The sequence below is a fragment of the Myodes glareolus genome, chromosome X (assembly GCF_982192425.1).
Source record: "Myodes glareolus chromosome X, mMyoGla1.1, whole genome shotgun sequence".
Lineage (NCBI taxonomy): Eukaryota > Metazoa > Chordata > Mammalia > Rodentia > Cricetidae > Myodes > Myodes glareolus.
In genome coordinates this window covers 111,166,191-111,310,369 of record NC_142053.1, presented here as the reverse complement: position 1 = coordinate 111,310,369, position 144,179 = coordinate 111,166,191, and the positions used below count along the sequence as shown (strand labels likewise).

The window sequence follows — 144,179 nt, the reverse complement described above, 5'->3', positions numbered from 1 at the left end:
AAAAGGTAATATCAATTTTTCCTAATCTGTCTCTATTTTGCCAAGTTAGGCTATCATTTTTAATTTTTTTTACTTTTTAAAGATTATCTATGTGTTTGTGATTTAGTTACAGAGAACTAGAGAGAAGAGTAAAAAAAATCTGTGATAAAGGAGGGGATTTATTTGGACAATTTCTAAGGCTCATATCTGTTTTTTTTTTAAAAAAAAAAAAAACAGCAAATGGCACTGTCCCAAGAAACTAAGACTTGATTACTGAATCATCTAATGTCCAACCACCCAGGGTAATTGCATCCTAATGTCATTGTTCCTTTAGTTGAAAGACAAAGCCCCTGGCCTTGGGTCTTTGTGTTTTATCTCCTCAGTGCTTCCTCCTTAGTCTGTCAGTTCTTCTATCCTTTCTCACAGACAAAAAGAGGGTTTAAAAATTAAATCAATCACGCATTCTGGAGGTGCAAAGTTGAAATTATTCAGAAAAGTAGAAATTATTTAAATCCCTTCATATTTGTAAGCAAACAGCTATTTGTGTGTATGCTAGTACACCCCTTTGCATGGAAGCCAAAGACCACATCAGCTATTTGGTATTGCTCTCCACCTTGCTTTTTGAGACAGGCTCTCACATTAGACCTATAGTTTACCAATTTTGGCTAGATTAGTTAGTGAACCCCCAGGATCTACCTGTCTCTGCCTCAATCCCCAGTGTTGGGGTTATGGATACATAGTCATCACACCTGCCATCTATGTGGATGCTGGGAAACCAAGTTCAGATCCTTATGTTTGGATGACAAACATTTAACCCACTGAGTCATCTCCCCAACACCAACGCTGTTTTGGTACTAGCATTTAAGGGGTTTCATTATCAGTTTTTACTAATCACTTTTGCAAGTGAAATTGGAAGTACGTACCCAGACAGTCATGGTTAATCTTGATTGTTAACTGAACTAAATTTAAAATCACCATGGAAACACACCTCAAGGTATATCAATGAGGGGGATTCCAGAAATGTTTCACAGAACAAGGATGACCTACCCTGAATGTGTTCATCTCCATTCTATGGGCTGAGGTTCAGGACAAATAAAAACAAGAAAATGCATTGAGCACCATCCCTCCGTCTCTCTTTCTCCTATTCCCCTTTCTATATCCTTCCCTCCTTCAGTCTCTGCTTCCTGAATGGAAACAACTGCCTCGTATCTAGCAACTTATGCAATCCCTGCCATGAAGGACTATATACCCTCAAATTGTGAATCAAAATAGACTCCTCCTTCTGTAAGTGGCTTTTGACAAGTATCCTGTCACATCAATGTAAAAAGTAACAGAGATAAGCTGAAATTTTATGATAGAAAAACTCTAGTAATAAAGTCAGTGAAAATGTATATATTTTTCATTAAAGATAAAAGTTAACCAAAACCAAGATTATTTTAAAATCAATTACTTACTCTCTTCCTAGACTATGGCAAACAGTTTCTCAGCCTTGAAATTTTGGAACATTCCTCATTTAAGTATGTGCCTTCATCAGATGTAATGTATCTAGGTAAAATAGCATTAATTAGCATTAATAGATATTCTCTTGTAGTGATTTGGGTAAGAATATGTCGTATTTTATATCAGATTTAACATCAATTGAATTGGCCTTTTTCAGTTGCCTAGGAAAATAATCATTCTTAATATAAGTATACTATATGTAAAATAAATGCAACACTAATTCATGGTAAAATAAATAAAAGCATTATTTCTGAATTTTCCCTAAACTCTGTTTCCTGTTTACAGTTGTGTTCCTGTGCCTTTGCAACATTCGTCTCACTCTGCAGTGCTACACCTAATGTTTGGTTTCAGACTCTGGAGACATAGGGAAGCACTGGCTGTCTTTAGTCCAACGTCTTCATAACTCTCCATGAACGGATTCTTGGTTACATTTAAGAGAGATACGCATCACATACAACATAAGTTCTCTGACCAGAATCAGTCAGATTCAAGCTTAACTTCAAGGGAGTATGGTATTGGGTTCACGGTGGGGGGCGGGGGCTGCTGTGCAAAGATGAGGACAGACCACCGAAGTCTAGTAAACCAGAAGCAAAATTTAGTCCAGGAAAAAAAAAATTAAATAAATCTCCATGGGGCACAAAAACCTGATCAGCTAGCTGAGACCACAGGCAGAGACTGATTTGTAAGGCTGTGGCAAAAGCCAGTTTTTGAACTCCTTCTTTTTATAGCAAGAAGCAAGCATTATACATGAACAATGGAATTTTTAAAATCTTGAGGTAAATCTAAGATACAAATTGCCTTTTTACAATTTCCATTAACACGTTTTTTTTTCAGTTAAGCTAGTGTTTGTTTTTAGCCCATGTGTCTGTCTGTACATGCTGATGGTGTTACGGAAGCTCTGCACTCTCTTGATACTGTCACTTTTGCATAGCAGCAAAGGGTATGGGACAATGCAAAACCAAAAAGTCAAAAGTCACGTACATCCCATCATTTAAAAGTTAACTCAACTCACATCAATTGCTGGTCATGAGTGGCCAGGGGGTCTATCTTAGGGCTAACTGTCAGTTTGTAGAGCTGACTCTCAGTTTGCAGAGGGATGCTTCGGTCTTGTAAACAGAGCAGCCTGTTGTAAAGCAGAGCAACCCACTGTTACTAGTTAATCCTTAAGGTGCTGAGAAAGCTTCTGACAGCCTACTCTCGTTCTCCTAGGCTTACAACTTCTATTTCTTTATTTCTTCATTCTTATTTCTGGAATCTACATTTCTCTATTCTTACCTTGGATTCTTCATAAGGGAAAAGTAGAGCTGTGCATGTCCGTTTAGGAAGCGTGATAGTCTGTTTAAATAAGCACAACATAAAGCTACGGGAACAAGAGTAGAATTGATGCTCACTAAAGGAGATAAGTGGCGTATACTCAATATTCATTCTCACTACCTTACCCAGATCCCTAAGCCTAAGGCTAAACTCATGTGGCTGCTGCAATTACAAGCATAACAGAACACTGCTGTCCCTACAATAGTTTATGGGCAGAATCATGGAGCTCTTAACAAAACAGGGCATCTCTTCAAAAATAGTGGCTTTGAGGTGAAAAGCATCACATAACAGAAGACATAGGAAGAGAAAGAGGTCAAGTTCCTGCTGAAACACTTGTGTTCAAGCTTACATTGTCACTAGAGGCTCCGGAGTTTTAGTTTTCAACAGTGAAGCACAGTGCTGCTCTTTGAAGACAGAAAATACCTATAAGAATTGTACTCAGACATTGAAAGGGGCACATTAAAGAAGACTCTAGAAGATGGACAGGCCTCCCAAGCTCAAAGATTGGCAGATTAATGGATTAATATTGTGGAAAGTGCTACATTACCGAAAGTGATCTACCCATTCAGTGCAATCTCCATTAAAGTCTGCTGTGACATTCTTTGCAGAATCTTAAAAATATGATGCCAAAATTAAAAAAAATACAGCCAAATTAATCTCTGGAAAAAAGAGAGTAAGGCTGGAGAAATGACAAAGCGTGACTGCAAATTATGTTGCAGTAACAAACTGATATGATCCTGTAAACAGGTACATAAAACCGTGGAGCAAAACAGAGAACCCAAAAGCAGAACAACACAGTTACAACCACCAACTTTTTATCAAAGCTGTAACAATCATAAACTGGGAAGAAGACAGCATCTTTAGCAAATGCGGAGACTGGGTACCCACATGTAGGAGAATGAATGATGAATGAAGAATCTCTCTCATGCTACACACAAATCAATTCAAAACAAGTCAAAGACCTGAAACTTCAAAGATGCCAGAGGGAGAGATTTCAAGATAAAGGCATAGGCAAGGATTTTCTGAAAATTTCTCCAAACCGCACATGAAATAATCCCAAGAATGAATAATTGGGATGACATGAAATTAAAAAGACTCTACACAGCAAAGGAAACAATCACTGGAGTGCAAAGAGCCTATGAAATAGTGCGTTGGTGAGGGATCTTTAGCTACTGCACATCAGAGGGTTCACATTTAGAATACATAAGTGCTGAAATTAAATGGCAAAAAATAAATCATATAATCAGTAAGTGTGATAATGAACTGAAAAGACACTTCTCAAAAGAAGAAATAGAAGCAACTAGCAAATACTTCAAAGAGTGCTCGACATCCTGCATCATCAGGGAAATACAAATTACAACTACTCTAGGTGCCTCTTACCCCAATCAGAATGACCATCATCACGAAGACAATGATAATAAATGCTGACAAGGATGTGGGGGAAGAATCCTTACTTGCTGCTGGTAAGAGCATAAGCTGGTACAGTCACTCTGGAAGTCAGCATGGGGGCTCTTTAAAAAAAAAACTCAAACTAGAGCTACAATATGACTCAGCTAATTCCCTCCTCAGCATATACCCAAAGGACTTCAAGTCAACACAGCACAGAGATACTTTCACAGCCCTGTTCATTTCTGCATCATTCCCAGTAGCCAGGAAATGGAACCAGTCTAGATGTCCATCAGCAGAAAATGCAATAAAGAAAATTTGGTGCATATTGCTGTGCAACTGTTTCCTACAAATTGAAACATTTTCTTTGGCAGAAAGGAGACTCATAAAACTGAGGAAGTAACTAGAACATAAAAGGTCTAGGAAGTAGATTGAACATAGACAGTCCAGGAAGTAAACAGAACATACAAGGTCCAGGAAGTAAACAGAACATACAAGGTCCAGGAAGTAAATAGAACATAGAAGGTCCAGGAAGTAAATAGAACACAGAAGGCCCAGGAAGTAAACTGAATATAGAGAATCGGGGAAGTAAATAGAACATAGAAGGTCCAGGAAGTAAATAAAACTTACAAGACTTAGGAAGCGCTTGAAACTTACAAAGGCCCCCTCACCTAACTTACGTAAATAGTAGTAACTGTTGGAGAAAGAGACTCTGATCAGTTGAGTTGCCTGTGAGTTGTGCAGGTAGCTCATGAAAGCAGATTTTTAGCTGTCACCCACCCATGTGACAACGACTGTTCATTAGCACAGGGTGGAATTACCTGTGCTCCTATAAGCAACTCCAATAAGCTCACTGGGTCACTAAGCTACACATGGAGGGAATTGTTTCTTTAGTGTTTCGTCAATGCCCTATGCTTAGACATTTTTTCAGATCTTCCCAGGAAAAGTCACACAACATTCACGTAAAATATAATCTTATGCAGCCATAAAAAATAAAATCATGACATTTGCAGGAAAACAAATAGAACTGGCAGTCATTGCTAAGCACAATGAGCCAAACTCAGAAAGACAAACACCCTGTGTGTTTCTCTCATATGTTGTGATTGTTAAGCTCGATTGTCAACTTGATAGGATTTAGAATGAGCTTGGAAATAAATGTCTGGCCATGTCTGACGGGATTTCTCTATGCTAAGTTAATCAAGGTAATGGATATATGCCATACGACTTCAACTATAGGTAACTAGGCAGCAAGAGGTACCGCTGCCTACATTAAAAGGAAGGCAACAGCACCAAACATGAACTGCCCGAGACTCGTACAGCCTTCTGTGTACAGTTTTCTGAGTTGCAAGCTTTCTGCTGTGGTCCAGTTGCTAGACAATTTCCCAGGATATCTTCTGGCATTGCTAACCAAAACATCCAGAGCAGAATCACTCATGGTTTTCCGTGATCTCTGGCAGGCATCAGCTCTGATTGCCCCTAAACTGTTTCTACATGCACTGGGATTTGCCAAGGGGAGAGGCATCCTGTAAAGCTTAAGCCATCCAAACCAGCCCATTTTTCCAAGAGAAAATGAACTAAAAGAATAATATATTTGCCTTTAGAGATAGAAAAATAGTTTAATAGCATAAAGCTCCCAAGCAGCTTTAAATACCAAGTGGGAACACTTAATTGGCTTAATAGGAGATAGACTTTTTTCTTACCTAGAGCAATGTGTCCTTATCTCTCCCCATTCCAACCCATCATTCCTAAGGTACAATAGTTCTCTGCTTAAATAGTCATGTAGGCAACACAGACAGGAGATAAAGTTCAATAGAAACCTCATGAGGTTCCTTGTAGTTCTAGTTTCAACCTCCATTTTCTATCTTTTCATTTCTATATACAGAACAAAAATTTTAAAAAATAAAACGTTCACATTTTAATTGAAATATTTCATAGCTAGTAAACACGCAATAAGAGCAAGTTTTACAATTTGAAGAGGAAACTCTAAATGCAATTTAGTCCGCGAGGTAAGGAAAGCAGGCAGTTATCGCAATGCAGCACGGTGCCCCAATTTCTCAAGTATCTCTACTTCATTTCATAATAGAATAAGTGATAAATTATATGGTCATCCAAAGGTCTTAGGAAGAGTCAGCTTCTTAAAGACGATCAATCATGTGATGGGGCTGGCTCTGTTTGAACCCTTGCTTCAGGGTCAACGAGAAAATCTCAGCCTCTGTGAAGATGCTGTTGACAGACTTTTATTATAAGAAATTAGCCAGAACACAGGCTGTTGCTCACATTCCCAGCCCCTTCTGACTTTTTGGAAAATCACATCTAGCAGTTCCTCAGATGAGAGAGGGAATTGATGGAACAGCTGTTACCTTTTGTGACAAAGGAGCTACTCTGAGTAGCTTGTTCAATGTCATTGCAATCTTACCCAATTTTGAGACCACAATATTCCTTTCAGTCTTTGTCTCCAAGAAAGAACGATTGGGTTAAATGTGGCTTTGCAAAATTTAACTGAAACTACCCTCTAGTCCCCAAAGGCACAAAGGAGTTTCCTTAGCCACGTGCCTAACCCCTTTACCTCCCCCGCAGTCTTATTAGTTTGAGCTAATTCTATGCCCCCCTTGACAGGGCCCAATTTTACCAAAACCATGTACTAAAGTTTGATTACACTATGTTGCACTTGCTCTTGGTTAAACAGCTTTGTCAACATTGTGATTAACTTCAATAATTTTCATGATTTCTAGGTCACACTGAGTGTAGTTAGACAAACTACTAATTCATATTCCATAGAAGCATAGAAGTGCTGCAGCTGTAACATATTACCTGGACTGAAGAGACAGCTGTATGGTTAAGAGGGCTTACTGCTCTTAGTTCCTAGCACCAACATGGTAGCTCACAGCCATCTGAAACTCCAGTTCTAGGGAATTCATCACTCTTTCCTGGCCTCCTTGGGCACCCGGCATACACTTGGTACAGATACATACATGCAGCAAACACTCAAACACATAAAATAAAAATAAATAAACCTTTTTTAAATAAAAGAGTATTAGCTACATTGAGAGTCAGTGAGATTTCTCAGCCAGTAAAGGTGCTTGCCACACAAACCTGGAGACTTGAGTTTGAACTTCAAAATCTACATAAAAGGGAAAAGAGAAAAATCAACTTCATAAAACAGTCTGCTAAGCCTCACATGAGCAGCACGACAGGGCACCCATCACACAGAAACATTATGAGGCCATACACAATACTAATAAATAAAAATTTTTAGAATCATATTAGCTATAGTAAGAAGGGGATATACATATATATATAATATAATATATAATAATAATAATAATAATAATATATAATTATTTTGCGAGAGAATCTTACTATGTAGTCCTAAAAGGACTAGACCTCACAGAGATCCTCCTGACATTGCCTCCCAAGTACTAGAATTAAAGACTTGTACCAAAACATCACATCCAAGAAAATATTAGGTCCATTGAAGGAGGAAAGTCTCTTTTCTTATATTTGTTTATCTTCTTTTATGTGTGTGAGTCTTTTCTTTGTAAGTATGTGTGTGTCACATGCAGTCTGGAGCTGAAGTTACAGAGTTCTGAGCTACTGTGCTGGCACTGGGAATCGAACCCACGTCCTCTGCACTGCACTCTCACTTCTTCCCAAGAAAGAGAATTAAAACTTTTCCTCCTTCACCCCTACTGTCTGAGAACTCGAGATGTTGTGATGATTCTCTTTATCTAATAGCAGCTAAATGGGGAAGAGTCGGAACTCGATGGATAAAATGACACAAATGACATATGGAACCCCAAAAGATCCTGTACACTGAATTTATTGGGTCATTACATTTGTCCCTAAGATAACCAGCTTATAAAATCTGATTTTTATGAGACTCATGGGCTGTCTCACTATTTTGATTACATTTGGTTTCGTGACCGAATTAATAATGAATGATGTTTATGGTTTGAGAAAAATTATAAATACGAGATGTGATATTTTCAACAAGTCACTACATTTTAACTGCTATGTGTAATTATTCTCATTTTCACAGATGAATCATAGGGCCCACAAAATGGCAGGCCCAAATGAGAATAACGTGCATAGAAAAACATTTTTCCTTAAAAATGTGACCACTAGTGTAATATATTTGGAAGATGGCATTCCACGGGGCATAACCTCTACCCAAAGACATTTCTTTCCTCGCTGACATTAAAATATGGTCTTGCAAAAGAATGTTTCAGAGTCAGGCACACATATCCGTGGTAAAGCCCTAACTTAGGATGTACAGGTCCCTGAGTCTTGTCCCCAGCATCAAAGGACGTAAACATTTCATGTCCCATAGAACATGCACATAGAAATTCAGTAACATTACTAGCAATGAAAATTTCAGAGATGAGGATTGAAAAATTTTTATAAGACCTATCATAATACTTTTTCATTACTTCAGAAATATTTTCATCCACCTAAAGCAGTGGTTCTCAGCCTTCCTAATGTTGCAACCCTTTAATACAGTTCCTCATGTGGTGACCCCAACCATAAAATTATTTTCATTGCTACTTTTTAACTATAATTTTGCTACTTTTATGAATCATAATCCAAGTATCTGATATACAGGATATCTGATATGCAACTTCTGTGAAGCAGCCATTCAACCCCTAGGACTTGTGACCCACACACATTGAGAACTGCAGATCTAAAGGAACCTCTTGTGAGCCAAGTGCTATCTGATATTTTGTCATAAACCTTTGCCTTGAAAACTGCCTCCATCTTCTGCCCATACCCTATATCAATATGCTAATTAAATCTGTCTGCCTTTAACTACCATTTCCTGACTTTATTGATTAACATACACTCTCCCACTACCTTCTCTAAAATCACCTCTAAGATTCCAATGCCAAGTTCAGAAGGTAACATCCTGAAAGTTTTCCACCCTAAGCCCACCTAGTGCAGTCACCTCCTATTTTATGTGCCCCTAAGCACATTCCTCTTTCCTTTGATTTGCAAGGTTTGCATTCACAATGAGTAAAATGAACCCCCTTTCTTAATATCAGTTTAAGAAAGGTTCTCTTTCTCTGCACTCTGGCCATTCATTTCACCACATACATCACAAGTAATATTGGCTGCTTATGTTTTCATTTGTTTACTTGGTTTAATAATGCCCAACACTTTGCACAGTACCTAGTATGCAGTAAACACATGAGTATGAATAAATGAGTCTATTGTCTGAAATGCATTCCCTTTATAGTTCATTGGTTCCAAAATGCTTAATGGCCAATATATTACCTCCTGAATATATGCAGCTTCCTCCCATTACCACACATAACCAAGTATTCAATAAGTGATGAGGAAGGCACCTGGTGAGGAGGAGCAGTTACTGCTGCAGTGGAACACTGAACAGTGAGCTCCCAAGGTTCCAAACACGGTCCTGATAAAAAGTCAATGGGTCACACAACAGGATTAAAAGGTCATGGATGTAAAAAAAAATGGGGCTTTCAGGGAGATGGGGGAATGATAGCAGGGGAAGGAGATAAAAGAGGATAGGGTAAAAGTAAACAGAATGCACTGGATAGATAGATAGATAGATAGATAGATAGATAGATAGATAGATAGATAGAGATACACACACACACACACACGTGTGTGTGCGTTTGTATGAAGCTATCAAGAAATATTTTTAATAAGACACGTTACAAGAAAAAAGAAAACACCTATATTCAAACTGTGACAGTATTGATAGCCCTTACTGCATACCAAGGAGAAAAGAGAATCTTTAAAAGTTTTGTGTTGGAAGTCCTTATACTACCATTATAGGATCCCCCTTAAACATATTAAATGTTCACAAAGGCTGAGAGATTTTTTTTAATTTTATATTGTGATTTAATTCATCCAAAAAGTTTAATATGGCACACTGTGACTCATCAGAGTGTTATCGCTAAACTATAAGCTGTCTCTTCTTTTCATATCTATCTTTTTCTGTTGTGGTGGTATTTTTTTATTTTTCAATCATTTTGGTTTCCAAGCGATTTCCCAGAGTGACAGTGATTAACTCAGTGTGGTGCTAAGCATATCTGACTTCCTCCCAGGGACATGCCCTAATGTTCAAAGGACAGCAGTTAACCCACCTGTGCCTTCAAAGTCCTCCTGCATTTTTGTACTGTGTATAAAGGCAAAACTTAAATTATAATAATAATTTGTGCTGAGAATATGTGCTGGTGGAAGAAGTGCGTGTTTTCTAATGTATTGCTTTTCTGAACCTGAGATTTTATTGGCCATAATCTTCATAGCATGATATAACTAAGTGCTGGATTCATTGTTAAGGGTTAACAGAAAATCAGAAGATGATGCCTCAGGCCTTCATCAACAAAAGCAAGCCAGCCTTGTTGGACACTGTAGAAGCAAACTTTATAAAGCAATTTAAAGCAGGAAATTGGTAAGAGTGCAGAGAGGGAAACGAATAACAGGTTTACACTAAGAAGTGATACACTGAGTTCTCTTTATGGCCATGCCAACTTACAATATTTCACATTATATGAAATCAAAATACATGATAGACTTTTGTTTAATAGTTTTTCTAATTTTCACTTTTATATTTTGAAGTCCATCCCAAACTGATTACGCCATCAAAATGGCAGATTAGTGATTAAGATGCTCATTTAATACGGGAAACAATGACAATAAGAAGAAATTATGACCTGAATGATGGTCTATTATTCTTTAATTATAAGGTAGCAAATAAGTAACACATGGCATTAATGTCTTTCAAATGTTAGAGAGAAGATGGATAAAAGGTACATTAGTTTCAGCAAAACTGTATATTTAGTTATATAAAATTACTAATTTGAATTCTATTGATCTATACAAACTTGTTTTACTCTACACCTGTACAAATTAAGGGAAGCCCTATAAAAGCTAATGTTTGTGTGATTTAGACCAGAGCTTTGCCACATTCAGAGAAGCACAATGTAAATAACAATGGCAGTCTTTGCTCAAGGCCCTTAAAAAACTTCAAAGATCTCCATTACGAACTTCGCTATGCATATTTTTAAACTATTTTACTTTACTTGTCAACTAATATCTCAAAAACTGTGAGTTTTTCGTGTTCTCACCTAGAGGAAATTTCTTTCTTCAATTCACACTCTAACTCCAACCATCTTCAGCTGCCTCTCTTGCCTTACATTTCATACTTAGCCTTTCACTTAACCTAAACATTTTTCAGCTAAGCTTATCCTCCACCACAAGAATTCTAGATTCCTGAAATGAATGTTGAACACAGTTTCTTCTACTCTGAAAACATGTTCCATATTTTGCTAAGTGAGGCAGTAGAAGACAGGGTGTGTGTTTCTCCCCTGCCTGTTCAACTTAATTGGCAGGCAAATAAATTTTTGTACGTTTTTATGGAGTGAAGTGTATTTGCATGGGGATAGTGCACACACCCATGAGTATGCATTATGGAAGATGTCGGGTGTCTTCCTCTATAACTGCCCACTTTGTTTTTGAATCAGAATCCTTTGATTACTCTGAAGCAAACCTTAAAGGCTAAGCTGACTGGCCAGCAAGGTCCTCCTGTCTTCCCTGAACCCTATGACTGGGTTACAGTGGTGGTTCTCAACCTTCCTAACACTGTGACCCTTTAATACAGCTTCCCGGTTTGTGGTGACTCCTAACCATAAAATTATTTTCATTGCTACTTCATAATAAACTGTAAGGTCGTTACTGTTATAAACTGTAATATAAATATCTGATATTTCCAATAGTATTAAGCAATCCCTCTGAAAGAATCATTTGATACTTTGGGGTCATGACCCAATGGTTGAGAACGACTGTGTTTCAGGTACACCCAGTCATGCATAGCTTTTACACAAGTGCTAGGGACTTTAACTTACATATTCTCATTTTCACAGCAAGTGTTCTAACCCCCAAGTCATCCCTTTAACCTCCAATGTTTTTTTTTTACTTTTAAAAGACATCTATAAAATCTCCAAGATGTATGGTTAACTTTAAAAATGCAAACTGCTAAGCAATATGAGTATTGTATCAGAGGATAAGAGCACTTGCTGTGAAAATGAGAATATCCAAGTCAAAATCCTAGCAGTTGTGTAAAAGCTAAGTGTGGCTGAGTGTGCCTGAAACCCAGTGGTTCTCAACCTGTGGGGTCAAATGATCTTTTCACAAGGGTCACCTATGACCATTGGAACTACCAGTAGAGTATCTTACTATGTGTGTTTCTAATGTGTACATGCTTTCATTAGGTAGAATAGTTTAATATATATTTCTGAAGACAGTAGGATTATTGACTCTAGGGAGGCAAGTTTTGGGAGTTGCAATTTGATCTTGGACTGACCAGTTTCCTTGACTATGTTACTTATTAGTTATAAACTACTCAGGCTATGTGTTAAGAAAATTTTTATGAAAGGCATGAGAGGCAAAAAGATGCCTCAACTAAGAAAGGCACTTGCTGTCCAACCTGATGACTTGGGCACAATCCCCAATTGCAGTATGAAGAGTGAAAATTCTGAAAAAAAAAGAAAACCAAATGTGGAAACATACATCCTGTCTATAAGATTTACTATAAAGTTATAGCAATCAACATTGTATAATGAAAGAAGCAACTCTCAAAATTTACTCTCTGACTTCCACATGAGTATCTTGGTGTGTACAAAATGCACACACACACGTACGCAGGCACGCACACACTAAAGAAATCTAATTTTATATAAAAATAGCTCTAATAATATTGAACCATACAGAATATTATTTCAGTATGAATGGTGGCACTAGAAATAAAAGCTTAACAATAAAACTCTTAGAAAAGATAAACTATTTCATTGTAACTCACACCCTCCAAGAGCTGTGCTGGCTGATATGACGAGGACCAGGCTCTAGGCTCACTTCATCATTTTGGCCTGAAGGTATGAAGCCAGATTCAACATAAACCTGTTGATTTGATGATGAATACAAAAACCCAGCCAACATCAGGTAGTATTATCTTATCCATTTAACTAATGAATCCTCAAGGATTTACAAGAAAACAGAGCTCAGGCATGTGGTTAACTCTTAAAAACATATAATCCCTAAATGTTATTAATTAAAACTTCTTACTGATACATAAACACACAAAAAATAAAAGTAAGAGATAGACCATTAAAAATGAACATTCACCTAGGCAATGAATATTCACCTAGTTGGAGTGGATTCAGACCGGGGACATTGGCAGAGGCAGGACTGAGCCAGCAACCTGGGCTGGAACAGACCTGAGACAGCAAACTCCACAGGAGCAGGTACAGGGGAGCAACCACTGAGCAAGTCAGAGACTGCTATGGGTCCGGGCATGAATCTGGGACCTTCAATCAAGGGAGTAGACCTGAGCAATGACCACTGCAGGTCGGGGCATGAGTCTGGAACCTCCGAGAAACTAGGCCTAAACAAAAAACTCTGTGGGTCTGGGCAAAAGTCTGGGATCTCTGCGGGTCCAGGCGTTGGTCTGGGACCTCCGAGGGAGTAGGCAGGAACCAGAAATCTCTGCTGGTCCTGGTGTGAGTCTGGACCTCTGAGGGAGTAGGCCTGAGTCAAGTCCTGTGCAGATCAGGGCACACCTGAGTCAGAGCCAGAGATCTTTACAAGGCCAACTCCAAGCTAGGGACCTCCGCAGGAGCAGATCCAGACCAGGGACATTTACAGAAACAGGTCCGGGCAAGCAACCCAGAGCAGGTCTGAGACAACAAACTCCATGGGGAGCAGAGCAAACCCTGCAGCACTGAAAGACCTCCAGGAACATAGACTGAGCAACAGAGTAACTAGAACCTTGGCACTAACTGTACCACAAGGAGCAACCGTCTGAGCCTTGGATCCACTGGCACCTAGAAGATTAATCACCAGAGTCACAGCAGCCCCAACCACACCAATTAGAGGAAAAGATGAGTAGACAAGGTAAGAACACATGCAACACTACAAAGAGCAGCACAACAATAATACAATCTAGAGACCCTACAACAGCAAGACTTGAGCAACTAGATATAGATGAAGCAAAAGAAAATGACCTAAAAAATAACATCAGAAGAATGTTTGAGATCATTAGAGGAAATGAGAAATTTCTTCAAAGAAATAGAGAAAAAGACAAACAAAAAATTGGAAGACATCAGCAAATTCCTTTAAAAAGAACCAAGAAAAAGAAATCAAACATGTGAAAGAAACTCTTCAAGACATTAAGACTGAAATAGAGACAATAAAGAAAACACAAGCTGAGGGAATTATAGAAGCAGAAATCATGAGAAAACGACCAGGAACCACAAATGCAAGCATAAACAGCAGAATACAAGAGATGGAAGAGAGAATCTCAAGTACTGAAAATATAATAGAGGAAATAGACTCATTGGTCAAAGAAAACATTGTATCTAACAAAAGCTTAACCCAAAATATCAAGGAAATATGGGACACCATGAAAAGACCAAACCTAAGAATAATAGGTATAGAAGAAGGAGAAGTTCAACTCAAAAGCACAGAAAATATATTTAATAAAATCATAGAAAAAAAACTTTCCCAACCTAAGGAAAGATATGTCTATGAAGATACAAGAAGCATACAGAACACCAAACAGACTGGATCAAAAATAAAGTCCCCTCACCACATAATAATCAAAATACTAAACATACAGAATTAAGAAAGAATATTAAGAGCTGCAAAGAAAAAAGGCCAAGTAACATATAATGGCAGACCTATCAGAATTACACCTGATTACTCATTGTAGACGATGAAAGTCAGAAATTCCTGGTCAAGCATTATGCAGACATTAAGAGACCGCAGATGCCAACCCAGACTACTATATCCAGCAATACTTTCATTCACCATAGAAGGACAAAACAAGATATTCCATAACAAAACCAGATGAAACCAATACCTAGCCACATACCCAGACATACACAAAGTACTAGAAGGAAAATTCCAACCCAAGGAAACTGGCTACAACAACAAAAACACAGACAATTGATGGTATGATAGGAGCAAATCCCAAAGAAGGGGAAAACGCACAAATTAACATCACCAACAATGAAAACTAAATTAACAGGAGATAGCAATCACTGGCCATTAATATCCCTTAATGTAAATGAACTCAACTCACCTATAAAAAGGCACAGGCTAACAGATTGGATACGAAAACAGAATCCATCCCTTTTCTGCATACAAGAAACACACCTCAACCTCAAAGACAGACATCGCCTCAGAGTAAAGGGTTGGAAAAAATTTCCAATCAAGTGGACCTAAGAAACAAGTTGGTGTAACTATGCTAATATCTACCAAAATAGACTTCAAACTAAAATCAATCAAAAGAGACAAAAAAGGACATTTCATATTAGTCACATGAAAAACCCACCAAGAGGAAATCTCAATAATAAACATCTATGACCTAAATACAAGGGTACCCTCATATGTAAAAGAAATACTTTGAAAGCTTAAATCATACATTAAACTCCACACACTAAAAGTAGGAAACATCAACACTTCTGTCTCACCACTGGACAGGTCAGTCAGACAAAAAATGAACAGAGAAATAAGAGAACTAACAGATGTTATGACTCAAATGAACTTAACAGACATCTATAGAATATTTCATCCAAACAGTAAAGAATATACCTTCTTCTCGACAACTCATGGAGCCTTCTCAAAAATTGACAACATACTCGGTAACAAAGCAAACCTCAACAGATACCAAAACAACAACAACAAAAAAACCATGGAATAACCCCATGCTTCTTATCAGATTACCATGGCTTAAAACTAGAATTCAACAGCAGTACTAATTCCAGAAATCCCACAAACACATGAAAATTAAACAATGCTCACTTGAAGTATTGATGGGTCAAGGGATAAATAAAGGGAGATATTAAAGACTTCCTAAAATTCAATGAAAATAATCATACAACGTACCCAAATTTATGGGACACAATGAAAGCAGTGTTAAGAGGAAAGTTCATGACACTAAATGCCTACATAAAGAAGTTGGAAAAATCCCACAGAATTGAATTAACAGAACATTTGAAAACGTTAGAACAAAAAGAATCAAACTCACCCAAGAGAACTAGAAGGCAGGAAATAATCAAAGTGAGAGCTGAAGTCAACAAAATAGAAACAAAGAAAATAAAACAAAGAATCAATGAGACAAAGAGTTAGTTCTTCGAGGAACTCAACAAAATAGACAAACCTTTATCCAAACTAACTAAAAGGCACAGAGAGAATATCTAAAGTAACAAAATCAGAAATGAAAAGGGGGGCATAACAACAGACACAGAGGAAATACAGAGAATCATCAGGTCATATTTTGAAAACTTGTACTCCACAAAATTGAAAAACTTAAAGGAAATAGACAACTTTCTGGATAAATATCACTTACCAAAAGTAAATCAAGACCAGATAAGCAAATTAAACAGACCTATAACTTCTGAAGAAATAGAAACAGTCATCAAAAGGCTCCCAACAAAAAAAAAAAAAAACAAAAAAAACCCAGGACCAGATGGTTTCAGCTCAGAATTCTACAAGATTTTCAAAAAAGAACTAATACCAATACTCCTCAAATTGTTCCACACAATAGAAACAGAAAGAACATTGCCAAACCCTTTTTATGAGGCTACAATTACTCTGATACCCAAGCCACATAAGGGCATTACTAAAAAAGACATCAATCTCACTTATGAACATTGATGCAAAAATACTAAATAAAATATTGGCAAATCAAATCCAAGAACACATCAGTACCATCATCCATCATGATCATGTAAGTTTCATTCCAGAGATGCAGGGATGGTTCAACATACGAAAATTTGTCAACATAATCTACCTTATAAACAAACTCAATAATAAAAACCACATGACCATCTCATTAGATGCTGAAAAGGCTTTGTACAAATATAGCATCCATTAATGATAAAGGTCTTGGAGACATCAGGGATACAAGGAACGTACCTAAACATAATAAGGCAATATACAGCAAGCCAAAAGCCAACATCAAACTAAATGGAGAGACTCACAGTGATCCCACTGAAATCATGAACAAGACAAGGTAGTCCACTCTCTCCATATCTATCAAATGTAGTTCTTGAGGTCCTAGCTAGAGCAATAAGACACGAAATGGAGATCAAGGGGACACAAGTTGGAAAAGAAGTCAAACTCTCACTATTTGCTGATGGTATGATAGTTTACATAAGCGACCCAAAAAATTCTACCAAGAAACTTCTATAACTCATAAACACTTTCAGTATTGTAGCAAGATAGAAGATTAACTAAAAAAAAAACAAGAGAAAAATAGTAGCCCTATTGTACACAGATGATAAATGGGCTGAGAAAAAAATCAGAGAAACATCATCTTTCAGAATAGCCACAAGTAGCATAAAATATCTCAGAGTAACTCTAACCAAACAAGTGGAAGACTTGCATGACAAGAACTTTAAATCTTTGAGGAAATAAATTGGAGAAGACATCAGAAAGTGGAAAGAACTCCCATGTTCTTGGGTAGGTATAATTAACATAGTAAAAATGGCAATCTTACCAAAATCAATCTACAGATTTAATGCAATCCCCGTCAAAATCCCAACAAAATTCTTCACAGACCTCCAAAGAATGGTACTCAACTTCATATGGAAAAGCAAAAAACTCAGGATAGTCAAAACAATCCTGTACAATAAATGAACTTCTGGAGGCATCACAATCCCTGACTTCAAACTCTAATAGAGAGTTACAGTACTGAAAACAACCTGGTATTGGCATAAGAACAGACAGGGCCAATGGAACCAAATGGAAGACCCGGATATCAATCCACACACCTTTGAACACCTTATTTTGGACAAAGAAGGAAAAAATATCAAATGGAAAAAAGAAAGCATATTTAACAAGTTGTACTGGCATAACTGGAACATGTAGAAGAATGAAAATCGACCCATATCTATCACCATGCACAAAACTCAAGTCCAAATGGATCAAAGACCTCAACATAAAGCCAGCCACACTCAACCTCATAAAAGAGAAAGTGGGAAGTACACTTGAACTCATTGGCACAGGAGACCATTTCCTAAATAGAACCCCAGTAGCACAGACACTGAGAGAAACAATTAATAAATGGGACCTCCTGAAACTGAGAAGCTTCTGTAAAGCAAAGGACACGGTCAACAAGACAAAATGACAGCCTATAGAATGGGAAAAGATCTTCACTAACCCCACATCAGACAGAGGTCTGATCTCCAAAATATGCAAAGAACTCAAGAAATTGGTCATCAAAACAACAAATAATCCAATAAAAAAAAGGAATACAAACCTAAACACAGAACTCTCAACAGAGGGAACTAAAATGGCTGAAAGACACTTAAGGAAATGCTCAATATCCTTAGTCATCAGAGAAATGCAAATTGAAACAACTCTGAGGTTCCATCTTACACCTATAAGAATGGCCAAGGTCAAAAACACTGATGATAACTTATGATGGAGAGGTTGTGGGATAAAGGAAACATTCCTGCATTGCTGGTAGGAGTGAAAGCTGGTAGAGCCCCTTTGGATATTTGTATGGCAATTTCTCAGAAAATTAGGAATCAACCTTCCTCAAGACCCAGTAATACCACTTTTGGGTATATATCCAAAGGATGCTCAATCATGCCTCAAGGACATGTGCTCAACTATGTTCATAGCAGCATTATTTGTCATATCCAGAACCTGGAAACAATCTGATTACACCTTGACTGAAGAATGAGTAAGGAAAATGTGGTACATTTACACAATGGAGTACTACACAGCAGAAAAAATAATGACATATTGAAATTTGTAGTCAAATGGATGGAGCTAGAAAACATCATTTTGAGTAAGGTAACCCAGACCCAGGAAGACAAGTATCACATGTACTCACTCATAAGTGGTTTTTAAACATAAAGCAATAAAACCAGCCTACAATTCACAATCCCAGAAAACCTAGACAACAATGAGAACACTAAGAGAGACATACATGGATCTAACCTACATGGGAAGTAGAAAAAACAAGATCTCCTGAGTAAATATGGAGCATGGGGACCTTGAGAAAAGGTTGAAGGGGGGAGGGGAGAAGCAGGGAGGGAAGCAGAGAAAAATGTAGAGCTCAATAAAAATCAATAAAAAAAGGAACAAAATGAGCATTCTGCACGTGACTCACTGAGCCATCAAGAAGGGACAGAGTGAGAACACTGCTTTTGGGTGAAGTAGCAGCATGTTGTGTTGTTTGCTTCAATTGGTGTTTTGACAAGAAAAGAAAATGAGCTTTCATGCTCTGACTAGGAATGAAAACAGAAATAGCTAATTTGTATCCAGAATGTGTAAATAACTCCTATGAATCAAATTTTTAAAAAGACAACCCCACAAAAAATGAGTAAAAACCTTGAACAAACACAACAAATGGAACATATACCAATGATCAATAAATGTATGAAAAGATGGTCACATAACATAGAAATACAAATGAAAACTATCACATACTCAGTAAAATGGCTAAATTTTTAATACAAAGTTATATTTTTAAAGGTAACTATATCAATGGCAAGAATGCAGAGAAATGGGATCTTTCATTTTTTATGGGAATCTGAAATGATAAATCATATGGAAATTTCTTAATAAAATTGAACCTAAAACTAATTGTGATTCATTTCTTTCCTTCCCTGGAACTGAAAATATGAGAAATTAAAACACAGGCCCTCAAAAACATTTGAGAAGAGAATTTTTGTTGCAACTTTATTCAAAGTAGCTAAAAACTACAAATATACTAGGTGCCCATCAATAAAAGAATGGAAAACGAATTGTGGTACATATGTGTAATGAAATTCTACCAAGAAATAGACAGAAATGAGCTAGGGAAGTGTATCATTGTATTGAGTGGAAAATATCAGTCATATGGGACTCCATGTATATGAAGTGCTACAACAGACAAAATTCATCTACGGTGATGGAAACCAGGGCAGTAAGGTGTCTGGTGAAATAAAATGACTGGATAAAGATGAAAACAAACTTTCTGAAATAACAGAAATCTAATACATTAGAGTACCAGCTACAAGGGTATATATATTGTGAAAACTCATTAAATTGCACACAGAAGAATCGAGAATTTTAGAGTTTGTAGTTATATTTCACTGAAATTTAAAAAAAAAAAACAGAAAGCAGAAGCAGGAGGAACAGCTGGTAAAGCACGTTGATGACACTGTTCCATGTGCGCTTATTTTCCTTCAACTGGGATAGCACTCTGGAGTGCTAATTTTAGAATGCAAAGTTCTAATTTTAGAATGCAAAGAGGTAGGACCTACATCTCTTTGAGTTGCTTCACACAATGCCAATCCCATTGCCAATTATTAGTCAGGTTGGAAGAGGAGGAAGACGATAGCTGATGATTAAAGAACAAAAGCTTAAATTTTAGTGTGGAAAAGAATACCAGAAGCAGAGATGATAGGATGTCAGAGCATTTCAATTTAAGGCATATCGTTTGGGAAGCAATTTGTCCCACTGGAGTGTGCAGAACATCAGTTAAACAATTGCTACCTCTCAGAGCAAGTTTAGGTTTGTTTCAGTTCTTCCTTGTTGTAGAGTTCAAATCATGCCATCTGTTATATGCATTTAAAACAGATGCTTCTCCACTGCTGGTGTTTTATTTTGTCTGTCAAAACGAGGGAAGGTAGGGCAATAGGTGATATACAGATGATATTTCAGTGTTGTCTGAGGAGTAATAAAACATGTAGACCCATGACCTGCTCATCTCTTTTTAAAAACTGACATAATTAAATGAAAGCATTTAATTATAGTTAGAAATCCTATTTCATGACCAACAATACCTAAAAATAGAAGAGTGCTTGACTGGGTCAGTCAAGATTGATTAGAAAAACAGGGGGAACTATTCTGTAGTTAATTTATGTCCATGGGACCAATTTCATCTTGGGAGAACAAAGTCAAAGCTTACTCAGTAATCTCAAAAGGTGACAGACAGCAAAGAGCCAAGCAATGCAGAACTAGCTGAATATTTGTAACAGAGAAAGGTATCTTTCAGTCAGAGGCATGGCTCTGTGGGTAAGGGTGCTTTCTACCAAGCCTGATGGCCTGAGTTCAATCCCTGAGCCCCACATGCCGGAAGGATAATGCAGTCTCCCAAAACACCATAGACTACACACACACACACACACACACACACACACACACACACACACACACACATGCATACACACAGACACTTTTGCAGGCACAGATAAAAATATCACAGTAAAACCTGAGTTTTCAACTCCAAAGAAGTTGGTGGAAAAAAATAGATGAGAGACGTGCTTGGAAATTTTACCTCTAAATACCAATGAAAACTTTCGTTAGAGATATAGTATAAACATGAGACATATGGCTTTTAGGAACGTCAATGACCAGCGGGATGCTCTAGTTTTTCTCTTAGATTTCCACTATGTGGGCATGAACGAACAGCTGTTTAGGTGATCTTCCCAGAGAGCTAGAAAAACAAAGTAAGAAATTACTCATCGGTCCATTACACCAAAAGACTTTAAAGTTATTCTTTGAAGTACCAAATAAATAGAGATAAATGAAATTCACTGCTATAATTTCCAGTAATCCTGTCAAACTCATCTTAAAGGATCTTTTCAGCTATCACAGGCATTTGGGTACCTTTACATTTTCAAGTTGTGATAAATGAATGATCACGTGCCCTTATGATAAGTTATCAGTAAAATATGGGAAAGAAAACAACACTTTGCAAATTATATTCAGATCTCCCTTTGCAAGGTTTACCCGCGATAGGGATTACAATACACCTGAATCCAAATGTCTGCTGCCAAATTTCATATCTAAAGTCATGTGTATCAAGATCAATAGTGAATCCTATGTATTTTATCATTAATCATCTACCCTTCAACAAAATGTTGTCTCTTGCCCTTGCTATCTGGTATAGTCTTAGCTATTTTATACCATGAAATACTATGAGTGAAGCTTATTGCAAGTTAGAAGTTGCCGTTTTATACATATCTCTGTTTCCATTTCCTTGTTCCTCCATGCATAGACATGATAATTTCAGCAGATGGGCTAGTCTAGATATGTGCCATGGAGTGCCTTATCTCTGCCAGGATTCCCTCATCTATCTTGGAGTCATATCATTTCATTACTGGGCCAAAAAAGAACAGAATTTTAGGCATGAATATAGATCCCATTCATCATGACCAAGGTTCTAACCTGTCAAACCATCCTGGTCTAAGTGTTGACCTGCACACAGTTGTATGCAGCTGAAGTATGTAATTTTTCCCAGAATACCCAGGGGACTTCTTATCAAGTCTTAAACTAGTTGTGGCAAATATTCAAAATGCTGCTTATTGAAAAGTCTTTTCTGTTAGTTTGAGAGGGAGTAATGTTATTTCTAATATCAAACCACATTTTGGAATCTAACATAAGAAGGAAGAATCAGGAAACTGGTTGAATCTAATTTTAAGAAAGACTAAAGTGGGGCAGGAGAGAAGGCTCAGGGATTAAGAGCTCTGGCAGCTCTTCCAGAGGATCCAGCTTTGATTCCCAGCTCCTACATAATGACTCACAACTGTCTGCAATTCCAGTTCCAAGGGATCCAATGGTCTCTTTTGGTCCCTTAAGACACTGCACACATGTGATGCACAAAACACTCAGGCACATAAAATTAATAAAATTAAATTTAAAATAGTAATAATATTTTTAAAGAAAAAATAAATCTATTTAACCTAAATGTCTACCACCAAAGAAGTAGTCAAACAAATTATGCAATGTCCATCCAGAAGGATCAGAAACATTAAATACAAATGATACTTTCAGGGTGTATAAAGGACATTTCAAAGAATAACCTATGATATTTAAAGTGTTTATGACACCATAAGTTCAACAGAAATCTTTCAAAGCTGCATAGATAATTACATATTCTTTCTTGAATGCAGTATGAAAGATAGAATGGGTTGGATAGATAGATAGATAGATAGATAGATAGATAGATAGATAGATAGATAGATAGATAGATGATAATACACTGTGTGTAAATGGATCAAAGTACATCATATATATGTATAAATGTAAATGAACAGTATGTTTTTTACATTTTAATTGTTTTTCAGGTTTAGCTCTTTATTAAACCAATCAGGTATTTTAGGCAGGCAAAATAGTACAGCTTTACAAAGATAAAAAAAATACAACATAAAAGGATGGGACACATCTATGTATCATTAACCAAAAGTTTTACAATGTAAGAGAATGTAACACATCTTAAAGTAGTATTCCACAGCAAATGGGGGCAAAGAGTGAGGAGAGGCCACACAGGTAGTCTTCTACAAAGATGGGGATGAGGCTGGGGTTTTGGATATGGAGGAGAGGAGGGAGAGTAAAGATCTGATGCTGCCCTGCTTCACTGGCCTACTTACTTCTCTAGCGAGGATGCCTTCTGGAGCTGAGGGCTGGAATAACAAGATGAGTGGGGAGGAAGGTTGGAGGACAAGATCTGCATGGTCCAGTGAAGATGGGGGCAGAAAGAAGGGGGGGCCTCAGCAGACGTTTGGAGGTGAAACTGGGGGACTGGATACAGAGGCAAACAGAAGTTTGTTCATGAGTGAGATTGGTCTGTAATTCTTTTTCTTGGTTGAGTCTTTGGGTGGTTTTGGTATCAGGGTAACTGTAGTTTCATAAAAAGAGTTTGGCAATGACTCTTCTGTTTCTATTATGTGAAACACATTAAGGAGTATAGGTATCAGCTCCTCTTGGACGTTCTGGTAGAATTCTGCATTGAACCCATCTGGTCCTGGCCTTTTTTTTGGTTGGGAGGTTTTTTATGACAGCTTCTATTTCCTTACGACTTATAGGTCTATTTAAATTGTTCACCTGGTCTTGATTTAATTTTGGTATATGGTATTTATCTAAAAACAAGTCCATTTCTTTTATATTTTCCAACTTTGTGGCTTACAGGCTTTTGTAGTAAGACCTAATGATTCTCTGAATTTCCTCAGTATCTGTTGTTATGTCCCCCTTTTCATTTCTGATCTTGTTAATTTGTGTGTTCTCTCTCTGCCTTTTGATTAGTTTGGGTAGGGGTTTGTCAATCTTGTTAACTTTCTCAAAGAACCAGCTCTTTGTTTCATTGATTCTTTGGATTGTTTTCTCTGTTTCTATTTTTGTTGATTTCAACCCTCAGTTTGATTATTTCCAGTCTTCTACTCCTCCTGGGTGAGTCTGCTTCTTTTTTTTCTAGAACTTTCAGCTGTGCTGTTAAGTCTCTATAATTTCTTTCTTTATTCCTTCTCTGGCCCAGGGGTGGTTCAGTAGTTGACTGTTCAGTTTCCATGAGTTTGTAGGCTTTCTGGGGGTAGAATTGTTGCTAAATTCTAACTTTCTTCCATGGTGATCCGATAAGACACAGGTGGTTACTAAAATTTTTTTGTATCCGTGGAAGTTTGCTTTGTTACCGAGTATGTGATCAATTTTTGAGAAGGTTCCATTAGATGCTGAGAAGAAAGTATATTCTTTCCTATTTGGTTGGAATGTTCTATAGACGTCTGTTAAGTCCATTTGATTCATTACCTCTGTTAGTTCTCTTATTTCTCTGTTAGGTTTCTGTCTGGTTGACCTGCCCATTGGTGAGAGAGGAGTGTTGAAGTCTCCTATTATTAGTGTGTGGGGTTTGATGTGTGCTTTGAGTTCTAGTAATGTTCAGAAAGTTTAGGGGATTGGAGGGTGCCTGTGCTCCCTTTCCATGGCATTCAGCCAGCCGGTTGAGTAAACACTCACCTCTCCGGATGGCTCTTCTGATACAGGATCTGGGCCACTTGTTGTCCAGGGACCTCACTCTAACATGGATGGGTCCTGCTTGTTGGATTTCTGTTTCTGTCCTGCCCTGTTCCCACAGCTGTTTAGCCCCAAAGAAAATCACACAGAGATCTCTATAAGTTATAAAGCTGATTGGCCTATTAGGTCAGGCTACTTATTAGCTCTTGTGACTTATATTAACCCATTATTTGATCTATTTTAGCCATGTGGCTCAGTACCTATTTCAGTGAGGCAGATCAGATTCTGCTGCTTCAGTGATCTGGGCAGGAGTGGGAGGAATCAGCTTCCTTCTTCCCAGAATTCTGTTCTCATTGCATCACCTCTACTTCCTGCCTAGTTTTCCCACCTATATTTCCTGCCTGGCCAGTCAGCATTTATTTAAAACATGATTGACAGAATACAGACAATTCTCCCGCACCACCTCACAGACCTTTAATTGTTTTTATGTATTTAGTGTAGGTGAGTACACACATGCCACAGTGCTCAGACCGATGTTAAAGGATAACTTCTAGGAGTTAGCTCTTTCATTATATCATACAGGTCCTAGAGACTGAACTCAGGCCATCTTCTGAGTCCTAAATTTTTATTTATGGTTACTTGTTCGTGTGTATGCATGCATGCATGCACGATGTGCATGTGAATAAACATGGCATGCATGTGTGGAGGTCAGAGGAGAACTTTCTGTGGTTGGTTCTCTCCCTCTATCATGTAGTTGTCCTGAGGACTGAATTCAGATCAATAGGCCTGGTGTCAGGCACCTTCACCTGCTGAGACCATTCTACATTTTTTATTCTTACCATGTATAAGAACCCCTGGAAGCTCTTAGACTCAGATTCTGTCTCAAACAAGAGGACTGACACCCATGGTTGTCCTCTGACCTCCAAATGAGTTGGGTGGCATGTGTGTGCCCCCCTCACACACATGAACACACATATACTTTATACATACACAAAAATATCTTTTAAAAATACATATTTAATTAATACAGCCAACCTACCCAATACCATGGCTTAACCCACTAATGTAATAGCCTATTATATTAGGGTTCTCTACAGGGACAGAACTAATAAAATGAATATGTATATACAATAAATTTCATACATGTGAGTGAGTGTATAATGTGGGAATATACATGTCATGCCTCGCATATGGAGTTCAGAAACAACTTAGAAGAGTAGATTCTCTCCTTCCACCTTTCTGTAAATTCTGGGGATTGAACTCATGTCATCAGAGTTATACAGCAAGTCCCTTTACCCACTGTGCCATCTTACCAGCCTGAGTATTCTTAATTTTATTTTTATTTTTATTCTACAATAAATATAATCTGAGAGCGAAAGACAAAGCAGTCGTCTTTCAAAGGATGTTCTATGTTTTACAATGACAAACATTTTGTCTTTCATTTATCTTTGTATTTATTTACAATATATGTCACTGCAATATAAAGTTCCCTCATTCTACTGGAAGAAAACATCACAAACATCAAAATGTTAATGTCACATTTCTGGAGACTAGAAGTCAGAAATCAATGTGTCACAGAGCAGAAGCTATGTTCCCTTAAAAGTCTCTGGGAGAATGTAGTCTGAGTTTCTGTCCTGCCCAGTTCCCACAATCATTAAGTCCCAAAGAAATCACACAGAGGTTCTATATTAGTTATGAAACTGATTGGCCCATTAGCTCAGGCTTCTTATTAACTCTTCTAACTTATATTAGCCCATTATTCTTGTCTATGTTAGCCGTGTGGCTCAGTACCTTTTTCAGTGAGGCTATCACATCTTGATTCTTCTGTGGTTGGGCCAGGACTGCAGAGGAATGGGCTTCCTTCTTCCCAGAATTCTCCTGTTCTCATTGACCCACCTCTACTTCCTGTCTGGTTGTCCTGCATATACTTCCTGCCTGGCTACTGGCCAATCAGCATTTATTTAAAATATAACCAACAGAATACAGACCATTCTCCCACACCAGGAAGAATATCTATCATAATTTCTAGCTTTCAATGTTTGACAGCAATCTTTACCATTACTTTACTTGTCTGTGCATTAATCCAGTCTCTGTCTACATCATTACATGGCTCTCTTCTGTGTCTTGTCTAAATTTCTTTAATCTCATAAGGATATTGGTCTTTTGGATAGAATTCATGTTAATCTAATATGAATTCATCTGAACTTGTAAAGATTCTATTTCCAAATATCACATTCACGGGGTATGTGGGTTAGGATAGTAACACATTAGTAAAGAAGATTCAATTCAGTCCACTTCTTGGACCCCCAAAACTTATGTCCTTCCCACATTCAAAATATGCTCATCCCACGCCAACATCCAAGAAAGTTTTCCTCTTGTCTCACTGTCCTTAACTGTCATGTCTCCTGTCTATCCCACTCCACTCTGAATCCTTGTCATTGAATCTGTGAATTAATTTCAAGTGTGACTTTGCCCAACATTACTGGACAACCAATAGACGTATTACCAGGTCTTTTTAGAACAAAAATGAAAGCACAATAGCTCAATCAAAATCTTGCTTTCACAATTTCTACTGGTGAAATGAAGCAAAGGGAGAAATCTTTGCTTGACTGAACACCCCCTCCCACCACACAACAATTTTATCAAGTGTGTTCTGGACCATAGTAAATAATATGACTTTTCTGCCATCTAGGCTGGTGCATTCTACTATGGTTATTTGGCCAAGCAGTGCTCTCTGGTTTTAAAATCATACTGTTAGGCCAAATGTTTCTATGTCTGCAGAAAAATTAATATCATCCCATCAGGAGGGCAGTTATAATTCACAGTTCAGCCCTGATAACAGCATGAACCAATTAACCAACCTTGGGAGCAAAACAGAGCAGTTTTTCTTTTCCTTTAAACTTGTTTAATAAATAGGATATGCATAGCTGCCGAGGCAACAGCCACCACTAGGAAATTTTCTAATATAAATTAGCAAAGCAGTTTGTCTAGCCCACAGGTAAGCAAGTTTTCCAATTGATTTGTTTTTAAAACAGAAATCAAAGTTGACCAGGCAAAAAAAATTCCACACAGAAATACTAGGACATTGACAGGGAGCCAGGAAAAGCACAGATCTGCAAATTAACAGAGCAGACTACACTGCTGGATTCAAGTCAAAATAGTCATATAGAAGAAGGCTCAGAAAAGTCCAACTCAAGAAGCACCAACATCCTGTTGTCTCCTCAAATCTCATCTGTGTACTCTTTGTACACAAGCATAACTCTTCTAGAAGCCCAACTTTGTTTTTGTTTTTGTTTTGTTTTTTGGCTTTTTGAGACCAGGCTGACCTCGAACTCACAGAGATCCTCCTGCCTCTGCCTCCTAAGTGCAGGGGTTAAAGATGTGCTTCATCTGCTTGGCTCTAAATTCTTAGTCTCAGGGACCCTGGTGCAAAATTAACATGTAGAGCCTTGAGCTCATAAACATCATAGACTGCAAGAGATCTGGGGTGTAGTAGTTGGTAAAGGGCTTGTCTAGCTCACATGAAGCCTTGGGTTCAATCTACAAAATTATATAAACCAGGCATGGCAATATTTACCTGCAATCCTAACAGTTTGGAGGGAGAGGAAAGAAGAACAGACATTCAGATTAATCCTCTGCTACACAGAAAACTTTTTTTTTTAAGTAATTTTATTAAATTATAAAAGTTTCCATTTACGCCCCTCTTCCCAACACCCTCCCACTCCCCCCCTCCCTCTCCTCCTCCCTCTTTGTCCCTAAGGGCAGTCAGTGTTTCCTGCCCTGTGGGAAGTTCAAGTTCCTCCCCCCTCCCTCCAGGTCCAGGAAGGTGAGTATCCAAACAGACTGGATCCCAAAAATCCAGTATATGCAGAGGAAACTAGTCCCAGTGTCATTGTCAATGGCTTCTCAGAAAGACTCCGGGCCAGCCACATTCAGAGAATCCGGCCACAGAGAATCTGTTTGGATCACGTGCTCGTTCAGTCGCAGTCCAACTGCCCTTGGTAAACTCTCATTAGATTCAACCCCTTGTATCAGTGGGTGATAGCATCCCTCTCAGTCCTTCGTCATTTTCTTCGTCCTTCTGCTCCTCATTTGGACCTTGGGGGGCTCAGTCCTGTGCTCCAATGTGGGTCTCCGTCTGTATCGCCATCCATCGCCAGATGAAGGATCTATGGTGATAAGCAAAATCTTCATCAGTATGGTTATGGGCCAAGGCCGGTTCAGGCACCCTCTCCTCTGTCCAGAGAACAATCTGGGGATCTCTCCTTGGACCTGGGATCCCATATATAATCAAGTTTCCTGTAAACCCTAAAATGACTCCCTTAGTTGAAATATATTCTTCCCTGCTCCCATATTCATCCTTCCTCACTTCCCCTCATCCCGGTCAACCGAGCTTTCTCCACTCCTCCCCTACTCCCTTCTCTCTAACCCTCTCCCCTTCCAACAACCCTCCCACCCCCCCCATGCACCCAAGGCTACCTGGGACTCTTGACTATTTCCTACCTCCTGGCAGATAGCTAAATAATCTTCATCAGGTTCATCTTCTTATTTAGCTTCTCTAGGATCACGAATAATAGGCTCAAAGACCTTTAATTATGGTTAGAATCCACTTATGAGTAAATACATACCGTGTTCCTCTTTTTGGGTCTGGCTTACCTCACTCAGTAAAGCATTTTCTATGTCCATCCATTTGCATGCAAAATTCAAGATGTCATTATTTTTTACCGCTGAGTAAAACTCTAATGTGTATATGTTCCACACCTTTTTTAACCATTCTTCTATTGAGGGGCACCTAGGCTGTTTCCAGGTTCTGGCTATTACAAATAGTGCTGCTATGAACATAGTTGAACAAATGCTTTTGCAGTATGTTAGGGAATCTCTAGCGTATATTCCCAAGAGTGGAATTGCTGGGTCCTGAGGGAGGTTGACTCCCAGTTTCCTGAGAAACCGCCACACTGATTTCCACAGTGGCTGCACAAGTTTACATTCCCACCAACAATGGATGAGTGTTCCCCTCATTCCACATCCTCTCCAGCATAGGCTATCATTGGTGTTTTTGAGTTTGGCTATTCTGACAGGTGTAAGATGGTATCTCAAAGTGGTTTTGATTTGCATTTCCCTGATCGCTAAGGAGGTTGAGCATGACCTTAAGTGTCTTCTGGCCATTCGAAGTTCATCTGTTGTGAATTCTCTGTTCAGATGAGTACCCCATTTTTTAATTGGGTTAATTAGAGTTTTAGTGCCTAGTTTCTTGAGTTCTTTGTATATTTTGGAGATCAGACCTTTGTCTGATGAGGGGTTGGTGAAGATCTTCTCCCAGTCAGAAGGCAGCCTTTTTGTCTTACTGACAGTGTCCTTTGCTTTACAGAAGCTTCTCAGTTTCAGTAGATCCCATTTATTCATTGTTTCTCTTATTGTCTGTGCTGCTGGGGTCCTACTTAGGAAGAGGCCTCCTGTGCCTATATCTTGTAGACTACTTCCCACTTTCTCTTCTATCAGGTTCAAAGTGGACGGATTAAGGAGGATACCAGAAAATGGAAAGATCTCCCTTGTTCTTGGATTGGGAGGATCAACATAGTAAAAATGGCAATTCTACCAAAAGCAATCTATAGATTCAATGCAATCCCCATCAAAATCCCATCAAACTTCTTCACAGACCTTGAGAAAACAATAATCAAGTTTATATGGCAAAACAAAAAACCCAGGATAGCCAAAACAATCTTATACATTAAAGGAACTTCAGGAGGCATTACCATCCCTGACTTCAAACTCTATTACAGAGCTACAGTATTGAAAACAGCTTGGTATTGGCATAAGAACAGAGAAATCGACCTTTGGAATAGAATAAAAGACCCGGATATTAACCCACAAACCTATGAGCACCTAATTTTTGACAAGGGAGCTAAAGGCATACAATGGAAGAAGGAAAGCATCTTTAACAAATGGTGCTGGCATAACTGGATGTCAACTTGTAGAAGGATGAAAGTAGATCCATACCTATCACCATGCACAAAACTCAGGTCCAAATGGATTAAAGACATACACAGAAAACTTAAGGTCAACCTGGACTACATGAGACCATATGTAAATAGATAGATAGATAGATAGATAGATAGATAGATAGATAGATAGATAGATAGATAGATAGATACAGAAATTTGTCCTATAAGTTGCTTAAAATTGCATGTACTGGCACAGACTGTGGCTGCATAGAGCACACCAAGAGGTGAGTGATCAGCTCCCCAGTTGGACAGGCCAGTCTCTAAGCCCTAGGCCACAGGGGCAAAACCCGAGGGCCCTCCCCTAACTACTTCAGCTTCACTACCTACTTCAGCTTCACTAGCCAGGCAGCAGGCAAGCCTTTTGCAGCTAGGCTGCTCCAACCCACCTCATTGATTAGATCCTATAATACACAAGTCCCACTTCGCCCCCCCAAAACACCCACCCCCAGAGACCTCAGCAGCTCCCTGAGGCACAGACAGCAACAGCACAGAGCTGACCAAGAGCAGATCCCAAAGATTCAGACACCAACTGCAATGACTGATCCAAGGGAAGATCTCTGAGACAGACACACCAACTGCAAGGATTGAACCAACAGGCAAAGACATACACGAAATGGAGGAAGATATTGGTAGTCACCAATGCAAGAATATATTCAACAACCTGAAAAGCAACACGGCAAACCAGAACCCAGTCATCATACAAAAAGACCTGAACATCCTAACCCAGAAGAAGCAAAAGAAAACAACTTTAATATATAACATTATGAAAATGATAGAGACTCTTTTTTTTGAAAGTAATTTTATTAAATTATAAAAGTTTCCATTTACGCCCCTCTTCCCAACACCCTCCCACTCCCCCTCCTCCCTTTCCTCCTCCCTCTTTGTCCCTAAGGGCAGTCAGGGTTTCCTGCCCTGTGGGAAGTTCAAGTTCCTCCCCCCTCCCTCCAGGTCCAGGAAGGTGAGTATCCAAACAGACTGGATCCCAAAAATCCAGTATATGCAGAGGAAACTAGTCCCAGTGTCATTGTCAATGGCTTCTCAGAAAGACTCCAGGCCAGCCACATTCAGAGAATCCGGCCACATTCAGAGAATCTGATTGTGCTTATCACCATAGATCCTTCATCTGGCGTTGGATGGCGATACAGACGGAGACCCACATTGGAGCACCGGACTGAGCCCCCCAAGGTCCAAATGAGGAGCAGAAGGACGAAGAAAATGACGAAGGACTGCGAGGGATGCTATCACCCACTGATACAAGGGGTCGGATCTAATGAGAGTTTACCAAGGCCAGTTGGACTGCGACTGAACAAGCACGTGATCCAACCAGATAGAGACTCTTAAAGAAGGGATGAAACATTCATTAAAGAAATGGAGGCAAAGACAAACAAAAAATTGGAAGAAATCAATAAATCTCTTAAAGAAACCTGAGAAAACCAAGAAAAACAATCAATCAGATGAAGCAAACAATTCAAGATATGAAAACTGAAATAGAGGGAATAAAGAAAACATAAATTGAGGAAATTCTGGGAATGGAAAATCTGAGTAAATAATCAGGAGCTACAGAAGCAAGCTTAGTCAACAGAATACAAGAGATGGGAAAGAGATCTCAGGCACTGAAGACATGATAGAGGAAATAGATTCATTTGTCAAAGAAAATGTTAAAGCCAACAAATTATTAACACAAAACATCCCGAAAATATAAGAAACCATGAAAAGACAAAACTTAAAGAGTAATAAGGTTAGAAAAAGAAGTCCAACAGATTCAACGCAATGCCCATCAATATCCCAGCAAAATTCTTCACAGACCTCGAAAATATGGTACTCAACTTCATATGGAAAAGCAAAAAACACAGGATAGCCAAAACAATCCTGTGCAATAAAAGAACTTCTGAAGGCATCACAATCCCTGACTTTAAACTCTACTACAGAGCTACAGTACTAAAACAGCCTGGTATTGGCATAAAAACAGACAGGAGGACCAATGGAACAGAATTGAAGACCTGGATATTAATCCAAACAACTTCGAACACCTGATTTTTGACAAAAAAGCAAAAATATATCAAATGGAAAAAGAAAACATATTTAGTAAATGGTGTTGGTATAACTTAGTATCAACATGTAGAATAATGAAAATAGACCCATATCTATCACCATGCACAAAATTCAAGTCCAAATGGATCAAAGACCTCAACATAAAGCCAGTCATACTGAATCTTATAGAAGAAAAAGTGGGAAGTACACTTGAACACATTGGCACAGGGAATCACTTCCTAAATTTAACCCCAGCAGCACAGACACTGAAAAAAAACATTAATAAATAGGACCTCCTGAAACCGAAAAGCTTCTGTAAAGCAAAGGACGCAAACAGCAAGATAAAACGACAACCTACAGAAAGGGAAAATATCTTCACCAACCCCACATCAGACAGAGGTCTGATCTCCAAAATACACAAAGAACTCAAGAAACTTGACATCAAAAGAACAAACAATCCAATTTTTTTTAAGTGGGGTATAGGTCTAAATGGAGAATTCTTAACAGAAGATTCTCAAATGGTGGAAAGACACTTAAGGAAATGTTCGACATCTTTAGTCATCAGGGAAATGCAAATCAAAATAACTCTGAGATACCATCTTATACCAGTCAAAGTGACTAAGATCAGAAACATGAATAATATGAAAAAAAGAGGAACACTCCTCCACTGCTGATTAGAGTGCACACTTGTACAGTCACTTTGGAAATCAGTATAGAAGATTGTCAGAAAATTGGGAATCAATCTACCTCAAGACCCAACAATACTACTCTTTGGCATATACCCAAAGGATACTCAATCATACCCCAAGGACATTTGCTCCTCTGTGTTCATAGCAGCATTTGTAATAGCCAGAACCTGGAAACAACTTAGATGCCCCTCATCTGAAGAATGAATAAAGGAAATGTGGTACATTTGCACAATGGAGTACTACTGAGTGGTAAAAAACAATGACATTTTGAAATTTGCATGCAAATGGATGAAACTAGAAAAAAAACATCCTGAGTGAGGTAACCTAGACCCAGAAAGGAACATGTTTTATACTCACTCATAACAGATGACAGACATAAAGCGAAGGATAATCAACCTATAGTTCACGACCCCAGAGAAGCTAGGTAACAAGGAGAACCCTAAGAGAAATATACATGAATCCCACTAGAAAGAAGAAATAGACAAGATTTCCTGAGAAAACTGAGAGTGTGAGAGAGAAGGGAGGACGGAAGTGGAGGAGGTAGGAAGAAGAGAAGGGAGGAGGAGAATGTGAGCTAATGAGATGGTCGAGATGGGGGAAGGACAGAGCGAGAGAACAAGGAAAGAGATATCTTGAGTAAGAGAGTCATTATGAGGCTAGAAAGAAACCTGACACTAGGAAAATTCCCAGGAATCCACAAGATGATCCAAGCTAAGACGCTAAGCAATAGTGGAGAGGATTCCTGAACTGTCCTTCCCCTGTAATCAGATTGATGACTACCTTAATTGTCATCATAGAACCTTCATCATCCAGCAACTAATGAAAGCAGATGCAGAGATCCACAGTGAAGCACTGGGCTGAGTTCCCAAAGTTCGGGCAAACAGAGGGAGGAGCGATTAGTATGAGCAAAGGCATCAAAACCTTGATGGGGATACCCACTGAAACAGCTTACCTGAGGTAATGGGAGCTCACAGACTCCAGACTGACAATGGAGGAACCAGCATGGGACCAAATAAGGCCCTCTAATTGTGAGTGATGGTTGTATGGCTGGGGCAGTCTGTGGGGTCACTGGTAGTGGGACAAGGATTTATCCCTACTGCTTATACTGACTTGTTGGAACCCATTTTCTTTGGAGTGATACCTTGTTTAGCCTAGATGGAGTGGGAAGAGCCTTGGTCCTGCTTCAACTGATGTGCTAGACTTTGTTGACTTCCCATGGAAGCCTTACCCTCTCTGAGGAGTGGTGGTTTAGGGGGAAGGTCAGGAAGCAGGAGGAAGGGTGGGAGGGAGAACTGGGATTGGTACGTAAAATGAGAAAAGACTACTTTTTAAGAAATATTAATTTAAAAAATAAAAATAAATAAATTACATGTACCTAAAAATCTGGATATATATATGAATATATCGAAATAGAAAGGTAGAAGACAGATTACAAATTACAATTCTTCTTTTAAGAGACATCACTATATATTCCTTCCTAATGAACATTTTTTTAGAATTGAAGGATTAATTCATGCCTGTTCTAGAAAATATTGAAACATACAACCCTAAGATGTTATCTGTTATTGATTAATGAGAAGTCATGTTCACATTAGTTCATTTTCTCTCACATTCTTTGGTACGTATTATACATAAGATATACTTAAAGTAACAAGTAGTTCTCTATTATATCCTTGTGAAATCATGCTTCATGGGTCATTGGGTTCCATGGGCAAAGAACATGAAAACAGAGCATGCCACATTCTCCTCATTTTTAGGGATTCATTCATACTACAAAATAGCACAGTAAAAACCCTAAGCAGTCTTGTAAAGTGTATGTGTGTGCCTGCGTAATAAGTCAGTATGTTTGTGCACACATGTGGAGTTGTTTTTAGGTACATGTATCCATGAATGTATGAATGTGTATGTTCAGGTCAGAGGTCAATAGAAGTCAACATCAAGTATCTTCACCTGTTGAAATGCATGATGTATGGACAGGACAAGCAGGATACAAGAAAAAAAGACTGTTCCTCCTATATTGACAGTTTGTAAGTCACTTTCTTCTGTGTCTTGCGGAATGTCAGGCAAACTCTTTCATGAAACAGGAATCATGAAGGACCATCTCACCTTTAGGAAAGTTGAGCAGTCATCTCTTCATGGGTCCTGCATGTCCAGTTCATACAGCATAGGATCAAATAGTCCAAGCAAGAGCAATCTCTTGCCCAAATGACTAGCAAACTCTATAAGGAGATTCTTCGATGCCCATCTTCTTCTTGAAGTAGATTGGTGCTGCCAGGAGCAGATGTGCCTCACTGTCATTAAAAGTCCTAAGTTACTAAAACATTTTAAATGTCATATTCTGAATGTCTCTGAAAGATTTGAAGAATACTTATCTAACTGAAATATACCTCTATATATCTCAAAAACCTAACTAACATGACTAGAAGCTTAACTATTACAGATGATTATCTATTGATGTATACTTCTTAAATGTAGATTACATTCTTAAATGAGCTGTACAAACACAATGCCTTAATCAAGAGCAGAAATATACATATAACAAAATTGACCTAAAATATGTATCAATAAACCAAGATCCATACCAATGCAAATTATTCATCTCTGTAGCATATCCCTCTTTAAATGTAAACAAATATTTATAAACAATCATTTAAGTAATTTGGATGTAGTTCTCTCCAAACATCTCACAGCTTTATGTTAGGTGAAGTATTTTGGAGGGGTTTTCATGGAGACCTTTCTGGTTGTCTTGGTCCATCAAATCAAGTTAGTCTGGAAGGATTCCACAGATTCTCATCCTCTGTGAAAACAAAACAGAACCTCCTTTCCAAAACAACATATCCTTAGACTCAAATTTTGGAATCAAGATACCTTTATGTTGGTTTAACTTAGCAGTCCATACAATGAAATATCTCTCTGTACTTAGCTCTTTCACAGTCAGAAAATTCAAAGAAAACACAATAATATACATAAATCAGACTCTCTATGTATTTTCCATCTTTGTGTGGTTTATTTTTCTTTATTTCTTTAATCTATGACTGTCTATCTCTTTAAAGACTTTGTTTTTTAAAACTATTTACTTCTTTTCCACCTCTCTATACTCTTTTCTTCTTTCTTCCAAGCCTACATATATTTATCCAACACAGTGACCCATTTAGAGGTTTTTTTCATCTGAATCTGTCTTTATTGTGTGTCTGTAATACTTTTCTGACCAGGATAGCTTCTTAAAATGCTAAGTGCATCTTAAAAACCTAAGTGGCCGTTCTTACAGGTGTAAAAAGGAATCTCAGAGTTGTTTTGATTTACATTTCTCTGATGACTAAGGATGCTGAGCATTTCCTTAAGTGTCTTTCAGCTATTTTAGATTTCTCTGTTGAGATTTCTCTGTTTAGGTCTGTACTCCGATGACTAAGGATGTTGAGCATTTCCTTAAGTGTCTTTCAGCCATTTTAGATTTCTCTGTTGAGAGTTCTCTGTTTAGGTCTGTAATCCATTTTTATTGGGTTATTTGTTCTTTGGATGATCAATTTCTTGAGTTATTTATATATTTTGAAGATCAGACCTCTGTCTGATGTGGGATTGGCAAGATTAAAAACACTGATGACAACTTACGCTGGAGAAGTTGTGGGGTAAAAGGAACACTCCTGCATTGCTGGTGGGAATGCAAGCTTGTGCAGCCCCTTTGGACATGTGTATGGTGATTTCTCAGAATATTAGGAATCAACCTTCCTCAAGACCCAGCAATACCACTTTTGGGTATATATCCAAAGGATGCTCAATTTTGTCACAAGAAAATGTGCTCTTATGTCCATCACTCTGTCTTTTTGTTGTTGTTGCTCATAGCAGGATTGTTTGTCATAGCCAGAACCTGGAAACAATCTAAATGCCCCTCAACCAAAGAATGGATAAGGAAAATGTGGTACATTTACACAATGGAGTACTACACAGCAGAAAAAATAGACACCTTGAAATTTGCAGGCAAATTGATGGAACTAGAAAGCATCATATTGAATGAGGTAACCCAGACCCAGAAAGAAAAGTATCATATGTACTCACTCATAAATAGTTTTTAAACATAACGCAAAGAAAATCAGCCTACAAATCACAATCCCAGAGAACCTAGACAACAGTGAGGACCCTAAGATCTAATCTACATGGGAAGTAGAAAAAGACAAGATCTCCTGAGTAAATTGGGAGCATGGGGACCATTTGAGAGGGTTGAAGGGGAGGGGAGAAGGAGGGAGGGGAGCAGAAAAAAATCTAGAGCTCAATAAAATCAATAAAAAAAACCTATGCAGCAGCATTGCTAGGGCAAATAAGGCCCTTACTGCTTGCTCCAAAAAGTCCAACATGATGGAGCTGTTCGCTGCCTCTGAGAGCCATGTACATTGCCCCATTTTTAGGCACACAACAGGTCTATGTTGCCATTAAGCAAGTTGTAGCGCTTTGCTCACAGAACCCATTTAAATGCTCCATAACCAGATCTCCTGAAGCCAGAGTTTGCATTGGCAGCATGGTCCAGAAAGTTGCCCTTTCAAAACTTTGCAGTTTTTGTTTCTGCTGCCTCTGAATGAAGAAAAACTCTCTTAAAGGAGCAGCGGTGTTGAGCCTTACTTAACTCTGGGTTTTCTCCAAATTCAATTTCCCACTCCTATTATTACAAAATATATCACTTCATTTTTGTAAATACTGGTGTTTAAATATGGATACAAATGGCATGCAATGTTGGGGTGTTGGAGGTGTATCTCGAAGCCATCCCACTTACACAATTATGCTTACTTGCAGTGTTCCCGTATTGTCATTTCAGCATGTGCTTGAACATTTACTAGTGTTAAAATGAATGCTGAAAATCCACTCTTCTTAAATACAACTTTCTCCCAGGAAAAAAATTAAATGTCATCACGGGTATATTTACATTAGAAAAACCTTCCCAGGACATTAATAAATAAGCCATGGCCAAAAGAACCTGCACAGATGATTGACTTCAAGTTTATTCAGAAATGAACCAATTCTTTGCTACGAATAAGAATAGGGGACACACACTATCTTGAGGAAAACTGTGACCCCATTTACTTTAGGCCTATACATAATAGTTTTGAATTTTTTCCAGTTAACTCTTACAAAATAATGGATCCTCCTCCTGTAATATTCAGGCATCTGTCCTGGCCTGCCCTTGGGTTTCTAACAGGATATGTCCTCAGTTCCAGCCACTAAAAGCACCCCTTGTCCACATTCACTACATTCCCTTTTAAAATGTGGGCCTGCCCACCTCTTTCTCTCCCTCCCTCTCTCTCTTTCTCTTTCTACTCCTCTCCTGCACTTTCTTTCCCTTTCTCTCTTTCTCTCTCGACCCCTCTCTCGCTCTTTCCCTCTCCCTCTCCCTCTCTCTTTCTCTCTCTACCTCTCCCTCACACTTTCTCTTCCCCGACTCTTGTCCCCAGGGATCAGTCTCTTCTCCTTTCTCCCTCCTCTTCCAATAAACCTCCCATGCAAGCCCTGTGGCAATGATGTGACTTCTCAAGTTTTTTTAATTACAATATTGGTTCCCTGACCGGGAAAGACTCTCCTAGCACTTCCCCCTGTCTGGACATTTTCCACAAGGCAGGACTCTCTCTCCAATGTGGTTTCTCGCCCTTTGGCCTCACTAAACCCTAGTACCAGGCAACCACAGCTCTTTCAGGCTAGGAGCCCTTGGTTTTTAATCTGTGTTTGACGAGTCACTGATGCAGCCTATGTATTCTCGAAATCAACCCTCTCTAAATTCCTAGGAGGCTAGGAATTATAGACTTTTGGATCTCACTTATCTGCCTCACTCATGTGAACTTTGCCATCATCTGTAACCTCCAACCTTTGCACTCAGTGCTCAATTTAAGGGCTTCTAAACTCATCTTTGCAATCATATCTGGCCCGAATATCCCTTAGATACTGCCTTCTGACCCACTCTCTTCCACTTGCAACAAATCTGCTTTCTCATTCACTGAGGGCTTTGCCTCCCATTCAATACCAACAACTGGATCTCTGATGGGGTGATCTGCCTCTGACTATTCCCCTAAATGTGAGGCTTCCTTTCTTGAACACAGTCCTCTCTCGCCTGCTGGCTTTTCTCAAAGTTCTGGTACCAGGTGACTGTGTCTCTCTCAGGCTCAGAGCCCTTAGCCCCTGTTCTTGCAGGATGGCATACTAAAACAGCATTGACCACTCAGTCTGACCCTTGCTGGATTCCCTGGGTTGACAGCATATTCAGGCTTTGGATCTTCTTTCTCTTTCTTCTTCTGCCTCATCCTTGGGAAGTCTGCCATACACCTCCTCACTCCCATAGGGATGTCTTTTGGAGACCTACTGACCACTTTTTTTAAAATCAAATCTGGCCTCAGTATTCCTTGGTCAGAGAACAGCCAAAGATTTCCTCATTTTCTTTTATTTCCATTGTTTCAAAACCTGATTTCCACAGGGTTAGGAACACCTATGGAAGAAGATGCTACCCTTCCTGACCCTTCTCCTTGTTCTCCTATCTTTAACAACCACACCCTGCTTCATCAATTTCTTTTCTATGTATCTCCAACAATACATTAAAAAAATCTCTGATCAAACAACTGGTCAGCTGTTGTTACAGGACTATCAACTGTTAACCACAGAGCTGGGGGCACAAGACTACCAAACACGTCAAGGTGGTGAGAACTAGCAGCACCCCAGAGGTATTCACTTTCCTCCAGATTCAGAAAAGACACTTACAGAACATATTTTAATGTAACTCTTCACTATTCCTTTATCTAAAACGTACTAACTCTACGATGACTGCCCTCAGTAATCAACCACGTCTTGATTACTGTTGATTACCTGTTTCCTGAGAAATTGGATGGTAACACGGTGTCCAGGTGATGCTGTGGTGATGGGAAAGGATCAGGTGCTTTAAGATCCAGGCAGTTGACTTGGGTCCACCTTGAACAGTGTTTTGCCAGGTCCAGGTGACACCTGACAATTCCACAGAGCCTGGACAGTGAAGTAAAACAGTCAGATACCCCAAGGTGTGGCCAGCACCCCCAGCTTTCTCAGGTCCCTCAAAGATTGCAATGCCCCCAGGTCACCATGAGGCAATCTTGAGAACACCTCATCCCTGCCTCACCTGCTACCCCTGCACTGGCCTGCCCTTGGGGTCCTGACAGGATACATTCTCAGCTGTAGCCACTAAGAGCACCCCCTGTGCATATTTACTACATTTCTTTTTTAAAGGGGGGACCTGCCCACCCCCTGTCTCTCTTCATTTCTCTCTTTTTTCCTCTCTTTTTCTTCTGCCACTCTTGTTCCCATAGACTGGTCTTGCTCCCCTCTCTTCCTCCTTCTCTTCCCCCTTCTCTCTCCTTTTCCAATAAACCTCCCATGTTACATGGCATGACTTCTCTTCATGGCGTTTTTTTTTTTTTAAATTACACCTCCATGGCTCATCAATTCTGTTCGAGCTATAACTTTAACTTTGTACCAAACCAAAGGCCTTAGCAAAGTCTTAACATTCTCTTTCTTTCCTGGACACCTTCAGAAAGGCTGAAGACACAGAAATCTTCACACGTGCACCACCATGAGGAAAGGACAGCAGACTGGACTGTGTAGATCTGATGCTATGATTTGGCTGAGTGTGTCCCAAATGGGCATTAAATAAATGTTTGGTCCTCAAAATGATAATATTGGGAGATACCATGGATCTTGAAAAAAAATGTGGCCTAGGGAAGATGTCCTTGAGTCACTGAGTATATACCTTGAAGGGGACACCCTCCAGTACACCCCCAGTCTTTTCCTCACTGTCTCGATTGTGATTACAGCGTTACTGCATGAATTCTTGCTGTGATATTTTAACACTACCAGAGATTCAAAGCAATGGGGTCACTCAAGCTTGCACTTGAAACTCTAGAACTGTGATCCAAAATAAATGTCTCCTTAGTTCATAAGTCGAATGCCAGGTATTTCCTCATATTAATGTGAAGCAGACTCACACGCTCATTTGGGGAAGAAACGTTATAGTTTATTTTTGCACTTAAAGTCTACTGGAGCACAGCCATGCCCTTTCATTTACTATTGTCTATGACTTCTCACAAAATGCATTGACAGAGTTGAATAATAGCAACGGAAGTCTGGTCTGCACACTTGGAAAAATATCCCATTGGATTCTTTACAGAAACGTTAGCTGACTGTGGCGTGCACATCTGCCTCTTCACTCCTCACTAAGCAGAGGCTCTCACAAATGTGCTCTGCTGATGATAAAGACAGATTCTTATTTCTCTTTTACTTTCACTTGGGCGATTCCTGTCTGCATTTAATTAGAATCAAATCTAGAGCTCAGCCGTTCACACAGAAGACCAAAGGGTAATGCAGTCACCACTTTTAATTTCCCTCCACTATGCTGCAATCAGCCCACAAATTAAATCTGATTGTCAAAGTTTGAGAAGCGCTCAAGCTGTGGCCAAAAATAATAAAGGTAATTCTGTTAAGAAAAGGGCAAGGCACCTCTTTCCTTGAGCTATTTCTGATGTGTAAGCAAAGTCTAAACTAAGGAGAGAATAGCAATGTGAATATGTCCATGTTCCTGAATCTCTAAAATAGATACATTATTTTTAAGCACATTTCTTCTGTCAGGCTGAACCCTTTCCAGGGTAAGAACTGCAACATGTGCAGGCCTTTGCTATCAGCAAGGTAATTGTTGGCACTCGCCCAAAAGGCTCATTCCCTGAGTCACACATATTGGGTGACACTTTGTTCTGGAAATCTTGTGTTTCTACCGCAGCAAATAAGAACAGCAACAAACCAAAGGATAACCAAGTTCTCCATCTTACTCTGCACTTCAGATGGTTGGTTCCTAGCATGGAAACTGTTTTCCATAGCCTTTCCAAAAGTTCATCTGTAACACTTGGTGGATCAGATTACAGGAATGTTTCATGCAATTACTTAACCATAAAATGAAGCATCTCATATAGGTAGTTCAAAAAATGTAAACATCAAAATTTTATTATAATAATCACTTTACACAGAATTTTTCCCAAATACGTATTTCATACTATATGAAAACCACTAGGTATTTTTGTTGGTGATTAGCAGCCATAACTGTAAGCATTAAAAAACGATCCCTGTCCTCCAAGATTTCACTCCAGCTACCCCCTTATGTAGAGCCACATGGTAGACAACTTTGCCTTTGTGGGCCACATACAGTCTGTTACGTGTTCTTTGATTTGAGAATAAAATTCTTGTAGAGCATGTTAAACTTTTGAAGCATCCAATTTGAATCTCCAAATGAAATGTAAGAGCTAGCTTTGAAAGATAAATTTACATCTAGAAGAGAGAGAGACAGAGAGAGAGACAGAGAGAGAGAGATATTGAACTGGACATGGTAACATATGCCTATAATCCTAGCACTTGGGACATGAAGAGAGGTTTGTTAGTTTATGATCATCCTCAGCCATCTCACAAATTTGAATCTATCTTGGGATATATAAGACTTTGTCTCCAAAACAAAATAAGAACAAGAATAATCTCTTTTATTTAATTCAACAACAAAAATCAATGGAACTGAAAATATACAAGTAGCCAAAAACCACATCAAAGATGGTATTCAACATCATTAGCCATTAGAAAAAATGCAAATCAAAGAACCAGATACAGCCTTAACACTCCCCCAGTGCCTGCAACAGGTGGAGAGCTGGCCCCAAGGTCACAAAAGCAAGAGAGCAAGTCCTGAACATTGCCTGGACAGCACAATAAACTCAACCCTGTTGGTGGAAGTGTGGGTGAGCCAGCCCCACAAACTAGTGGGCAAGGGAGAGCTGCCCCAATTACTCATCTGTCTTGAGGCAAAATAGGCAAGAGGAAGTTGCCCTCTACCATGCTCCCATTACCCCTCAACACCTGAGGCAGGCAGGAAAACTGGCCTTGTAGTCATAAGTGTGGGAGAGTTATCGCTGATCCCAACCAGTTGCAACATTTGGGAGAGTAGCCTCTATACTTCATCTGGGCAACACAGTAGAGCTGGCCTGAAGGGCTACTGGGGGTCACTGCTGAACAACTTTTTTAGATCCTTTTATTAGCAAAATGAGGCGATGTGAGCGGTGTATGTTTTATTACCATTGGTTAATATAAAAGCTACTTTTGACCAAAGGCTTAACAAAATAAAGCAAGGATGAAAGAGACATATAAATAGGCAGAGTCGGGAGAAGCGAAGTAGCCGCCCACTTGAGACAGATGTTGGGGACAGAACTTTACCCAGTAAGCCACAGCCACGTGTCAATACACAGATTAATAGAAATGGGTTAGTTTATGATATAAGAGCTAGCTAGCAATATGCTTAAGTCATTGGCCAAGCAATGTTATAATTAATACAGTTTCTATGTGAATATTTAAGGTCTGAGCAGCCAGGAACAAACAATCAGCCCCTGCCAACAAATTGGCATGTCAATATGACTGACTACATCCACATAAAACCTGAAAAATTTTGGAAAGGAATTCTAGACACACACACACAAAAACAAAGTTTAGCCATATTATTTTTTTCAGCTGGTTGTGTACTACAGCTCCCTTAAGAGAGGTCATCCTGATTCAGTGGTATAAAAAAAAATGTAATTTCAAAATGGCATCTTCCTGAGCCATGCTATCAGCACAAACTCTGGCTCTGTCAGGAAACCAAGCATTTGAATGAGGTTTGTAAGCAATGTGCTGCAAGTTACTTGGTTACCAGAGTTGGGATGGTGAGCATGGCTCCCACCTGGCAGTCTGAGGCAGTTAACGAACCTCTGCCATGTTGGACTGGGTGAGGCCAAAAGGCAAAGCAACCCTAGTCCTAGTCATGCCTCTTAGCATTTAAAGAAGCAGTCCCGATCAGAAAAGAATTACAGATACACAATAAAGACAAATTCAGATGAAAAAGACATCTAAACAGGTCATAGTGTATTTAAAAAATGTACATAGGCTTGGGAGAGAGAAGAAAAAGCGTATAAAGAGTCATAAAAAGAAGTAAATCATTTTTTTAAAAAAATGAAACAAAATCTTTAAAGAGGTAGAGTACAGATAGTCATAGATTAAAAGGAGTAAAGAAAAATAAGTAATGTAAAGATGGAAAATACACAGAGAATCTGGATTATGTACATTATTGTTTTTACTTTGAATTTTTTAACTGTAAATGACCTAAGTACAGAGAGATATTTCATTGTACAGGCTGCTAAGCTAAACCAACATATATGGTTTAAAGGTATCTTGACTTGAAAATTTGGGTCTAAGGATATGTTGCTTTGGAAAAGAGGTTCTGCTTTTGTTTCCACAGAAGATATGAACCTGTGGGTTTCTTCCAAACTGATGAGGTTTGATGGACCAATAATCCCCAAAAGGTCACTGTGAATGCCCCCAAAATTGCTTCATCCAACAAAAAGCAGGAAGTAATTAGAAGAGAACTACACCCAAATTCCCAAAATGATTGTTTATAAATGTTTGATTACATTTAAAGGGAGATATGCTATAGAGATGAATACTTTGCATTGGTATTATCTTCATTTATTGATACAAATTTAAGGTCAATTTTGTTATATGTATATGTCTGCCCTTAATTAACGTAATGTGTTTATTCACCTCATTTAAATATGTAATGTATAATCAGAAAATATAGGTTAATAGAGAGTCATCTATAATAGTCAAGATTCTAGTCTTAGTTAGGTTTTCTAGATATATAGAAATATATTTCAGTTAGATAGGTGTTCTTCAAATCTTTCAGAGACCTTCAGAATATGGCATTTAAAAAGTTTTAAGAATTTAGAACTTTTCATGACAATGAAACACATCTGCTCCTGGCAGCACCAATCTACTTTGAGAGGAAGATGGACATTGAAGAGGCTTCTTATAGAGTTTGTTAGCCATTTGTGCAGGAGACTGCTCTTGCTTGAACTGCTTGATGGTATGCTGCGTGAGCTGGACATGCAGGACCCACAGAGAGATGACTGCTCAACTTGCCTAAGGTAAGATGTTTCTTTGGAGTTCCTGCTTCATGAAAAAGTCTGCCAGACCTTCTGCAGGATACAGAAGAAAGTGACTGACAAACTGCCAATGTAAGCAGAACTGTCTTTGAAATTTCCTGTTTCATGGAAAAGTCTGCCGGACACTATGCGGCTGTAAGCTAAAGATGGATGCCCCAATGGTACAGAACTTTGGTTGACTGCCCAGGCAGTGAGACGTCTCTGTCAATTCTAGAGTTTTGGAAGATGCTTGCAATGCACTTCCTGTTTACTTAGGTAATATTATATCTTTTTGGAGTCTTTGATGGAGTTGAAGAATAGATAGTTATAGTTTTCCTTAGTTATAATAAAAGATAAAGTAGATATAAACATTGTAACTGCAATTCTTGCTTGATATCTGTTTTGTTATATGTAATTTTACTATGTTAAAATTAAAACCTTTCTTTTTATTTAAACAGAAAAGGGAAGGTGATGTGGGAGGTGAGGTATGCTGTGAATATGTCTTAATGTCATTGGTTAATAAAAAAGCTGCTTTCAGCAAATGGCTTAACAGAGTAAAGCCAGGCTGAAAGAGATATAGAGAGACAGTAGGCAGAGTCATGAGAAACCATGCAGTCACCCCCAGAGACAGACGCTGGGGATTGAACTTTACCTGGTAAGCCATAGCCACGTGGCAATACACAGATTAATAGAAATGGGTGAGTTTATGATATAAGGGCTAGCTAGCAATATGCTTAACATGCTTGCTTGGTCAAGGAGTGCTGTAATTAATGCAGTTTCTTTGTGAATATTTCAGGTCTGAGAGCTAGGAACAGCCTCTGCCAACAATGAGGGTCTCATTATACACTTAATATATGATGAGCATATTTTCATGTGGATTTTATATTCACTTCATTATGATAGGCCATTGTGAAAACTATTATCAATTCTGACTGCTGTTATTATTTTGGGCCTTTACCAAATAATAAATCATATTTTATATCTTATTTAAATATGCCTTTATTTTATTTTTAATAAGTAATCATATGTATGTGTGTATCTCTTATTGAACTGCTTTCAAGAACTGACTATGTGCATCCTTTTTTCACTATTTTTTGCTGTATGTATATATTACATGCTTGTGTGTATATACATGTATGCTTGTATGCATGTAAAGGTCACAAATTGATGGTGGATGCTTTCCTCTAATGCTATCCATATTGTTATTTTAGATATTCTCTCACTGAACCTGTTGCCTGCTGATTCTTCTAAACTCTCTCACCAACAAGCTCCAGGAATCTTCCCATTTCTGCCCCAATGCTTGGTTGCAGACACATGCTACTATGCTCATCTTTGTATGTGGGTAAACCAGAGATCCGAACTCAGGTCCTGTTCTGTAATATTTTGATTGTATTCTGATACTCCAAGACTGCCAATAAAAATTTGCTTTGAATCAGAAGGTGGAGCTTTTTCATAGTTGACCAACATTAACCATAGAAGTTTTAGAGGACTGAGGACAGATAGAGAGACGGGAAATACTAGGGCAAACTTAGAGAGGGTCTCAGGCCTTTTTGGATCAAGGAACAAGAGGAGGACACTGGTTACTTCTCTACCACTTCTCTGATCTTTCAGCTTCTTACCATGATATCTGACTCCTAAATTTTTACTGATAAAGAATAATTAGGTAAATATTTCATCTAATGAAGGACAGAGAGGAAAATTAATGCCACTTGTGGCTAACATAGTAATGAACTTATGGGGATGTGATTTGTCATAGCAATAGAATACCCAGATTAACATTATCCAATCTCACAAACAAACCATAAACTAATGTATACTTCTGAGAAAAATATTCAAATGTATTATCAACAACAGTCATCAACTATTAAGGCTGTATATAAACAGAACAACAACAGCTGTTGATCTTTCAAAGATTCCAATAGCCCCACCTTTAAAATTGTTAACTGACAAACCAGTCTGGGTGGAAAAATGGCCTTTGATGTCAGAAAAATTACAGGCATTAGAACAGCTGGTACAGGAGAAGCTAAATGCTCAACATATTGAGGAACTGACCAGTCTTTGAAATTCTCCTATATTTGTCATTAAAAAGAAATCTGGAAAATAGAGAATGGTAACAGATCTAAGAGCTCTTAATAAGGTGATCTAGCCAATGGGCTCTTTACAGCCTATAATTTCCTTGCCTTCTTTATTACCTAAAAGATGGTCTAATATACTGATTTATTTAAAAGGCTACTCTACTTTTCACTCTACCTTTACAACAACAGGATAGAGAAAATTTGCCTTCACAGTCCTTACTTACAATAATTCCCAGCCTGTTAAAAAGGTATCAATGGAAAATTCTTCCAGAAGAACCTTACCTTGAACAACCCTACCTTGTGTCATTATTTTGTACAACAGCCACTGGAAATAACCCATAAACAGTTTCTTCAACCTATAATTTACCTTTATATGAAAGATATCGTTATTTATTTATTTATTTATTTATTACACTTCTATTGATTTTCTTGAGCTACACATTTTTCTCTGCTTCCCTCCCTTTATATTCCCTCCACTTCTACCCTCTCCCATGGTCCCAATGCTCCCAATTTACACAGGAGATCTTGTCCTTTTATACTTCCCATGTAGGTTAGGTCTATGTATGTTTCTCTTAGAGTCCTCATTGTTGTTTAGGTGCTCTGGGACTGTGAGTTATAGGCTACTTTGCTTTGTTTTATGTCTAAAAGCCACTTATGAGTGAATACATATGATATTTGTCTTTCTGGGTCTGGGTTACCTCACTCAATATGATGTTTTCTAGCTCTATCCATTTGCCTACAAATTTCAAGATGTCATTATTTTTCTCTGCTGTGTAGTACTCCATTGTGCAAATGCACCACATTTAGCTCATCCATCCTTTGTTCAAGGGGCATTTAGGTTGTTTGAGGTTCTGGATATGACAAATTATACTGCTATGAACATAGTTAAGCACATGTCCTTGTGGTACGGTTGAGCATCCTTTGGGTATATACCCAAAAGTGGTATTGCTGGGTCTTGAGGAAAGTTGATCATAATTTTCTAATAAATCACCATACTGATATGGATGATATCTTACTAGCTGATTTAGATGAAGATATCTTGGAGAAAATGTTTGAAGAAGTAAAGAAAAATTTGCCTTGTTAGGGATTACAAATTGTTTCTGGAGAAAACACAAAGAGGAGATTCTATTAATTACCTAGGATATAGGATAGGTTTACAAAAAATTCAACCATAGAAAATACAAATCTGGAAAGATAAATTATGAAGTCTTAATGATTTTCAAAATTGCTGGGAGATATTGACTGGCCACAGTTTGATTAACCACTCAAGAATTAAGTAGTTTATTTCAAATCTTACAAGATGATAAGGAGTTAAATACTCCAAGAAAATTATCAACAGAGTCTGCAAGAGAATTGGCTTTGGTGGAAATAAATTACTGGATGAATTTGTATCCAGAGATTGATTGTATTCTGGTTAGTTTACCTTCTATGCATTCTCATACAGAAACTTTTATAGAGAGAGAAAATAATATCTTATAATGTATATTTTATCACATAAACAGAGTTAAAAATTAAATACCTATATAGAAAATGTTTCTGAATTGATTATGAAAGAAAAATTAAAATTTCATCAACTAGCAAGAATAGACACAGCAGAAATTGTGGTACCTTGGCAAAGAACTTGCGGTAATCTTTTGGAAGAGATTATCAACAGATATCCCAAAAGCAAGAGAATTCGTTTTATAAAGAGAACTAATAGTATCATTCCTCATACTGTACAGGAAACACCAATTTCAGGAGTCCCTACATTCTATATTAATGCAAACAAATCAGGAAAGGCAGAATATAAGTCAGGAAATTTAATTAATGTGGCTCAAAGCCATTATGATCTTATTTAAAAGTTAGAATTATATGTTATTCTCATGGTATTATTAGATTTTTGAAAACTTCTTAATATAGTTATTGATACACAATCTGGAGAAAGAGTTGTTTTACATATTGAAACCATTGAACTTATTTTATTTTTATTACTTTAGAAATAATACCAATCAAAATTCCCACTTTCTCCCCTCCTCCCACTTACCTCCCGCTCCCCCCAAACACTCTCCCCCACGCCCTCCAGTCCTAAGAGAGGGCAAGGTACCCTGCCCTGTGGGAACTCCAAGGCCTTCCCAACTACATTCAGGCTGAGCAAGATATGCATCCAAAGAGAATAGGATCCCAAAATGCTAATACATGCAGTAGAGACAAATCCCAGTGCCATTGTCATTGGCCCCTCAGTCTACCCCAACTGTCAACCACATTCAGAGGGACCTGTTTGATCCCATGCTTAGTCAGTCCCAGTCCAGCTGGAGTTGGTGAGCTCCCATTAGCTCTTCTTGAAAGTTCTGGTAGAATTCTGTACTAAAATCATCCAGCTGTGGCCTTTTTTTGGTTGGGAGGAGAGATTAGGGATACAAGGATCATATCTAAATATAATAAAAGCAATATACAGCAAGCCGACAGCTAACATCAAACTAAATGGAGAGAAGCTCAAAGTGATTTATTGACTAAGGGGTTTCTGTCCTGCCAAGTTCTCACAGGCGTTAAGTCCCAAAGATGTCACACAGAGGTCTACATTAGTTATACACTGTTTGGTCCATTAGCTCAGGCTTCCTATTAACTTTTATAACTTATATCAGTCCATTATTCTTGTCTGTGTTATCCACGTGGCTCAGTACCTTTTTCAGTGAGGCAATCACATCTTGCTTCTTTTGTGGACTAGGACTTCCTTCTTCCCAGAAATCTCCTGTTCTCATTGATCAGCCTCTACTTCCTGTCCGATTGCCCCACCCATACTTTCTGCCTGGCTATTGGCCAATCAGCGTTTTATTAAAATACAATTGACAGGGTACAAACCATTGTCCCACAGCAACGATTCCAATAAAATCAGAAACAAGACAAGGCTGTCCACTCTCTGCATATCTCTTCAATATAGTGCTTGAAGTTCTAGCAATAGCAATAAGACAACATAAGTAGATCAAAGGGATTCGAATTGGAAAGGAAGAAGTCAAACTTTCGTTATTTGCAGATGATACAATAGTGTACATAAGTGACCCCAAAAACTCTACCAGAGAACTCCAACAGCTGATAAACACCTTTAGTAATGTGGCAGGGTACAAGATTAACTCCAAAAAATCGGCTGCCCTCCTATACACAAAGGATAAAGAAGCAGAGAGGGAAATCAGAGAAACATCACCTTTCACAATAGCCACAAATAGCATGAAGTATCTTGGGGTAACACTAACCAAGGAAGTGAAAGACCTATTTGACAAGAACTTTAAGTCTTTGAAGAAAGAAACTGAAGAGGATACCAGAAAATGGAAAGATCTCCCATGCTCTTGGATAAGTAGGATCAACATAGTAAAAATGGCAATTCTACCAAAAGCAATCTTTAGATTCAATGCAATCCCAATCAAAATCCCAACAAAATTCTTCACAGACCTTGAAAGAATAATAATTAATTTTATGCTAATACCTATACTCCTCAATCTCTTTCACATAATAGAGACAGAAGGGTCATTGCCAAACTCTTTTTATGAATCTACAGTTACCCTGATACCAAAACTGCACAAATATTCAACCAAGAAAGAGAATTACAGACCAATCTCACTCATGAACACTGTTGCAAAAATTCTCAATAAAATACTGGCAAACTAAATCCAAGAACACATCAAAAGAAAAAATCATCCATTATGATCAAGTAGACTTTATCCCAGAGATGCAGGGCTGGTTCATCATACGAAAATCTATCAATGTAATCCATCATATAAATAAACTGAAAGAAAAAAAACCATATGATCATTTCATTAGATGCTGAAAAAGCATTTGACAAAATTTAACACCCCTTTATGATAAAGGTATTGGAGAGATTAGGGATACAAGAATGATATCTAATTATTTTAAGTAATTTAGAATTAAATTTTTTATTTATTACAAAAATAGTCAGAAATAGAAACCATCCCTTGTAAATAGCATATATGAGATCACATATGGGTCTACCAGGACCTCAAGCACAAGGTAATGATGAAGTTGATCAGCTATTAGTAGAAAATGTGATAGAAGCTTCTGGATTTCATAATAAACACTGTGTTAATAGCAATGGTTTGGAAAAAAGAATTTTCTATCACCTGGCTACAACTAAAGGGAATTATAAGGAAAACCCCTACCTGTTCTTTGTATAGCCAAACTCCATTATGTGCAGGAAGTAACTCAAAGGGCATTCAAAGGAACAAAATTTAGCAAATGGATGTGCTTTATTTTGGTGAGTTTGCAAAATTAAAATATACACACTATACCATAGATACATATTCAGGATTTCAATAGGCAACTGCTTTGAGCTCTGAAAAGGTTGATTCTGTAATTACACATTTATTAGAAGTTATGGCCTGATGCATGATTAATATAAACTGGTAACAAAAATTGGGGTACAACCTAAAGGTCAGAAAAGCAAAGCAACCAACCACTGGCTCTTACCTCTACCTCAGTCCAAAATGGTGATCCTGCCTCCAGGAATCCTCTCGAGTTCTGGAATCAAGGGTGTGCACTACTACTGCCTGGTTTTATATGGCAAACTAGTGTGGCTACAGGGATTAAAGGTGTGTATCAATGTGATTACTGGGAATAAAGGTGTGTGTCATTGCTGCCTGGTCTGTAAGGCTGACCAGTGTGGCTATGACTTTTCTGACCTTCCGGCAAGCTTTATTTATTAATATACAAATTAAGTGTCACTACAATGGCCATCGTTGAGATACCTGATACTTGTACAAATTAAAATTGACAATGCTCTAGCATATGTCTCTAGCAAAATGAAATCTTTTTTGCATATTATGACATAAAGCATATTACAGGTATCACATAATCATACAGGACAACCAGTTATAGAAAGATCTAATCACACTTTAAAAGATATGCTTAATAAACAGAAAGGTGTAATAAAGACCCCCAGAGATAGATTGAGCAGTGTTTTATTAACTTTAAATTTTTTAAATGCTAATGAGAAATTAATGACAACTGTGGAGAGACATTGTATAGTAGAAAACTACTGAATTAAATCAGCCTGTATACTTTAAGGATGTGTTGACCTCAGAATGGGAACCAAGAAAAATGTTATATTGGGGAACAGGTTTTGTTTTTGTTTCCACAGAAGAAGAAAATGGTATGGATACTTCAAAATTGATTGTTAGATTCAAACAGGAAAGACATCCTGATTAAAAGAGGTTCATCAAACATCATGGCCATTCAATCTAAACTAATTTATAGTATTAACAAATGCCTTTAGTTTGAGCAGATATAACTTGCCAAAAAGGAAACTACCTAATGTTAGGGTTGGGACAGAGGGGGTTTTTTTGTTGTTGTTGTTGTTTTTTTTTTTTTTTGGTTGGTTGGTTTTGTTTTGTTTTGCTTTGTTTTGGGGTTTTTTTTTTTTGTTTTTTTATGGGTTTTTTTTTCTTTCCAGGAAAATAAAAGCACCCAACTAAGGTGCTGGACAAACGAGACATCTGAAGAAAAAGTATGAATCATCTAGAGAAAATGTCCCAAGAAAAGGAGTAATTAGCCTAATGATACAATACATCCTAACAGGATAAAAATTCATGAATCTTCCCAAATGTATGTTTCTACTGTTCTCTACAGACATATAAGGCTAATGATTTTTTTGTAGTCCCAGTCCAATAAAAAAATAAAGGTGTCTTTGGAGTTGAAGCAGAGCTCTCTCCCTTCTCTAAACACAAGCATACTAATTTGTAACACTTGTTACCTATTATTGCAAGTAATTGATCCATGTACCATTGTATATGCTACAGTTTTCCCATGGGTCACAACTTCTTCTCACTTACGGTATTTGGGACCACCTTATAAAGTTTTATGTATTTTTGTAATGAAGTAAAATGTCCCAATGTTTTAGTTTGATATTTCTGACTTAGGTACGATGCTTTGAAGAAAAGCAGAGTTCCTGACAAGATTATGAAAATCGCTTTCTGATTTCCTGAGAAGTTTTTGCTTTTTCTAGTAACATGTTACTCCTCCTGGAATTGATGCTGGTATATACAGTAAACACTGAGCTCTAGCTCTAGAGATACCTGTGACAACTGATCTTATTTCAACTTGACACAAGTTACATAAAAGGTGGGAATCTCAATTTTAGAAAATATCTTCATAAGATCAGGCTGTAATCAAGTGTGTAGGTCATTTTCTTAATTAATGATTGATGGGGGAGAGCCATCTTTGGACTGATGGTCCTGGGTGCTATAAGAAATCAGTCTGAGCAAGCCATGAAGAGCAAGCTAGTAAGCAGCTCCATTCCATGGTCTCTTCACTAGCTCCATTAGCTCCTGCCTCCAGGTTTCTGCCCTGTTTGAGTTCTTGTCCTGACTTGCTTTGAGATTAACAGTGATGGAAAAATGGAAGCCAAATTAATTCTTGCCTCCCCAACTTGCTTTTGGTCATGGTGTTCATCACAGCACCAGTAACCCTAACTATAATAATGTCTTTAGGGAGACAGTATAAAAGAAGATCTTGGACTCTTGCTTTGGTTTGGTTAGATCAGTTTGGATTTTGAAATTCAGTTAGGTTTTTGAAGAAATGAACAGTGGTTTGTTTGTTTTGAGGTAGGTTTGATTTTTGGTTTTTAGTCTAATATTTTTCACTTTCATTTTATCCATGTGCATTTCTTTCTGTTGAAAAGTCACAACAGGGTGACGTTCACATCCTGATCCCATGCTCTCTTTCCTTCCCATGGATGCCATTTATTTCTTCAATTTGGCCTAATGAGACTTGACCCACAGACAATACATAGTTATAGATGTGAATGAAATCAAGTCAAAAAGAAAGGAGAAATACTTGAGGAGGATGACACTATGGTGTTGTAGGTATTGACACCAACTGTCTAGGCCACATGACCAAGTCGCTGAGAACTGGATATGTGGCTGAATTGTCTTGCCCTTCCTTTGAGTTATTCTTAGATTATTGTGTATGCAGTTGACTGGCTGAAAAGGTCCTCCCTGTTCATAGTGACTCTCAGTTCGAGGATTTCATCAAGGAGCTGTAGCAGGGGCAATGGATTTATGGTGGATTCTCGGGGCCACAGGTATCATCGAACTTCTCAGAGTTGGGAACTGCTCTGGCTGGAGTCTCTATGTGCGACCTGGGAGATGTGTGGAGTAAAAGGGAACCTATGTGACTATTGGGTACCTCTGATCCAAATGGCACATGAGTCTTGTGTGCCTCTCTCTCACTCCTTCAGTTTAGCACTCCTCCTGGAAAATTTAGTTACTAGCCCACTCCGTGCCCATCACTGGTAATTCCGTTGTCTTACATTGCTCTAATCAAACCAATCTGATATTGAGCCAGTGAGGTAAAAAAGCACTTGCCTCACAAGTCTGAGTTCAATCCTTAGAACTCAAATTAAAAAAAAATAAAATAAAATAAAAAAGAAGACACAACCAACGTAGTGGGCCACATCTACAATCCAGCACTACTGTGGGCATAGGAGGCAGCTTAGAGCTGTGCTGTCCAATTTGTTGGTGTATGGCCACATACAGTTGTCATACACTTAAAATATTCTTAGTGCATGAGGTTGAATTTTATTCCTTTTTAATTAATTTGAACTTAAAGATAAAAGCAAATTCTTGGTTCAGCTAAGTATGCATCAAACATCTTGAGTATGTGAATATACTTTGTCAACTATCATTTCTATGAAATTTAATATGAAGTTAAGTGCTTCAAATAAAAATTTCACATCCAAATTGGGATCTAATTCTAAAACATACACTAAGCTTGAGAGACTTAGTACAGAAAGAAGAATGTAAGGGATTTCCTCAATTTTTTTTTTCTTATGGATAGGTCTCACTAAGCAGCCCTAGCTAGTCTGGAACTTGCTTAGACCAGCCTAGTCTGGAATTCACGGAGATCTGCCTTTCTGTGACTCCCAAGTGCTGAGATAAAGGTGTGCATCATCATGCCTGATCCTCTCTCCATGATCATTTTTATACTATTTTACAATGTTCTGGAAATTGGCGTCCTCTCCAAGAGGTCTAACTGTCCTCTTGAGACTTCTGGGTCTTGATGTGTCCTTCCCTCCAGAACTCCCCAGTGATCAGCCTGAGACTGAAATTTCCTCCATCTCTCTCCACATCTCCTGCCAGCTCTCCCTTAGGGAAACAATTTGCTCTCCAATTCACCTATCAGGGCTGTTTCTGGGGAGCCTGAATTCAGACTTTCTTCCCCATAATTTCAGTTCACCATTTCATATACTGGCAAGTCCCACATACAGTGCTGGGCATTTCATGCCATGCATCCATTCCTACTGCCTCTTTGGTGTTCAGTGAAACAGCCAATGGTGGGCTTGGAGTGAAAAGCCCAAATGGAAAAGAGTGATCATAATTTTCAGAGTCAGTTGTTTGCATTAGGGAATGGTGACACATCTTTGATGAGCAAGGCTTCTGAGCTTCAGAATTGCTCAGCCATCAACACACTGCTTTCAGTATCTTTCAGGTTGCCAGTGGTGCTTCTGGGGGGTTAAAGAAACTGAAAACTTCATTTGCTGCTTGTCTTATATAGGGATTCTATTGCTGTGAAGAGACACCATGATGATGGCAACTCTTACAAAGGAAAACATTTAATTGAGGTGGCAGCTTACAGTTTCAGAGGTTTAGTCCCTTATCATCATGATGTAACATGGCAGCATGCAGGCAGACATGGGCTGGAGCAGGAGCTGAGAGTCCTACAGCTATAGGAAGTGGTCTGTCTCACTGGGTGTGGCTTGAGCATATATGAGACCTCAAAGCCCACATTCATAGTAACACATTTTCTCTGACTAGGCTGCACCCACTCCAATGAAGTCAAACCTCCTAATATTGCCACTCCTTTTGAAGGCCATTTTCTTTAAAACCACGTACTGCATTTAATCGTAAGTGTGCCTAAGATCACCACAAATTCATCCCTCACATGTGACCCTGTGCAATCCCATGGAACCCAGCCATGCATTCAGCTCTAAAGGAGTAAGCTAAAAGAATGCCTTTGAACTCTACATGCTAAGCACAGTAGAGCCTTTTATTCTCTTTAAAAGCCACACTTTATTCACATGAATAATGCCAGCTTCCTAGAGAGAACAGAAGAGGCCAGGATTCCTGTCTTTAGGTAGGCAATTGGATCATCAAAGAATTTATTTGATTCCCACAAGTCTGCTTGAATTATTGAATTGGGTCTTAACACTCTTCCTGCCTGTCACCATGAGGAATGTCATCTTTCTCAATTAAAGTGAAAGCCCAACTTTTCCCTTTTCAACACGAAAAGTTAGTAGCTATGCCAGGATGAAGGGAAAGATACTGGGGAAAAAAATGCTTTTAGAAAACGGGTTACAGACACGTTTTTCTCTAAGCGGTGACTGGAACAGCTGCAGCTGTGTTTGTCTTGTAAACTGTGCCTCAAGAAACTCGGAATGTGGCCCACAGAACCAGCAGGCTTCGAGGGCAACATGACCAAGAGGCCTCATTAATTCATCAAGTAGAGAAACACAACAACTTCAGCCAATTTCCATGAATTTCTGTAGCAAGTTTGTCCAGAATACTCACATGATATGTCTCAAATCTAGCTCCTGGGAGGCTCAAAATCAAAGGACGATAGAGGTTCAGTGGGCAGAGAAACTTTCTTAGTCTCTTTGTATTATGAAAGTATGTTTGAAATTTAACTTGTGAATACAAATTAAATTCTCAGTGTTCAAAATTCATAGTTACATACATACATCATCATCATCATCACCACCACATCATCATTGATAAGTGCAATTGTACACATATTGCAGCATGGACACAGAGGTCAAAGGTTAGAACTCTGGTCATCTGATTGTGTTGCCAGCACTTTTACCCACCGAGCAGCCATCTTGCCAGCCCTCATAAAGCATTTTTAAAGACCTACTCTGTGGGCTGGAGAAATGATTCAATGGGAAAGAATGCTTGCTCAGATCTCTGGCATCCACATTAAAAAAAAAACAGGCATAGCTGTGGATGAGTGTGTGTGTGTGTGTGTGTGTGTGTGTGTGTGTGTGCAAAATCCCAGCACCAGAGTACCTCAGGAGTCTCAATGTTCAGCAGCCAGTCTGGTCATAATAATAAGCTCAAGTTCAGTGAGAGACCCACTCTCAAAAAATTAGATGGAGGACAACTAAACCACTGGCATCCACAAGCAGGAACACACACTTGTGTGTGTCCACTTCCTATACACAAATGCACACATACAACACACATAACACATGTACCATAAATACAAGAACCACCCATCGAAGCCCCCCAGAGACCTGGGAACAGCCTCCTTATACCCCCAACCACCCCCCATGGCATCTATGACCACCAGAGCCTTGTCTCTGCCACAGCATGGAGAGGTGAGTGGGTCCCCAGCAGGAGGACCCTACTCTCCACACCCTATCCCCTGAAGGCACAACCTGTGACCCACCCCCACCCAACTAAGCCACAAGAGACCTGGCAGCAGCCTCCTCACACCCCCAATCACCCCTCAAGGTGTCTGTGACCAGCACAGCCTTGGCCTCATCTACACCTGGAAGAGCTTCAGAGCCATATCAGCATCCACCAGAGGCGTGAAACTGCCTGCACCCGAAGGAAGAGCAACCACCTAAGCCACAGGCCACACCCACACAAATTGGAGGAAGAGAGACCCCCTGAAACACAGGACCCGCCTGCACCTACTGGAAGAAGAGATAGGCAGAGGGCAATGTAAGAACATATTCAACAACATAAAGAGCCATAGGGCACCGTCAGAAAACAGTGGATCCACATCACCAAGACCTGAACATCTCTACGTAGATAACACAAAAGAAAACAGTGTTAAAATTAACTTTATGAAAATGATAGAGGCTCTTAAAGAGGAAATGAAAAAATCCCTTAAAGAACTGGAGGAAAAGACAAACAAAAAGTTGGAAGAAATCAACAAATTCCTTAAAGAAAGCAAAGAAAAAAGCCAAGAAAAAAAATCAAACAGGTGAAGGAAATGGTTCAAGACTTGAAAACTGAAATAGAGACATTAAAGAAAACACAAATCAAGGGAATTCTGAAAATGGAAAATCTGGGTAAATGATCAGGAACTACATATGCAAGCATAAACAACAGAAAATAAGAGATAGAAGAGAGAGAACTTCAGGTGTTTAAGATATGATAGAAGAAATAGATTCATTGATCAAAGAAAATGTTAAATCCAACAAACTCCTAACACAAAATAACCAGGAAGTCTGGGACACCATGAAAAGACCACACCTAAGGATAATGCGGATAGAAGAAGGAAAAGAAGTCCAGCACAAAGGCACAAAAAATATTTTCAACGAAAACATAAAAGAAAATTTTCCCAACCTAAAGAAGGACATGTCTATGAAGGTACAAGAAGTTTACAGAACACCAAATAGATGGACCAAAAAAAGTCCCCTCACCATAAAATAATCAAAACACTAAACATACACAATAAAGAGAAAATATTAAGAGCTGCAAAAGAAAAACGTCAAGTAATATATAAAGGAAGACCTACCAGAATTGCACTTGACATCTCAACAAAAACTCTGAAAGACAGATGGTCCTAGATAGATATTATGCAGGCACTAAAGGACCACAGATGCCAGTCAGACTACTATATCCAGCAAAGCTTTCAATCACCATAGTTGAAAAAAATGAGATATTCAGTGGCAAAACCAGATTGAATAATGCCTGTCCACGAAACCAACACTAAAGTATTAGAAAATACTAGAAAGAAAACTCCAAAGAAAACCAGCTCACAAATCACAATCCCCATGAACCTAGACAACAATGAGGACCCTAAGAGAGACATACATAGATCTAATCTACATGGGTAGTAGAAAAAGACAAGATCTCCTGAGAAAAAATGAGAGCATGGGAGCCTTGGGAAAGGGTTGAAGGGGAGGGAAAAGGCAGGGAGGGGAACAGAGAAAACTGTAGAGCTCAACAAAAATCAATAAAAAATGAGATACAGAGAATTCTTAACAGAGGAATCTCAAATGACCAAAAGGCACTTAAGGAACTACTCAACATCCTTAGCCATCAGGGAAATGCAAATCAAAACAACTCTACTACTTTATACCTGTCAGAATGGCTAAGATCAAAATCACTAGTGAAAGCTTATGCTAGAGAGGATGTGGAGTAAGGGGAACACTATTCTATTGCTGGAGGGAGTATACTTATACAGCCACTTTGGAAATCAGCATTGGGGTTTCTCGAAAAATGGGGAATCAATCTACCTCAAGGCCCAGTAATACCACTCTTGAGAATGTACTCAAAGGATATACAGTCATACTACAAGGTCATTTGCTCAAATATGTTCGTAGAAGCATTATTCATAATAACCAGAACCTGAAAACAACCTAGATGCCTGTCAACTGAAGAATAGGTAAAGAAAATGTTGTACATTTACACAATAAAATACTACTTAGTGATTTAAAAAAAATGACATCTTGAAATTTGCAGGCAAATGGACACCAAACGGATGTAACCAAAAATAATCATCCTGAGTGAGATAATCCAAACACAGAAATATAAACATGATATTTACTCCCTCGTAAGTGTATATTAGACATAAAGCAATGGGTAACCAGTCCAATCTCAGAGAAGACAGGAAACAAGGAGAACCCTAAGAGTAATATACACAGATCCCTTGAGAAGGGGAAGTAGAAAAGATCTCCTTAGTAAACTAGCAGCATGGGGGGAGGAGGGAGGTGGTAGAGGAGTGTGGAAGGGAGAAGGGGAGTGGGAAGAAGAACATGTGGAATCGGAAAAGTAGAGTTGGGTGAAGGACAGAGAGGGAGAGCAAAGAAAGAGATACCTTGAAAGAGGGAGCCATTGTGGGGTTAGCAAGAAACCAGGCACTAGGGAAATTCCCAAGAATCCACAAGGATGACCCCAGCTAAGAATCTAAGCAATAATGGAGAGGGTACCTTAACTGCCCTTCCCCTGTAATCAGATTAATGTCTATTATAATTGTCATCAATGAACCTTCATCCACTAACTGGATGCAGAGACACACAGCTAAGCACTGGACTAAACTCCTGGAGTCCAGTCATAGAGAAAGAGGAGCAATATTTATGAGCAAAGGGGCCAAGATTGTGATGGGGAAACCCACAGAAACAACTGACCCAAGCAAGTGAGAGCTCACTGACTCCGGACTGATATAAGACCAAACTAGACCCTCTGAATGTGGGTGTCAATTGTGTGGCTTGGGCAGTTAGTGGGGCCACTAGCATTGGAACCAGTTTTATTCCTAGTGCATAAACTTGTGTTTTGGAGCCCATTCCCTATGAAGGGATACCTTGCTCTGCCTAGATACAGAAGGAAGGACCTTAGTCCTGCTCCAACTGATGTGACAGACTTCGTTGACTACCCATGGGAGGCCTCACCCTCTCAGAGGAGTGAATAGGGGATGGGGTGAGCAGAGAGTGGGGGGAGCTAGAGGACAGAAGGGAGAGGGGACTGGGATTAGTATGTAAAATAAGATTGTTTTAAAAAGAAAAAGAAAAATGGAATAAGTATGTGTCAAATCTAGGGGAAAAATGAACCAGTTCTCTTTTTTTATTTTTATTTTTATTTTTTTATTAATTTATAAAAGTTTCCACTTCCGCCCCTCCTCCCAATACCCTCCCATTACCCCACTTCCTCTCTTCCTCCCTCTCCAGCCCTAAGAGCAGTCAGGGTTTCCTGCCCTGTGGGAAGTACAAGTTCCTCCCCCCTCCCTCCAGGTCTAGGAAGGTGAGCATCTAAACAGACTAGGATCCCAAAAATCCAGTACATGCAGAGGAAACAAGTCCCAGTGCCATTATCAATGGCTTCTCAGACAGTCCCCGTGCCAGCTACATTCAGAGAATCCGGCCACATTCAGAGAATCCGGTTTAATCACGTGCTCGTTCAGTCCCAGTTCAGCTGGCCTTGGTGAACTCTCATTAGATCAGTCCCCTTGTATCAGTGGGTGAACGCACTCCTCAAGGTCCTGCCTTCCTTGTTCATGTTCTCCCTCCTTCTGCTCCTCATTTGGACCTTGGGGGCTCAGTCCAGTGCTCCAATGCGGATCTCCATCTCTATCTCCATCCATCGCCAGGTGAAGGTTCCCTCTGATCTTGCCTTCCTTGCTCACGTTCTCCCTCCTTCTGCTTCTCATTTGGACCTAGGAAGCTAAGTCCAGTGCTCCATTGTGGGTCTCTGTCTCTATCTCCATCCATCACCAGATGAAGGTTCTAAGGTGATATGCAAAATATTTAAAGATCTCCCCTCTCTGTGTCCCTATCTCTGCTTCTCCCCTTCTGTGTCATTACATTTTTATGTTTTATCCTAATATTTCCTCCACATAGTCAAATAAGCATGGATTCTTTTTGCCTTTTCTTTTTATATACACAATATACACATTGTGATGTTCCTTGCATTTTTGGCATTTAACATTTCACACAAGTAGTACCTTTGAGTAAGAGACCATCGGTAAGGCCTTTGAACCTCAAATTCAATGAACAATATACACCAGATGAAAACAACCAAAAGAACATGACCGAACCTACGAACCAGAAATGTGTTCACATGCAAGTTGTGATCTAGCGCTCCATGATGTTTTGGAATCAGATAGATCTGGATGGATTTCAAATCCCATCTGTATGTGGATAGCCCCTGACACTCTCAGAGCGTCAATGGAGATGCTGGCGTCTCCGTTTCCACAGTCCTGGGAAGAATGGAGAGAAATTACATGTACAGATTCAGCACCTTTTTAAAATGTGCTTTGTGAGCTCCAGGCACTCACACCAGCAGGTTGGCTGCCTTTTCATTCCTGTCTCTTACACCAGCAGGTTGGCTACCTTTTCATTCCTGTCTCTTATCCACTCTTTGCCAGCTTCCTTCATGTACCAAGTATACATCTTACATTCAAATTCTTGTCCTAAGCACCGTATTCCATAAATAGAACTGTAGTTCAGTTGATAGAGTGTTTGCTTGCCTGGCATGAAGGAAGGAGATTTCTAGCTTTCCACAAATTTGGGCATGCTTATACACACATGTAATCTCAGCACTGGGGAGATAGGAATATTGGAAGTTCAAGGTCATCCTTGACTATATAGCAAGTGTGAGGCCAGCCTGGGCTACTTAAGACTTCATCTCAAAAATAAAATAGCAATTCTTGCTCTGAAGGAATCTAAGATAAGAATAGATATTTCTTTAAACATAAAGGATGAAGAACACGGACAAGTTTAAAGACTGATTGTCTTTAGACAATCGCCCGGATTTTGGTAAGTGCTATGTATGTTTGTTATCATCAGTGATACTCTTCTTACTGCTGGTACTGTAACCACATGTCCAGTTTAAGAGTTGGCAACCTCACTATCAATCACTGTCTCATAATAAATCCTACTTCGTTTCACTAAGAATTAGCTTTGGCACCAAGCAATTGGACATGCACCATTATGCCCATCCCCTGTAGGCTTCATCAGGAGCTAACCCTTGGCAATGGCTCTTAGAATTTCCCTCACATGTATCTGAATTACAATATTTTGCTGTAATCTGTCTCCAAAGCCTTCACACTCTTCTCTCTCACTAAGATGTGGGGCATGTATTATTCATTAAATGACACAATATTATAGCCAGTAATTGAATTACTCCTTAACTCCTGCCTGTGGTAATTAGCATCTATCAAAATAAAAGAGGAGGAGCTGTGTCGTCTGACTTACAGTTTGGAGTCATAGGGTTTTGATCGGTTAAGTACAAGCTAACAAGTGGCTGAGGTATGTTGAATTACATTGTCATGCCTGTGTCACCCTTATTTGTTCATAGGCACGGCAGAACACTCAGAGTCCATTTGAGAGTGCACATGTGTATCCTTAACAATCTTCCCCCTTTCAGTGCAGGTTCAGAAATACGGCTGTGCTTTTAAACTGATGGAAAGTATTCTTGCCAGACTATGCTCAGTTGTTGTTTTGTACACACGAAACTATTTAAAAGTAAGTCAGGAACAACCAATTAGATCTGAAAATGACTCTGCCATGACTGTACCAATTATAGGCACAACCAAGAAGCAGTTTGTGTGCAAAAATACTCATAAAACCAGAATCGTGTCAGAGCTAGTCGATAGCTATCAATTGCTATTAGTGGAAAGAAAAACAGGAATGTAGGGAAATGCTGAGGGCCAAGAAAATGAATCAGAAGGTAAGTTTCCTCATGAATAGGCAAACAGATTGCCTCACATAAAAGAGACACACAGCTATATTCAGGAAAATCAGCACTGAGAGGAAATAGCACCTCAAAATAATAGAGCTATCCACCAAAGCAATATCCCCACCGATATGCAGACATCATGAACCACAGAAATAAAATCAAATGTGTATTTACAGCAGTGTTCATGACAGCTGTGGACCTCAACAGAAATATAGACTCAATTTCCTCTTTACCTAAACCCACACACAGGCAAGCCTGCCTTAGGAATCTCCCTTCCCTACGGCCCTCCTACCCCACTTTGATGAACAAATACGCATGCATCTGGAGCCATTGCTCAGCAAAAAGGACCTTGTTCTGCTTCAGATTGCCTAGAACAGTGCTGCCTATGTTTCTGTTGGCAATAAAATCCATTTCATTATAAAAGCGATCCTTGTTTCAGGACTTGGTGGAGTTGTGGGAATACCGGTGAAAAGATACCAAGTTTGTGTCTGACATTAGGGATAGATTATGACAATCTATTTTACAGTGTGGCTATTATGATTAATGATGCACTGTGCTATTGAAAACTGCCCAGGAAGTATATTCTAATACTCTTACCACAATAAAGGATACAAGATGATGTGTATGCTACTCAGGTCAATTTGATAATTGCACGAAGTACACATTTATCAAAACATTTATGTTGTACCCTTGTTTATAAGTATATAGAGGTTTTTCAACAATTCAAATTTGGAGATCTTTATGCTGGGACACTCGGTTCTTTGTTTGGCATGGACTGTTTTTCTTTATTTTACAGACAAGTAACAGTGAGCTTAGAGAGACTACTATGTTTTCAGAATGAAACAGTTGATAAAGAACAGAGCTGGGACCAAAACTCGATTTTCTGCTCAATCCAGTTGTTACTGTTTTGGGGAGAGGGGGTGGACAAGAGAACACTCAATCTTTATGACTGTTTATTTGTTTACTTTTTTGCTTACTCGTGCTGTGTTCTTTGCATTTGGTACTGGGAATTGAACATAGCATTATTTCTATATAAGTGCTTTACCACTGAACCATAGCCCACCCCTACAAAATTTTTAGAGTCTTAAATTATAAGAAGAATTTTTTGGTCTTTTTGCAATCCCATTGAAGGAAGCCAAAATATATTTTCAGTCTCTTCAGTTACAGCTTAATAAGGAGTTATGACTCCCAGCTATCGTTCCTGAACACCAATGTAAACATCTTGGGAAACATGGAGAGAAAAAAGAATTGAGAGATGAAAGTAAATGGAGGGAAAAAAATGAAAGAAGGGGGAGGGGAGGGAAACCTAATCATTGACTCATATGTGATGCAGAGCTTTGTAGCTCTATTTGCAAACATCCAGTCCTTGTAAGAATTTGATACAGTTGACACAGGTTTCCTGACACCACATTTTCTTGTTTCATTTAATATACAAATGACAGACAATTAGCTACAGGCCACGTGTCTATTTTGACAAAGTATCATGGTGAAGCTGTGGCATTTTGTACTTACAGTTTAACAATAGCAGGACCGTTTTCGGTTTTTGTTTGTTTGTTTGTTTTTGTTTATTTGTTTATTTGTTCAGGTTTCTTTGAGACAGGGTTTCTCTGTAGCTTTGGAGGCTGTCCTGAAACTAGCTCTTGTAGACCAGGCTGGCCTCAAACTCACAGAGACCCGCCTGTCTCTGCCTCCTGAGTGCTGGGATTAAAAATGTGTGCCACCACTGACTGACCAAATAGCAGGAGCTTTATAAGACAACATTTTACTTTGGGGTCTATTTTCTTGAGTTCTTTATATATTTTGGAGATTAGCTCTCTCAGATTGGGGGTTGATGAATCTTTTCCCATTCTGGAGGCTGTCATTTTGTCTTCTTTATCATGCTCTTTGCCTTACATAAATTTCACAGTCTCAGGAGGTCCCATTTATTGATTGTTGTTTTCAGTGTCTCTACTACTGGTGTTATATTTAGGAAATGATCTCCTGTGCCAATGTGTTCAAGGCTACTTTCCACTTTCTCTTCTATCAGGTTCAATGTAACTGGATTTATGTTGAGGTCCTTGATCCACTTGGGCTTGAGTCTGTGGATGGTGATAGATACGGATCTATTTGCATTCTTCCACATGTTGATGCCCAGTTATGCCAGCACCATTTGGTAAAGATGATTTCCTTTTTCCAGTGTATCATTTTGCTTCTTTGTCAAAAATCAGGTGTTCATGGGTGTATGGATTAATGTCAGGCTCTTCAGTTCGATTGCATTGGGCCACATGTCTGTTTTTATACCCAAACTAAGCTGTAATAATCCAATTGAAAATGAGGTACAGAGAACTCTCATCAGAAGAATCTCAAATGGCCGAAAGACATGTAAGGAATTGCTCAACATCCTTAGTCATCAGGGAAATACAAATCAAAATGACTTTGAGATACCATCTTACACCTGTCAGAATGGCTAATATCAAAAATACTGAGGGCAGCTTATATTGAAAAGGATGTGGAATCAGGGAAACACGTCTTCACTGTTGGTGAGAGTGCAAACTTGTGCAACCACTTTGGAAATCAATATGGTGGCTTCTCAGAAAATTGGGAATCAATCTACTTCAAGACCCAAAGGATACTCAATCATACCACAAGGACAATTCCTCAACAATGTTCATAGAAGCTTTATTTGTAATAGCCAAAACCTGGAAACAACCTGGCTGTCCCTCAACCGAAGCATGGATAAATAAAATGTGGTACACAATGGAGCATTATTCAGCTGGAGAAAAAAACCACATCATGAAATTTGCAGGCAAATGGATAAAACTAGAAAAAAATCCAGAGTGAGGTGACCCAGACTCAGAAAGACAAACACGGCCTGTATTCACTCATAAGTGGATGTTAGCTGTAAAGCAAAGGATAATCAGACTACAATCCACAGCTCCAGAGAAGCTAAGTAACAAGGAGGCAAGGAGGGCCCTAAGACGGATACAAGGATCCCCCTGGGAAGGGGAATTAGATGAAATCTCCTGGATAAACTGGGGCAAATGGGCAGCACATCAGAGGGAAAGTGGAATAAAAACATGAGGAAACAGGAGGTTGCGTTGGGGGAGAGACAAAGTGGAAGAACCATGAAAAACAGATCTTGATAGAGCCATTATGGGATTAGGGAGAAACTTGGTGCTAGGGAAATTCCCAAGAATCCACAAGGATGACCCCAGTTAAAACTTCTAGCTATAGTGGAGAGGGAGCCTGAACTGGCCTTCCCCTGTAATCAGATTGGTGAATGCCCCAACTATCATCATAGAGCTTTCATTCAATAACTAATGGAACCAGATGCAGAGATTCACAACCCAGCACCAGGCTGAGCTCTGGGAATCCAATCAAAGAGAAGGAGGAGGAAGTATAAGAGCAAGAGAGGTCAAGATCGTGGTGAAGAAATCTACAGAGACAGTTGAACAAAGCTCATGGAAACTCATGAACTCTAGACCAACAGCCGTAGAGTCTCCATGGAACCGAACTAGGCCCTCCAGAAGAGGGAGACAGTGATGAAGCTTGGACTATCTGAGAGGCACCTGGCAGTAGGACCAAAATCTACCCCTGATACATGAGCTAGCATTTTGGAACCCATTCCTTATGATGTAATGCCATGCTCAGCCTTAATGCAGAAGGAGGGTTTGGTCCTGTCCCAACCTAATGTGCCAGATGTTGTTGACTCCCCATGGAGGCCCTTACCCACTGGGAGGAGTGGATGGAAGATGGGCTGGGAGGCAGAGAAGGTGGAACAGTAGGAGGGATGGGAGGGATAACTGTGGTTGGAATGTAAAATGAAATTTAAAAAATAAATAAATTTTTTAAAAGCAACATATTACACATGCAAACAGGACTTTATTTTGTCACAGAAAGCAGGACATTTCAACTATAAAAACACTGATGACAGAACAACAGGATCAAGTGATTAAAAGATTCTAGAAACCAATAACCTCAGTTTGTCTTCAGTATAATAGTAGGTGATCTAGTTTTTATATGCCTCAAAGGATCTTCTAATAATCATCCACCAGTAAAATTTAAGTATTTAGCCAGGCAGTGGTGGTGCACGCCTTTAATCCCAGCACTCGGGAGGCAGAGGCTAGCCTGGTCAACAGGAACTAGTTCCAGGACAGGCTCCAAAGCTATAGAGAAACCCTGCCTCGAAAGAAAATTAAAAAAAAAAGATTGAGATCAGACTGCTTGGAAATTCACAGGTCACTCTGGCCAGGAAAGCAAACTGGCTAACACCAAACCTTCGCCTCCCCTTCTGCTCCTCCAAATCCAATCCCCAGTCTCATCCCCAGCTCTGGAGCAGAACACCTGCTGCAGCCTCCACTTCCACTCTGTCCCCATCTCCAGTGAATACCATAGATCTTCTTCTCACAACCTCCTTTCTCCCCAATCATTACTTTGTCCCACCACCTCCTCCCAACTCCAGCAGGCACTCCCTGGGAACCCACATGCGACTCTGACTAGGGACATGAGTAGGCTCTCCCTCCATACCTCCAAGTCTAATCCCCAGTCTCATCTCCAGCTGTTTAGCAAACCTTCTGCAGTCTCCTCTCCAAATTTTCTGTCTCCATAATGAAGGGAACAAGTAAGTAAGCAGGCACAAGTGAAACCTCCTGTTTTCCTCCCTCTTGTGAAGACTTCAGGTCTTCCCTATTTCTAAACTCAGGTCCCCAAACCCAGAAGCACATTTTACCTGGAACCCCTAGCACCCATACCTATCAGAACCCCAGAAGATGTTTCTCTAGGCACCAAGCAGCCATTATACTCTTCTAAGAATCAAAGAGAAAAGAGAAACCAAGGGAAAAAGCACCCATCCAACAAAGACAAAAACAAATATCAGCACCTACAATTAAAATCTTTTCTATTCCGGATACCAAGACACCAGAATAAACGCACACTCAACAGCAGCCAGGACAGTATGCCTCCCTGAATATCCCAACATAGTGGAAGCACCATAAAAAAGACCTTAAAACAACCTTTATGTGGATAATAGAGGCCCTTACAGGAAAATGAATAAATTTCTTTTTAAAAAAATCTATGAAAACACAAACAATAGAAGGAAATTAATTAAGTCGTTCAAGATCTGAAAGTGGAAATAGAATCAATAAGGAAGCCCAAGGTGAAAGAAATCTGGAAAAGAAAAACTTAGAAACTCTAATAGGATTCACAGAGGAAAGTTTCACCAACAGAATACAAGAGGTGGAAGAGAGAATCTCAGGCACTAAAGATACAACAGAAAAGTGGGTACATTGGTCAAAGAAAATGTTAAGTCTGAAAAAACTCCTGGTGCAAAACATTCAGGAAATCTGCAACACAACAAAAAGACCAAATTGAAGAATAATAGGACTAGAGGGAGAAGAAGAAACCCAGTTCAAAGGCCCAGAAAATATTTTCAACAAAATTATAGAAGAAAATGTTTCTAACCTGAAGGAGGAGATTCCTAACACATTATAAGAAGTATACAGGGTAACACAGGCTGCAGATTCACAGAGAGGATCAAGAGGAGAGTGACCACCCACCTGGCCGGACACCCCACTCTCTAGGCCTTCCATACAGGGGCAAAATCCTGGGCCCATCCACCTACCTTAGCTTCTGTAGCCAGTCAGTACGCAAGTTTCCTGAAGGTAGGCTGCTCCAACACCCCAGTCCCATCACTCAGACCTGGTAAGCCTCAAGTCTCACTCTGCCCCCCAAACCTTCTATTCCCCCTACCCCCCACTCCCACGACCACAGAGGAACTCAAATACACAGAGAGGAAGAAAAGGTGAGTGAACACCCAGCCAGCAGGGCACCCCACTCTCTAGGCCCTCCATATTGGCAAAACCCCATGCCCCTCCTCTACCTGCTTCAGCTTCTCTAGTCAGTCAGCAGGCAAGCTTCCTACAGAGAGGACCAAGAGAGGAACTCTGAAGCACAGGCTGTGACTGCACAGAGTGGACCAAGAGAGTGAATCAAGAGAGAAGACCAGAAGAAACCTCAGTGACTCCCTGAGACACAGAGTAGACCAAGAACAGTTCCCAAAGACACAGAGAGCCACTACGAGGATTGGACCAAGAGACAAAGACACCGTTGGCATCAATTTGGAAAAAATGGGTAGATGCCAATGCAAGAATTCATTCAACAACCTAAAAAGCAAAACAGTAACACCACAACCCAGTGATCACACAATAGGAAGACTTGATCACCCTAACCCAGAGGAAGTAAAAGAAAGAGACTTTAAACGTAACATTATGAAAATGATGGAGACCTTTAAAGAGGAAATTAAAAACTCCCTTTAAAAATGGAGAAGGCAAACAAAAAATGGAAAAAAAATCAATAAATATCTCAAAGAAACCCAAGAAAATCAAGAAAAGCAATCAAACAGGTAAAACAATTCAAGACTTGATGATTGAAATAGAGATAATAAAGAAAACAGAAACCGAGGGAATTCTGGAAAACCTGGGTAAATGAATGGGAACTACAAAGGCAAGCATAATCAACAGAATACAAGAGATGGAAAAGAGATTCTCAGGTGTTGAGAAAATTATAGTGGAAATAGATACATAAGTCAAAGAAAACTAAATCCAACAAATTTTTAACACAAAACATCCAAGAAATCTTGGAGACCATGAAAGAACAAACCTTAGAATAATAGGGATAGAAGGGGAAGAATTCTAGCTCACAGGCACAGAAAATAATTTCAACAAAATCATAGAAGAAAACTTTCCCAACTAAAGAAGGATATCCCTATGAAGGTACAAAAAGCTTACAGAACACCAAATAGACTGGATCAAAAAACAAAAAGTCCCCTCACCATATAATATTCAAAATATAGAGCATACAGAATAAAGAAAGAATATTAAGAGCTGCAAAGGAAAAAGGCCAAGTAACATATAAAGGCAGACCTATCAGAATTACACCTGACTTCTCAATGGAAACCTTGAAAGCCAGAAGGTCCTGGAGAGATGTGCTGCAGACACTAAAGGACCACAAATGCAAACCCAAACTACTATACCCAGTAAAGCTTTCAATCATCATAGATGGAGAAAACAAGATATTCCATGACAAAACCAGATTTAAACAATATACAAATCCAAACATACAGAAAGTTCTAGATGGAAAACTCCAACCCAGCTAACTGCACCCACAAAACACAGGCAACAGATAACCTCACACTAGGAAACCCCAAAGAAGGGAAACACACAAACACTACCACCAAAAAATAAGAGGAATTAACAATCACTGGTCTTAATATCAATGAACTCAATTCACGTATAAAAAGACACAAAAGCAGGATCCACCCTTCTGCTATATACAAGAAACACACCTCAACCTCAAAGACAGACATCACCTCAGAGTAAAGGGTTGGGAAAAGATTTTCAAATCAAGTGGACCTAAGAAACAAGCTTGTGTAGCTGTCCTAATATCTAACAAAATAGATCTCAAGCTAAAACAAATCAGAAGAAATGGAGAAGGACACTTTATAATCATAACAGGAACAATCCATCAAGATGAAGTGTCAATACTGAACATCTATGCCCCAAATACAAGAGCACACACATATGTAAAAGAAACATTACTAAAGCTTAACTCACACATCAAACCCCACACCCCACTCTCCACAATGGACAGGTCTGCCAGACAGAAACTTAACAGAGAAATAAGAGAACTAACAGATGTCATGACTCAAATGGACTTAACAGACATCTACAGAACATTCCACTCAAACACAAAAGAATATACCTTCTTCTCAGCACCTCATGAAACCTTCTCTAAAATTGACCACATACTCAGTAACAAAACAAACCTCAACAGATACAAAAAATTTGAATAACCCTCTGTTTTTTATCAGATCACCATGGTTTAAAGTTAGAATTTAACAACAACAATAATTTTTAGAAATTATTTTTTTATAACTTGTAGAAAGCCTACAAACTTGTGGAAATTGAACAGTACTCAATTGAACCATTACCCCTAGATCAAGGAAGAAATAAAGAAGTCAAAGACTTCCTAATATTGAAAGCACAATGTACCCAAACCTATGGGTCACTATGAAAGCAGTGCTAAGAGGAAAGTTCATTAACACTAAGTGCCTACATAAAGAAAGGGAAGAAACCTCACACTAGTGACACACACTAGTCAGCACACCTGAAAGCTCTAGGACAAAAAGAACCAAATTCACCCAGAAGGAGTAGACAACAGTAAATAATCAAATTGAGGGCTGAAATCAATAAAATAGAAACCAAGAAAACAATACAAAGAATCAATGAAACAAAGAGCTGGTTCTTTGAGAAAATAAGCAAGATAGGCAAACTCTTATCCAAACTCATCCAAAGGCAGAGAGAAAACATCCAAATTAACAAAATCACAAATGAAAAGGGGGACATAACAACAGACACTGAGGAAATCCAGGGAATCATTTGGTCATATTACAAAAACCTGTACTCCACAAAATTGGAAAATGTAAAAGTAATGGACAATTTTCTGTATAGGAACCACATCAAGACCAGCTGAACAATTTAAATAGACCTATAGCCCCTAAGGAAATAGAAGCAGTCATCAAAAGCCTCCCAACCAAAAATAAAAAAAATTAAAAAAAAACAACAACAACAAAAAGCCAAGGGCCAGTTGGTTTTGGTACAGAATTATACCAGAACTTCAAAGAACTAATTCCCATACTCCTCAAAGTGTTCCACAAAATAGAAACAGAAAGAACATTGTGAAACTCTTTGTATGAGGCTGCAATTGCCCTGATACCCAAACCACACAAAAACATTACTAAAAAAGAGAATTACAGACCTATCTCATTCATGAACATTGATGTAAAAATACTCAATTAAATACGGACAAACAGAATCCAAGAACACATCAGAAAAATCATTCACCATGATCAAGTTGGCTTCATCCCAGAGATGCAGAGATGGTTCAACATACAAAATCTGTCAATGTAATCCACCATATAAACAAACTGAAACACACACACACACATACACACACACATACACACACACACACACACATGCACGCACACACACACACACACACACACACACACACACACACATTCATCCCATTAGATGCTGAAAAAGTCTTTGGCAACATACAACACCTCTTTATGATAAAGGTTTTGGAAAGAGAGGGGATGCAAGGAACATACCTAAACATAATTAAGGCAATATACAGCAAGCCAACAACCAACATTAAACTAAATGGAGAGAAACTCCCAGCGACTCCACTGAAATCAGGAACAAGACAAGGTTGTCCACTCTCTCTATATCTATTCAACATAGTTCTTGAGGTTCTAGCTAGAGCAATAAGTCAACAAAAGGAGATCGAGGGGATACAAATTGGAAAGGAAGAAGTCAAACTTTCGCTATTTGCAGATACTATGATAGAATACAAAAGTTTTTAGATCCTAAAAACTCTACAATCTATAAACCCAGAGAGACTAGGTAATAAGGAGATTTCATGCGAAGACACCCAGATCTCCCTAGGAAGGGGAAATAAAAGATTTGTGAGTGACTGAGGGCAGGTGTGGATGAGAGCAAAAGTGACAAGGTTGGGAGGAGTGTGAAGGGGAGGGGTGCTGAGGGAAACTGTGGGGTGGGGGTGCATTTTGGAGCCAAGTGGAAGCCTGGTTCAGAGGAATCTCCCAGGAGTCCATGGGGAGGACCCCATCTTAGACTCCTAGCAATAGTGGATAAGTAGCCTGAACTAGCCACCTCCAGGGACCAGATTGGTGCCTATCGCAATTGTCATCAGAGAGGCATCTTCTAGCAACTGATGAAAGTAGATGCATAGACCCACAATCAGACATTGAGTGGAGTTCGGGAATCCTGCAGAAAAGGAGGAGAATGGAGTGGAGGAGCCACTCTGGGGCTTAATATTAATTACAAACTGTTTGGCCTGTTTGTTCAGACTTATCATTAACTACCTCTTACAGCTTAAACTAATCCATTTCTATTATTCTGTTTTATCATGAGGTTCGTGACTTGTTATCTCACATCTTGCTTCTCCGTCAGCTGCCAGTATTCCCCTGACTTGGCCCTTTTTCTCATGCTATCTCTGTTTGTTTTTCCTGCCTGGCTCTATTCTGCCTGGCTATTGGTCAAATCATCTTCTTTATTAACCAATGGTAATAAAACATATTCACAGCATACAGAGAGACATACCACATCACTATGGTGGTGAATCTTTTAGGCCAGCTTATTTTATCCAAGTTAATTTCCAGCCACATAAATGCCATACATAATTTGTTTGAACTTTTAAATGCCCTGTGGGCAGTATGCTAATGCAAAAATGTTAGAACATTAAGTACATCCAAGGAAAATGTGACCTTGTTAGACATAAATTTGTAAGTGACCAAATTATTAAAAATAAAATTACCTCTCTAACTCAAACAACAAAATGATTTATTTCTTAAAAGTGAATTCTACTTGTTCAAGAAATAAATGTTCATTGGGAAACCTAAAAACACAGGCATTTCCAAGAAGAAACATTCAACTTCAATGTGATTAGCATTTTGGCTTATGTTTTACTATATAACTGGATGGATTATGGCTTGTATATATAGCATATGGACATTAACAAACCTGGGTCCAAGAACAAGATTTCCTTCATCCCCAACAAAGATCCTTTATGTCTCCTTCAATTCCTTCCCATCCACAGTAGGTAACCACTATTCTTATTTCTATTGCTGTAGGTGTTGCATATTCTTGAACTTCCTATAAGTTGAATCATGCAGTAACGTTCTTGGAATTTGTTTTTACTCAACATGTCATTGTAGTTTTCTCATTTTTATTGCAGATCCATTTTCCACAATATGTATATCACTATGGGAATTCATTCCACCAATAGCTTTGTGGACATGATCTCTTAAAATGGGAAAGAGTGGGCTTTGATAACTCTGGTTCTTTAATAATTTATAAATGTTAGATCAGTGTTTCCATTTCTGTCAAACCATTGGAAATGGGTTGGACTTGTGTACGACCCGTAGATGAGCTTGAGGTTAAGGTTGGCCACCTTCCATATGGATAGCTACTTATTTGAGGATTATGTGTTGTAAAGATTCTCATTTACCCTATTGAGTTGCCTTAGCATGAATCTACAAATAAAGAAAACATCCACATCATTTTTACACAACAGCATAATGAAGTTGTAAAAGCAGGTATCTTTGCTTTCTTTCCAATCTTTGGTGGAAATGTTTGGTCTTCCACATCTGATGTGTTGACTCATGTGTCCCTCATTAGCAACACCAAATGGAACTGGCAAATTCTCCCATATCAATTACCCTCTCTGTATTCATCTGTCTCTTCTGAGTTAGTACCACAAGGTTTTAACCACTATAGTTTTGTAAGCATTCTTACATATTGTTAGAATAAGGTTTTCTTAGACAGGCATGATGGTACATACCTGTAGTCTTCACACTGTGGAAAGCTAAGGCAGAAGGATTACAAATTTGAGGCCAGCTTGAGAGGTATAGTAAGACCCTGCCTCAAACAAGTGGACAAAAGGGGATGCATGGTTCTCTTAGTTTTTCTTCATTTGTTTATTCTTCTAGATAAACTCGGTTGTTCTTGTCATTTGAAATAGTATATCCCAGGCTGGCCTTGAACACTCTATGCAGCCAAGAAGTGGTGCAGGAGAATTGTCTGTATTCTGTCAATCATGTTTTAAATAAACGCTGATTGGTCAGGTAGGAGGTGTAGGCGGGAAAACCAGATAGGAACTGAAAATGATGCAAGAAGAGCAAGAGAATTCTGGGGAGGAGGAAGTTGATTCCTCCCACTCCTGCCCAGATCACCGAAGCAGCAGGATGTGAACTGCCCCATTGAAAAAGGTACTGAGCCACATGGCTAACATAGATTAGAAAAATGGGTTAATCAAGATGTGAGAGTTAGCCAGTAAGAAGCCTGACCTAATGGGCCAATCAGCTTTATAACTTATAGAAATCTCTTGTGTGATTTTTCTCTGGGACTAAACATCTGGGGGAGCGGGAGAGACAGAAAACACAAACAAGCCAGCCCCTTCATGTTGCAGAATGGTGCCCACGTGGATAACTGCATCCACAGAAAGCCTGAGAAAGCCTGGGAAAGACTAGAGTAAAGCATTTCGGTTTTCAGCCACAGCAGGAAAAAAGCTGCGCTGTTTTAAAATGCTGGCTTTCTGGGCTGTCCTACCAGGGAAAACTCTTGACTTTCAAGCAGGCAGTCCGGACTATGGATACAATGTTGCAGCTTCCTTCCTGGCAAGGACCTTGAAACACCTTGAGTTTTGACTGTTGTTTTCTTCGTATTCCTTAGCAAATTAAAGACCCATGTGGTCAGAAAAAGAGAGATATGCAATAAAGAAAACCTCTAAATGGTTTTCATTGTGTTAAAAATATATACAGGCTAAAGGTTAAAGTTCTCAGAGTAAAAAAAAAAAAAAAACAAAAACGAGTAGCTTGGGAGGCAGAGACAGACGGATCTCTGGGAGTTCAAAGATAGCCTGGTCTACAGAGGGAGTTCCAGGACAAAGATATGCAGAGAACCTGTCTCAAAAAGCCAAAAGTTAAAAGTAAAAATAAAAGAAATAGAGGTTAAAATAAAGCCACGTAAAGATGGAAAATACACAGAGAATCTTGATACTGTATGCTATTATGCTCTCTTTAAATTGCTTAAATGCTGAGGAAGGAGCAACAGCTGCTAAAAGATATTTGTGTATAAATGCTGCAGAATTAATCCAAGATAGGTATTTTGAAAATACCTTGGCTTCAAAATTAAAGTCAAAAGGTATGTTACTTTGGAGAAGAGATTTTGCTTTTGTTTCCACAGAAAATGAGAGACTCTGGATTTATTCAGAGTTAAGAAAAATCATCTTTGACCAAGGGAGACCACCTGAGCAATCTGTGGTAGGAACAGATGGCCCAGATGTCTGAGTTCTTCATCCAGAACAGGTTCAAGACTGCTGCCTGAGATGACCAAGACTCACAAGATACTTTAGTCAGGACTTGATCATAACTCTAAATTTTCTTTAGGTCCCTATAAGATTATCAGCACCCCCAACCAGCAGGAAGTAGCCTGGAATACTCCACTACGCCCACGTTCCCAAAAAAATGGACTATAGATATTTTCCTTTTTTTTAAAAAAAAAAAAAAGAGGGGGAAGTGGTGCAGGAGAATTGTCTGTATTCTGTCAATCATGATTTAAATAAACACCGATTGGCCAGGCAGGAGGTGTAGGTGGGAAAACCAGATGGAAAGTGGAAATGATGCAAGGAGAGCAGGAGAATTCTGGGGAGGAGGAAGTTGATTCCTCCCACTCCTTCCCAGACCACTGAAGCAGCAGAATGTGAGATGTTCCACTGAAAAAGGTACTGAACCACATGGCTAACATAGATCAGAAAAATGGGTTAATCAAGATGTGAGAGTTAGCCAGTAACTAACTCTCTAGAGATAATGGGCCAGGCAGTGTTTGAATAAATACAATTTCTGTGTAATTATTTCGGGTAAAGCTAGCCAGGAGGCGGGTGGCGGGAAGAGGCCCGCCGTTCCTTTTTACAAAGAAGGACCATTATGGTTCTTTTCCCTCAGCATTCACTTAGCATCCCAAGTGCTAAGATTGCAAGTGTGCATCACCACAGTGGAGTTCTGTAGTACTGGGAATGGTGCTAGATGAAGACTGTCGTATTCACTCACTAACTTTCCCCTAGCACTACATCCCTGATGTAGAAGGGTCATCTGTCTATGTGTTACTTTCATTGGTTAATAAAGAAACTGTCTTGGCTTTTTGATGGGGCAGGATTTAGATAGGTGGAGTAGACCAAACAGAATGCTGGGAGAAAGAAGGCAGAGTCAGGCAGACTCCATGATTCCCCTTCCTGAGACGGACACTGGCTAGATTCATGCCAGTAAGCCATGACCTCTTGTTGACATACAGATTATTAGAAATGGGTTAGTCAAGATTTAGAGTTAACCAATAAGAGACTACAGATAACGGGCCAGGCAGTGTTTAAATGAATACAGTTTCCATGTAATTATTTCGGGTAAAGCTAGCCAGGAGCTGGGTGGCGGGAGGCAGCCCACTGCTCCTTGTGCAACACATCCCCAGCTCTCATCTAGATAAATGTTAAAATACCATTTTATATTTATTTCATATACTTTCATCATCATTATTTTGACTTCTACTTTCTCTTTGATTAACTAAATAAAGTTCTTCTATTCCACTGAATTCCTCCAATGACTTTTTGCCCATTACTCCTTGCATTTCCTTTACTAGTTAGGTATTCTAAACAAGATAATGTGAGTCTTGACTTAAAACCTATATCAACTTAACTTTCTATGAATTCATAGAAAATGAAAGAGCCTGTAAGAGTTTAATTCTATTAACTCACTTTCTTGTCACTGACATATGTTAGTGATCCTAAAATTAAATACTATTTTTTTTACTTTAAAGAATCATTTGCAGTTTAAAGACACTAAGATTAAAAACAAAAAGAAAGTCTTATATTTATCAAGATAGTTATCATTTTCAATGCTTTTAATTTCTTCTTTTGTATTTGAAATATTTATTATTTGATGCCTTTTCCTTTTGAATTCTTCCTGGAACACAGTCCTTAAACTTTTTGCTCATCTTAAAACATAGTTTTAGGCCAGGCGCTGGAGTTTAATTCCAGCACTCTGGAGGCAGAGGCAGGCAGATCTCTGTGAGTTCGAGACCAGCCTAGTCTACAAGAGCTAGTTCCAGGACAGACTCCAAAGCTACAGAGAAACCCTGTCTCGAAAAACCAAAAAAAAAAAAAACAGTTTTGATTTTTTTTTATATGTAAAAAAACACATTCTCTAGATATAGATATTGGTGTCCATTTGGAATTATTGTTTGTTGTTTTTTTACTACATATAGAATTGTAATTTTTTTTCGTTCAGAAATTTAAAAATACAATTCCAAGCTAGGCATAGCGGCACACATCTGTGATCCCTGTACTCAGGAGACTGAGTCAGGATGCTTTTTTGAGTCTGAGGACAGCCTGAATTACAGAAATGCCTTGTTTCTCACCCCCAAAAAAATGACACTTTGGAGCTGGGGAGATGGTTTAGTGAAGGGTTTGCTATGAAATCATGAGGGGTGCAGTTCTAATCTCCAGAACCTAGATAAATACAAAATGAGCATGGTGGCCAGCCTGTAATTCCAGCTCCCAAAGGTAGAAGTAGGGCATCCCCAGAGCAAGCTCACTAGAAAGATGAGCTCTGGATTTGCTTGAGAGACCCTGCTTCATTGAATAAAGTAGAAGAGTAATTGAATATGAATCCCAACATTGACCTTAGGGCTCCACATATATGCACGCACACACACACATACACACACATGTACCTATAACCCCTCATGTGCTCACACACAGGCAAATATGAAAATACACACATATGAAAGCAAGAAAAATGTTACTCCATTTTCCCTAGGCCTTTATTTCTGATGAGAAGTCGTCCTTCACGACATTGTTTCTGATGTATCCCTCTCCTCATTAGCTGCTTTGAAGATTTCTTCCACCTTCACCTCTTGGTAGTATGACCATGATGTGGCTCCATGTGGTCGTCAGTGCATTTTTCCTGTTTAGTGATGACTTAGTTTCCTACATCCACAAATGGATGATCTTCACCACTGGGAATCTTGCAGCTATTATTTCTTCATATTCTTCTTTCATCTGTCCCTTTCTCTCCTGTCTTTCCTAAACACTAATTACATATATGTACGTAAGGTCACTTGATATTGCTCCGCCCATCAGTGAGAACGTTCATTCTATTTCAACTCCTGGTTGGGGACTATTAGTTTCAGGTGTGTGACTTTTGTTTCCTCTGCATTTGTTTAGCTCTGTGAAGCTGTGTTACTGTGCCTGTCGAAATCCCTGATGGTCCTAATAAAGAGATGAACGGCAGGAGCAAGGATAGGTGGGGCTAGTAGTCAAAGACTATAAATAGAAGGAGGAACAAAAAGCAGGAGAAAGGACAGGAGGACATCAGGGGTCAGCCACCCAGCCACCCAGCCAGCCACGGAGTAAGAAGGAAAGTAAGATCCACACAAGTTAGAAAGATAAAAGCCCAGAGGCAAAGGGTAAACTAGGTAATTTAAGAAAAGCAGGCAAGAAAAAAGCCAGGCATTTATAACTAAAACTAAGCTTCCATGTGTGTGATTTATTTCGGAGTTGGGTGGCGGGCCCCCCCAAAAAAGAAAAAAAATAGTAAAATAATCCACAATAAACTTTTTCCCTCCTACTCTTTCATTTCTACTGAGTTCCCTTGAAAACTCCTTGATCCTTTTGTCTCCCAGTTCCAAGCTGCTATTAAACCTATTCAGTGAATTATTGCTTCTCTCATTGTATTTTACAGTTTTAGATTTTCATGTGGGCTTTTTGTAGTTTTTATTTCTGTATCTTTGTTCCTCGTCTTTTTATTCATTATGATTCTTTTCATTAAGTTTCTTGGGTGTGATTAATAATAGTCCCTCCAGAGTTCCTGGTTGTGAACCCAAGAATCTTTCTACTCACTACTTTCTTTCCTGACTTAGGTCATATGTTTCTGCTTTTTGAAAAAAAATCTATTAATTTATTTTGTGTGTGTGTATGTGTTTGTGCAGACATGCATGTATATGCCACAGCACGTGTGGACGTCAGAGGACAGCTTGTTGGAAATTGGTCTCTCCTTCCACCTTGTTTTGAGGCAGGGTCTGTCTCACTGTTTCTGCCCCTAAAGTTATATACGCCAAGCTAGGAGGCTTGTAAGAGTCTATAAAATCTTCTGTACCTACCTCTCGTCTTGCCTTATTGTATCTGGCTTTTACATGTAAGGTCCAGGAATTGAACTCAGGTCATCTGACTTGTGAGGCAAGCATTTTCACATACTGAGCCATCTTTCTGGCCAGTTCTGTTTTTGTAAATAGATGAAATTTTCTGTTAAATATTGTGGATGGTATGATTTAAAGATTTTGCATCCTTTTATCCTCTATGGAATATTACTGGTTTTTGTTTTCGCAGATACGTAAATAACTAGCTGATAACCTTGAACGCATGAAGGCTTGATTTTACACTTGGTCACGGTCGATCTGTTTCATCCTTAGACTCAAGGCTAATCCCAGGCCTGTAACAATGTTTTAATGGCACAGGTACAGTAGCTTCTCTGGGATTTCAAAAGAAATCCTCAAGTGCTTTCCAATGTCGTGTCACAATTCAAATTCCAAACCCAGTTTCTCTTGCGGACAGGGTCCTTGATCGTATCGTCCAGTCTTCTTCTGCTGCCTTTCACTGGTGGCATCGGCTTTCAGACTGTTTTAGCCTTGACTGCAGAATGCCTGCAGGAGAAAGCTGTGTGAGTTTGGCTTTTCCCCGGCGCAGTTACTGTCCTCAAGAGTCAAATTCAATGTCTGCTTTCTTTTGTTACTCTTTTGCCTTATTGTGGTTTGAATGTAAATTGTCCCCCATAGACTCAACTCATGTTTGAATACTTGGTCCCCAACTCTTTGCCCTTTTTTTGGAAAACCGGAAACTTTAGGAGGTAGAAGCTTTCTGCAGAAAATGAGTCTGGGGAAGGGGGGGGGGATGACCTAGAGGTTTTATAGTCCAGGCTCACTTACTGTCTTTTCTCTGCTTCCTAGTACCGTGACCAGCCTTTTCTTGCGCCTACTGCATTGCCTTCCCTGCCCTGATGGGCTCTAACCTCAAACTAAAAGATGAAATAGATTCCGCCTTTCATAAGTTGCTTTTGTTGGGTATTTTGTCACTGTGGAGAGAAAAGTAATTAATACTTATCTCAACACTTTGGGAATAGTATGTCAAGCATATTTATGTTTATGTTTATGAAGGAAGATCAATGTAAGCTACGCGGCAGTAGATAAAACTGGGTTCCATCTACACAAGTGCCTTGCTAACTTGCTTTCTCCACGGAACAGTTTAGCTGCAACGTTGTGCCCACGCAATTTTCTTCTACTACTATCTAAGTTTTCAGGTCAAGCGTAGCTTTTTCAATCAGTTGATTTGTGTTGGAAGTGTGGGCATCGTAACATTACTACATTTTCGTTTTCTTGCACAATGATGATGACAGTCTGGTTGGCAGCGCCATAGAGATGGTGAGAAAATACTAGGTGGCTTTTGTGGAAATGTGGGACTTCACCAGCTATTCCACTGAGAGATAATGTGTGTGATTTCTGTCTCCCGGCTGCACTTTAAGCAATCCACCAACCTTCAAACACTGTGCCCCAGGCTCTAAAGAGCCCCTCCTCAGATAACAAAAAACAGCTTTCAGGCACGTTTTCAGCCCTCAGAAGGCGCTCCCTTTACCGGCTAGAATTCTCTTTGCAGGCGCTCTAGGGAAAGATAGGGAGAGACAAAAATTGACACTAATGGCAAGTCTTTACCACACATCACAGCTCGCCATTGCTCGATATTTCCAGCACACTCCGTGATTTACAAACCCAGTAAAATAAGAAAGCTTGACCGGAAGTAGTAAGTCTGTGGAGGAATTCTGTGTATATCTTGCTGACTGATAAACACTCTCCCCATTCAGAGACTAGCCAGAAGGTTTCTCCTAAGATACTCATTGGCAACTCTAACCACTTAGAGTAGATAAAGACTCGAAACCTTAGCTATCAGATCTGACAAGATTCATATTCAGGGTTTGGTGAGGTGCTTTTAGTTCTAGGATTTTCTAGGCAGTTCTATCTCCTAGAAAAGGAAATATCTCTTCCCGCTTTATGGCTTTGTTTCTCATTCTCCATGGAGAGTCACAGCTGAAGTGATCTACAAAATGAGACTTCCTTTAGTCATTGTGTGGGGGACACAGCTTTGCCTGACTTCTCATTCCACTGTTGTGTTCCAGAAGTGTTGCTGCAATTGTCTTTTCTCGGGACACCTGAGCCCGCGCATTAAAAAACTAAGCATACTGCAGAACATGAGACCCTCTGAACATGAAAGCATAACTGCTCAGGGCCCGAATCTACAGAAGCTTTCCATTGCTCTTCTCCTTTACCTGAAGTGCCAGCGGAAAACTCAAGTAATAAAAGTTGATCGATTGGGCCATGTCACGCTAACCTCTTTTAATCGGAAGCAAATATTGTGAGAGACACAAGGCACGTTTATTTCACTCAACATGCTTTTAGGTAGCTCCCCACATACTGCTAGCCCAATCAACATTACCATCGCCACCTAGAGGTGAAGCAGTAGGATAGCAAATGAGGTGGTACTTAGGTTTTGTTTTGTTGAAGGATGGATGGGAACACTTTTAAATTGAACCGTAAATTTTTAAGTTATCATATCATCCATGACAAGAATCAGACATCTGCCAGGTGCCCCAAAGGTAGTCTGTACTATTTGAGTATTTCAGAAGCTTTGGCCAAAACCCGAAAATTCTAGACATTCCTCCATGCTACTGTAAGAAGCAACTGATTCGTATGCACAAGCATGATCCACGAGTACTAGTACAAAGCTAGGCTAAATACGGAAGATAAAAAAGAAAAGGCCCTGAGAGTGACGGATTTCAGCCAAAGGTCGAGTGTGCTTGGCACACACACAATTCATTGCATTTAGAAAGCAAGACTAATGAAAGTACTTAGAAAGGAAGAGCCTTGTGGAAGAGTTAGGGACAATTGATAGGGTAAACTAAGACCTCTAAATTGGTAAAAATAGATCAAAGTTGGGCTCGACCATGTGAGGTAATATATCTGTGTAAATTGTGAGGAAAGGAAACCCTAAGCGAAGGCTGTGGATTAAGATGAAAGACAAGCCTGACATTAGATAATAGCCTAAAATACGTGCTAGACTGTCACAAGAAAGTTTCCTAAAAGTGACACTCACGTAATTGAGAGAAAGGACAGAAAGAAAGACTTAATATTTCCAGTAAATCCCCAGGGGCTGTCTGGGTCTTCAGTGTAAAATGATATCACTACCCAAGACGTGGAAGAAAAGCCTCTTCCCTCAGAAGGAACAAGCATGGCATTTGAGAACTACGCCTACTATGACCCAAGCGCTCTGCATGCTGATGCACTTAGCCTTGCAAAGAAGCCCGGAAGAGTAGTATATTCACTTTAGAAACAGGAAGGGAAAGTTCAGCCATCGCTAATTATCTCAATGTGCTCTGCGCGAGCTCTTTGGGAGCAACAACTCACTTTATCGTCACAACAGCCCTTCAGGTCGGCCCTGGCTCCAGTTTCCATAAGGATCCGTGGTGAGACCCCTTCCTTTTAGATACAGATGAACCGGATATGGAGCCCAGTTCTAGGCACACTCCTTTAGAGGCTTAATTCCCCGTGGCCGTCCCTGCCTGTGAGTGGCTGCTTTCACTGAGCTGGGTTAGCTTCCTGTCTGATTACTCCCGTGCTTTTCTCTTTCCCAGTCAGCTTTCCTCTGCACATTTTTAGTAAACACACAAACACACACACACACACACACACACACACACACACACACACACACACACACACACGGTCTCATTTTCCGCTTCTTCAGTCGCAGGCAACACCTTTCAAGGGCTCAGAGCCCACCTGGCAGCAAAGATAGCGTCGGCCGTCACAGATGGAGGGCCATTCTGGCAGGCTGAGAGTTTCATTAGGCCATGGTGCTTCTTCACCACTCAGGGGGTTCCCAAATGCTGCTAGCTCGTGCTTGTGTGTCACCATTAGAGGTGGTGGCATGATCCTCTCATTCTTTTTATGTTGGACTGCCATCTGCTGTGCCATTTGTAGAGAGGAAAAAGACATGGCATTGTTTGGAGTAAAAAGACCGTGAACAAAGCCAGCGATTTTTTTTTTCTACTAGCCGTGAGAAGGCAGCCTCTTGCTAGGACAGATATCCTGTGCAGGTGAGAAATGGTCCCACTGTGATCAGCCAGGGTTCTATTCACTCTGAGGACCTGGTGAGACCACTTATTGCTGAAAGCTGAAAGCGTCACTTTATAATCAAGACACCAGCTGCTTGATGAACCTTCTAGAAGCAGCAAGTCTTTTAAAGAGTGCTTGCTTCCCCCTGCTCTCCCGCCTTCTCCTTTGAATGCTAACAGCACAACTGCCTCTAAGATGCAGTTCTCTCTCTTCTTGCTGAGACAAAAATCTCACACGTCCCAGGCTACCCTTGAATTTGCTTTGTAACCAAGGATGACCCTGAACTTCTGAACTTCTAATTCTCCTGACTCTTCCTCCAGAGCGTTGGGATTGAAGGCGTGGGTCACCTAGACCCTTTTTATATAGTACTAAAATACAGAACTTCCTACATGCTAAGTAGAGCACTCTACCAACCAAGCTAATCCATCCAGGAAGACTGCCGTATTGACTTTGTATGAATAATGGCCCCCTATGTAACAGTCTTCTCTGTAGCCTAAACTCTCTTGGATGATCAGCTTCTGGACTGGCAGAGTGGAAAGACTGAAATCCCGATCTCTATGTGCCTGCCCTGAACTCCCCTGGAAAGCTTAGGAAATGGATGGCAAAGCCCACTAAAGGATAGTAAGATCTCAGATGCTAGCAGTGGAACTTGAATACTGTTGACATTCCCTTAAATGATCTCCAAAATCTCTTTTTTTGGTGTTTGTTTGTTTGTTTGTTTGCTTTTGGAAACAGGGTTTCTCTGTAGCTTTAGAGCCTATCCTGGAACTAGCTCTTGTAAACCAGACCAGCTGGCCTTGAACTCACAGAGATCTGCCTGTCTCTGGCTCCAGAATGCTAGGATTAAAGGTGTGCACCACCACCACCCAGCCCAGACCCAAATCTTAAACAGAATCACAGTGCTATAGACTGTCTATGTGCCGAAAACTGTCTATGCATAAGGACTGCCGAGGGAGCTTGGTTTTTTGAAAAAGTAGCTTCCAAGGCCCCTCACCGACAGCGTCCAATATCTGGACTTGGGGCTAAACTACTGGTATTTTTCTGATAAAAACACAAGGGATTTCCCGGAGAGGACAGCTTTGTAAACACAGGCCTGAGGGTACTTGTCCTCATTCAGGGACCACAGCAAAACAGCCAAGTGAGATAAATCTGCTCTTCTCCTGAGCCTTCAGCACAACATAGATTCCCTAAGCTTCAGCTCCACAAACTTTCCTCAACTATCCAGTGCCTCCAGAGCCCTCCCAGCCAATTCTGAGTTTGGGGCTTAGCTCTACTTTCTAAAAGTGAAGCTAACGTAAATAAAGCTGATGTCTAAAAAAAATGTTCAGTCTGACAATCCCTGGCCCATGAACCTTTTCTCTTTTGCCTCAAGATTACCTTTCTTTCTCCCTAGCACCCAGTCCCTTCCAATTGAGTTCACAGCCTCAGTGCCTTGCTTTATGTGCAGTGGGTACCCAATACGTGCATGAAAATGCATGATCAGTGTGTGGAAGTATGTGTAGACTCATAGTTTGGTATTCAAAGTAAAAAAAAAAAAGACCTGTTTTACTTATACTGGGGGTGGGGTGGGGAGGAAGAATCCATTTTATGACAATGCACTTACATTGGAGGCATATCTCGGCATACAAAGATCTCTTTAGATCTATCTAGAGTAAAACTTGGGGAAATAATTGAAATTAGCAGCTGATGCACCCTGCAAGCTGTCTAATTAATGTATAGGGAATTGCTGTCACACTGATCCATTTTCTGAAGTCAATGGAAGGATTCACGGAAATTTTCTTCCTTGTATGTGGATGAATTTTGCTCTTAAATGTACTTAAACTAACAAGAAGACCAAAGGCAATAGAAAGCAATGCTTTTCTTTGAGGGGATTTCCTATAGGGCCTGTAGGGCATTTACTAGAACTGCCTGTAGATGGTTTTCCTAGGACTCTGCCATCAGAGGCAGGTAGCACCTGAAGGTAATCCAAAGCGACTCAAGTAGGAATTTCTCCACAAGTATCAGTGAGAATTTTGGATTTGGGAGAGGAAGTTCTTTCCTCGCTTGTTTATAATTTTTGTTTTGTATGCAATAAAAATCATTTAGTGGGCTGGGCAGATCTGTCAGTTGCTAAAGTGCTTGCTTTGCTGGAGAACCTGAGTGCAACCCCCAGAACTCACATTATAAAAACTCGGAGCGATGACGGTGCACTTGACAGCTCAGCGCTGGGGAGACAGGAGCAAGCAGATCTCTGAGCCTCACTGGCCAGCCAGCCTAGCCAAACCAGCAAGCCCAGGTTAGTGAGAGACAAAATAAATAAATAAATAAAAATAAAACCATAATGAACAATGCCCAAGAATAATACCCAAGGGTGTCCTCTGGCCTCCATTCACGTGTATGCACGCGCATGCACGCACCAAAACACACACATACTCACACTCATAAACACACACATGCAAATTGTACACAAATGTGTATTTGTAGCATCAGGTGTACATGTTTGTAATCTCAGGAAGGACTGACAGGATAAGGAGTTCAAAGTCATTCTCAATACATAAGGAATTGGAGGCCAACATGGGCTATCTTGTCTCAAAAAATGAAATAAATAAACAACAACAAAAAAACCAACTATAAACACACATACACCTAACTCTGAACTTAAGTGTGCCAGGCCACTTGTTCAGATGCCATCAGGTAAAGGTTAGAGAGATTTTCATCTCTATGAAAAGATGAGATAAAAAATTATACATTATGATCAAGTAGGCTTCATCCCAGAGAGGCAGGGCTGGTTCAACATATGAAAATCTATCAATATAATTCATCATATAATTAAACTGAAGGAAAAAATCATATGATCATTTCATTAGATGCTGAAAAAGCATTTGACAAAATTCAACACTCCTTTATGATAAAGGTCATGGAGAGATTAGGGATACAAGGTTCATTCCTAAATATAATAAAAACAATATACAGCAAGCTGACAGCTAACACTAAATTAAAAGGAGAGAAACTCAAAGCCATCTCACTAAAATCCGGAACAAGACAAGACTGTCCACTCTCTCCATATCTCTTCAATATAGTGCTTGAAGTTCTAGCAATAGCAATAAGACAGCATAAGGGGATCAAGGGGATTCGAATTGGAAAGGAAGAAGTCAAACTTTCGTTATTTGCAGATGACATGATAGTGTACATAAGCGACTCCAAAAACTCTACCAAAGGACTCCTACAGCTGATAAACACCTTTAGCAATGTGGCAGGATACAAGATCAACTCCAAAAAAATCAGTTGCCCTTCTATACACAAAGAACAAAGAAGCAGAGAGGGAAATCAGAGAAACATCACCTTTCATGATAGCCACAAATAGCATAAAGTATCTTGGGGTAATTCTAACCAAGGAAGTGAAAGATATATTTGACAAGAACTTTAAGTCTTGAAGAAAGAAACTGAAGAGGATACCAGAAAATGGAAGGATCTCCCTTGCTCTTGGATTGGGAGGATCAATATAGTAAAAATGGCAATTCTACCAAAAGCAATCTATAGACTCAATGCACTCCCCATCAAAATCCCAACAAAATTCTTCACAGACCTTGAGAGAACAATAATCAAGTTTATATGGAAAAACAAAAAACCCAGGATAGGCAAAACAATCCTATAAAATAAAAGTACTTCCGGAGGCATTACCATCCCTGACTTCAAACTCTATTACAGAGCTACAGTAATGAAAACAGCTTGGTATGGGCACAAAAACAGGGATGTTGACCAATGGAATCGAATCAAAGACCCATATATTAATCCACAAACCTATGAACACCTGATTTTCGACAAAGGAGCTAAAACTATACAATGGAAGAAAGAAAGCATCTTTAACAAATGGTGCTGGCATAACTGGATGTCAACCTGTAGAAGAATAAAAATAGATCCGTTTTTATCACCATGCACAAAACTCAAGTCCAAATGGATTAAAGACCTCAATATTAATCTGATCACACCAAATCTGATAGAAGAGAAAGTGGGAAGTAGTCTACAAGATATAGGCACAGGAGACCTCTTCCTATGTAGAACCTCAATAGCACAGACAATAAGAGCAACAATTAATAAATGGGATCTCCTGAAACTGAGAAGCTTCTGTAAAGCAAAGGACACTGTCATTAAGACAAAAAAGCAACCTACTGACTGGGAGAAGTTCTTCACCAACCCCACATCAGACAAAGGTCTGATCTCCAAAATATATAAAGAACTCAAGAAACTAGACTTTAAAATGCTAATTAACCCAATTAAAAAATGGGGCACTGATCTGAACAGAGAATTCTCAACAAAAGAAGTTCGAATGGCCAAAAGACACTTAGGGTCATGTTCAACCTCCTTAGCGATCAGAGAAATGCAAATCAAAACAACTCTGAGATGCCATCTTACACCTGTCAGAATGTCTAAAATCAAAAACACCAATCAATGATAGCTTATGCTGGAGAGGTTGTGGAGTAAGGGGAACAGAACACTCATCCATTGTTGATGGGAATGCAAACTTGTGCAACCACTTTGGAAATCAGTGTGGTGGCTTCTCAGGAAACTGAGAGTCAACCTCCCTCAGGACCCAGCAATTCCACTCTTGGGAATATACCCAAGAGATGCCCAATCATACTACAAAAGCATTTGTTCAACTATGTTCATAGCAGCACTATTTGTAATAGCCAGAATTTGGAAACAACCTAGGTGCCCCTCAATAGAAGAATGGATAAAGAAGGTATGGCATATATACATTTTAGAGTTCTACTCAGCGGTAAAAAACAATGACATCTTGAATTTTGCATGCAAATGGATGGAAATAGAAAACACTTTACTGAATGAGGTAACTCAGACCCAAAAAGAGGAATATGGTATGTACTCACTCATAAGTGGATTCTAGCCATAAATAAAGGACATAGAGCCTATAATTAGTGTTCCTAGAGAAGCTAAATAAGAAGGTGAACCTAAAGAAAAACATATTGTTATCCTCCTGGGTATTGGAAGTAGACAAAATTGCCGGGCAGGGGTTGGGAGCACGGGGGTGGGGGTGAGGTGGGGATAAAGGGAAATGGGGGGAGAGAAGGGAGAACGGGAGGATAGGGAAAGCTTGAGGGAATGGGATGGTTTGGGATGAAGGAGGGATGGATGTGGGAGCAGGGAAGTATATATCTTAATTAGGGGAGCCATTTTAGGGTTGGAAAGAGACCTGACTCTAGAGCAGTTCCCAGGCATCCAAGGAGATGTCCCCAGCTTGTTCCTTGAGCAGCAGAGGAAAGGGTGCCCAAACTGGCCTTCTCCTATAACCACACTGATAAATATCTTGCATAGTACCATAGAACCTTCAGTTGGTGATGAATGGAGATAGAAACAGAGACCCACATTGGAGCACTGGACTGAGCTCCCAAGGTCCAAATGAGGAGCAGAAGGAGGGAGAACATGAGTAAGGAAGTCAGGACCGTGAAGGCTGCATTCACCCACTGAGACGGTGGGACTGATCACCTTGGGAAATCACCAAGGCCAGTTGGAATAGGACTGATGGAGCATGTGATCAATCCAGACTCTCTGAATGTGGCTGACGGTGGAGGCTGATTGAGAAGCCAAGGACAATGGCACTGGGCTTTGATTCTACTGCATGTACTGAATTTTTGGGAACCTTGTCTGTTTGGATACTCACCGTCCTGGACCTGGGGGAAAGGGGAGGACCTTGGACTTCCCATAGGGTAGGGTGCCCTGACTGCTCTTTGGCCTGGAGAAGAAGGGGAGGAGGAGTGGGGGTGGGGAGGGGAGGGAAGTGGGAGGAGGGGAGGAGGTGGAAATTTTTAATAAAAAAAAAGTAAATAAGTGCAATAAAGCACTTATTAAATGGTTACACGACATTATCACTAAAGAAAGACATGTACATAGAAAAGGTTCAAATTTTCTGATTCATAATCTAATTAAATAATTACAACAAAGCTTTGGTTTTTACCTTTATTCTTTTATTTTTGAGATTATAATTACAGCATTTCTCCCTTCCTGTTCCTCCCTCTAAACCCTCCCATACACCCTTCCTTGCTCTCCTTCAAATAAGCAGCCTCTTTTTTCATTAAGTGTGTGTGTGTACATGTGTGTGAACATAAATATTCCCAAATATGGCCTGCTCCTTCTGTACAATGTTACTTGTATGTGTGTTTTCAGGGCTGACCATGTGATATTGGATAACCAATTGGTGTGCTCTTCCCCGGAGAAGACTATTTCTCCCTGTCTCAGCATCCCTTAGTTGCCTGTGGTTCTTTGTCCAGGGTTCAGGTCCCATGGTAGTTCTCCCATCCACTTTGGCATGTCTATTGTACTGTAAAAAACTTTAAGTGACCCTTACTAATGGGGAGCAACCAATACAGAGATTCCCTATCTAGTTTGGGGAGCACTCCCTTTTTTTTCTTCAGTGGAAATCAATTTATTTTTCAAGCCAGCCTTACCTGACTTGTTGACAAGGACAAGGGATTAACAGGGATCTTCTCTAACATCCAGATGCGTGCATTAGGCGAAAGGGAGCTGGAAAGCACGGTGGGTTTGCAAGGATGGTAAGCTAGGTGTTATTTCTCCAGTTCCATCCTGAGTGCCGCTCTTGCCCTACACCATCCCTTGCGATTTCCTTTTCTCCCATAACTTGGACTCCGTCTGTAATTATGTCTCCCAAACCCCCATTTTTAGCGCTGAGCTCTTCCATGAACTTCAAACTCCTGTAACTATCTGCCTCTTGTTAATAATAAAGTTTATTAGCAAACCATGTTCATTACCATTAAAACCTCTGCTTTTAAAAGCAGCACTTGCAAGCATATCTTACTGCTTATCAGGCCCATTAAAGCCTGTGTACTGGAAGGCTCTATTTCAGCACAAGAGTCCAGTCAGAGGTAAGGTAGCAGAGGAACGCAAACGGAGGGCAGGGATTTGCTGGTGTACTGCATCGCTATTTTTGTTGGATTTCTACTTAGGATTCAAAGCAGATGCATGGTAAAAGACAATCCCACCCTCCAACCTCTTCCACTCTGTTCCTCTTCCGTCATAAAACAGCAGCTCTGATATTATCAGGTGTGCAGACTAAAGGCCATACATTCTCCAGATAGAGGAAGACACATTTTGATGATAATTAATTGTGTTAATGTCATAAACATATTATCCTATATAAAGCCCCCATTAAGTCCAAGACCAGTGAAAAGGAAAAGGGCGTATCTAAATGGGACTTTGGCAGACAGACTAAGTTGTTCAAGGTCACCCTGATGGAAAGTAGAGGGATGATGCTGAAGTCAGGTGCCCAAACTCTGTCCTTCCTCTATAAACTAAGGTACTTCTCTTTAGAACTACCCGTGGCATCTATCTAGTGGATGTCAGAGTAGTAGTGACAGTCAAAAACCTCTTCAATACTCCCAAATACTTCATAGTGAGTAAAGCCATCCCCATCCAAGGAAAAGCTACTGTGCACATGGGAGAAATCACCTTGGACACCAGCTAAATCACCAATCCATGACAATTAGTAAATAGTTCGCCCTGTGTTTAAACCAAGGATGACCTAACTCCTTGTGTTGTTACACAGTTTTAATCAATATGGCAGAGAAAAAAAAGCTACAGCAAAGAAACAGAGGGACAGAATAAAAGAAAATGGGTAAGATTATTCATTTGAAATGAGTCGCTTTTGGTTTAAAGCTAAAGACACAGAAATGGTCCCGAAAGACTTAAGGGAAAGGGCTGTTAAATATTGTTAGAGTCTCTAAAGGACTTAAGCTTAAATAAAACCAAGCGGGAATGTTCTCTAAAGCAGTGTATCCAAAAACTCTGATACAGGTTAAAACCATCTAGTGAGTTTTTAAACACAGGGATCTAGGTCTCCGTCCCAAGAGACTGGAGTTTTTAATTGGTCTACAATGTGGCCTGGGTTTGGAGTTATTTTAAGCTTGTCGAGTGTTTCTAATATAAATCCTGAGCTAAGAAGTGCTGTGGCAAAGGAACAAACTGGTGCTTTATCTCCATGGTCTTATCAGTTGGGGGTACTGATGTCATTGCACATTTATTGCCGTAGAAAACTAGTTGAATATCAATAATAAAGTGCATCCATTATCCTTAACACCCGCTGAACTGCTGGTTACCAGCTGTCTACGTGTTCACAGAATCTTTCAGCCCGAAAAGAAAGTACCCTCTAATTCTTAACTTTTGGACCATTTTGTCTCCCATTAATATTCTCAAGAGAAAATGAGCAAAAACGATACGAAGAATATTGGTTATTTCAGAATTTTTTTTTACAACACTACAAAATGTGATGAGAGAATGTTTTAATTATTAGATGAAACGTGACTTGGAATGGTTTTGGAGCTCCCGAGGCTGTGTTTGAAATTGTTTCTAAATGTCTTATCAGATGATTTTCTTAGAAGCTAACCTTGACTCTACCACTGTGAACAAACCAGAATTCACTGGGTGCATCGAGTTCCAACGTGTTCTTTATTCAGGCAACGACTTTAGGTATTCACAACTATGGTCTCCAGCTATTTCTTCAGTACTGATGATCATTTGAACCACACTGAACAAAACTTCCACCACTACTACAATCGTGTGTGTGTGTGTGTATGTGTGTGTGTGTGTGATACATGTGAATGTGTATGTTTTTATATATGTGCACAGATATATAAGTGCATATGGGATTGGAAGTCAACACTGGCTGCTTCCTCTTTTGTTCTCCACTTGATATTTTGAGGCAGGCTCTCTGAGGTAGACTAAATGGTCAGCAATCTTCTAGGTTCTGACTATCTCTGCCTCCTCAATTCTGAGATTAGGCTATGTATTACCACACCCAGATTTTTTACATGGTTGTTGGGGATCTGAACTCAGGACCTTATGCTTGTGAGGCAAGTACTTTACACTGAGCCACCAGATCCCCTAAATTGATTCTTACAAGATGGGTAACATCTCAAACATCACTCTAAACTGATGGGGCTCGGGACCTCCAAAATACGGCAATTTAGCAACTGAGAAAACCGCAGAAGCAAGAAAGGCCCCTTATAGTGATATTTTATTTGTATTGTAATAAATAAAGCTTGCCTGAAGATCAGAGAGTAAAACAGCCACACTGGTTAGCCAGACAGACAGAGCAGACACTGGTGAAACACGCCTTCAATACCAGCAGTCACCACTAGGTGGTGGGGGTGCACGCCTTTAATCCCAGCGCTTCATGGAACATAAAGCAGGATAGACAGGAACTTGCTCTCTTTTCAGCCTGAAAATTTTGTAGAGGTAAGAGCGCTCTAGTGGCTTGACGGCTTTGCTTTTCTGATCTTCACCTTGAACCCCAGTATCTGTCTCTGGGTTTTTATTATTCATGCTACACCCTCTGACCTTCTCCAGAAGCAGGGCACAAAACCTAAGAAGGTTCTTGCTCAAACACTCGCGCCCCTTTCTCCCTACTTGACCTACCCTACTCATGGAGGGGGAGAAAACTTTCCACACAAAGGCCAAGAATGCAGGCAAGTAGGCTTTGCTGAGCTCCCCCAGTTTATAACCACCAGCTTGCACGCATTGTCCTCCAATCACACTCCCAATACTGCCCATTCAAATGAACAGTCTTCCCAAATCTCTGAGTATTCATTTCTGAAGGCTCCTTAATGGCATTTAAAGCTTATATCAGAATTGATGAGATGGCTCAGCAAGTACCAAACTTTCTGCCAAGCCTAATGACTTGGATTTGTGCCATGGTATGGGTCTGAGGTCAAAAGACAGCTTGTTCTTGCTCACACACATACACACAAATGAACCAAGTAATGAATAAAGTAATAAACGTTTTTAATTTACATTCAATGAAAATGTTGTGTGTGGTGGCACATGCCTAAAATCCCAGCACTTTGGAGGTAGAAATAAAAGGACTGGAAGTTCAGGTCATCCTCATCTACACAAGGAAGTTCACAGCCAGCCTGGGCTCCATGAGATCTTGTCTCAAAAATACCAAAGAATACATAGTAAGCCAACTTTTTAATCCTGTTTTTACATGAAATATCAGTTATAAGTCTTATAATAAGTAAGAAAATTTCTTCTCCCTTCCAAAGAATAAGGTACTTTTCACAAAGTGGTTCGTGGAATCTGTTAGGTCCTTAAGAATCAAAGAACACCCAACATTGTGTCCCGTTACAAGTTATTATTCCAACTGCTGCCCTAAAAAGTAGGGAGTGAGTTTGCATATTTTGTTTTACCCGTCTAGCAAAGACTTTAGGAAGAAAGCAGAGGCCTGTACTCATATAAGGCTTTCCCAAGTTCTATAAGTACATCAACACCCTCAAGATGGAGTTGATGCCAATGGATAATTAGAAGAGGAATTCTTCAAAAGAGCTATGTAACTGGGGAGGACCTTGGATTTCCGGTTTATGTCCACCTTGCAAGTGTTGGGATTACAGGTGAGTATTAGCAGTGCAGTGCTGGCTGGGTTGATTCAGGGCTCCATGAAGGCTCGGCAAGCGCATCACCAAAGGAGCTATATCCCCAGCCTGTAAATAAGAATCTTAAATGGCATAAAATATTATGCTCTGCTGTATTTTTGTATCATTTCTGATCTTCCTTGTTGCATTGCTCCTATCTCAGTTGGAGGTAAGGCAGATCAGGATGACGTCTGTGAAAGGAAGAGATGACGTGACGAGGAAAGAGAAGGGCGCAGAGGCACCAGGGAACTTTTTTTTTTTTACAGCTATTGATTACTGGACTCTGCTCTCAGCTCCCATTGATTTGTTAGTGTTGACTGGATTTACTACGGCTATGCTCAGATTCAGTGAACCAGTATTCTATTTTCCCTGCAGCAGCATGTCTCTCATGCACAGAGGTCTTCCAGAGACCGCAACCTGTACCAGAAACAGCCAAGAGCTGAGAAGTAAGCAAAATGCACCTCTGAGCAACCAAGACAGACCTCTCTCCAGCAGCAAGATGCTCCCAAAAAGCAGAATAACCATGGGAGCACTCTGGGTAGAATTCTAGTAAACACACTTGTGTGACTTTTCTCACAAAGCACAACAGAAGCAGCAAATTGGTTGAGAAGTTAGGAATGAAGGCTGTCAACGGCTGAGAAAGCAGCAGCCATGAAAGCAGCCCCTGATAAAACTGACTGCAAGAGAGTGAAAGATCAACAACAGCAAAAAAATAAATAAAAATAAAAAATAAAAATCAAGCCATCAAAAATCAAAGACATTTGATCACTCCATACAAAAGCAAACAAGCCTACACTTGAACTTCACATAAGGACATCATTGTAGTCTCATCTCAGAGAGAGATTGACATTTATCTTGGTAAGCCTGAGACACAAGGAAAAAAGAAAAGAGGCTCAAGTAACCACTGGCAATAAAAAGAAAGCAAAAATCACATTTTAGAAAGATTTTTAGTCAAAACATCTCTCTCTCTCTCTCTCTCTCTCTCTCTCTCTGTGTGTGTGTGTGTGTGTGTGTGTGTGTGTGTGTTGAGAGGAGCAAACATCAATAAATACAAAAAATAGACCCATAAGTTATGAAATCCACTACTTCTTCTCTAGCATACTGGATAAACGGGCACTACTGACTTTGAAACGAGATATGAAAAGCTCTTTAGAAGCCTCTTTTCCAGAAACACAATTATAACAGCAATAATGAGACTTCAAAAGGGAAGGAGACAGAGAGCTATCTCTAGCTCCCAGGCAAGGACTTATTAAGAATCTCTGCTGGGCACGCCTGTAATCCCAACACTTGGGAGGCAGAGGCAGACTTTGAGTTCAAGTCTTTGAGTTCAAGGCCAGCCTGGTCTACAAAGTTCCAGGAGTTCCAGGAGAGCTAAGATTGTTACACAGAGAAACCCTGTCTCAAAGAATAAAAAAGTAATAATAATCCTGCCATCTTTCCTCAGCCAGATTACTCTCGATCTCAGCACAACTATTAAAACACTGTTTAATTTATTCTGTTTTTATTTTATTTACTTCACTCCCTTTATACATATCCATATAATATTTATAATTTGCATTTTTATGGCTGCCTAATAATCCTTGTTCATAATAACTGTGTTCATATTTAACTAATTGTCCACAAATAATGCTTTAATAAATATCTTCACATATATTTCCATTGGTTCTATTATAGTATTGAATAAATTATGCAATGTGGCATCAAAAACATATCTAAAGTACAAAATGCGTTTGACCTGCTTTAAAAGTGAAAATATTTTGTAATATTACCCAAAGTTCTTCTCCTCAGGCTATCAGAGTTCTAAGTTCTCACTTAGAGATTTCTCTGAACTGCCCAAAAACTCTGGAATTCACTCGTATAAAGTCTTTTCAGGAGGGAACTCAGAAATTCATTCTGCTCAAGTCTTTGCAGGGAGGACACTAGAGAATTTGATCTCCTACAGTTATGTCACAGTGGCTACTGTTGCTTCAGTTATTCTGGTCCGTAGCATAGGTGACGGGCCACACATCTGAGGAGTGGGCCCCGTGCCCTGTAAAGCCACCTGCTAAGAGGGCCCAGCAGCCATCACAGATCCACTACTAACAGAAGAAGATAGGAGTTCTGAGAAGTGGCAACACGGCCCAGGAAATTAAAGGACAAATCTAGAGCTGCCCATCCATTATACATGGTGAGTTCAGCAGGTATACGATCCAGGCCACGAAAAATCCGGCAGTGTGGAAGGAGTGCTGTTAAACTAATTCTTCCTTAATCCCTAAGGCATCTTAGACACTGTGCAGTACAGGGCGATGAGCTTTTCCTCTGTTGTAATAAAGCATCTTGTCAGGACAGAAAGCATACCACGGAGGAAGCTGCTCTCCAAAAGGCTTACACCTTGTGAGGCTCAAACAACCATAGCCCGTGGAAACGAACTGCTAGAGAATAATTTGAACCCAATTCTGGGGCTGTTGGAGATGTAATAACACGAAAAAATAGAGTTGGAAATACATTAATGGAATATCATCTAGAAACAATACGTTATTGAATTTTAGATGTACAGGTAGACTAATTTACCTGTGACACATGTCACCACAGGGAAAGACAAATTAATAAATATACTGGTTTCAACTTTACAAGGCCAGTGTTTCTCCGGGAATAATCATGTACAACTCTGCCCTCTGCTGGATGAAAGAGTGTAATAGTTTGCGAAGTTGAGGATTCTATTGCTGCTGATAAAACCCGGTGACTGTAAACAACATTGGGGAGGAAAGGATTTATTTCACCTCACAACTCTCAAGCCACATCCCATTGCTGAGGGAAGTCAGGACAGGAATTCAGAGGTGCTGCTTACTGGCTTGCTCCTCATGGCTTGCTCACCCTGCTTTCTTACAGAACCCAGGACACCATCACCTGCAGCAAGCTCGACCCTGCCACATCAATTATCAATTAAGAAAATGTACCACGGGCTTATTCTAAGGTCAGTCTGGTGGGAACATTTTCTTATTGAGTTTCCCTCTTCCCAAATGACTCTAACTTATGTCAAGATGACATGCACACACAATTTTCACGGGCACAAGGAAAGGAAGTAACATTGCACTTCATAAGCATTGTATCCTAAGTGGAAATGCAATTTCTTAAATAAAAATATTTAAAATTGACAAAAAAATAACAAAATGCAAATTTTCATCCAAAGGCACTATATGAAGTTCTCAGAGAACTGATGAAATATCATCTCACAAACATGAATAAAAATAAAATACAGAGCCAGGTGGAGTGGTACATGTGTTTAATCCCCCAGGACTTGGGAGGCAGAAACAAGTGGATCTCTATGAACTGAGGCCAGCCTAGTCTACATAGTGAGTTCCAGGACAGCCAGAGCTACATAGTGAGACCTTGTCTCAAAAAATTAATGAATAAAAATATAATTTTTGATGCTGGAATTCTGAATGCACATCAGAAATTAGTTGGTTCTTTTGCACTTCAACTTTCTAATACTCTTTTCAAATTACTAATACTCTCATGTACAGAAGATTCAGGGCATTAATGAAGATCAGTTTGATAGTACGTTACCCTTGAAAGAACTCCTATTTTAAAATAACAACAATATGGACATAAGTTAGTCTCTTGAGATTTTCCCACAACTCAGCAAAATAAAAATTAAAGTATTATTATCTATTTGTTTTTTGTCTTTGGTGTTTTGGAGACAAGGTTTCTCTGTATAGGTTTGGCTCTCCTGGAATTCCCCAGGCTGGCCTCTAGACCAGGCTGGCCTCAAACTCACAGAGATCCACTTGTCTCTACCTCCCAAGTATGGGGATTAAAGTTGTGTGACACCACTGTCACTGTCACTATGTGACACCAAAATTGATCACAAAATTTAAGTATGTAAATAACCAAATAACCACAAGTACCACCCCATTTTATTTAATTATTTAATTTCACCACATGTTATTCGTTTATAGTCTACTAGATATTGATAACATACAACCAAACAAAATGTGGTCCAGTTCTCAGAAATCCTTACACTGAATGGCAGGCAGTAAGAGGTAAATTAACAATTGCTGAGTGCCCCATGTTATAAACACTAGATTATCATTCAACAAAAGGCTCCAGCATCAGAGAGTCTCTGCTTTCAATATCACACCTCTTTTCAGGATCTTGGGCCCAATGACTGGTCCATGTCTGAGAATAAAGGCTCTGCCACCAACCCTCCTTCCTACAAGTCAGAGTAGTCATTCTGGCTCCTGGGATTGACACAGAGATCACCAATCCTACTGTTAGACTCCTGTCCAATCGAAACCCTTCTTGCTACTTCAGTGGTTTTTAACCAAGGTGGTTCTGATACCTGTACACTAGGGTATTTGGCAGTGTTGAAGAGTGTGTTGGTGTTGCTGCTGAAGTCTAGATGTTAGTGACCAAGGACACCCTTACAATGTGCTAGACAGCTCTGACCACAAAGTACTACCCTGTCCAATATGTCAATATGCCGCCACTGAAGGTCTCTGCTCTAACCAATCCTGGGTGGACCTCTACTCTCCTAGATGTCCCAAAGTCGTTCTTTACTAACTACCCTACATCCTGAATTCCACCCTAACAGTTGGCTTCCTGAGAGCAGTTACACAGAAACATCTCCAATAAGAGACCATTGGGTTTTAAACATATGTAAGAGAGAGAGAGAGATTATGACACTTGTGTGAAAATTTATAAAATTTAGAACAAAGTATTAAAAGAGTGTAAAACAAAACTGGGAAGACTGACACCAAGTATGAGGACTACTTGGTAATAATGTTGATAATTCCTCTTTGTTTGTTTCTGTGATTGGTTGGGGGGGTTGAATGTTTTTCTATTATTTATGAGATAGGTGTGCTGTCTGCCATGCTAAGAAGGCAGTTCCCCCCTCCCCCCTTTTTATTAACATTTATTAAGCTCTCCATTTTACTCTGCTCCCCTCCTGTCTCTCCCCTCCCCTCTTCAACCCTTCCCAAGGTCCCCATGCTCCCAATTTACTTAGGAGATCTTGTCTTTTTACACTTTCTACTTCTCATGTAGATTATATCTATTTAAGTCTCTCTTAGTGTCCATATATTTGTCTAAATTCTCTGGGATTGTGGTTTGTAGGCTGGCTTTCTTTGCTTTATGTTTAAAAACCACCCATGAGTGGAGTGAGTACATGTGATAATTGTTTTTCTGTGTCTGGGTTACCTCACTCAAAATAATGTTTTCTAGTTCCATCCATTTTCTTGCAAAATTCAAGCTGTCGTTATTTTTTTTCTGCTATGCAGTACTCCATTGTGTAAATGTATCACATTTTTTATCCATTCTTCGACCAAGGAGCATCCAAGTTCTGGCTATGACAAACAAAGCAGCTATGAACATAGTTGAGCACATGTCCTTGTGGCATGATTGAGCATCCTTTGGATAAATACCCAAAAGTGGTATTATTGGGTCTTGAGAAAGGTTGTTTCCTAATTTTCTGAGAAATCACCACACTGACATCCAAAGGGGTTGTACCAGCTTGCATTCCCACCAGCAATGCAGGAGTGTTCCCTTTTCCCCACAACCTCTCCAGCATAAGTTGTCATCAGTGTTTTTGATCTTGGCCATTCTTACAGGTGTAAAATGAAATCTCAGAGTTGTTTTGATTTGCATTTCTTTGATGAAATGTTGAACATTTCCTTACGTGTCTTTTATCCATTTTAGATTCCTCTGTTGAGAGTTGTCTGTTTAGGTCTGTACTCCATTTTTTTTATTTTTTTTTTAATTTTTTATTTTTCGAGACAGGGTTTCTCTGTGGCTTTGGAGCCTGTCTTGGAACTAGCTCTTGTAGACCAGGCTGGCCTCGAACTCACAAAGATCCACCTGCCTCTGCCTCCCGAGTGCTGGGATTAAAGGCGTGCGCCACCACCGCCCGGCCCTGTACTCCATTTTTTTTTACTGGATTATGTAATCTTTTGTTGTCCAATTTCTTAAATTCTTTGTCTATTTTGGAGATCAGACCTCTGTCTGATGTGGGGTTAGTGAAGATCTTTTCCCATTCTGTAGGCTGTTGTTTTGCCTTGTTGACCGTGTCCTTTACTTTACAGAAGCTTTTCAGTTTCAGAAGGTCCCATTTATTAATTGTTTCTCTCAGTATCTGTGCTGTTGGGGTTCTATTTAGGAAGTAGTTCCCTGTGCCAATGCATTCAAGTGTACTTCCCACTTTCTTTTCTATGTGGCTGGCTTTATGTTGAGGTCTTTGATCCATTTGGACTTGAGTTTTGTGCATGGTGATAGATATGGGTCTATTTTCATTTTTCTGCATAGTGATATCCAGTTATGCCAGCACAACTTGTTAAATATGCTTTCTTTTATCCATTTGATATTTTTTGCTTCTTTATCAAATATCAGGTGTTCAAAGATGCATGGATTGATATCCAGGTCTTCTATTCCATTCCATTGGTCCTCCTGTCTGTTCTTATGCCAACAGCAGACTCTTTTCAGTACTGTAGCTCTGTAGTACAGTTTGAAGTCAGGGATTGTGATGCCTCCAGAAGTTCTTTTATTGCCCAGGATTGTTTTGGCTATTCTGGGTTTTGTGCTTTTCCATATGAAGTTGAGTACTATTCTTTCGAGGTCTTTGAAGAATTTTGCTGGGATTTTGGTGGGCTTTGCATTGAATCTGTAGATTGCTTTTGGAGATTGCCATTTTTACTATATTAATTCTGCCTACCCAAGAGCATGGGACATCTTTCCACTTTCTGGTATCTTCTTCAGTTTCTTTCTTCAAAGATTTAAAGTTCTTGTCATACAAGTCTTCCACTTGTTTGGTTAGAGGTACTCTGGGATATTTTATGCTATTTGTGGCTATTGTGAAGGGTGTTGATTCTCTGATTTCTTCCCCAGCCCTTTTATCACCTGTGTACAGGAGGGCTACTGATATTTTTGAGTGAATCTTGTATCCTGCTACATTGCTGAAAGTGTTTATGAGTTGTAGAAGTTTCTTGGTAGAAATTTTAGGATCACTTATGCAAACTATCGTCCCATCAGCACATAGAGTTTGACTTCTTCTTTTCCAATTTGTATCCCCTTGATCTCCCTTTGGTGTCTTATTGCTCTAGCTAGGACCTCAAGAACTATGTTGAATAGATATGGAGAGAGTGGAGAACCTTGTCTTGCTCCTGATTTCAGTGGAATTGCTGGGAGTTTCTCTCCATTTAGTTTGATGTTGGCTGTTGGCTTGCTGTATATTGTCTTAATTATGTTTAGGTATGTTAAGGAGGCAGATTTTATCTTATTTATGAGAGAGAGAGAGAGAGAGAGAGAGAAGAAATTCCAGGTGGAGGCCCAGGGACTGAGCTGAAGTCATCAGGCTTGCACTGCAAGTGCTTTTACTCACTGAACCATCTTGATTTGGTTTTTGGTTTTTTTGTTGTTGTTGTTTGTTTGTTTTGTTTTGTTTTTTGAGACAGGCTCTCACTATGAATCCCAGGCTGGCCTCAAACTCTCAATTCTCATCTCTCACCTCCCTAGTACTGGATCACAGGTGTGTACTACCACACCCAGAGCCCAGAGCAAGTGATTCTTAGCATTTTCCTTTGTGGTTAAACTACCTGGGTTTTCCCAGACTTGTACTTTTATTGCTTTTGTGATTGTCTCTTCTTGCTCCTTCTACCTCCCTTCCTCCCTCTCTCTACCCCCTCTCCTGTTGCTTTAAGCATGTGTTACTTTTGTAATGTGAGATGCACTTTCTAATTGCAAAAAGAAAAAGAAGGCACAGTCAGTTTCTGGAAAGCCCTGCCGAGTAGACGACTGATATGCAGTATGCCAGGAAAAGTCTGCAATGGCCTCAGAGAGAGTTGCTGAAAGAAATAACCATGAGAGTAGAGGAGAAGGTGAAGAAATAAAGGCAGCCCGATTTTTACATAAGGATGACCACAAAAAAAAAAGCCAGAAAGGAAGACCAGCAAAAAGAATGGACTGAAAGACCCAAGAAAGTATTGGAAGGATCAGAGAACCCAAACAAGTTTGTCACTTGCTCAGAGGGCAGGAAATAGAAAAAAAAAGTGACCGTTGGGAAAGTGAGGTGCATTTGCATGAGAATGGGAAGCTTCTGAGGCTCTGGGAAACACCCAGAAAGGACCTTGGCTGCTGCGCCCCAGGCAGGATAAAGACGGGAAGAGCTGGTTCTAGGTAGGAAGCTTCTTGGAATACCGACCTGAGTACCAGGTCTTGTCAGTAAGGGCAACCGGCCACTGAGAGGGCCTAGTGGGTAGGTCTTGAATCCCAGAACAAAGAGAAAGCATAGGACAGGACCTAAGAGAGACAGGAGCAGAGGATGTTAGAGGTGTTCCTAGAAAGCCGCTCTTTGCTTGGTTGTCCTTTGAGACAGAGTAACAAGTAGCGGAGGCTGGCCTCTAGCTTCCGGCAAGAATGACCTTGAATTTCTGACCCTCCCGCCACCACCTCCCAAGTGCAGCTATTACAGGAATGTGCTTTCCAACAACTTTCTCCACCACACACAGGCCCTAGGGTGGGGTAGGGAGGTTCAAGGAGCCCAGGAGATTAGCTATGAACTCCTCAGCATCACTGGATCACCCCTACCTGTGTCCCATTTGTGGGGCATAGCCTAGGGTTTTGCTCTGCTACTCCCTTTAGATTCGCATCCTTAGCATGTAGGACTTAGCACTCCACTCTCCCATCTTGCCAAAGATCTCTCCTCCCACTGCTGAGTTTAGCAGGAGTGGGATCTTGCAAACTGTGAACAGGAGGGCATGTCCTGTTGTAGCAAGATATTTATGATTGGAATCTCACTTCTTAGGTGCACTGTTATCCTATCCTTACCATACAGGTCATTCCTAGGATGCTCTCTAAGATAGTGGTTCTTAGCCTTCCTAATGCTGCGACCCTTTAATACAGATCTTCATGTTGTGGTGACCCCAGCCATAAAATTACTTTTTTTTTTTTTTGGTTGTCCGAGACAGGGCTTTTTTCTGTGTAGCTTTGCAGCCTGTCCTGGAACTAGCTCTTAAAACCAGGCTGACCTCAAACTCACAGAGATCTGCCTGCCTCTGCCTCCCAAGTGCTGGGACTAAAGGCATGCACCATCACCACCTATCCATAAAATTGCTTTTGTGCTACCTCATCACTGCAATTTTGCTGCTGTTTGGCATCATAACCTGAATATGTTTGGAGATAGAGGTGTGCCAAAGGGGTCACAGCACAGAGGTTGAGAACGGCTGCCCTAAGACTACTGTGCTATGCAAGCTGCAAAACCCAGAAAATGTACATGGCTGTCTGGCTTAACGGAGTGATTCACAACCGCGAGCAATTCTGTGCCACAGGGGACATTTGACAAGATTTCTGTTTCTTACAAATGAGAGGCAACCTGGGACAGCAGGGTTGTTTCTAAATACTCTACAATGCATAGGTGCTACACAGCCCCAAACACCAATAGACTCAAGCGTGAGACCACCGCAGTTTAAAAGTCCTTAGCATGGGTGACCTTGTAAAGTTTTGCAGAATCTTCAGTTTAAGACGAAACAAAGGATAGGAAATGCTGGATGAGGAATGAGCGCATTAAAAAATCCCACGAGGTGGCGCTAAAAGACAAGTAATGCTACACCCTCCCCTAGCATTTCCAAACCCTCTCACCATTTTCAAGCTGTGGGAAATAACCTGCTTTTTTCCCCCATGTTATTTACTGCGCTCTACATTTTACTCTGCTCCCCTCCCTGCCTCTCCCCTCCCCCATTCAATCTTCCCCCAAGGTCCCCATGCTCCCAATTTACTCAGGAGATCTTGTCTTTTTCTACTTTCTACTTCCCATGTAGAGTATATCTATGTAAGTCTCTCTTAGTGTCCATATTGTTGTCTAAGATCTCTGGGATTGTGGTTGGTAGGCTGACTTTCTTTGCTTTATGTTTAAAAACCAGCTATGAGTGAGTACATGTGATAATTGTCTTTCTGTGTCTGGGATAGCTCACTCAAAATGATGTTTTCTAGTTCCATCCATTTGCCTGCAAAATTCAAGCTGTTGTTATTTTTTCTGCTGTGTAGTACTCCATTGTGTAAATGTACCACATTTTTAATCCATTCTTCGATCAAGGGTCATTCAGGTTCTGGCTATGACAAACGAAGTTGCTATGAATATAGTTGAGCACATGTTCTTGTAACACAATTGAGCATCCTTTGGATAAATACCCAAAAGTGGTATTATTGGGTCTTGAGGGAGGTTATTTCCTAATTTTCTGAGAAATCACCACACTGACAACCAAAGGGGTTGTACCAGCTTGCACTCCCACCAGCAATGCAGAAGTGTGCCATTTTCCCCACAACCTCTCAAGCATAAATTGGCATCAGTGTTTTTGATCTTGCCCATTCTTAAAATGAAATCTTAAGATGAAATCTCAGAGTTGTTTTAATTTGCATTTCTCTGATGACTAAGGATGTTGAACATTTCCTTAAGTGTCTTTCATCCATTTTAGATTCCTCTGTTGAGAGTTCTCTGTTTACGTCTGTACTCCATTATTTTTACTGGATTATGTAATCTTTTGTTGTCCAATTTCTTTATATATATATTATTTTTTAACAGCCCAGAAGAGGGCATCAGATCTCATTTCACATGGTTGTGAGCCACCATGTGGTTGCTGGGAATTGAACTCAGAACCTCTGGAAGAGCAGGCAATGCTCTTAATCGCTGAGCCATCTCTCCAGCCCTGTTGTCCAATTTCTTGAGTTCTTTGAATATTTTGGAGATCAGACCTCTATCTAATGTGGGGTTAGTGAAGATCTTTTCCCATTCTGTAGGCTGTCGTTGTGTCTTGTTGACCATGTCCTTTGCTTTACAGAAGCTTTTCAGTTTCAGGGGGTCCCATTTATTAATTGTTTCTCTCAGTATCTGTGCTGCTGGGGTTCTATTTAGGAAGTAGTTCCCTGTGCCAATGCGTTCAAGTGTACTTCCCACTTTCTCTTCTATAAGGTTCAGTGTGGCTGGCTTTATGTTGAGGTCTTTGATCCATTTGGACTTGAGTTTTGTGCATGGTGATAGATATGGGTCTATTTTCATTTTTCTGCATACTGTTATCCAGTTATGCCAGCACAACTTGTTAAATATGCTTTCTTTTTTCCATTTGATATTTTTTGCTTTTTTATCAAATATCAGGTGTTCAAAGATACATGGATTGATATCCAGGTCTTCTATTCCATTCTATTGGTCCTCCTGACTGTTCTTATGCCAACAGCAGACTCTTTTCAGTACTGTAGCTCTGTAGTACAGTTTGAAGTCAAGGATTGTGATGCCTCCAGAAGTTCTTTTATTGCCCAGGATTGCTTTGGCTATTCTGGGTTTTTTGCTTTTTCATATGAAGTTGAGTACTATTCTTTCGAGGTCTTTGAAGAATTTTGCTGGGATTTTGATGGGCTTTGCATTGAATCTGTAGATTGCTTTCGGTAAGATTGCCATTTTTACTGTATAAATTCTGCCTTCCCAAGAGCATGGGACATCTTTCCACTTTCTGGTATCTTCTTCAGTTTCTTTCTTCAAAGATTTAAAGTTCTTGTCATACAAGTCTTCCACTTGTTTGGTTAGAGTTACTCTGAGATATTTTATGCTATTTGTGGCTATTGTGAAGGGTGTTGATTCTCTGATTTCTTCCCCAGCCCTTTTATCATCTGTGTACAGGAGGGCTACTGATATTTTTGAGTTAATCTTGTATCCTGCTACATTGCTGAAAGTGTTTATGAGTTGTAGAAGTTCCTTGGTAGAATTTTTGGGATCACTTATGTAAACAATCATATCATCAACCAACAGTGAGAGTTTGACTTCTTCTTTTCCAATTTGTATCCCCTTAATCTCCCTTTGGTGTCTTATTGCTCTTCCTAGGACCTCAAGAACTAAATTGAATAGGTATGGAGAAAATGGACAACCTTGTCTTGTTTCTGATTTCAGTGGAATCACTGGGAGTTTCTCTCCATTTAGTTTGATGTTGGCTGTTGACTTGCTGTATATTGCCTTAATTATGTTGATCTGCTTCTTAAACAGAATTCTCACCTTTTTTTTCACAGCCATTTCCCCTTTATTCATGAGCAAATGTATCACATGCTATCCATACATTTATATTGCTGTCTGTGGACAGCATCAATTTCTGTACTTAGAATCGTAAAGTGATCATGGTTTGGATTCTCACATTTTAAGTGCTCACTGTTAAACACCACCAATGTTTTTAGGCAACTAATTTGAAATATCCACTAAAATTCAGCCAAGAAGATAGCTATCTCCATAAGACAAGGGGAAGGATATAATCTGCTAGCTTCTTGACTTCATCTTCAGCTAACTTGCTGCTGGGTGCCTAGGCCACCTGAAAGACAGAAAATTTCAAAAGTGCTTTGTCTTTATGATGGATGAGTTGTCCACATCTTAAGACAATAAGTCTCAACGGACAGTGACTTTGCCCCCTGGGGGACTTTTTTTTTTTTAGTTGTCACATGTGAGTGTTGCTACTGGCAACTCATTTTTTGCCTACACCAAACCACACGCGTGCGTGCATGTGACTGGATCTACTGGCCCTGTCTACAACATATTATTCACTTCATCTACTACAATATGCCAGGCATGGTAGTGAACCCTATTCCACCTGGAAAATAGAAGCAAGGACATGAACAATTCAAGTCCCCCCCCAGGTTACATAGTGAGTTCTATGGCAGGCTACCTAAGACTCTAAAACAAACAAAACCAAAACATAACTGCACTTTCATTTACTGTCTATGCTCTCTACCCAACCAACTGTCAATTTTATGAATTTAAAAAGCTATCTTGTTTACCAGTGTATATTCAGTAAAGAAAATACTACTCTCCATTAGAATCACAATGTATGCCACATATATCATTTTATGTTCTAACAAGCACATTAATAAAGTAAAAATATAAAGATAATTCATCTTACTCTTCATTAAGGTAAATTATCCTCCCCTAGGACAAGGTTCATTTTTTTTTTTCCTGGAACAGAGCTCCATGTATCCCAGGCTGGTCTCAGATTCACTATGTCACCAAAGACAACCTTGTCTCCATCTCCAGAATTCTGGGATTACAGGTGTGCCACCATGATCAGTTTTAAGCGGCACTAGGGGTATAATCCAGGGCATCGTGCATGCTAGGTAAGCAATCCGTCAATTGCGCTATATCACAGCTTAGAATTTGAGAGTTAAGTCAGATTTGGTGATACATGCCTTTAATTTCAACATGGAAGAGGCAGGTGAATCTCTGTGAATTCAAACCAGCCTGGACTACATGGTGAGTTTCAAGCCAACCAAAAGTGAGACTATTTCAATTTTATATTCTTTTTTTTTTCAATATTAATTCTTTAAAGTATACTATGGAATTTACTTCAGCATATTAAAAATTTTCACATTTCAATATCTCAAAGCCACGTGTGCCTAGAAGCTACAAGACAATGGAGACATTTAGCACACAGTAGGCAGCCGGTATATATATTTGTTAAATAATTTTTATACCAGTATGATTCGTCCATATTACAAGAACAAGGTGCTCACTAATGATACTACCTAACTGTCTTAGCCTTTTCTTTCTTTCTTCCTTTCTTTCTTCCTTTCTTTCTTTCTTCCTTTCTTTCTTTCTTTCTTTTTTTTTGGCTTTTAAATTGTTTCCAGTTTTCACTTTTTGGAATAACCATGCAATAAGCATCTGATCCAAATTCAATTTTCATAGGAAAAGTTTCCCACAAGTTATGACATATTTTGTCAAATAATTACACTGAGACTTCTAGTAGTTTATATTTGATTATTAAGGACTCTCCTGCGACTCTAGCAGGACAGGCACTGCTGACGATTATGATGACAGAAATTTTTGGTACTTTTTTTGGCTGAGGTGGGGCACAGTACAACAAGCTAGGTACATGCTAAGGTTAGGAAATAGCGGACTGAGGCAGTTAAATACACAGAGCTCGGATCTGAGTGAATCTAGATTTTTCAAAGCAGTAGCACTTCCCATCCTCCATTTTAGGTAAGTAGGAGCAAGCGAAAGCTAAAGAAAAGAACCAAAAATGGGAGCTAACGGTCCCGCCCTGGTACCCGATAGGCCCTGGGCCGTCGGCCGGGACCGCCCTCTACCCGCCTTCACCACACCCGGACGTGCGAGTTCCTTTTGCGCTCGCCTGTCAGCTCTGTACAGCTCCGAACGCGAGGTGACGTCGGCGGCTAAGGCGGGATTTCCGTCCTTCGGGAGCCGAACCGGAAGCGCGCTCCTAGTTGCCCAGGCAACATCTCCCGCCTTCCCCCTTCCTTGTGTCTCCTCCCCTCCCCCACCTCCCCACCCCCGCTCCAACCGAAAACTGTGCCCGTGGTTGCCCACCGCCTGATTTCTGCAAGCTGCATGCCCACGAGGTGACTTCGGGGACTGATGGGTTGCTTTGGGGGTTTAAGGGAGTAGCCTTGAGGTCCCAGGCCTGAATACCAAAGAAACCTGGGACTGTCTTGGTCACGTTGTGGCTCTAATTACCATTATCTGGCTGCACGAGGAGGTTTGCAGGGAGCCGTGAGAGTTCCAGACTCTTAACAGATTGCTTAAAGAAGCCTAGTTCTAATTTATGCTCTCAACCTCGTCGTGCTTCCTAATCCTTGGATGCCTGCTAAAATTTCTGATGCTCAAGCTCCCACCTCAGACTCTTTCAGTCGAAATCTTTAGAAGTGAGGCTCAAGCATGGGAACTACTTTAAACCTGTAATTCAAATGTGCAGTAAATGACACGTTTGCAATAGTAGGTCTATAGCTGAACTTGATTTTGCCTATCCAACCCTAGCTCAGGACACATCCTTGGAGGGATGTCTACTCATTAAAAAAGAAAACAAACAAACAAAGAAAACCCCGAGTTTTCTTTTCCTTTCCTTTGGCCTCTGTAGGTCAGGAGTCAGGGGGGGTCTTAGTGGAAATTATCTTTTTTAAAAAAAAATTATTTATTTATATTTTATATACATTGGTGTTTTGCCATGAGTGTTGGATCTCCTGGAACTAGAATTATAGACAGTTGTGAGCTGCCATGTGTGTGCTGGGAATTGAACCCCGGGTCCTCTGGAAGATCAGTCAGTGCTCTTAACCACTGAGCCATCTCCCCAGCCCCTAGTGGAAATTATCTTGAGAACACTTGACAGGCTAGGCTCTCTGGACTCAACTGTTTTTTTTTTGTTTTGTTTTAACCAAAAGCCAGGCCATTACTTGAAATCTTTGGACTAAAAGTTAGTAACAAAGCTTCTAGGGTTATTTACTTTCACTATTCCTATGAATTGTGAAGTTGTGATACTATTTAAAAGTACAATTTATGCCAGTGTAATTTGTCGGAATAATATCCCCTTTAGGATGGCAAAATGACGAGGAAATATACGCATATGCTTTGGGTAGACCTAACAGGCAAGTTCATAGTAAAGTATATAATCCCCCCCCCCCACGTTCATTGCTGCACTAGAAAAGTATACAAACTAAAGTTGCAGAAAGACATTTTCATTCTAAAACTATTTTACAGCTGGCAGAGTATTATTTTGTGTGTCTTAAAATCCGGTGTTTAAGGAGAAGTTGAGATAAGAAAGATGACAGGAAATTAAACATTGCTGGAGTCCAGATAAGAAAGTTCCCAAACACAATATCGAACTCTCAGAATGACTTCTTTACATTAGGACATCCACCCATTGAGCACTTGGACAAGTGACTACAAACTGTTTGATTAAGGCCAGATAAATTGAAAATATATTAACGTATTTCAGTGTACTGGTGAGAATATTTGGAGCTTTTTGCTGTTTTTTTTTTTTTTTGAGCTACTGCACCCTTAATAATTTGGGGGAGCCGAGGTTGGGAGAGAATGTTATCAGGATGCAACAGATAAGCTCAACAGTTCCAGTAGCCTCCAAAGGTGGGAGACAATACCTACTATTTTTTTCTGGTGGGAGGAAAATGCAAGCTGTAAAAGGAATACGTTGTGGGGGATCTATCCCTCCAAAGTGCCCAGAGCAAGTCCAGGATTCAGAAAAAGAAATTAGTATGGAATCTGTAGGAATTTGTTTGTAGACAGTAATTTAAAATAAGTCTCCAGAAATATAAAAGTGGCTTTAACTGCTTAAACTAAAGATTTTTACTGCTGTACCAATAATTTTGAGTGTGTGCTCTATGCGCCCCTATTCTTTCCTGGTCACACTAGGATATATTGTGTGAAAGACACGTGCCTGAAATGGAATGAATGCCATGTATTTCCTCTTTTCAACTGGATTGTCATTGCCATTCTTGGTCGTCCTCGTTTTCAGTTCTCCCATTGCCTGTGATGCTTCCGAGTCAGACTATCCTGCTCTTTCCTGGCCTCTTGGTCATTTCTGATTGACACTAGCCACATTAAGGGCTTAGCAAATAAAACCATTCACAGATGTTTATCACCCTTGCTGATAAATTCAGCAATGCCTTTCTGTGGGTGGAATGTGACTTGTGGGGAGGGGCAAGAGTTGGTTACTATACCCTTTCCGGCTTCTCCCCCACTCCCCATGCCTTCCTCGTGACAACACTGACTGCAACACCCAGACAACTGTAAAGCTGGGCTCGAGAGAGTGAAACGGGATTAAATATCACTTACTTGTCTCCCTCCTTCTTCAACTCTAAAGGTGGCTGCTGCAGACAGAAGCACAGTTGAGATGTGTGCTCGTAAGCGGGCCCTGTGTCCAGCTAAAGATGGAGCTTGCGTGGCTGGCAAGTGACTCAGTGGCTAAAAGCACTTGTCACCCCCAAACCTTGTACATACACACAATAAACAAATGTTCTTGTTTGAAAAATGGAGCTTGGGCTCGCCCTGTGGGTGGAAGTAGGACATTTGGACTTATGCCACCTTTAATGTCTAAATGACCGAGTAGGGACCTTATAAAGCCATAGGAAGACATCCATGAGGTGTCAAGCCTGTTGTGCTCAACGAGCTAGGGGGATAGCATGGAGGCAGCCAGAGTAGGAGGGCAGGAAACAAACTGTCTGAAATTGGCAAGTTATCATTTCTCCCCATTGAGCTAACTCTTGGTATTTGTACAACTGAAAGGCATCTCTGGGGTTAGCATTACATGTTCAGGAAGATTTCTTAGAATCACAGGTAACTTCTGTTACTCATGGTGCCTTCATTTGCTTTGTTTTAGTCTTCAGCATATGCGTTTGTAGAGTGTGTTCTGAGGGTCTTAATTACACTTAATTACAAACTATCAGTCTGTGACCCAGAGCCAGATCAGTGGAGACCTCAACAGAAAAGGGTTAAGCCTTCAGGCTGTAGCCACAAAGACTAATTTAATAATTCATTTTTGACTAGCTTCCTTTGTAAAAGTAAAAGCCAATGAGCTTTCATGTATTTAATTTTCAAACTTGTACAAATAAAAGAAAAGGCAGAAAGAAAATTCGTGTTAATACACATAGTTTTGGAGGGAGTTTGTGATTTTTACTTTCTGGTTGTCATGGGATGCCCTATATCCTATATTTATAAGAATATATATATACATATATATATTCAAGAAAAAAAGAAAGCATATAAATATGCAATGAAAAGAATACATACTTTTGACAAAGTTTCCAATAAAGCGTTATAGCTAGAGTGTTTTTTTTTAGTAATTTAGTAGAAATAGTTACATTTTATTTGTTATATTTTTCCAATGACAAAGCTCTTAACTGTTGTTCTTCATGTATAGTTATGCATTTAAAAATCTATCTTTTAGAGCAAGAAAGTCATAGCAGAACCAATGTGGGGGTTGTTTGGGGTGTTTTTTCTTGTTGTTTTCTTTTTTTCCCTTTTTCTCTTTTTGCCTTAGAAGAGCTGTATGGGAAAATATATCATTCAAGACTGGGAGGCTCTGTCTTGTCTGGAGGCCTTAGCAGTGTTTCGTGAATGACCTCAATGCTGTCGTGGTTTTTTTCTCCCTTCTTTGGTGGTTGAGAACAATGAGCGGTCTCTGTATTCACCAGAGCTCAGCTGGGTGGTGACCATGATGCCATTGTGTAGGCTGTGGAGGGCTGCCCAGTTTGCAGAGCTGTGGATCCGGCCTTTCCTGACATTGTCAATCCCTTTCTCTCAGTTCCACCAGCCCTTCAGAAGAAAACTTATTCAATCCCTGAAGGCTTGTTCCAGAAAGGAGTAGGAGACTTTTGGGGCGGGCGGTGAAAGATAAAATGGAAGCCCTTAAGACCCCGTACACTTTCTTTTCTTGAGGAGAATGCTACTTACTGCCTGGGGATGTTGCAGTGTTGCCTTTGCCAGGGATGCCAAGTGTTCTTATTTGATCCTTAATCCGCTAAAACTACTACCGGACTCATGGGGGGGGGGGGGGGGCGGTGTTTTTTGGAGCAGATTCGATTCCCTTGCACGAAAGACTGTGTGTTCCTTCCGGGTATATATGTACTCAAAACTCTGCCATGCCTGCTTCCTCATGCTGCTGTCGCTAGTTAGCTGTCTATGTCAGAAATCAGAGCCCTAACCTTGCTTTCTACTGCTGACTGATGCCATTGTGCTGGTCTCTTCCTGCTTTTTAGAAAAGATGGATTTTTGTTTTATGTGTATGGATTTCTGCCTGCATGTATGTAAGTGCATTACATTCACGAAGTGCCCAAGGAAGCCAAAAGACACTGGATTCCCCTGGAAATGGAGTTACAGATGGTTGTGAGCCACTGTGTTGGTTCTGGGAATTGAAACCATCCTCTCCAAGAACAACAAGTGCTCTTAACCCCTGAGCCATCTTTTACTTAAGTTTTTCTTTTTTTTTTTTCAGTACAGGGTTTCTCTGTAGCTTTGTAGCTGTCCTGGAACTAGCTCTTGTAAGCCAGGCTGGCCTTGAACTCACAGAGATCCACCTGCCTCTGCCTCCCTAGTGCTGGGATTAAAGGCGTGTGCCACTACCACCCGGCTCATTAAGTCTTTCAATGTCTATGAAGAGCTTTAATAAATGTCCCATTTTCCTAACTTATTCCTGGAAACATTTTTCTTTTGCCCCAAATGTTAGGAATCACTTACCAAGATTAGAATTGATCCTAGTTTCTTTCTTGTTTCTGCTAGTCTTATGTAGAGCATAATAATTCATGAAATATATAAGAATTATAGGATTCCTCCACTGACTTCCAAGTAGAAAGTGGAGAACATTTGGGAGCCAGGCAGTGGTGGCACATGCCTTTAATCCCAGCACTCAGGAAGCAGATGCAGGCTGATCTCTTGAGTTCTAGGCCAGCCTGGTCTACAAGAGCTAGTTCCAGGACAAGTTCCAAAGCTACAGAGAAATCCTGTCTCAAAATATATAAATATATATATGATAGACTATACAAGATATTGTCATGTTAACCTAAAACTGTGGTTAACAAGATGCTAGAAATTGAGTTTATATATTTTAAAAGTGTAGGGGGCTTGTTTTGTTGGGTAATTTTTTAAAGCAAAGATGAACATTAACATTATGTAAAAATGATTATATGTAGCCCACAACCCTAAAATATTTCCTATCTAGACCTTTACTGAAAAATGCTAGCATAAAATATGAAGAATGATACTAGAAATACTGAGTTAATAATTATATAAAGCTTGGTGCAAAGTGCTATTTCTTTCGAGGTGTTTTTCTGTGCTTTATCTTACTTGAGTTTGGAAGATTAACTTGTAAATGCTAATCTTCAAACTCCTCAAAATTATTAATTTGAATATCTATAGGATCTTGGGGACCCTAAAATGTGAAAGAATATGACAAATTGCTTTGGGAAATCAGGATGGGAAAGTACTAAAACCAAGGGAGACGTGGGCATTTCTGATGCCCTGCCCAAGTGGCAGTGTACTTGCTGATGGGTGGCAGCAATTTGATTATAAGTATTCCAGCAGCCAAAACTAATTGAATGCCTCTTCTACTTGGTGTGCAAAACCAAACAAAATTGCTAGCAAAGTTCCTGTTGTCCATCGTAGGCATAAATTGTGTCGTTCACTTATGGTCTAAGTCTTCAAAGTGTTTAGTAGCTGGACTGAGTCTCTGAATCTACAGGGTGCTTGCTTAGCTTGCTCAAGGATCATGGCTCTCTTCCCAGCATGGCTGGCAGAATTTGATTAGGTACCTTATGTTATCTTCTCGATGGTGGGACTCCAGGCTCAACATGAACCACTTCTGTTTGGAAAGCTGAAACCCGATTTCTTTAGTGAGCAAATATGGTCCTCCTGGCGTCTGGCTTGCAGAAGTGCATAGAGTGAGCACCGTATCACTACAAACCTGCTACCTAATTATTTGTTGAACTTAAATCATAAGCAACCTCTGTGCAAAGTAGAACTCTTTTGAAGCCTCTTTTAATCACAGCCATTGACATTTGAGCTGCTGGGAAAATGTCACTAATTACCCTTCAACCTCTTCAAGGACTACCCACTTTTCCACACCACCTAAATGTCTGGCTGTAGCAGACGAGCCTCAGCTGTCTCATAGATTTTCAGAATATGCTAGTACTTTTAAGGCCAGATTGCATCTTCTCAATTACAAATCAAAACAGGATTTGGCCTATGATAAATGTTCGTTCACAATTGGGTTTATTAATTGGAGCTTATCAGACTTGACCCATTTCTATAATTTGTAAGAAACAGAATGAAGTCTGGATCCCAAGCAGTTTGCATGGCTATGCTTGTTTTCTGACACAGGGTCCCTGTAGAGTTCAAGCTAGTCAGTAACTTACTCCTGTGGCTGCTGATGCTGGGCTCAAAGTTTCTTTCTTTTTTTTTTTTTGAAAAAAAATGTATTGGTTTTTATTAAGCTCTACATTTTTCTCTGCTCCCCTACCTGCCTCTCCCCTCCCCCCGTCAATCCTCCCCCAAGGTCCCCATGCTCCCAACTTACTCAGGAGATAGTGTATTTTTTTTTTACTTCCAATTTGTGTTAGATCTATGTATGTCTCTCTTAAGGTCCTCATTGTTGTCTAAATTCTCTGAGATTGTGATTTGTAGGCTGGTTTTCTTTGCTTTATGTTTAAAAAACACTTATAAGTAAGTACATGTGATAATTGCCTTTCTGTGTCTGGGTTACCTCACTCAAAATGATGTTTTCTAGTTCCATCCATTTGCCTGCAAACTCCAAGATGTTATTTTCTTTCTGCTATGTAGTACTCCATTGTGTAAATGTATCACATTTTTTTTATCCATTCTTCAGTTGAGGGGCATTTAGGTTGTTTCCAGGTTCTGGCAATCACAAACAAAGCTGCTATGAACATAGTTGAGCACATGTCCTTGTGGCATGATTGAGCATCCTTTGGATATATACCCAAAAGTAGTAGGATTGGGTCTTGAGGAAGGTTGTTTCCTAATTTTCTGAGAAATTGTCACACTGACATCCAAAGGGGTTGTACCAGCTTGCATTCCCACCAGCAATGCAGAAGTGTTCCCTTTACCCCACAACCTCTCCAGCATAAGTTGTCATCAGTGTTTTTGATCTTGGCCATTCTTACAGGTGTAAGATGAAATCTCAGAGTTGTTTTGATTTGCATTTTTCTGATGACTAAGGATGCTGAACATTTCTTTAAGAGTCTTTCATCCATTTTAGATTCCTCTGTTGAGAGTTCTTTGTTTAGGTCTGTGCTCCATTTTTTTTTACTGGATTATGTGATCTTTTGTTGTCCAATTTCTTGAGTTCTTTGAATATTTTGGAGATCAGACCTTTGTTAGTGAAGATACTAACAATTTGTTACCACAGTAACAAGGGTTAGTGAAGATCTTTTTTCATTCTGTAGGCTGTTGTTTTGTCTTTTTGACCGTGTCCTTTGCTTTACAGAAGCTTTTCAGTTTCAGGGGGTCCCATTTATTGTTTCTCTCAGTATCTGTGCTGCTAGGGTTCTATTTAGGAAGTAGTTTCCTGTGCCAATGCATTCAAGTGTACTTCCCACTTTCTCTTCTATAAGGTTCAGTGTGGCTGGCTTTATTTTGAGGTCTTTGATCCATTTGGACTTGATTTTTGTGCATGGTGATAGATATGGGTCTATTTTCATTTTTCTACATATTGATATCCAGTTATGCCAGCACAACTTGTTAAATATGCTTTCTTTTTTCCATTTGATATTTTTTGCTTCTTTCTGAAAAATCAGATATTTGAAGGTGTGTGGATTAATATCCTGGTCTTCTATTCAGTTCCATTGATCTTCCTGTCTGTTCTTATGCCAATACCAGGCTGTTTTCAGTACTGTAGGTCTGTAGTACAGTTTGAAGTCAGGGATTGTGATGCCTCCAGAAGTTCCTTTATTGTACAGGATTGTTTTAGCTATCCTGGGTTCTTTGCTTTTCCATATGAAGTTGAGTATCATTCTTTCGAGGTCTGTGAAGAATTTTGCTGGGATTTTGATGGGCTTTGCATTGAATCTGTAGATTGCTTTTGGAGATTGCCATTTTTACTATGTTAATTCTACCTACCCAAGAGCATGGGAGATCTTTCCACTTTCTGGTATCTTCTTCAATTCCTTTCTTCAAAGATTTAAAGTTCTTGTCATACAAGTCTTCCTCTTGTTTGGTTAGAGTTACTCTGAGATATTTTATGCTATTTGTGGCTATTGTGAAGGGTGATGTTTCTCTGATTTCTTCCCCAGCCCATTTATCATCTGTATACAGGAGGGCTACTGATATTTTTGAGTTAATCTTGTATCCTGCTACATTGCTGAATGTGTTTATGAGTTGTAGAAGTTCCATGGTAGAATTTTGGGGATCACTTATGTAAACTATCAAATCATCAGAAAGAGTTTGAGTTCATCTTTTCCGATTTGTATCCACTTGATCTCCTTTGGTGTCTTATTGCTCTAGCTAGAACCTCAAGAACTATATTGAATAGATATGGAGAGAGTGGACAATCTTGTCTTGTTCCTGATTTCAGTGAGATTGCTGGGAGTTTCTCTCCATTTAGTTTGTTGTTGGCTGTTGGCTTGCTGTATATTGCCTTAATTATGTTAAGGTATGTTTCTTGTATCCCTGTTCTCTCCAAGACCTTTATCTTGAAGGGATGTTGTATTTTGTTGAAAGATTTTTCGGCATCTCATGAGATAATCATGTGGTTTTTATTTTTCAGTTGGTTTATATGGTGGATTATGTTGACAGGTTTTCGTATGTTGAACCATCCCTGCATCTCTGGGATGAAGCCAACTTGATCATGGTGAATGATGGTTCTGATGGATTGGATTCCATTTGCCAGTATTTTATTTGGTATTTTTACATCAATGTTCATGAGTGAGATTGGTCTGTAATTCTCTTTCTTAGTAATGTCTTTCTGTGGTTGGGGTATCAGGGTAATTGTAGCCTCATAAGAAGAGTTTGGCAGTGTTTCTTCTGTTTCTATTGTGTGAAATAATTTGAGGCGTATTGGTATTAGTTCTTCTTTGAAAATCTTGTAGAATTCTAAGCTGCAACCATCTGGTCCTGGGCTTTTTTTTGTTGGGAGACTTTTGATGACTGTTTCTATTTCTTCAGACAAACGTTCTGTTCTCCTGCTTCAGACTCATGAGAATTGGAATCACAGGCATGCACTGCCACATCCAGCTAGGATGCAAAACTCTTAATTTCCAGAAGACACTTGATTACTCTTAGACTTTCTTTATTTAATCCCTATGCTCTTTATTAACCTAGAAAATAAATTTGATTAAGACATGCATGGAGTTCATTTTGATGTCATTGTGTGCTGCAGGCACTGAAAGCTCTTCAGATTTCAGTGATAGAAATATGAAACCTGGCTTTAATCAATTAGCCACTTAGAGGCTTCCTTGCAGTTTAGCACTTAAATGTTCACTGATTTCTACCATGATTGCATATTGTTTTATTTTGTTAGATAGTAACACAGCCAATTACTATTTTCTATTTTCTTCATAGCCTATAAAGAACATTAGCTGCTAGCTGTTCCATTTCCAGGAAATGGACCCAGTTTTAAACCTTTAAATTAGAGTTGAAAAGATCGATTCAGCTTACACTCTCACTGCATTTGATTACTTTCTCCTGGTTTCTATCCAGGGTGTGTGTGTGTGTGTGTGTGTGTGTGTGTGTGTGTGTGTGTGTGTGTGTGTTTTCATACTGTGTGTTACATCTCTGAATTTACAAGGTACTTGTGTTTAAAAGAAGTCTGTAGAAGGTCATGACAACCCTCTTAACAATTTTCTATTTGAAAGCTTGCTACATTTCAATGTGAATGATTGTCTTTAATGTAAATCTGAAAACAAGGACAGTCCATGCAACATCTTACTGCGGTAACAAATTATGTCAGCTTTATTTTTAATAGTTTGGGGTTTTTTGGATTCTGGCTTCTTGTTAAGTAAAACAAATAGGGTTTCTTCAGAATCTGATTTCTAAAGTTTCTAAAACCTTAAGTATCACATTGTTGGTGTTTTTGTCTTATATGATCTTAAATTTAAATGCATTTTAAGATTTTTTTTTTTTTTTGGTTTTTTTGAGACAGGGTTTCTCTGTGGCTTTGGAGCCTGTCCTGGAACTAGCTCTTGTAGCCCAGGCTGACCTTGAACTCCTTGAGAACCACCTTCCTCCGCCTCCCTGAGAGCCAGGATTAAAGGTGCACGCCACCACCACCTGGAGACATTTCTTGTTTGTTTACCTGTTTGTTTGTTTGTTTGTTTTGAGAGAAGACCTCCACCGGCCATATTGGCCTTGGCCTGCCTCTACCTCCCAATTGCTGGAATTACAGACACACACTGATGTAACTATTTTAAAAGTACATTCTGGTATTGTGAGGCATTTTAAAATCTCTAACCAAGGTGAAGAAATTAATTGTGTGTGTGTGTGTGTGTGTGTGTGTGTGTGTCTGTCTGTCTGTCTGTCTGTCTGTGTACAGGCCAAGGTCAAAGGACAACTTTTGGGAATCTTTCTGTCCACTGCGGGTTTCAGCTCATCAGTGTCATGTGGCAGGCACGCCTGCTTGCTGAGCAGTCTCAACAGCCCAAGCATTAATTTTTGTGGGTTGTAAAAGGTGTGCAGGTGGAGCTTAGATCTCACTTTTTAGGTATGTTATTCAGTGAATATGTGAATGATCACAAAGAGGTAGGTGGCTAGGTAGTAGGAAAAGGAGCCAAACTGGCAAAGCAGTGCTTTGGCGAAAGCAGTTAGTGTTATTCCTTTTGATCTCTGGTCCCTTTAAGGGACAAGCCACGCCCACTCCCAGTGACTTCTGGCCTCTCGTTGCCATCTTGGCCTCTTTCTTTTCTCTCTCTTGGTGTGTGCACACGTGTTTTCCCCCTCTCTGTCTCTCTCTCTCTCTCTCTTTCTCTGTCTTTCTCTCTCTCTCTCTCTCTCTCTCTCTCTCTTCTTTAAGTAATACATATTCAGCTTTATGTTCAGCTTGTCTATTTACTATGTCTTGTAAGCCTTTTATCCGCCGCCTGTTCTCGAGCTCGCCTGTTCACATGGCCCCTGGGGATCTTGCAGGGACCCACAACTGTCCTTGCTGGACTAGCGGCTGCTCTGCGAGCCTGCCTGGGTCACACCAGCATTTTTTAAGGAATATTAGTTAGAACGTGCTATGCCTCTGGAGCCTCCTTCTGCAAGGAAGCGGGATGATTAAAGAAAGAGTAGCATATGAAACCAAAACCAAAGTGGAGACTAGGGAATCATCTTGTTTCAAGAGACTTCTGCAAGTTTAAGACAAGACCCAACAGAGGCTTCCAGTCAGTTGGAAAGATAATCTTCTCAAGCCTCATGATTGGGCTGGCAAGGTGGCTTCATGGGCCAAGCTGCCTACATACCAGCAAGCCTGACACCCTGAGTCAATCCCAGAGGCACAGGAGAAAAGACAACTGACTCATTCACATGTGACTTCCACACACATGCATGGCACACCTAGCGCTCCCACATACACAATAAATAATAAATAAATGTTCAAGAAGAAAAAGAGAAACTGAGGTTATTTTAAATAGACATTAGCTTATGCTTAAACTAGTAAAGTACTGTTGTAAGCTTGGAGTTCATGCTCTGTAGTGGGTTTTTTATATACACATACCTAAGTTATGTGATTATTTTTATAGACTTTTCTTTCAATACACAAGTAGTTGAACACAAAACCAGGCATGGCCCTTTGATTCACTTATACCTAAGGGAATTGTTCTTCCCCAGATCATGAGATCACAAGTCAGGTAACAGGTTCTCGTACATGAAGATCGAGCATGATGCTGGCAAGGGGAAACCTCTTAAGAACTATTTTGAAGACCATGAAATAGCTGTGACCGTACTATAGCAGTGCTGATCAAATGTTCATACTGTGTTTGTCTTTCAGTGCCCACTTGGAATTTGCAATCAGTGATAGCAGCAATGGTAAGATTACCCATTTTTCTTACAAATTTGTTAAAGTTAGTCTTTATTGACGTTTAGGATGGGGATATAGCTGAGCGGTAAAGCACTTGCCTAGCATGTGCAGCACCCCTATGTCCAACCCCTAATAGTCCTCCCACTCCAACCACCCCCCAAAATCTTGATGAACTCATTCTTCCAAGACATTCAGAGTCCAAAAATGTTTGTATACCAACACAACACACACACAATATTTCAGATTTTGAGGTAGTACAGATTACGGATTTCTAGTAAAGATGTATGCAGCCATTCCAAATACTGCTGAGATCTGAAACACTTCTGGCCCCAGCATTTCAGATAAGGAATACTCAAACTGTCTATCAGCAACTAAAAATAAAAGCACCATCTCTTGCGTTGTTAGATATGTCTTAGACATTGAGGAGTGAACTAAGCCAGCAGATTAGTAGGAAACAAGAAAAGGAACCAGAGGCTATTGGGGTCATTAGAATTGGCAGTTCATTTCTATCTTGGAAGTAGTACAGATAGCCGAAATGACAAATGTCAGGACTTTTTTCTTGTCTTATAGAAAGCAACCAGTATAGTAGAAAGGGGGAAGCGTAATAGGGGTGAATATGATCTAAATACATTATGTACTAGTATGGAGATGTCCTCATGAAGCTGTTATTACATATACTAATAAAAACTTAAAGTGGACTCTTGCTAGAAATACTGTGAATTAAATGAAGGCTTTTTTAGTGAAAACAGTCTATTTACCTCTGTCCTCAATGCCTTGGTTTCTTTTCCTGTTGTTGTGACAAAATTCTCAGATAAATGCACATTAAGGGAGAAAAAATAATTTTGGCTCCCAGTTCAAAGGCGGTATTGGATACAGTCAGGAGCAAGGGGTGAGGAATTCATGCCTCTGCTCCATTACAGTCTAGAATCCTTGCCAGGGAATGGTGCCACCTACTGGACTGGTCTTCCAGACTCAATTGATAGAATCTCTCACAGTTGAACCCAGAGATCGGATTCTAGATCCTGTGACGTTGCCAACACCAATCATCACATTATATAAGCCTCCATAACCTTCAGCTATAGTCCTGTGGGTAACTCAGGAAATATATTACATTTGCCCCCTATTGTGGGTACAAACTTGTTTTACACTTTTCTTCTTATTTATGCTTAGTAGCATCCTTGTGAATGTAGATATTCAGTAGATGTTAGTGTGGTGGTTTGAGTGAGAAATCTCCCCTATAGGCTAGTGTAATTGAACACTGATCCCCAGTTAGTGGCACTGTTTGGGGTGGTTATTGAAGAATGTAGCCTTGCTGGAGAAAGTACATCACATGGAGTGGGCTTTGACAATTTATAGCCTTGTCCCCTTTTCAGCTTACTCTCTACTTATAGTTTATGGTTAGATGTGGCCTCTCAGCTTTCTGCTCAGGCTCCTGTGCCTGCTGCTTGCTGCCATGCCTCCCGACTGTATTGGACTAACTCTCTGAAAGCAAAAGGCCCTCTTTAATGCTTTCTTCTAGAAATTGTTCTTGCTCCTGGTATTATCACAGCAATAGAAAAAGAAATGATAGCACTCAGTGAATAGCTGTTGGTTAGTCGTTTAAACATTTGAAGATTCTCTAGAGGATGAACCATTTGATGTCTCTTATGTGTCCATTCCATAGACTTCAAAATGGAGAACTAGTGCATCTTGGTATTCTCACCCGGTGTATGCAAGATATTGGCGACATTATCATCATGCAATGATTTGGATGCGAACCCACCAGAATGTCTACAGGAAGTCCAGGGATTCCTGTTCCACTTCCCCATGGTTCTACCCTCAAGGAGTTCTTCCCTGGAACTCTGTTGCTTATGAGGCTGGGCAACCTTGGAACTATCAAGGCCAACACATGCTCTGGCAGGAGCCTCCCTACAGTGTTTCCCATCTCCAAAGCTCTGAACAACCTCTATATGATAGCAGTAGAATCCAGGCAACCACAAGAGAAGATGAAGCCCCATATGAAGAGGAAGAACTGGAGTCGGATTCAGATAATGAAATAGAATGCGACCTGAGCAATATGGAAATCACCGAAGAGCTCCGCCAGTACTTTGCAGAGACTGAGAGGCACAGAGAAGAGCGGCGTAAGTTCGGGCCTGTTGCCTTGTGTTCTTTTGGCTGCCCTGCCATTTGCATCTCTTTTCTTCTCTAACATAAAAATTTCGTAGAACTTTTCATTTAGGAACAGTTAATCTAAATCTGGTCCTAAGCCCAGAAAAACTATGCTGATGTACCTCAATTATATTGGTCCAGAGTTCTTATATAGGACTGCTCATTTGAGTTCCTAATGATACCTCTGTCATTTTTTGAGCATTAGACACTCAACCAGATGGAATGTGCATGTATGTGCATGCCTGTATTCCTTCTAATCCACACAGCAGTCTCCCAAGGCGTGGAACTCATTTTACAAATGAGAAAAGTGAAGCTTAAGGAGGTTAATTACACAACTACTCATTTGCTGTTAGGATTCAGATCTTCCTGATTGCATGCTAGTGTGCGTCTTTCTCTCTGCCATGCTTCTCCCTGACACTACTAGATTTCCCAAATGCTGTACTCTGACCATTTCTCCGGGACACAGCTCAGAGCTGGTACTATATAGCTCCCTGCAGTGTAGAGTCGGTATGAACCTAAACAGAATAATACAATGCCCCACATGTACAACTTTCCTGTTTGGTCCATGCTATAGGTTACAGCATTGCAATAAAGGTCTTATCACCATATGTTCAACAGCAGGAATTTTCCTATTTAACATTGGCAGTGTTCACTAGATCATTTATTATTGTTTTAAGTGCCTTTGAAGATTTACAAATACTTCTTTCCTATTACAACTAGTAGTCGGTCTCAAGGCACCTTTCAATAGGGTCTCATTGTGTATTTTATGTAGAATTTTCATTTGGTTGGTTGATTGGTTGGAGTTTTGAGACAGAGTCTTCCTGTATGGCCCAGACTAACCTGGAATTTCTGATCCTCCTGTCTCAGCCTTTTAAATACTGGGAGTAAAGATATGCACCATTAAAGCCAGCTCCTTGCCCAAAATTTTCTAATAAACAGAAACCTAGAAGCTTCAAAGTAGAAAAGTTTCATTTCCATTTTAAGATATCTGTGCCCTCTTAACAATAGATTAGCATTTATTGATCCCCAGTGGATGTAAGGAACTGAGCAGCAGACTTTGGATGAAAGATTATTTCATTTAGTATCTGTTGCAATGAGAGGGGGGCCCTTTGTTTGTCCCAGCTGCCCGGCTATCTTATACCTGAAATAATCACACAGAAACTGTATTCATTAAAACACTGCTTGGCCCATTAGCTCTAGTTTCTTATTGGCTAATTCTTACATCTTAACCCATTTCTATTAATTTGTGTATTGCCACGTGACTGTGGTTTACTGGCAAGATTCTAACCAGCGTCCGTTTCAGGCAGAAGATCTATGGCTTCTCTCTGACTCAGCTCTCCTTCCTAGCATTCAGTTCTGTCTTCTCTGCCTACTACCTAAGTTCTGCCTTATCAGGCCCAAAGCATTATATTCATTAGTCAATGAAAGCAATACATGAACAGAAGACCCTCCTATACCATTTCCCCTATTCTGTTTAAGCAGAAAGGAATGCTTTAACTTTAACAAAGTAAAATTACATATAACAAAACAGTTATCAAGCAAGAATTACAGTTACAATATTTATATCTACTTTATCTTTTATCATAACTAAAGAAAACTGTAAGTATAAATTCTTCAACTCCATCAAAGACTCCAGAAGGATATAATATTACCCAAGTAAACAGGAAGTGCATTATAAACAACTTCCAAAACTCTAGAATTGACAGAGACATCTTGCTGCCTGGACAGTCACCCAAAGTTCTTCCATACCATTGGGGCATCCATCTTCAACCTACAGGCCCATAGTATCCAGCAGACTTTTCCATGAAGCAGGAAATTTCAAAGCCAGTTCTGCCTATATTGACAGTTTTCAGTCACTTTCTTCTGTGTCCTGTAGAATGTTTCATAGACTCTTTCATGAAGCAGGAACTCTGAAGGATCATCTCACTTTTAGGCAAGTTCATCAGTCATTTCTCTGCAGGTCCTGCATGTCCAGTGAAGCAGTCCAGGCAAAAGCAGTTTGCTGCCCAAATGGCTAACCACCCCCATAAGGAGCCTCTTCAGTGCCCATCATCCTTTTGAAGTAGCTTTGCTGCCAGATGTGTCTCACTGTCATGAAAAGTTCTAAATTTTTAAAACATTTAAATGCCATATTCTGAAGGTCTGTGAAAGACTTGAAGAATATCTATCTGACTGAAATATATCTCTATACATCTAGAAGATCTAACTAACATGACTACAAGCTTGACTAATAAAGATGACTCTCTATTAACCTATATTTCTTAATTATACATTACATGTTTAAATGAGCTACACAATCACAATACCTTAATCAAGATCAGAAATACATATACATATAACAAAATTGACCTTAAATTTGTATAAATAAACCAAAATCCATACTAATGAAAATTATTTATATCATATCCCCCCTTTAAATGTAAACAAACAGTTATAAACAATATTTGGGAATATGTGCATAGTTATTTTTCTCCAAACTTCTTTCTGTTATATTGGGGCACTGTTAATCAGGTCTTTCATGGTGTATCCTGTGTGCTAGGTTCATCTCAGTTACCAGTTGGGCAAAGTAATTTTTTGAGGGTGTTCACGGTGACCTTTCAGGAGGCCTTGGTCCATGAAACCATATTGGTGTAGAAGTAATCCACAGGTTTTCATCTGTGAAAACAGAAGAAGAACCTCCTTTCCAAAGCAACTTATCCTTATACTCATATTTGGAAGTCATGATACCTTTTAAAATACATGCTGGTTTAGCTTAGCAGCCCATACAATGAAATGTCTGTCTGTATTTAGCTCCTTCAAAGTCAAAAATTCAAAGAAAACACAATAATACACATAATCCAGACTCTCTGTGAATTTTCCATTTTTATGTGGCTTATTTTTCTTTACTCCTTTTAGTCTATGACTATCTGTACTGTCTCCTTAAAGACTTTACTCTCTATTTTAAGCATTAACTTTATTTTATGACTCTCTATACCCTTTTCCTTCTCCCAAGCCTATCCAACACTTTGACCCATTTAGAGGTCTGTTATATCTGAATCTGTCCTATTGTGAATCTACAATTCTTTACTGTCCAGGAGCACTTCCTAAAATGCTAAGCGCTATTTAAAAAACTTAAGTTGTGTCATTGCTCAGGTAATATGTCAGTGCCTACTTGCCCTGTCCAGTCCTGCATGGATGAGCTGCTCAAGCCTCTGAACCATGCACATGGCCCAACTTCCAGGCACACAGCCAGTCCAACTTGCCATCAAGTAAGCCGGAGCAATCCACTCACACATCCCATCCAAATACTCTGTCTCCCCAAAGAGTCAGCGGTCGCACTGGCAACACAGCACAGAAAGCAGGCATTTCAAAACTGCCACTTTTTTTTCCTACTGCAGCTGCTGAGTCAGGAAAATATCTCTGCGGCATGCCACCAGCAAACAGCAAAAAGCTGTATTAAACTCTCTCTTTCTCGCTCTCTCTATATGTATGTATGTATGTATATATGTATGTATGTATAGTCTAGAATTCCCTTTTCAAGCCCTCACAGGTTTTACGTGGCTCCAGCTGACCATTTTGGAGCACCGATTGTTTCAATGAGGGGGGGGCCTTTGTTTGTCCCAGCCACCCGGCTATCTTACACCAAAAATAATCACACAGAAACTGTATTCATTAAAACACTCCTTGGCCCATTAGCTCTAGTTTCTTATTGTCTAAGTCTCACATCTTGATTTAACCCATTTCTATTAATCTGTATATCGCCACGTGGCAGTGGCTTACTGAGAAAGATTCAATATGTCTGTCTCTGGCAGCTCCATGGTGGCTCTCTCTGACTCTGCTCTTCTTTCCAGCATTCAGTTCTGTCTTCTCCACCTACCTAAGTTCTGCCCTGTCAGGCCCAAAGCAGTTTCTGTATTCATTAGCCAATGAAAGCAACACATAAACAGAAGAGCCTCCTACACCAAGTATCTGCTTGTGATTCTTCACTAAACCATTTATTCTCTTATTTTTTCCAGTTTTCTTCTGATTAAATTCTTGATTTCTTTGATGCCTGGTAGAAAGTATATCCAGGGGCTAGAGAAATGACTCAGAGGTTAAGAGCACTGTTCTTCCAGAGGACCCAGGTTCCATTCCCTGTGGTTCACAACTGTCTGTAACTCCAGTTCTAGGGGTTCTAATGCCTTCTTACCTTCAGGGGCACCAGACATGCACATAGTGTACAGACATATATACAGGCAAAACACTCATGCATAGTAAATAAAAAAATAATAATTAAAAAAGAAAGTATATCTAAACAACTATGAAAACAATACTTTGTTTTGCATAGAGTACATTTCTTTTTTATTATGTTTATCTATTGGGGGAGTGTAGGTTAGAGGATATACTTGCCAGAGTTGGCTCTCTTCTTCCACCGTATGGGTCACAGGGATTGAACTCCTGTCATGGGTCTTGATAAATGCCCTTTTCTGCCAAATCATCTCAGGAGACCCATGGAGTACATTTCTTTCCTTGATCCTCAGAAATAAATTTTAGTTTTTCTCAAAATTCATACAGAACAGTAATTAGTCTAATTTAGACATATACCACAAATGAAGAGGTAAGGTGTTCATATGTACTTGTAACACTATGACTTATAGCATGGGTTAGAGAACACAGGATTTTGCAAAATATTACTGCCAAGAAAAGGCTTATCTGAATTTTTTTTTGAGATAAAGTGTCTAAAATTTCTCCGATAGCCTCAGCTGTCCTGGAACTCGCTCTATAGACCAGAATGGTCTTAAACTCACAGAGATCCACCTGCTTCTGCCTCCCAATTGCTGAGATTAAAGGTTTGCACTACAACTGCCCAGCTGCTTTTGTGAATTTTTAAAACTTAATATTTCAGAAGTAGTCAGTGTGTGAGTTAGGTGGTCCATCAGCAGCACTAAGTGTTTAACACAATTGTTCAGTCTAAACAGCAGGCATGTTCTTGCCTGTGACTTCTCCCCTTCCCAGTGAATGATATCTTTAAATGCAAAAGCACAAAACTTGAAGAAGGATAAGGAACCCTGGAGGGTTTTATGGAGATGGTTCACCTGATAAAGTGCTTGACTCAAACGCATAAAGACCAGGCTTTATATCCCAGCACTAACACAAAAGCTGGCCAACCATGGCATCTACCTGTATCCCAGCACTTGAGAGGCAGAGATTTGATCCCCAGGGCAAGCTGGCTTTCTAGAGTGCCCTTCTGGGAAGCTCCATGCTCATTGAGAGACCCTGCCTCAATTTAAAAACAGTTTTTACTATAGAGAGCAATCAAGGGAGACACCCAACACCAACTTCAGGCCTCTGCAGGCACTCGCATACACACGAGTACTGAATCAGTCGTGGCTGTAGCTCATTGCTAAGGTGATTACCTACCATGTACAACCCCAGCATAGTAAAAAGAAAAAACTCCTTTTGTGTTTTGGGAACACCTGTGCTTTTCATTGTGTTACATGTCATCATTTCCCTTTCATATACTTCCTCAGAACACTACTTATGAGCAAATAGACAGTCCCAGCATTTCAAAGGTCAGCTGTAGTTTCAATTAGGGGAAAAAGTTTAGCATTCAGAAGGGTAAATTGTAGTCAGAAATTATGGCCATTAATTGACACTGCATGATTATATATCCCTGATACTTAGAAGGAACATGAATGAAAGTGAACATCCCCCATAGGAAAGAAAGCCCTTCAAAACAAATATTGTCCCTGTGGTCTCGGTGTTGTGCTGGTCAAGTCTTTATTAGATGTGATTCTGTGATATTCTTAAATGAAGTTGACATGAACTCCTATTTAAAATGAAGTGTAGAAGAGTGTCTGTGGCATACAGCCCACATACAGTTCCTGACACAAACAAAGGGGTAGAGCCAGTGTCCAAGACAGTGGATGGACGACTGTTACCAGGTAGCTGTGGAGAACTGGAGTGTGCCCTGGCCTTCGAGCAGTGCCATCTATTGAGAATGAGAGAAAAGGTTAAGTCCACTTGGTGCTTAACTGCTGTGTTACTTTTCCTAAAGAGCCCAAATGCGTTTGTGCATCTCATGGGAAACATGGGCTCCATAATGTTCTGTATGCTCCATTTAGAGGATTTTTACTGTTGTGTCCATAGTGACTGGCCCTTCGGTCAGTGCACTAAGAACCCACGCTTTCTCCCTTAGTCTGTCCTCTAGAAAACCTGGAGTATTTAATAAGGCTTATAGTCGAGTGTTTCTTTTTTTTAATTTATTTATTTATTAAAAATTTCCACTTTCTTCCCCACCTCCCTTTTCCCTCCCCCTCCCCCACTTCCCCTCCCTCTCCAGTCCAAAGAGCAGTCAGGGTTCCCTGCCCCGTGAGAAGTCCAAGATCCTCCCCTCTCCATCCAGGTCTAGGAAGGTGAGCATCCAAACAAACCAGGCTCCCACAAAGCCAGTCCATGCAGTAGAATCAAAACCCAGTGCCATTGTCCTTGGCTTCTCAGTCAGCCTTCATTGTCAGCCACATTCAGAGAGTCTGGTTTGATCACATGCTCCATCAGTCCCAGTCCAGCTGGCCTTGGTGAGCTCCCATTAGATCAGTCCCTCCATCTCAGTGGGTGGACGCACCCCTCATGGTCCTGACTTCCTTGCTCATGTTCTCCCTCCTTCTGCTCCTCATTTGGACCTTTGGAACTCAGTCCAGTGCTTCAGTGTGGGTCTCTGTCTCTATCTCCATCCATCGCCAGATGAAGGTTCTATGGTGATATGCAAGATATTCATCAGTGTGGCTATGGGACAAGGCCAGTTCAGGCACCCTCTCCTCTGCTGCCCAAGGAACAAGCTGGGGACATCTTCTTGGACCTGGGAACCCCTCTAGAGTCAAGTCTCTTGCAAACCCTAAAATGGCTCACTTAATTAAGATATTTACTTCCCTGCTCCCATATCCACCCTTCCTCCATCCCACCCATCCCATTCCCCCAAGCTCTCCCCAGTCCTCCCCTTCTCCCTTCTCTCTACCCATCTCCCCTTACATCCACCCCCCACACCCCCGTGCACCCAAGTTTTGCCTGGCAATCTTGTCTACTTCCAATATCCAGAAGGATAACTATATGATTTTCTTTGGGTTCACCTTCTCGAGTGTTTCTTGAGCTGTTTTGGTTTGGGTAATGGGATGAAAGTGTGAAATCACACTGACTATGCACCATCCCACCTTATGCCTTCGTCTCATTGGTACACATGTTGAGAAGTTCAGAAAAGCAGCTATCGAGATGATGGATGGGGAAGGTCAGAGAAAGTGGAAGGGGGCTGGGTAAATGCACTTTCCTCATAAAAGCTAAAATGATGATTGTCCACTAACTTCAGGGTTACATTTGATGTGGAGCAATGGACACAGAACAAGGACACCAATCAGATGACTGTGCTTGGCAGGCACCTGTGTTTTGAGTCTGTTGCTGATGAGCCAGAAAGGCATTCTTGATATAGTCACGTTTGTGCTGTCCCTTGGTTATGCTGTCATCGTTAACTTTGGCAACATAGCAGAGAAATCTCATAAAGAAAGACGTGTTAATCCTAGAAAAATGAGGAGAAATAACATTCTTTAACACTCATTATTGTAGTGCTTTGTCTCAAACTGTTCTGCCTTTGAGCCAATTATCTGGAATATTTAATGAGTGTTTTCCTGCTGTGTAAAATTTCCCTAAAGTCTGAGTAACTTCCTGTGATTATTTTTCCCATTATGGATTATAATTCTACATTAGTAATATCTCTCTTTTAAAATCAAGTTTAATTGGTGGGGGTGGGGGGCCGGAAGGTATAAGAGTGTTGATACAATGCCAGAGGAGCCTGGAATTATAGGCAGTTGTAAGTCCCCTGCCATGGGTGCTGGGAACCAAACCTGGCTCTTCTGCAAGAGCAATTGAACTCTTAACCACGAGCCACATCTCCAGTCTCTTATAGATGCATAGACTGAGACAGAAACATGTCAAAACTCTGGACCCTAAACTTAGATGGAGTCCAGTGACATTTTCCTTTAAAATATATTAATGATTGGATTAATGATTTGCATCCCACATGAAAATCCTTGTATTTGCTTTATAGGGTAGTTGTAGCAAATTACAGCAAATTTCATGATTAAATGGGAGAGGTTTATCTTTTCAAATCCAAAATCAGGGTGCCCTCGGGCCTACCTTCCTATAAAGGCTCCGAAGCCTTGCTTGCCACAGCTTCTGGTGTCTCCCAGCATCCCTTCACTTAGAGCTATCTGTATACATGGCTTTCCCTGTGTGTCTCTGTGTCCTTTTCTGTCTCATGTAAGGTCACTCTCATTAGATTCAGGGTCTGCCCTAATCTAGTATAATCCCATCATTCTCTTTAACTGTCTGCAAAAGCCCTCTTTTCAAGTAAGCTCCCATTTTGATGCTCCGGTGGTAAGGACATGCTGTTTAGCCTGCTTCAGCGCTGTGTCGAAACTGCAATGGAACTTAAGTGCTGTTCTGATTTGTAGTTAGTAAATTCCCTCAGCCAAAAACCCTTAAATTAGTCAGACTTTCCGTGGCTGTGACAAAATACCTGTCAACCAGGAAGGAAAATTGATGATTTGGGCTCAAAGTTTCAGAAGTTTTAGTCCAAGATCAGTTGGATGGAATCGTGGCTTTGAGACTGAGAAAAGGCAGAACACCAACTGAAGGTGGCTTGTGGGAGCAGCCACCTTAGCACATTAGCAGGGCTTTCTCCTGCTAATCCTTTTATTCTCTCTGGGACCCAGCTTGTTGCTACCCACATTCATGACAGATTTTTTTTTTCCTGGTTTTTCCGAGGCAAGGTTTCTCTGTAGCTTTGGTGCCTGTCCTGGAACTAGCTCTTATAGACTAGGCTGGCCTCGAAATCACAGAGATCCACCTGCCTCTCTCTGCCTCCCGAGTACTGGGATTAAAGGTGTGCGCCACCACCACCTGGCTCATGACAAGTCTTTCTTCCTTGGTTGTTCATCTAGAAAAACACTCCTAGACACGTGCAAAGGGAGTCTTTACTATATCCTGGGTGTCCCTCAGTGCAGTCATGTTGTTAATTAAGACTCACTATTACAACCCTATGAGAAAAAAAAATGCTGTGACATTAAGTGCTACTATGTTTTGAGTTTTAACATGACTCACTCTGTTATCCGTGCAAGGCGACCATTCAGCTGTGTATCCGGTGTGATGTTAATGTCAGCTTCATTTGGATCATTCAGTTGAGCCTTCACTATACCTTGACAAAGAAAATGTGGAGGGTTAAAGATGCTTTCTTTCCTTTGGAGAGAGGAAGAAAGCAATAATTAATAAATGGACTGGGTGGAGGCCTTCAAGCCCATTGTATCATACAGTTCTTGGTTCTCTAAGTCAATGTATTCTAAATCAGTGGTTCTCAACCTTCCTAAAGTTGCAACCCTTTAATACAGTTCCTAATGTTGTACTGACCGCCAAGCATACAGTTATTTTTGTTGGTACTTCATAACTGCAATTTTGGTCCTGTTATGATTCGTAATGTAAATATCTGTGTTTCCAATGGTCTTGGGTAACCCCTGTGAAAGGGTCTTTTGACCTCATGGGTCACAACTTTCATAGTATTTTCAGATACTAACGGATCGTAAGTACACAGCCTGTTGGTCAGAGAGTGTTTGATTTTGAACTAAATTTTTGAGTCTAAGATATTGCTCAGTAGGTAACATTCTTGCCTGGTCTGCCCACAGCCTGCAGCTCCATCCTCAGCTCTATCTAAAAACCAGGTGTGGTGGCATTCTACTATAATCCCACTCCTCAGAGGTGCAGACCACAAGATAAGAAGTTTGGAGTCAGTCACCTTGGCTACATTGCAAGTCTGGGCTAAGCCACTATCCCATTGCTTGTTAAACACTGTCTCACCGGACAGTCTAAGCTTACTTCAGAGTTCTGCCAGAGTTCTGGTTATTTCAGAACCAGAGGTGACTGATTCCAGCACTGGGCGAGGGGAGCAAAAGAGGGGTGAGCCCAGGGAAAAGACAGTCCCTGGCTGGGCCTCCACCCAAGCTCCCATATCTAAAACACAGGGATCTCTATTGCAATAAGAGCTGTCATGTGCTTTTCCCTGATTGAGTTTGTTAATTTTTGTTCTTCCAGCAGAAGTGAGGTCAGAGGTAAAATGGCCATTTCCCCTGGCTAATTGGGGCCCAGTTCATTCACCATCATGTTCCTCTAGCAGAACTCAGGTTTGGGGTTTAGAATGTGCATACCTCTGAGGACTGAGCAGCAATGCTAATGATTTCAACTTGGGAAAAAGACCCAAGTTTTGAAGCAAATACTTGGTGACCTTCAATTCATTTGTGCATTAGGCCAGTTTTGTGCATCTTCCAGTAAAGATCAATATACGTCTCTTTTCTGTGGTTTCACAGGCTTTTGCCTTATTATATATTACTTCCACATGGGACCGTAAACTGCAGATGTTCTAGGACAACAGTGGTCAAATGAATGTGTGGACATTGCCATTTTTATTTATTTATGTATATATGTGTATGTGTGAGTGGCAAATGTGTGGGGGTGTTCTCAGAGCATCAGACCCTTTGAAGCTTGAGTTCCAGGTAAGTGTGAGCTGCCCAGCATGGGTGCGGGGATGAAATGTGGGTCCTCTGCAACAGCATCTCTGCAACAGGGTCTCCTTCTGCAGTTCTGACTGGCCTGGACTAACAATGGAGACCAATCTGGTCTGGAACTCACAGCTGTCCACCTGCTTCCGCCTTGGGAGGGCTAGCATGTTGAAAGGCTTGTGCCATCAGGCCTGGCGATATCTATTCTTCATAATGGTTCCAAGTTTGTAAAACTCCTTGCCAACTCCAAGGTGTTGGTTATAAAGAACTAGATTTACAAGGGTGACGGCGAATAGCTATATAAATGTCTTCCCTTCACACTTGATTAGCTCAGTGCTGTCTTCCCTTCCAGATACTAGGAGAGGCTGATTTATGCCATTGTTTTATTCCCCTACAGCCATCTTGACTCCTTATCTCCAGGCGTTCCTCTTGGTAACAATAGCAGCTACAGATAATGTGCTTTCTGCTATCAATTTCCCTCTGACAGCATCACTTGCAAAATCCGTGTGAGCTGGCTCCATTTTACCCTCTGCAGCATTGCTTTGTTGACAATTTTATGTGGCTATTTACATAGGAATAAAAATTATACTATTGGGGCTTATGGTTTAAACAAAAGCAGAAAAGAGGAAAGAAATTGAATAAATGCTTACGTTACAGGAATTTTCTAAATTGGCAGACTCGCAGGTTTCAGCTGGGCTAAACTGTGGAGTGACAAGTGAAACCCCACACCTAGGAAAGCAGATGGCTTATGTAGCAGGTTCATTATGTGGCAGGCGCAGAGGGGTCACCCCACATACATACCTCATTTCTGGTCATAAGAACTACTTCTTGGCTTGAGTTGATGGCTCTGTGTGAAGCACTTGTCACGTCATACAAGTGTGAGGACCAGAGTTGGGACCTCAGCACCAGCAATAGCAGATTGTGTGGCAGTCCGCCTGTAATCCCAGCCTTTGAGAAGAGACACGGTCCAAGGAGCCAGCTGGCTAAGCAGACTAGCTGCATCGGGGAGCTCTGGGTCCAAGGGACTGAGCCTGCCTCCGTCTATACAGTGGATAGTATTTCGCGTGGGGGAACGTTACATAAAAGCACACAAGGACTGCCTGCCATGCATGACCCAGCAGATGGCCAGGGAAAGCCACGTGTCTTCATTTCCTCTTGTATTTTTAAGGTCTGCTCCAGAGGATTGGTGGATTGGAATGATGAGTTTCTTGGTGGCATTTTGCCATTCCTGTCAGCAGCTAGTGGCCCCTAAGAAGTGAGCAGTGAGCTTCCTGAGTACTAATAGATAACGAAAATCTGTAGGTCATTGCCTCAGGATCTGCAGATTACCTCAGTGGTCCAGCAGGGTTCCAATTTACCATTGGAAAAGACAACAGAAGGACCTCAGAGGCCACAGGTGGCGTGTGAGTTATGGCTGCACAGGAGTTGTGCCAGTGGCGGCCGTACTCTTCAGGTCCTCTCCTGCGTGTACATGTTTTATGGCCATGGTCTTATCCATCCCCAGGGCGACAGCAGCAACTAGAAGCGGAGCGCCTGGACGACTATATAAATGCCGACCATGGGCTGTACTACAACCACCACCGGTCCACAGAGCCTCCCTCGGAGAAGCCTGGGGAGCGGCGTCAAGCTGAGATGAAGCGCTTGTATGGGGACAGTGCTCCCAAGATCCTGGCCATGGAGGCTGCTGTGCAGATGAGCTTTGACAAGTACTGTGACAAAAAGCAGCCGAAATACTGGCCTGTCATTCCCCTGAAGTTCTGAGTCGTGGGCACAGGGACCTTGGGGAATGCCTCCTGAACACAGTTCCTCGCCTTTCCCTCCTCTGGATGTGTTCTCATCATTTCTCCTGGACATTTTTCAGAGAAAGAGGCTATATACCAACACAGTGGATACGATCTGTCAGCCACTTAGAATTCTGTCAGCAGGAGGCACACTGTTGCCAACACAAGAAATGTCCCCTTTACATAAAGTGATAATCATATATATTATACTGGCTCTTGATTAACTCCCTAATAGAGTCCAGTTTATGGACATTTTTGCCTAGAGATACAATGGTTTTCATTTGTAATTTTCTTCTTTAAGCCTTCCTGGATGTCACAAAAGCCTTAAGCCACATGTCATTTTTTTTTTTTGAGACCAGTTCTCATATAACCCAAGTTAGCCTCAAACTCTTAAATCCTCCTTCCACTTCCCAAATGCTAGCTTACAGATGTGCACCCCATCATTCTGGGCTCTAATCCACATGTTTTCACTGACTGTAGCCCTTTGGATCCCTCTGAAAATGATACAAGAGTACAGTAAGAAAAATGCCACTTGTTACTCAGCAAGGTGTCAGCCTACGTACTCTCTAAAAGGCCTGAGAGCAATGCTCTGGGCTTGGCAGGCCATGTGCTCTCTCTCCTAACTGCCTAACCCTGACTTTACAGCGTCAAAACAGCCATGGATACTGAATAAACAAATGGACATGACTGTGTTCCAATAAAACTTTATTTGTAAAATACAGGCCATGGACTGGATTTGATCTACAACTGCTGCTATAACAGAGTGAAAATCACCCATCTGACATTCTTATTTTGTTTTCTGTCCAGACCTTGGATGTCAAACAGAATTGATAGCAAGGAACAGTAATTCCCCAATCTGTTCACTTTTGCAGCCTCTTTTGTTGTCAGAATGCACAGTTGAGCTCTTACTGCATATGGTAAATACCAATTTGATAAGCACCTACATCTGTGAGAAGGAAAACTAAACATTGACTGTGCAGTCCATTTATAGAAGCCAGCTACTTTTTAAATAAGTTATTAACAGTGCATTGCTGGGGTGAGCCTGTGTTGACCTGAGAAGATTAGCACATCCATCAAAGGTAGGTGAAAAGATTTCATATTGACATGTTTCTCCCGAGGAACACATTTAGCTTCCATCCAGCCCCTGCCCTGAGACAAACACATGCCTTTCAGCAGCCCCGGCTGTTTATTTGTTCCAAGCTCTCATTTTATTACTGGCATTGCGATTTGTGCTTAGGTACTATAAACAAAACTCAGAATTCACTTACCCCCAAGGTGACACAATGAGTAAAATTCTCAGTGTTCGATCTTTCTCCCTCTTCTTAGAAACTCTAACACCTAAATGATAATACGAATGTGACTCGTGCACAAACAAGCCACTTAGTGTCTCAGCAGGAGATGCTTGGCTGAGAGCATGGTTTTCTCTACCTGCCTCAGAGATGCTGCCAGGCTGGCCCCCACTACTGGCTTTGTTACCTTTCTCTCTTGGTGCTGTTCTTTCTCTTTGAAATGTGTGTTAATTCTTTCCCTTCACTGCTGTTGGAAAGACCATTGAGCAGTACCTATAAAACACAGTGCTGGCCACACGGTAAAAAGTAAGTGTTTATAATACACATTCCCTCTTTTGAAAATGCCATAAACTATCAAGGGGGATCCAGAATATAAAACTTCCAAATATAGAGAATTCCTTCCCTGTTTACTTTTGCTTCTGGATACCTCATGCCCACCTGTAATTTTTCCTAGGACCATTTGTGATAGACTACACCTCTTGCTGATCCATTTCTCAGCAAATGGTTATTGAATACATTAAGTATCCCTTCCAATTAGCTGCACCGTAGTCCTTTCCCTTAGGGAACTTGCATTCTAGGCAAGGACACAGACATGCACTATGTTCATTGTTGTGTTTATGTACTGCGAGAGGCATCTGTGAAAGCAGAAGAGAGAGCTTAGGTAATGGTATGGTAATATCTGTACCATAGTAAACTATGCCTGTGTTCAGAGAGTTTGGAACAAGGGGAAGACTTAAGGTGAAAAGAAGAGAGTCAAGTCAGATATTTTGAAACAATATCCTCTGCCACAATGACTAATAACTGAAGTTATGTCAAAGTTGAAGAAACAATTGCTTTGTAGAGGTTAGCATAAGGGGTTCCATTTTGATGTTGACAGCTTTAGTTATTTCTGATCGCAGCAAGCTCCCAAACTGACACCATCCTAGAGCCTACCAAGAGGTGTTTCATTAGATCAAGAGATGATCTTATTATGTAGGAAAGTTTAAGGAATTTAAGAACTCCATACCATGAAAATCAAAAGCCAAGCATTAGAATTAATATTCTCCTAGAGCCGTTTTCTACCATAGTTTCAGGAGTTCATTTGGGAACCAGGTGCAGAGACTAATACGTATTGCGTATCATACCACAAGGCCAGATATGTAACTCAGTTGTGAGATTGCTTGCCTAGCATGCATGAAGCCCTAGGTCCTATCCCCAACACTCCATAAACAAGGTGTGGTAGTGTGCACCTGTAACCCCAGCACTGGGGAGGTAGACTTAAAGGCAGAAGGGTCAGGAGTTCAAAGTCATCCTCAGCTACTTAATGAGTGTGAAACAAGCCTATGCTGTATGAAACCTTGTCTCAAAGAACAAAAACAAAACCAATAAATCTTACCGCAACACGAAAGCATGTAGAATATTTACAAGCCTATTATGGATTACCCCACTACTAATCAGAACCATGGTAATTAACGTAGAATAACATTTCACACCTTTCAGATAGGCAAATGTATGGCCGGGCAGTAGAGAGTCGGGAACTCCCACCAAGGAGTATAGACCCATCTATTACTGCTGTGATGAAACACCATGACCAAAAGCAAGGAGGAGGAAAAGGTTTGTTTAGCTTACTTTGTTCATCACTGAAAGAAGTCAGGACAGGAACTCAGCTAGAAGCTGATGCAGAGGCCACAGATTGCTGTTTACTGACTTCTTCCTCATGACTTGCTCAGCCTGCTTTCTTGTAGAGCCCAGGGCCAGCGTCTTAGGGTTGGTACCACCTACCATGGGCTGGGCCCTCCCCCATCAATCACTAATTTTAAAAATGCCCTACGGCGGGGCAGTGGTGACACAGCACTTTAATCCCAGCACTCGAGAGGCAGGTGCAGGTGGATCTTTGTGAGTTTAAGGTCAACCTGGTCTACAGAGCAAACTTGCAAACTTCCAAACTTCCAGAACAGCCAAGGCTACACAGAAACCGTGTTCTTTCAAAAAAACGAGAGAGAGAGGGGGGGGGGATGCCCTCCAGCTTTTCCTGCAGCTTATTTTTGGGGTTCATTTTTTTTTTTTTTGCGGCTCCCTCTTCTCTGGTGACTAAAGCTTGTGTTGACATAAAACTAACCAACATGGTCAGTTAGATTTTTTTTTTAATTTCATATTTAATTTGTGGGGATTTGTGGCTGGGTTTCATGTCTCCCAATCTGACACCCGATTTGCTCTGGATCCAAGGATGACCTTACACTCTTGATCCTCATGCCTCCATCTCCCTTACATCCAGATCAGTTGTCAGCCCTGAGATGAGAGAGATGTTTATGCTCTGTAACAGACAGCCAAAAGTCTCTGCGTAAAGATGGCCTGCAGGACTTTAGTTCCAAGTGGGGAAGGACCCGAGTGCTAGAAGCCATTTAGGATGGCTCTAGCGAAAACTTAAATTCTGTTGTCCTGACGGAGCAGGAGAGCTGGGAGTGGTGAATCCCAGTGCTGGGGAGGCAGAGACAAGTGGATCTCTAACTTTCACATTCACCTGATCTACATAGTTCCAGGATTGCCATGGCTATATAGAAAGACCCTGTCTCAAAACGCAATTAAGTAATAATAATGATAATAGAATAAATAGCAAGAGATAATAATAGAAGAAGAGAGTGGGAAGTAGATAGACCTGGAGAGGGCTAGCCCTAGGCACTGAAGGGAAAAACCCAGGTCTTGGGAGTGTTGACACAGTCTCAGAGATGGTGTGGTGGTACTTCCTTGTCTGAGGCACTTGTCCAGTTCCTTTACATGGCAATGGGGGACTTGACTGATGAAGTGAACGATCTTATGAAGGGAGGGAGGATTCTGTATTCTCACATTGTGATTCGTCATTCCAGGATCTTTATAATTGCGAAAGCATGTGGGTTGGAGTGAACAAAGGAACATCAGAAGCAGAAGTCTAAGACATGACTAGAAAGAGCAAAGGACAGCCGCCTGCAGTCTCCAGAAATTAGACGTCAAGAAAATGGATTCTCCCCCAAGAGCTTATCGAAGAAATGAAACTTTTCATAGGCCTTGATGTTAGCTTTGTGAGACTCCGTGCAGACTTCTGCCCTCAGGAAGCGTAAGAGGATCTATCTGTGACTTAAGTCATTGCATTTGTGGCAGTCTACCAGAAGGGGCAAACAGGAAATTGATATAGGAAGTGGGTGATTGATTGGTGATGCTATGTGCTGAGCAATTCATATACACTACATGATTCGATCCTAGCACACCTCTGAAAGTCAATTCTTTATTGCCCAGATAGAGAAATGAACTCAGAGGAAGTGGCCCTAAGCCGGCAAATGAGGCCACATCAGCAGTGAAGATTGATCTGGGTTTTGAGTCTCTGAGCTCTTGCCCCTAGGTTACACTTTCCATCTGCAGATGGACGAAAAGATTTGAGGGAGCCCGAGCTTTCTCGCATGGGTGACTGAGTCTCTTGTCTCCACTGCCTGGGGTTGCAGAGTGGTTCGGATAGGCATTTGGTGAAAAACTGAAAGAGAAGTCTGAGGTCAAGGCAGAAACTCATCCACTGTGGGTCTATTTATGGGGGTGGATTTCATGAAGTAGAATAAACCATTTAGGATGACTACAAAGATGGAGAGGAAAGAGGGCCAACTGGGTAACATAAGACCCAGTACTGGGAAGATAAGTGTCTGGAACAAAAACTTCAAAACTGTTATGTCAATAAAAAGAAGCAAGATAGAACACACACACACACACACACACACACACACACACACACACGCTGAATGATTCCATTGATATGAAATGTTGAAAGTAGGCAAATCCACTGAGATAGAAAATGAGTTAGTGTTTGCCAGGAACTGGAAATTGGGTAATAAATACTCTTGCTGGCAGAGTCCTGAAGCAGTGATGGGCCCACATGGTGAAGCACAGTGAATGTACATGAGACCTAGCTAAGCTGGGTTTAGAGTAGACTTGCATGATCTAATCCATTCAGACTCCTAACCACCTCTTTAAGGTTCCAATGTCTCTTAATATCTCATATGAAGGATTAGTTTCCGACTGAATTGCAGAGGAGACAAGTCACATTTGAACTGGAGCAGGTTTTCTGTGTTATTCTTTGGACTTTGTGAGCAGCTGCTAAGCCTTCAGAAAGGCCCGAACTGAACTAACCCATTTCCCACAATGATCTGCCTGAAAGCAATAACAACACTGAGAATCAATGGGACCTACAGTGAAAGCGGCAGTGTAACAGGACAGAAGATAGATGTGAGAGATGGGGAAGAAATGCCAACTCCATCTTTCTAGGTGTTTCAGCCACTCAACCCATCAGAAATCTTGCTGCCTACATCTTCGATCACACCCCTGCCTCTCTACCTGCCTTAGTTATTGTTCTATTACTCTGAGGAATCACCATGATCAAGAATTTTATTAAAGGAAGCATTTCACTGGGGGCTTGCTTACAGTTTCACGTTGCTAGTCCGTGATCATCCTGGCGGGGAGGGAAGCAGCAGGTAAGCAGCCACGGTGCTGGTTACATAGCTGAGAGCTCACATCTGATCCACAAACTGCAGATAAAGAGTGAGCAAAACTGGGCCTGGTGTGAGCTCCTCAAACCTTAAAGCCTACCCTAGTGACACACCTCCTCCAACAAGACCTTACCTTCTAATCCTTCCCAAACAGTGGCACTAACCGGGGAACCAAGTATTCAAGCATATGAGCTTTGGGGGACCATTCTCATTCTAACCTCCATACTGTCCAAATGCTACTGTCTGTTTCAAATCGAGACTTTTTCAATAGCTCCCTACCCACCCTTGCTTACACAAAACTCTCTGATTTGATTGAAATGTAAAATGTCCCTCATCGGCTCATGTGTTTGGACCTCTGGTCCCTAGGTCGCGATGCTCTTTTGGAGGGTTGTGGTACATGTGGAACGTGGGGCCAACCTCATGGAGGTAGCTCAGTGGGGGTAGACTTGAAGGCTATACATTTTCTGACCCAACCCAAGTTCTCAGCTTCCTGGGCTAGTTACCATGCCAGAAACTGGTCCAGCTTCCTGCCACCATGTTGCTGCTCTGCCACACCTTTTATATCATGATGGACTGTAACCTTTAGAAACCAGGAGCCAAAATAACCTTTTTCTTCCCTTACGTTGTTTTTGTCAGGTATTTTGGTCTCAGTGGTGAGAAAAGTTAGCTAACAGACCCTCTAGATGAAGATCCACACAAACCATTCCTCCCCCACACCTCTACCATACCCAAATGTCACTTAGAGAGACTAGATAATGGGTCCCAGAACAAAAGAGAAATTAATTCTCATGTTCTATAACACAGTAAGTTGACTACAATCTATAAGTTTATGATGTAGTTCAAGATAGCTGGAAAAGTATAAATGTTTCCAACCCATAAAAATAATAAATATTTGAGAACATAGAAATACAATTATCCCAAATCAGTCAGTACATACTTACACACATACTGAACTATATTATGTTATACCCCTTAAATAGTTAACAGATATGATGTGTCAAAAACAAAACATACTTTAGAACCAAATTAGGATAGCTCACCAGGTAAAGGTATTACCTGCACACAAGCAGGGACCCAAGCTCCATTCATGTGTGGAACCTGTGTAAAAAGCTGAATGTGGAATGATTCCACTTATGCAGCAAGCTGGGAGGCAGAAACAGGAGAATCACCCAGAAGCTAGTGTTGCAACTAGCCTGGAGTATGCAATGTGGAAGAAACATTGAGGGAGAAGGGCATTTTTCCCTCACCCGTGCCACCTCATGGCAGTCGAGGGAGATGGGACCAGCTATCCCAGTCTCGTACCTTCGCCCATGCCCCCATCCCCCCACAAACAGGGTCAGCTCTATTGTGCTGTCCAGGCAAGATGTAAAACCTGCTCTCGCCAGTGCTTCAGGCTGTGAGGGACAGGACCAGTTCTCAAGTCTTGCAGCCATTGAGAGGTGGGGCCAACTCTGTACAGCCATGTCCTCTCAGCCTTCAGTGGCATCAGGAGCCATGGACATCAACACAGACTGTGGCTACAATAGGGCCATAAACCCAGACATTGGCCACAGCAGCATCCCAGGCCCAGATGACACCTTAGCCCTAGGTGGTAATTAAGCCACCCACCTCAGCTTGTTCCTCACCGTTTCACCTCTTCAGGTAAGCCTCTGTCCACAGGACTCAAACCGTTCTCTCCCTCTTTTCCATACCATACCATATATTTGTTCACCATAATAGTACCCAAGGGCCCAGTGCTGCAAGAGGACCTGTGTTTTCTCCTTGGAGGCCAGGATGAACCACCCTGGCCTGCTTGTGGGTCTCCTTGTCCACCTCAGTACATCATAGTGCTAGGTAGTCTACCAACTTATTAAGCTCTGTGGAGAAATGAACAAATGTCCAAGCAGCTCACATTGATCTCAAACTCACTATGTAGCTAAGAATGACGTGGAACTTCTGATCTTCCTACCTCTGCCTCCCGAATACTGGAATTACAGATACTGAGGCTTGAACTAGAATCCAGAGCTTCATGTGTACTAGGCAAGCCCTCTACCAACTGAGCTATATCCTATGCCTGACCACTTGCCTCTTAAATTACATGCACGAATATCTTTCATTTGTTGAATATTAACTGCTAGAGGCTAAGAAAACCACAGACCCATCCTACTCCTGCCCACCCCATCCCTGGGTAAAGACCTCCATTTCTAAAAGAAGCTAGAAAAGAAAGAATGGAAAACCAATTGCTCCTTCTGGACTTGATCCATCAAGAGTGCAGGCGCCAAGTGTCCTGAAACCAACTAGGAGGCTTAGTTGTAACACGAGGGGCTAGGCTTGTTTGGGTATCTGTTCCACCCGGTTCCCCACTGCCACAAGTCCCAGACAAAATCAACCACACAGATCTCTGTAAGTTATAAAGCTGATTGGCCCGTTAGGTCAGGCTTCTTACTGGCTAACTCTCACCTCTTGATTAACCCATTTTTCTGATCTATGTTAGCCATGTGGCTCAGTACCTTTTTCAGTGGGGCAGCTCACATCCTGCTGCTTCGGTGGTCTGGGCAGGAGTGCGAGGAATCAGCTTCCTCCCC

At 40.2% G+C, this 144,179-nt stretch overlaps 1 protein-coding gene and 1 non-coding gene across 3 annotated transcripts; both read left to right on the top strand.

The window, feature by feature from the left end:
- The first annotated feature begins 19,290 nt into the window (after window positions 1-19,290).
- Window positions 19,291-19,419, top strand: LOC125408164 (small nucleolar RNA SNORA21). Its single transcript, XR_007234406.3, has one exon. It is a non-coding gene; the product is annotated as a small nucleolar RNA SNORA21 (small nucleolar RNA).
- A 78,566-nt stretch (window positions 19,420-97,985) lies between these two features.
- Window positions 97,986-141,539, top strand: Gemin8 (gem nuclear organelle associated protein 8). Of its 2 annotated transcripts, none has more exons than XM_087903206.1 (5): window positions 97,986-98,070; window positions 121,331-121,368; window positions 123,024-123,480; window positions 135,566-136,921; window positions 139,975-141,539. In XM_087903206.1, the coding sequence occupies exons 2-4, from the start codon at window positions 121,366-121,368 to the stop codon at window positions 135,820-135,822; spliced, it is 717 nt and encodes a 238-aa protein (XP_087759332.1). In that variant the 5' UTR covers window positions 97,986-98,070; window positions 121,331-121,365; the 3' UTR covers window positions 135,823-136,921; window positions 139,975-141,539. The 2 variants fall into 2 exon arrangements, with proteins under 2 accessions (XP_087759332.1, XP_048302160.1); XM_048446203.3 differs by lacking the exon at window positions 97,986-98,070 and adding an exon at window positions 109,376-109,469.
- The last annotated feature ends 2,640 nt before the right edge of the window (window positions 141,540-144,179 follow it).

Coding starts and splice junctions, on each gene's coding strand:
- Gemin8 (XM_087903206.1), top strand. Junction 123,481..135,565: donor GAGGCACAGAGAAGAGCGGC/GTAAGTTCGGGC, acceptor ATCCATCCCCAG/GGCGACAGCAGCAACTAGAA.